The sequence below is a fragment of the Haemaphysalis longicornis genome, unplaced genomic scaffold (assembly GCF_048455015.1).
Source record: "Haemaphysalis longicornis isolate Haplotype H1 unplaced genomic scaffold, Haemaphysalis longicornis Haplotype H1 scaffold_1, whole genome shotgun sequence".
NCBI classification, from domain to species: domain Eukaryota; kingdom Metazoa; phylum Arthropoda; class Arachnida; order Ixodida; family Ixodidae; genus Haemaphysalis; species Haemaphysalis longicornis.
Window position 1 is genome coordinate 484645688 of NW_027526203.1, and position 130673 is coordinate 484776360.

At 49.9% G+C, this 130673-nt stretch overlaps 1 protein-coding gene and 2 pseudogenes across 1 annotated transcript; all 3 read left to right on the forward strand.

The window, feature by feature from the left end:
- The first annotated feature begins 32704 nt into the window (after positions 1-32704).
- LOC144162844 (uncharacterized) lies at positions 32705-33907 on the forward strand (annotated as a pseudogene).
- Positions 33907-35130, forward strand: LOC144162850 (uncharacterized; annotated as a pseudogene).
- Positions 35131-36529: 1399 nt separating this feature from the next.
- Positions 36530-105065, forward strand: LOC144156361 (soma ferritin-like). Its single transcript, XM_077688366.1, has 5 exons — positions 36530-36689; positions 36754-36872; positions 77326-77472; positions 77556-77684; positions 104883-105065. The coding sequence occupies exons 1-5, from the start codon at positions 36638-36640 to the stop codon at positions 105033-105035; spliced, it is 600 nt and encodes a 199-aa protein (XP_077544492.1). The 5' UTR covers positions 36530-36637; the 3' UTR covers positions 105036-105065.
- Positions 105066-130673: the final 25608 nt, after the last annotated feature.

Sequence of the window (130673 nt, forward strand, 5' to 3'; positions counted from 1 at the left end):
TTGGTAATACGGGGCTCTAGAAATACTATGTAACGGAGCAGTTTGAAACGTCCACGTTCGATCCTTTCGCGTTCACGAACTATCCTGAGCACGCCGCACCCGTAAACAAACACCGCGCTGTCCGTATGCGCCCGCGGCATCCATCACGCAAATATCCCCTTCTAGACAAAAATATACCACAAAACAGCCTCACTTAATGCGTGTTGGTAAAACGGGGCTCTAGAAATACTATTAATGCTACCAAAGAGCGATTGCGGCGCGAAAACAAGAGCAAACTGCACGAAAAACTGCAGCGAGCGGCCCGAAGCGTTGCGAGGGCGTCTGCTCTGAGGAAGCCACAAATATGGCGGCCCCGCCGCGGAGTTAAAGGGACCGCGGCGCCAGTTGTAAAACTGGGCGGCGCTGCCCGGAACCACCACCGATCCTTCTCTCTGTGGCGCTGCAGTCGAAACCGGCTCGGTAGACGGAACGCTCGCAGGCGGTTTCGCTTATGCTTCTCCCTTCGCGTTCGTAGTTCAGCGCTCAAAGCATACGTTTCTCGTGCGTGCGCGGGCGCGTGGGTGGGCGCACACATCTGGTAATTATTTACATTCTCGGAAGCAAATATCTACAATAAACAGCAGACACAATGACATTTTTTTCGCCCCTTGTGTGGTTCTTCCGGGTCCTTTTTTTGCCGAAGAGCAGTACTCGCAGTAGCCGGCGCATTCAGTGCCCCGGTCTCCGGCGTTTCTTGTTCGCACGGTTGTTCTCCGTAGTGTTGAATGCGCGATGCCGTTCGAGTGGCACGTTTAGTGATTTGCCAGCGACTGTATTCCATTGATGTGGGCCTCTGCACGTGAGGCTGAGGCAGACAATGCCGACCTGCTTCGTTCCCGGGTGTACCAGCAGCAACAATTAAGAGCAACACGGACAGGCACTTCTTCTCGGCTCCCAAAGATGCGACGCTTCGCTCGCTATGGCATAAGGCCATCCCGCGTGCGGATAAGGAGCTTTCGACAAAGTCCAAAGTGTGCGACCGCCATTTTCACGTACAGGACATCGACAAATGGTACGTACACAAAATGACGTTCAATCTGAGGAATTCTCTGCGCGCGTCATCAAATCGTATTTGGTGACGCGCATGCATTTCTATTCCAAATTCCTTCAGTGAGAACGTCCCTTGAATGTGCAGGTTAAGTCGGCGCGCACACGCGCTAAGCTACTGTAAGCGCGCTGGCAAAGTTGGAGTTTGTTGTAAATGAAAAAAAAAAAAAAACTTGCATACATGTATCTTAACATGCTTTGGTATTTTGTAGCCATAATCACCGCAAGCAAAAAAGATGTGGAGTTGATTTCTAAATAAAAATGCTTGCATGTTTCTATTCATTACTTATATTTGTTTCTCTTAACGTGCTTTGGTGTATTGTAGCCATGTTCACCTTAAGCAAAAAAGATGTGGAGTTGTTTTTAAATAAAAAGAACGTTGGATATATTTTTCTACTTTGTGTCTGCCGTAAACTGTGTACTGTGAAAACCAATGAATTGCTGAAAAGAACTTTATGCTTATTGACATGTAAGCTGGTTTAACTTCTTCAGTTAATTGACTAAATAATTCTTTCAATTAGAGATATTTCGCCTTTTGCAGAAATGTCGCTTCTTAGTGACGTTTGATAAAGCTAACTGGCAAAACACGGAAAAGATACTATTCTAAAAAGGACGTCGAGAAAATTAGGAAGTTTCGTCTTCGAGTGGCCTGAATTACTAGAGCCCCTAAGTGACGTAGCTCCAATGCTGACCTTGCTTCTTTGGCTGGAAACAAAATGAGCGGTTTCATGATTTTTTATAAAATTCGGAAGAGTCAATCAAACTATGATTTAACGGAGGCTTATTCTATGCTACCAGCTCGCTGCAGACCGTTCACGCTCGTGGTTGAGTGCCAGCGAGCAGCCGACGCAAGCGCGCGCAAACTACGATGCGCTTCGGCTGACCTGTTGAAGAAAGCAAAGCAATGAGCCGTAACGAACGGCTTTTACGCCCCACATTAGCGATCCTGAGCAGCTACTGGAAAGTACTCTGGCCTAGATGTAGTCTGGACGCGGACAACTTGGCGGGTAGCGGGTAGTCTTTAATATTATTGCGCGCTAACGTCATGAGAAGGCCGAAGAGGCGTTGGGAGAGGCGCCGTTGCACGCGACGAGCAGCGGCCGGGTAGAGCAAAATGCGGCGGTCCCGCCCTCTCGCGGCACGCCGAGAAACGGAGACGCCGGCGCACGGCCGGACTGGAGCAGCGGCGAGCGCGCACTTTCATACGGCCTGCGCACCCAAGAAGGAACCAATACAGCAGATTCTTTACAGTGGGTGCGCTTCGAACCAACCCTCTGTAAGGTCCCTGAAAGAACTAAGGTAGCGCCAACTGCTCCCTCCTTCTCCGCTGCCCTCCTCTTTTTTTCTCTCCCCTCACCCGCGGCGCCGCCGTCCCTTTAACTCCGCGGCGGGGCCGCCATATTTGTTGGCCACTTGAGAGCAGACGCCCTCGCTACGCTTCAGGGCGCTCGCTGCAGTTTGCTCTTGTTTTCGCGCCGAAATCGCTCTTTGGTAGCATTTATAGGATTTCTAGAGCCCCGTTTTACCAACACGCACTGAGTGATAGTGTTTTGTTTTATATCTTTGTCTACAAGGGGATATTTGCGGGGCGGATGCCGCTGGCGCATACGCACAGCGCGGTTTTTGTTTACGTGTGCGGCATACTGTAACACCTCAGGATAGCTCGTGAATGCGAAAGGATCGAGCGTAGACATTTCAAACTGCTCTGTTACGGTAGTTCCGTTCTTGCATTCGTGTGACTGTGGTCGTGCAATCACTGCACAGAGGTCTTGCGCACGGTTCGCGGCAGTATACAGTGCGCTTCATTCTCAAATGCCGTAGTTCGAGCGCTGCGCTGGCGTCCTTGCACTCGCCTTTCTTGCGATAATTGTGTATCCTCAGCGGCGTTCACTCTGTGCCCGCTTTTACTAACGACCTACAGCCTACCTTAATTACGCGCAGTTTAGAGTGCTTTGCCGTTTTTGTAGAAATGTTTCCTTCACCTTCATGTCGTTATAGGCTGCTGTGAGTAGACTAAAAACATACACATGCTGTTGTGCGTGTGTGCACGTACAGCGACGTGAAAAGCCCCTGCTTCCCCGACTTCGCAGCCGGATACACTAAACTACACTCGCGGCCGTACGTTCATGTGCGAACCTAGTGAAAAACGCAGACTTGTAATTCTGGGAATACGCGCCAGAGAAGACTGCGATCAATCGATCGGGTAAACTGAAATTACAGTCCCTCTAGGTACAAATTATGTAACTAGTTACTGCAGTTAATTAATCATGCAATACGTTTTTTCACCGGGCGCGGTCGTTTACAGCCGTTATTAATGGAGGCGCCTGGACAGAATTGTTTTGTGCTGGGATATATTCTGGCAGATTTGTACATTGCACTAACACAGGGATACACCCGAAAGAAATTCGAAAGAGGACCAATGTCACGATGATTATCAAGAGAAAACAATAAATCACAAAAATGAATTGGTGCCAGCAAATAGATATTTTATTGGAACAAACGTCCGTAATGACGTCGTGCAGGTGGCTTGTGCTGCTGACGTGGCTTCCCGTGAGAAAAAATGTTGGGAGTGGCATTTGGGTTTAGTTTTTTTTAACACCAAGCTTCTCCAATATCCGTTGCTCAAATTGATCCGTGAAATAATCCTATTGAGAAGGGAAAAGAAATGTCGCCACCGAGTTTGAGATGCGCCACAAACACTCCGCAAATATAGGCAATAATGCATTGCAGAAGGGAGTTAGTGACTGTTCTACCGTAGCATGGTCAAATTCGTGTTCGCGCATCTGCTCAGTGCCGCGTCCGCTCAACTCGCTACACTAAACCCGTTTAGCAAGCGCTTTGCTGGACAAAAATACGTTTGCTGAAAATAATATAGTCGCCCAGTGTGTTTTGGTTCAAATCGCAATGACTGGATACGCTGCACCATTGACTACTAAGATGAAGTAAGCGCGCACACTGCAAATGTACGGCATCACGTGTAATGCAAACGTAAGTCGTAATTAACGTTCCTCTGTGGATACACGGAAGAAAGGGCGTACAGCCGTTACGGTGCGAATATGCATTTGAAGTGCTCATTCAAACGCGCGCGAATTTAATAAAGCGATAACAGAAATTGCGCATCAAACGTACGTCAACGGCGCGGTCACTATATTAGCTGACCTTAAATTGTTTTACCTAGCCGCAATTTTTTTTTTCTCGCAACAGCCTCAATTTGCGCCGCACCGACCAAGCCCATATTACGCAGCAAATCACTCCGATGTCATAACAACGGGATTATAATACCACCCGGGTAGCTAACACACAAAACATGACGTCACGCCAAAAAGAGCGTACACGCACTCGGAACGCACACGATACGCAAGCTGCCGTCGGCCAAAACAAGCATGAATTCAGGTGAACAATTCTCGCGTCACGAAACCCTTACGACAACTGACTGAACATGCTACGCCGCTGATATTGATGCTGGAAGTTAAGCGCGCACATGACAAATACATGGCCTCTTATCCAAACCAAAGCTTACGACGGGACGAACTCGGCGCTGCGTGCAATGCCTACTCAGAACAAAGCGTGGACGACGGTCGCGAAGGGAATACGCATTTCTTCGTAAGTGACCGCTCAAGCTCGCGCAGAATTTAACAGAGCAAGAACAAGCATTCAGAAACTTACCTCGCAAAAGAGTGATGGTAGCGTCGGCCTGAAGTATGCCCGTTCAAATCTATGCAACCAAACTTTTCTCCTTTCTGCGTCGCGTTTCCCGGACGGAATAACGAAGTCTTGTGCCCTGTCTGACGATATTCGCGCTGCCTAAGGCACAACACATCGACACCGAGAAGCAACCTAAAACGACACCGGTGCGACATTTTTTCGAAGCGAGCAGCTAATTCCGGTACTGAAGCACGGTGGCGACGGTTGCTCGGAAGCCAGCAATGGCGTCGCAGCGGCGGCGTTGCGCAATGTCCCAGCCGGCGAGGCATCGGCGAGGCGACCCGGCGGCGGAGCAAAAAAAAACAAAACCACGTGACTTTTCCCTTGGCCAATGGCGCGCGGCGTTCGCCGGCGAAAAAGAAAATGGCAAAAAACGAAGTAAGAGAGGAGCGCGGGCGAGGGCGAAAGGCGGCGAGATCTAAAGATGGCGCTACCTTAGTAATTTTAGGGACCTTAACCCTCTGCCCTTCCAACCCGCCTTTCTGTTAGTCGACGCATCGCCTCTGGCCGAGCAGCTGTGTGTTTTTGACAGTGCGCTTCGCTGCCGGCGGGCCGCTCAGCCCGACCGGAGCGTGAATAGCAGAATCACGTTTAGCTAAGCGATAACCCTATCTCCCTTGACGGGAAATCATTCGCGTCACTGGTCGTGCCCTGTGCGTGTGCAAACCAAGACATCATCCGAAAGGAAAAATAAAAAATAAGAAATGATATTTCAGTCACGGAAAGTGCCGTGTTTATTTGCCTGTCTCACCATTTTCATATAATACAGTCGCTGATAAGATATGAAGGCCTCGCATATTTTTCTTCATGTGCCCCGAGTTAAAATGTTTCTTTCAATTTTTTGATTAGGCGCTTCCGAGTGATAATGTTAGGCTGTTTGACCCAATTAATACAGTCGCTGATAAGATATGAAGGCCTCGCATATTTTTCTTCATGTGCCCCGAGTTAAAATGTTTCTTTCAATTTTTTGATTAGGCGCTTCCGAGTGATAATGTTAGGCTGTTTGACCCAATTCAGAAGGGGGGAGGAGTCGCCTATTTTAATGACGCACATGTAAATTTACACGGACAGGTATCGCATGTAGCCACGGCAGGGCTAGAGCAGTGGCAAGTGCGCGCGCGCCGCCGCTCTACCTACCCCGCTCGTGCTGTAGGTCAACCGGCGAGGGTTGGTCCGCAGCGACACGAACTAGCGGCGGTCAAAGGTGGGAACTATACGCCTCGAGCGCGGCCTGTAGGGGCGCCACTGAAATCCCCCTAGCGGCCCGCTTCGAAAGCAGGCGCGGGAGTCCCCGGCCCGCTCCTCACTGTCGCCATGTCGCCGTAGCTTTTGGGGCTCGTTCAAGACAGCGATTTACCGTTTGTCCGCGTTCGAAATACCGAATAACGTGGAGCAGGCACTCTGTTTGGAAGTGTGGTATGTTCACGAGAGTATAAACGTTTATGAGGCGATCTTAGTGAGATCTGTATGAGCGCCGGGCGTGTGTCACAGGCCGGCGTCCCGAAGCCAGAATTTGCATGCAGCTGATTGCAATTCCGCTGCCTTGAAATTTTGTGACTGTGTCTTCGTAAGCAGTGTTTCCTCCGATGGTCATGTAGCGGCCATACACACTATGATTTGAATCGACTTTGTGCACTTAGAAAATCTAGCGGAGCACTCATACCTGACAGCACGCAAGTTACGCCTGCCAATATCACATATCAGATATTGATCAGTACCATGAACTAGCCAATGCAGCATAAATTTCACAAACATTGTACCAAAGAAGTACGATGGATAATGCAAAATTACACCCCGGAGTCAGCACACGACGACATATTTAATGCTGGGTCGTCTTGTCCCGAGGTGAGCGCTCGCAAAGATTCATCTGTTACATTTATCCTCCACGAGAAGCGCGAAGATGGGCTTATAGAGTAATCCGCGTCCGTGACCAAACTCTTCTTCGAAACACCGTCATATGAGTCATGACACAGGGAGACTGCAGAATCTAGCATAAACCGAAATCAGAGACCCTTATTAGATACGACACTCTTCCAACGAGACCGTGTGTACGAGATTTCGGCGCGCGTTAACGCTCTAGGTGGTCAAAATTAATCCGGAGCCTCCACTACGGCGTGCCTTATCGTCTCCGTTGCGTCGGCGCGTTAAACCGTGCAATCAATCAATCAATCAACTCTTCCAACGACACCTCGTATCGCTTGTGAACTGCCTACCCTGTATTCTTCAAAAAATGAGTCCGCCGAGTGATCAGCCGTTTTTTAAGGCGAAAAACAAACGAAAAGGGAACACGCAGCTTGTGTGTGTGATTACTAAAACGTTCATTCGTTGATTTCGCTCCGCATTTGTAAACAACGACAGTTGAGCGTCCTCCTCCCCCCCCCCCATGTCTAGCGAAATATCAGTGCATTTCGCATCTAGTTGGTCTGGTGAATACTACCTTGCTCAAACAAACGTCTTTAGCATTTCAGAAGCTGCACTCGTTTTTTTTTTATTCCCGTACGACTATTCTATTTATTCCTTTCTGCAGACCATTCATTTTCCCGTGGTTTCATTAACATATACCTTGGTTCTTACTATAAGGCATGAGTGGGCACATATCTGACTTAAGATTTTCTTTTCTGTACTTAACATTTTCGCGTGGCTTATATTCCCATAAAAGGCACAAGTTTTTGTCAGCTATTTGGTTATCACGTCCCCGAAACATATTTTTCTACGACGTACATATTCGAAGCAAAGCCGCATTTGTTGTCTGCGCTGCAAAACGAACCAACCTCTTACAGTGCCAATATCAGGTCTAAACGAGGCGACAATAAATAGAATTCACTTGTGCTGACGTGTTCGAAGGTGACAGCGGTGATATGCTGCTGCCATCGCCGACGCCCGCAGGAGCGGCCAAGAAGCGCGAAGAACCGCCTCCCCAGGTAGCTCTTGTTGGCGTTAGAGCGCTCTACCAAGACGCAGCTGTTTTTTTAAGTGCCCTAAACGTGCAGTTAGCTTACAGACGTCACCATAACAAGTTGTTTAGAGCGCGGAAAGGCAAAGAGAAGCGAAAGAAAACCAAAACACTGCATGACCACATATCAGCCACGCAGCGCTAATCCCGCAAACGCCGCGGAGAAGCGGCGGCAGGCGGCGCAGCGATCGCGAATCTCGAGGCGTATACCCGAAGCGCAGGCCGTATGAAAGTGCGCGCCCACCGCTCCTCCAGCCCGGCCGTGGCCGGCGATGCACGGCGCATGGGGAGAGTTTTACAACTGAACCTGGCGCCGCGGGTGAGGGGAGAGAAAAAAGAGGAGGGCAGCGGAGAAGGAGGAAGCAGTTAGCGCTAACTAAGGTCCCTGAAATTTTTTTAGGGACCTTAGCGCTAACGGGACCTTAGCGCCGCCGCCAGTCATCACCGTCGGGGCCTCCTCCGCGCCCGCCCTCAGCACACTAGTAGGGTGGCTAGAATGGGAAGGTGTGATGACCGCGGCGCCTTTCCCGCAGAGGGTGTTCCCCCGGCGCGTGCCTGCCGCTAGGGCAAAACAGAGCGCTGTTGTCAGGGGCGCCGTCAGCGTTTCCGCGGGGGAAAGCCAGTCCAGCGGCCAGCCTCTGTATCAGCGCCTGGGCGCGGTCTAGTCGCTGATTGATTGTTGGGTTTAACGCGCCGACGCAACGGAGGCGATGAGGCGCGCCATAAAGGAGGGCTCCGGATTAATTTTGACCACCTGGGGATCTTTAACGTGCGCCGAAATCTCGTACACACGGGCGTTTTTTGCTTTTCGCTTCCATCAGAAAAGCGGCCGCAGCGGCCAGGAGTCGAACCCGCGACCTTGTGCTCAGCAGCGCCACGCCTTAGCCACTGAGCCACCGCGGCGGGTAGGAATAGTCGCTGTGTGTTTTGCTGCAGATTATTGCATATTTTGTGTATGACTGCACTGCTGTGCGGTGGCGAATATGCCTTCCACTTCAAAGAAAAAACTCAGAGATGGTGCTTCATGCTAGGGTGCAATTTCGGATAGAAATCTTGTTCCGAAAAAGTGTCCCTCTTTCGTGCACCCGCGTGTCAAGACCTGATTTTGAAGTGGTCGCGTGCTATTCCGAAGGCCGACTAGACGCTTCAGGACAATTGGGCTGTTTGCGCAAAGCGCTTTGACGCGACATGAATAGTTCTAGCATGTCATACAGTTAAAACCCGATCTAACGCAGCCACCGAAAACCGCGTATTTCGTAAAATCGGGACTGGCTTTTCACACGCAGTTGATTTCATAAATTCCATGTCTAAAGGGAGTCGCATCCCATCAGCTACCATGAGATTGTAATTGTGGCGGATACGGCGCTCGCTTGACGATAATTAAGCGATGCACTAAAAGTGCACGGTGAAAATAATGAGCCAGCTGGGGCTTGCCTTGAAGTCATCGCACCCCAGCAGTCACGCGAAACACAGCGCTTTCTGCTGTGCCACCTCCCCGCTGAGCGGACCGTTCTTGGCTCTCATATCCTTGAACCACGTAAACAGGGCTTCCTCCAGTTTCTCGTGCAGGATATATGTGTCCTTGAAGTTATTTTTTTTCGACGCAATTCCAGAAGAATTGACATGGATGATGGCATCATTTCCCTTCAAGATTACCAGGACGCCATGCACCACGGGATTGTTGAGTAATTTATCACGTAAAGTTCCGTGAAAACAAAATCCTCTTTTTTCTGACGTGGCGCAATCATCTTCGTGGTGTTCTGTCCGAACACATTCGAAATTTCTCATTATTAGATCTATGTCTGTTGCTCGAAATTCTTCGTTAAATCGGGAGGTGGCGGGGAATCTATTTCGTTAGTTCGAGTTCGTAAAAGCATTAATCAGAATTTGTTCGTTAGACCGAGTTTTGAATATATACTATTTTACCGCGACTAAATCTAGTACGTGGTACTACAAACAATGCTCCTCCACAGCTGAAGCAGCAGCGCTTATTGTGTGCTAAACATCGTTCATTTTTATTTGCATTTTGATTACAAAACAAACGAGAGCAAAGGCAAAAAAACAAAAACAAAACGAAGGCTTGCCGTAACGTGAAAGCAGCAGCAGAACCAAACTGATATCTGCTCCACGCAATAAAGTTTGCCCGGCTAGGAACATGTTGCATCTTTTTGTTTGGTTTTCGAACTACATTGGGAATGAAATGACTCCAGGATGTTGCATCAGAACGTATGCCACAATTTCACATTGATTTGGCTGGTGTAAACGAAGTTATCTATTTTCGTACGTAATTACGCCCACCACCACCACCAACAAAAAAATACGAATGGCTAGAACAAACATGCCGCGTGATCCTAGCAATTAATATAGCGCTCACCTCGAAGAAAAAAAAAAACAATATTTCACATAAACCCTGCAAAAAGGCCCTGTGCCCCACATAAGCTCCCGCTCAGCGGCTTTAATGTGGCATTTCTCAAACGCCTGCTTGCTTTCTGGCAGATTAAAACTCGGATGTATTTAGCCGTGTCGCAAACCCCATGTTAGCGGTAGCGCAACACAAGCCTTGCCTTGTCTAAGGAACTGCGGTATTAGCTACAATTTCCAGAGCTCAGTAACGCGTCTCCGCCGGGTCGTGGCAGAGACGCGTAGCAAGGAGAACGGCCAGAACGGCCGCGCGAGCTGACGGCGTCCCTGACGACAGCGCCACCGCGCGGCATTCACGCGAACGGGGGCCAGCTTTTCCTGGCCGGTCATCACACCTTAGCCACCCTAACACTAGCCAGTATATTCTAGCCCCGAGCGCGAACACAGTGGGCCCCTGGCGGCGGCGGGACGAACCGCTCCTAGTGTGGATGGCGCTTTCGCGTCGTCTGCTTGTTCACGTTGCGTGCGGCGCAAGACGCGTGCTGCACGCGACAAAACAACCAATATGTGTGCTCGTTTGACAGTAAGCAATGACATAGTTACCTCTGCTTGCGCATTTCCTCTAGAAACGGAATAATCAGCTGCCGTTGCGGGTTAATGCGCTGGTTTAATTCCACGAAACATCTTCGCCGTGGTCACCGCTTGAGTGTGAAACGTGTTATAAACATTGCTTCCACACATTGCACTTTTATTATTGTTGAGTGCAGCCGTCTGCCGTTTCGGGAACGTCGAAGGGTGCTTTTTGAAGGTGGCGTGGTGATTATTTAAAGGATAAAAGTTTAGTAGGCGAAACGGCTAAAAAGCGACAAGACCCGTGCATACGCGTGCAAATTCCACACCCTTAATTGTAAAATTGCATTGTGTCCTTATAGAAATAAGAAACGAACAAAAACATTTACACTGCACACGACCCGTGCGATATCGCCCATACATTAACGGACACGTATTTTACACCCGCAAGCGCTGTGTGATCGTGTTCTTCCCGTACCGTTTCTATAATAAATACCATTTTTGTACAGTCGTTGTTTATACCGAGTTGCTAATTTTACGTATTATTTAAAATACGTTTCTATGGATGTGCAAGAGTATTTAGGGGGGATTTTTCGGTAAAATTAAGCAGTTGTGAGCTTGCGTCTGTCATGTGGCATTTCGTGTGTCATTTTCACATATATCATTTGCAAATACCGACATGAATCACCTTGTCCAGAAATGTGTCTCAATCAGCATAATCAAATGCCTAATATGGTCACGTCGTAACCTCTCAAGGAGGACCTAAGTTTAAAGATAGATGAAAAATCGCGTAATATAATGCACGTTGTTGCCCACATGTGTGAGGGGTGTGTGCCATGACTCGCTGTTTTTTTTTATTTTTTTCCCACAATGCTTACTTTCAATACAATTTTGAAAAGGGCGAGCCACAATTCCTCGACAACCTCGGACCAAAGGGGGTTAATCAGTTTTGAAAATACGTGTTGAAGTACTGCTTTTTCACCGCTACAGAACACGACGCCTAGCGTACTTTCGATTGTAAGTAATACTGATAACCAAAGTTTGGCTTTTCGCGTTACATGCGTTCTCTTCTCGTTGCTCTTGCAAAGTTGGCAGACCCCCCCCCCCCCTTTTCCCGAAAAAAAAAAAACGAAATACACAGAAAACATTTATCCTTGCATTTTTTTAACCAATCCTCAAGAATTAAATGCCAAGACAAAGGCGATGTTCAGTTTAGAATACAAAGTAGTTACCGCGGGAACCCGTTGCGCTGATTCGCAACGAGAAATAAACAGGAAACGTTTTACTGCATCTGCAACAGCGCAACTTCATTTGCCATCTTTAGGGTTCGTAAGCAATCTTATACGCAAGAATGCAAACACATCTCGCTGTTTCAGGCACCTGTTGGATTTTAAAAGGAACGCAAATGGTCAACAGAGCAGCCGTAACAGAAAATGTGTGCTCACTGTGAGGTCCCAGAAGCTTGGTTTGCACACTGTAAACCTGCTTGTAACTTTGCGAAAACCTAGCTAAACATCAGATGTTGATTGTACAGCGTGCGTTGACAATTCAATTCGCAAGTTCACTTGCGACGAAAGATAAGTGATCCGACACCGGTATTCATCAAACGTTCCTTCAGAGTCGCTAAAATTTCATTTAAAAGACCCGTTAATGGGGTTAAATTTATATCTCTGCGCTGATCAAAATTCAGTAATTTTATGTTGTCTTTTGAACACACAAAAAATATCGTAAGTTCTTAGAAATAATGTCGGGGCAGTTAAGTAGTGTTACCATTCAGGGCATCCCACAAATGCAAGAATGCGTCATGCTACCAGTGAAAGCGATTGAGACTGCCGTTGTAAACTGAATTTCAAAAATCGAGGCTTCCTGATTTGTTTCTATTTATGCTTTTATTGAAGGCTCAAAGCCATAGTCTGCAAAGATCGAGCTTGCTAGGAGCCACAGCGTACAAGTTCATTGTCCCTATTACGGTCATTCTGAGATTCTTGATGGGTTGTCGCTTTTTTGGCGTAGTAATAAAGTCTTACTGCCGCTTCCATGCTATACATTGAACGTTGAGGAACCGAACTACAGCATACCACTCTTGTTTGCGCCTTTCGTGCGCACATACGGCGGGAAAAAGGCACGAAGCGTGCCCACCGTGTGCATTCTTACGGGCCGCTCAGCGGAGCATCCACACTAGCAGCGCGACGCTGTCGCCACCTACATGTCGATCTCGCGGCGAATAACATGGCTCTTCCTTTCTTCGCTCTCCCCAGAGGCGTCTTTTCTTTCGCAGCGACGTCTGTCTTCTGCCTGTCCTACTATGCAGGAGGAATGCATGCACGCGCGGAATTTAAACACCCGTGCGCAGCCGCAATAGACGGCGCAGATAATCGCACGCCACCGCATACATGGCGATCGCTTATTCCCTATCAGGGAGCGTTTATTGTGACATTACGAAGACCCGCTAAACATATTGTAATAACCCAGCAGATGTAAGACGCGACTGAACGACGACGACTTCAGAAGCACGAAAGAATGAGCAAGAGTAATATGGAACGCCACAACATGCGTGATCCTGCTTACGACAAATCGATGCAGCGCAAAAATTACCCTCTGTTGTCCCGCTCTCCGGCCGCGTGCTTAATTATTTATGCTGCTTCTGCGCACGAACAACGCTTACAAGGGTCGCCCGGAGTCTCCATCGGCAAACGGCAATGATACACACATTTCTGTGCCAATGACTGAATTCGACGGCTGCCCTGTTGTATTAAGTATACAAAAACACTGTCAGCTTGATAAGGCACTCAAGAATATCGAACGCGATCTTCATTGTAACTCATGCTGCAACTTGCTGCCCGATGTTCACTGTCGCTCTACGGTCGTGTGATCTCGTCGATAACGCCGCGGACTCCAAATAAAATGCTGCGATTTGTATGGCTGCAATTTTTGGCCTACAGTTTCCCCGGCGTTTTTTTTTTCTTTAAGCGGCTGACCAGCAAAACAATCAGCTCGTTAAACCTTTTCTTTCGGCGAGTCATCACCAAAGAGATATAGGGTCCGGACGAATTCAAATATCGCGAAATGAAGGCTTGTGAAAAGACCGCACAGTCCGGGCCTTGATCTTGAGCAGATTGCTCGTCGCGGGCAGTCGCGGGTGATGTTATCGCAATTCTGTTCTTTTCTGATGAGCGTGTGAGTGCCGGTCCGTGTTCTAGGCACACTCTGTTTTGGACGTAAGTTGGAGAACTGCGAGAAAGCTGCGGGAACTTTTATAATCACGATTATCAGAACCACTTGCTCCTTTCGCCTTTTGTAAAGGCTGTTAAAAAACAGCCGAATTGGTGTTCACAAATTTACAAAACGGAGTCGCATTTTCGGCAACCACTGCGCAAAAGGTAGTGTTTGTATAGCAGCCATATGGTCTCTACATTTTGTTTTCTCGCCATGCAAACCAATCCTTAATGTATCATTGCCGTAAGACTACTCAATTCCTTCGGGTCCGGGTGACCCAGAATGTTTTTTTTTTGTTATTATTGTAGGGTTTAACGCGCCGACGCAACGCAGACGATAAGGCGCGCTGTAGTGGAGGGCTCCGGATTAATTTAGACCACCTGGGGATCTTTAGCGTGCGCCGAAATCTCGTACAGCCGGTAAAACGATTGTCTATAACAGCGATTTCAACTTCAACCAGCTACATACGAAAACTGCCGAAACATACTCGTTCCAAACATGTCGGAGGCAAAAGCGAAGGGCTAAGACTTCAGAATTCCGCAGTAGTTTTATTCAAATCCCGCTCCGACGGGGCAGGATAGGGCTGAGAGTACGAACGCTGTGTTATAGACAAGCCTTTTACCGGCTGTACACACGGGCGTTTTTGCTTTTCGCCTCCATTAGAAAAGCGGCCGTCGCGGCCGGGAATTGAACCCGCGACCTCTTGCTCAGCAGCGCAACGCCTTAGCCACTGAGCCACCGCGGCAGGTAACCCAGAAGGTGCTGTCGAACAAGTTAATCAAGCCGTGCGAAGGAGCGCAATGAACACGAAGCGGCGCCAAAGCAGGCCCAAAGCACTCCGTGTTCAAAACTACCGTCGCCGAAGCAGACGACAAAAGCCGACGGAATGCGTTCCGCCAACGCGCCCGCCGGCGCGGCCGACTCCGACGCCCAGCGGCGGCATGGAAGTCGTCGTGGAAGGAGAAGACATCCCCCCTGACGAACTACAAAAGGACGGTTGGAAGCACATCCACCATTGACATCGTGAGTATGCGGCCGCTGAGAAGATCGCTGAAGCGCCCAACCCAACTGCTTCGGCCGACCATGCGATCAAGCAGCATCGCCCTCGTCCGAAGCGACGCATTCCACCTCCAGAGAAGCTCCCTGAAGAAGACTTCAAGATCGTCTTCCGACCTCATGACGGACTCAATGTCCGCACAACAAGCCAAGCTGACATCCTGGATGCCGTGTACAAGTCAGCGGGGCTATCATATGTACAAGGTGAGCAACTAAGAACGAGCGTGACTTCCAACTACATGTTCAACACCCCTTCGGAGGAGAGATGCAGTATAATCGCTTCGATCAAACATATCAATATCAGAGGCCGGACCTTCGAGGTCGCCACGAATGTCGCCGCCCCATCTCGCATATATTCAACGTCCCCGTTGAGGACTCGCCTGAGGCCATTACGGAAAGCCTCATAAAATTCAACCCGACAAGCAGCATTCTAAACGCCAGAAGAATGGGGAACTCCAACGCGGTGCAAATCCTGTTCGACGGTACTATATACCCTACCACGTCTCATACCGAGGAGCATCCTACCGATGTCAACCATTCCGACGAAGAACGGAAGCATGCACCCGATGCTGGACCACAGGACATCGACCGGACGTTTGCCCAACCTCCCAGGTGAGTGCGGACTACTCAACCCAAACCCGGAACACCCGTGCCAGCCCAAATGTGTAGTGTGTAACGGCACTCATATCTCCGGCTCTTCGGAATGCCCATCCAGGTTCCAGCCAAGGAGGAGACCACCACCCCTGAATAAACAGTTACCCTGGCAACAACCACCACCACCACCACCACCACCGCCTCAACTCAGGAGCCCGGAAGATTGGCCTGGTCTTCCGGAACGTGAAAGAAGCCGCTCCGATTCATCGATCAACAAAAATCGTCGCTCTGCAAGCAAAGAGAAAGAAGAAACCCAACCACCGCCACCTCCAACCCAGCACAACAATAAGCAGGTGAGCTGGGGCGGCGCGGGCTCCCATCCTCCTCAGAATCAACACCAAACACTCCATCCTTCCTTGGCACATTCACAAGAACTAGCTAGCATGCGGGCGGAAATCGAAGCGCTCAAACAGCATGTCGAAACTACAAAAAGATAACTTGGCCTTACAGTCAGAGAATCAAGCACTGCGCAACAACCTAGCTCAGGCAACAACCACAACGGTAGCAGAACTGAACTCTCCTCCTGTCAAAAAACGCGTTGTAGAGACTCCAGTCACTAAAGAGGTAACTAATAAACTCACTGACCACGACGAAAAACTCGATGTCATCAACAATAGGCTCAACAGGTTGGAACAAACCCTCGAAACTAAATTTCAGGACATTGACACGAAACTTTACAACACCATGGAGCTCCTAAACAACATTATGAAAGGCATCGAATCACCACAGCATCATCAGGTACCAACAGACACCCCGCAACAATCCCCAGCACCACATGTCGAACGCGGAAGGAACAAACCATGCAGTTAAAGTCTGGCAGTGGAATTGCCGGGGATACAAACGTAAACGATCCGCTTTGTAATTACTGGTTCAATCTCAAGACAGTCCGCCCGATATAAATGCGTTGCAAGAGACAGATACGCACACGAGGTTAGCAGGCTTCAAGGCATTTCAAAATTAGAGTGACCCGAAAACGGCGGTACTGGTCAACCGTAACCTCACAGCATCCCGGCAGAAGTTTGAAAGTGTTGATATTCAGCACGACCTAATAACAGCATACGCCAGAAAACGGACCGACACCAAAATCTTTATTCTCAGCGTGTACAGTTCCCCAAAACATCGCGAGCATAGATTCAACCACCTGTTCTCGCTGACTCGCAAAGAAGCCGGACTGCATGCTCTCACAATTTTAGGGGACTTTAATGCCCCACACACTGCATGGGGATACAAGAAAAGCAGTGCTAAAGGGAGATACCTGTGGGATAAGATACAACAACACCACCTTAATATCCTTAACGACCCAAGCACTGCTACCAGAGTCGGCAATAGTGCGCAGGCAGACACCAGCCCCGATCTTACATTCACTTTACACATCAAACAAGACAAATGGAAGAACACAGGACATACGTTAGGGGGCAGTGACCACTATATTATAGAAACCATTATAGCGCACACTGACAGGATTAGATATGTGCCCCGACAACAAACACTCACGGAGTGGGATGACTTGCGAGAAAACAAGGCAGAAGAGACATTGATAACTGGGCCTCGCAGCTTCTATCTGATATCAAAACCGTGACAAAACAGATAGATAAAGATATTCCCTCTGTAACAGTGGACTCCAGGCTTGCCCATCTCTGGGAAGCTTTCCAAAGCATTCAAAGACGCTGGAGACAGAATAAATTCAATCGTAAGCTCAAACTACGACTAACCGCTTTTAAGTCGGAAATCGAAAAACACGCAGCGGAACTCGCTCAAAGCCAGTGGGACCAGATATGTGACCAGCTGCAGGGCAACCTACACCTTAAGAAGACGTGACAAACATGTCTACCCAAGACGTCATGCTCAGGCTTCACCATCATATTATAGAACCTAGTACAAACACTCACGACTATGCTGCAATTCTAACTCTGGGCCTGAAAAAAGCCTTTGATAATGTCACCCATGACGCAGTTCTTAAAGGCCTACAGTCAGTAAACCCAGGGGAACGAATTTATAACTATGTTAAAGATTTTCTAACGGACAGAACGGCCGCCCTCCATGTAGGTGGCCTTAACACCCCCGCCATCGACATGGGGGGTCGCGGCACGCCCCAGGGAGCGGTCATATCACCACTTCTGTTTAATCTGGCCATCCTGACAATACCACAAAACTTAGCCAAATCCCAGGACTTTACCATAGCCTATACGCTGATGACATTACGCTCTGGGCAAACCGAGGCAGTGATACGCATATCGAGAAAGTCCTCCAGCAAGGCATAAAGGTAGTGGTCGAAGAAGCCGCCAAAGCAGGACTTTCATGCTCACCTTCTAAGTCAGAATTACTTTTGATATCACCACAAACCCGTAAACCGGAGAAGCCAAACATCAAGCTACACATTCTAGAACACCCTATCCCAGAGGTCTCGCGCATCCGGGTACTTGGTTTACTTATTCAAAATGACCGAAAAAATGGAGAGTTCCTAAATATAATGGAAAGAAACGCTACCCAAACAGCCAAATTAATTCGCAGAATCACAAATCGTCATCAAGGCGTGCAAGAAAACGAAAAGGTCCGCATACAACAGGCGTTCGTTTTAAGTCGACTCATGTACTCTCTCCCTTACCTTCGCTTGACTAGGCAAGATATTGAACGGGTCGATGTACTTATTAGGCGAACGTATAAACTTGCACTTGGCCTCATCCCCGGCACATCCACTGCCCGCCTCGAAGTCTTAGGCCTCCACAATAGAGTCAGCGAACTTATCGAGGCCCACTTAACGAGCCAGTACGAAATACTATCACGATCATCCGCAGGGAGACACATACTCCAAGAGTTATCTATTGGACATCGCACAAACTACACACACCTCTATCCTGTACCAGCACACATCCACGCAAGGCTAATAATTAAACCACTACCACGCAACATGCACCCCGAACATCACATAGCCAGGAGAAAAAAACGGGCTGAAGCGCTCCACAAAATACACAGCAATAACCCAAATACCATCTATGTGGACGCAGCAGAATACAGGCACCATAATGCATACGCAGTCGCTATAACGGACCTCTCTAAAAGACTTATAAACTCGGCAACTATACGAGCCACCCGCCCAGAAACGGTGGAAGAGGCGGCCATAGCCTCAGCCTTAATACGGAATCCCACCCCCAAGACAATCATTTCTGATTCAAAGACTGCAATTCAAAATTTCACCACTGGCAGATTATCGCGAGTGGCACTCAAAATTCTGGGAAAATGTCCACCCATATCCCCAGGCCAGACAATTCACTTGACCTGGGCACCCGCACATTCCGGCCTCGAGGTAAACGAGACGGCCCACGAACGCGCCCGAGGGCTCACGATCCGGGCAGGGCCTAATCTCTATCCCTATCACGGGGCGCGGTCTGCGAGGGATCGCCTGGTCACATTTAATGACATCACCACACACTACCGCCTCTCCCGCCGGATCTACCCACCGGCGGACCAGCAGTTAGATAACCGCAAGGCTCACATTTGGCGTTTGCTACAAACGAACACTTTCCCCAACCCAGCCCGTCTTACCCACGAACACCCAAGTCTCTACCCCACTGTAGCCTGCCACCTGTGCGGTGAACACGCCACCCTATCTCGCATAATATGGGCATATGGGCATGCCCCCAGGATCCGTTCCCACTGATCACCACTGAGGAGCACTGGGAGGCCGCGCTCCGCAGCTCCGATCCGGACCTTCAGGTCCGGCTAATCGACAGGGCTGAGGAGGTCGCTGGTGAGTGGATGCCACCGGCTACAAGCGCGACCTGAATGGCATTAACCGAAATAACATTTTTCTGTCTGTCTGTAGCCGGCGGCCCATTCGCTGCGCCATCTACATTGTGCTCCGCGAGTGATGACATTAAAGGGAAGGTGAAGCGATTTTAGAATTAAAAGAAAAGTTGACTAGCAGCAAGTACACGTTGAATAGTTCCCGCGTAGGAAATATTTTCGCAATACATGCAACAGAAGCGGCGCAATACGCAAACAAAAACGGCCCGATGCCCCGCCCCCATCTCGGCGCGCGATGCCGGAAGACCGACGATCGGAGGCGAAAACTGGCTGGAAAACGTCATATCTGGACTACCGGCCAGATCGGCCGCCTCTGCCATGCTTTTTTCGCCGTGTTTTCTGTAGATGCTCGCCACAAGAAGCATGTTGTTGTTGATAGCACTCATTTCTACAATTTTCGTGTTCAAAAAGTATGCACGAACGCCAAACGAGGCATGCGTTGCCATGCCGTATCCCTAAGCAGGATAATACCAGGCCGGGACGTTTAATAACATACGGAAGCGACAGCCGAGGTGGCTGTGCTTGATGACAGAGAATATACTACGCTACGTTAGATACTTTGTAAAACCCTCCAATGCGTTTTTTTTTTCTTTTTCTTTTTTTGAAGCGACGGTCATAAATGTTCACATTAGATGCTAGATTTAGGAAGGATGGTGAATACTGCTGTACTTTGGCCCGGGATGTTTCGTTCAGTTCCAGGAACAAAGTCACGTACGTTTGTTTAGGAAATACCTGTTTCGTGAAACGCGTCGGTTTTCTTTCCCTGATTGGCTTAGAACAGTGTTAAAAAACCCAATTTTTGGCGAAACTAAAACAAGGTGCCAATCCTGATAGAAGTTCTCTCATGAATAATTGGTAAACAGTATCCCTACAAAGTAAAAGACCCAAGACCACCACATTATTTATTTTGCAAGTATACATGCCACGCGAAGGTGTTTGTCTTGAATGAAAAAACACCGCTCCAAACCACCACCGTACCATAATTTTTGAGTGACTGCGGGGTGTTAATTCTTCGCTCAAGATTCCGTGTGCCTGCATATTATAACCTGGCAAGCACTTGTTGCCGCTGAACCTCATGTGTGCTCCAGCGATAGTCGTTGATATATATAACGATGAGACTAAAAAAGTAGGAGCGAAGAGTAAATATACGGCCTTTATCTGACTAGCGCGGTAAATTTTTAAATCTAGAAATGCTGAAACAGGACAACGATATATTATCACAAACGTTTGGTGATTGTTACCTAAAGTAACGTAACTACAGCGTAACTGCCCACTGGTCTGTTAATTATAACGAGGTGGCCGTAATATTGTAGCATAATGCGCAACGCACACGCGAAAATCAAGCCCTACTAGAGCCGATAATGCCGCGGAGGCACCAGTATGCTACAATGTTTTCAGAATAAATGCAAGTCAAGCAGTAAGATGTCACTTATCGATGTGCGGCTATCGATCGCGGAGGCGCCTTAGCGCCGCTGCGGAAATGGCGCGCGCGCGCGCGCTTGTGCGGGTGTATGTGTATGGGTATGAGTAAGGGGGGTGGGGTGGGCATCAACGAACAAAGGAAATTCGGAAGCAGAGTCCGCTTGTTGGTTTATGCGTGTAACGGCAACAAATGTCTCGCATATACGTTTACAGCGCATGAACGCTATATATTTCCGCGCAGTGCACGTACGTGCTTTTCGCTGGTACATTGTTTACAAAACCCCGCTTAATCTTGGGCATAAATAGTTTCGTATATAGTAACAAACACTTTAGGCAGTACGTAATATTAACATAAGGAATAGAAACCCCCTATGCTGGTTTCCCAGTTCAGAAAAATTCTGACGGAACCCTCTAGCCGACGCCACAGTCACTGCTTTGTGGTTCTCGGTCGTGTAAAGCAAATTCATGCTCTAAGATACTTGAACCAACAGCACGGGAAGTTGGAAAATAAACTTGCAGTCATGTGCGAACAATAAACTGCAAGCTAAATTGCCGAAAAAGCAAACGCCGCTGCCGTGCGATCGTTTCCAATGCTTCCGACAACCCGCGCGGCCGAAGGGTGTCCTCCTTTGACGTCATGACGGGCGCAACCAATCAGAGGCGTCAAAGACGAAGAGCGCGCGGCTTTCAAACGGGACCATGCGTTTTGCAAGATTATAGCTGGTTGGACTCATGTACGATAAAATTCAATGTGATATTCGGAGTCTGCGCACAAGAAACTATATAAACGTGCCTCTAACTCATTTTTTTTTTTCGGAAAGCGCTTCAGCTTCCCTTTAAGGGCCCGCCGGAGAGAGCGAAGTCGGCTCTCCTGTTTATCTTGCTCCGTGGCCGCGACCATCGCTTCTGTGACACATAAGAGCAGGGAAGCGGTACGCCTGATAACCGCGGAGCGCACCGATGTCGCCGATTCACTCATTCGTCAAGCTCGACTGCAATCAGCGCTGTAATGAACCAAATAGTCACTTTTCTTTGTTATTTTTCTCTTGAGTTCGATCATGTGACCCAACAGGACGAGTATGGAAAAAGGCCATGCATTGGGTTCTCTTTGTCATGGAGAGGTGTCACAAACTCGAGCGTACGACGTCTAAAAGTACCTTATAAATTTTTCATTTCATTGTACAGCGCCTCATTCTTCTTGCAGTCGTTCGATTAATTCAGTTCGGTTCCATTCGCCCCGAGACAATGTGGAGCTTTCTCGAACGAAAGGCGGTAACACGATCACTCGCCGGATCGCCGGCAAGAAAACAGCAACAAAAAAAAAACCTCCGCCGCTCCGGTTTTTTTTAATGAACGTTTATTTTGCCGCAGGGCATATATATGGGATTATGAGGTGATGGTGATTAGATGAAAATGAAAATGTTTGCTTCGCGGATGAAGTCAAGGAGTGAACGATGATGGCGCCCATGTATCCATGGGGCGTATGCGGAGGTGTCGTCTACGCGGAGGCCCGTCGCCGCAAGGTGCCGCAGTCTCGTCGGCCTCAAGGCGAGGCAGGACCACAGCAAGTGGTGAAGGTCGGTGATCGCGTCGCTGCGGTGGCACACTGGGCAACCAGGGTTTGTAAAGGAACCTCGGTATTGAGGCCAGTGGCGGGTCACGGCGGGAGTTAAGGCCACCCCCACCCGAATCCTCCTGAGCGCAACCTCCTCGGCACGGGTGAGACCCGGGGGGAGGGTGGCAGCACACGGTGGAATGAGAGCACCTGTGCGGCGCCGGAGGTGTTCTTTTCTCGTCACCAGGAGAGTGGCATCATCCAGCTGTAACGGGAAAGTCGGAGATGGAACGGATGCTGCCAGTCGGGCTGCTACGTCTGCCTTGCAGTGTTCTGTGAGTAGGTCACGTGGAACCCGTTCAATCAGAATCTTGGGAGCGATTCCTGCCGCAAGTTGATGAATACTCTGAGCAAGCACAGGGCTACGACTAACTAACCGTAGTAGGCGGACTGCTTGTAGAGCATCGGTGCGCGCGCCCCGGGCTGCAAAGTGATTCCGGTTACAGCAATCAGAGCCTCTCTAATGGCTACAAGTTCTGCACAGAACGATGATGGAGGTTCCGGGGCCTTAAATCTGGACGTCTTGCTGAGGGCTGGATGGCTAGTGCAATGAATGGCAGTGGCAATCACAGTCTCTTGTATACTGGCGTCAGTATATAATATGGTAGAGCCGGGTGGAAGGAGGCTATCCGTGTCTGCAATGCGTTGTTTGAGGGCGGACGCCGAAATGTTGGAATCTGGACGACGAAGGTCACTTGGTTTGTTGCCACTCAATTGCACGAACTGCCACGGAGGAAGTACTCGTTGCGGTAGGGCTGGTAGCGTATGAGAGACTGCGTAAGCAATTAATGCTCGCGCCGAATCACACAGTGCATTCTTCAATTTCCGAGCTTCGCGACGTTGATGAACAAGTTCATCCAACGTGTTCAGTTGGGCCTGTTCCTGGAGAGCAACTATAGGGGTGATGCGTGGAAGCGCAGTAATTGCTCTCATAGCCTCTTTGTTAATCGCTTCCAGTCGATCCCACTGTGCTGCCGTCAAATGCTGGAACTGAGCAGAGTACACCAAGCGTGGTTGTAAAACTGCTCTCACTATTTGTCGCGCCACGTGTGAGCTGGCTCCACCAGCTTTGGGAGCAATACGGCGTACTAGTGACAGCGTTTGAGCAGCTTGGTGTTTAGCCTGAGCAAGCCAAGCTGTCGCCGTTCCTGACTGGTGTATCAGCAATCCCAGGACTTTGATTGCTGGGCTCTCCTGCAGTGGTTGCCCTGACAGATGAAGGCGGATGGGACAAGCAGCAAGCTTTCGGCGGCCCCAGCGGTTGGCAACGGATGTGTATGTTGTTTTACTCGTTGATAGCTGAGGGCCCACCGAAGAGGCAAAGGCTGCAGTGACATCCAGGGCTGACTGCAACGAACTCGCTTGAGTTTCCAGGTCATGGTGAGTGCTCCACACGGTGATGTCATCGGCGTAAAGGAGGAATTTAACAGCCGGTACACCATGAAGGCGCCATGCCAGTGGTATCAAGACCATATTAAACAAGGTCGGAGCCAATACCGATCCTTGGTGCACACCACGTACAGGAACAACAGCTTGTCCGTGAAGGCGTATGGCAAATGTCCTGTCTTGAAGGAATGACTGGACGAACTGCCGTACCCGCATGGGACAGTGGAGCATATCAATTGAGTCCAGGATAGCAGCGTGACTGATGTTGTCAATGTCATACGCTTTTTGGATGTCCATTGCTAGGATGGTCCGAACAGCATGACTGTTCGTCGAAGCTTCCAGTACTTTCGAGGAGGTGCGCGTGGCCTTGCCAGTGCTAAAGCGTGATGACGATTCTAGAAGGGAGAAAGGGGGAAGTTATTCACTGACGGCGGCGGGCGCGTTGTGTCCTCCCTCTCCGCGCCGGCGCGGTTATAAAAAAAATGACGTTACATGGCGGCAGGACAAAGTAAAATTGTTCCTGCGTGGCGTGCGAACTAAACTTTTAAAGAAGGGCGATGGCCCCGCGCCGGCGCCGGTGCCCGCGGAGGCAGCAGACGCGGCCGCGGAGACGCCAGCGCCATCTCTCGCCCCCGCCGCGGATCCTCCGCGGCGGCGAAGTGCGAGGAGGTGGCGCCGCTCGTCGGCACCCCAGCAAAGAAAGAACTGAAACTAAAGCGTGGCAAACTGTCCGCATGGCGACGCAGTGAAACATCCCCCTCGCGAGGGGCACGATCAAATGCAGAGCATTTCCGGGGGCGCACGACGTTAAGTAGTTTGCGTTACGTTAATGTTGTTGCACTTGTGGCAACTGCTGACGAGAGAGCGCTCGTCAGCAGTAATTTGAATGAGTCAACGATATAAGGCGCATTCGTAGCGTCCCATTCTGTGTCGGCTTTGCGGCGCAGTGGGTAGAGCACCATGTACATTGCGTTCCGCCCGCAGGGTCGAGGGATCGAAACCGGGCGCCGGATAGTATTTTCTTTTATATAGTGTAGGGGGAGGGGTGCGGACTATGACGGGACAACGCGGGTGACATCGTGAGTTACTGAAATACTCTGTATTTAAAAGAGAAGCCGCGCCTAAGCAAACCAGCTACGTTTGGACGTCGTCGTGATGTGACAACGGCGCCTGCCACTTTGTGCATCACACCATCGGCGACCCGCGCCCTGGAGGACTCCAACGTACTCCCGGGCCTTGAATCACCGTCTCGGACGGCCTGGCCTACAACGAAGCCACGCTTCCCAGGTAGCCGAATCGCCTCCGACAGCGGTGCATCGTCCGGCCCGGTCGGTGAATATTGTGGGACTCTGTCTCTCATATGCATCGAACTGTTCGTTTTAAATGCAGAGCATTTCAGTAACTCACGATGTCACCCGCGTTGACGTCCGTCGTAGTCCGCACCGTCGTTGTCCGCACCCCTCCCCCTACACTATATAAAAAAAATACTATCCGGCGCCTGGTTTCGATCCCTCGACCCTGCGGGCGGAACGCAATGTACATGGTGCTCTACCCACTGCGCCACAAAGCCGACACAGAATGGGAGGCTACGAACGCGCCTTATATCCTTGACTCATTCAAACTACGTCAAGAAGCTGCTGATACAACGCATTCACTACCACCAACTCCCCAAACACTAAACGTTAACGCAATACACCCACCCCCTATGCGACGCATTTACTCGAGTCCCCCTCGCGGGGAGATGGGACCGCCAAAAACAACGCGTTGTGGACTGCGCAGTAAGGTGCCGGCACGTGCGAGAACCGCTCGCGCTGTTCGTTCCAGGCAGGGGGCGCGCGAGCACTGCGAAGGCGGGAAATTTGAACTGCTTTGGACAAACCTCCGTTCAATTCATCAAGAGAGAAGTGAGACAGGGAGGCGAAGAGCGTGATGGCTAGTAGCAGTAAGCGGATAATGGTGCCACAGGCCGTTATGGCGAATCACTGCTCTGCATTTACGACAGCTTTCACGTTGAGTGGAACGGCTTTAATTTTTCCTTTGGCCTCATTGAACGCATCGATGCCACCCGATAAAACAAGTCGAAACGGCATCCAGCGTCGACGACGAATCAGTAAGAGCTTCGGAACTTTTAAATGCAGAGCATTTCTTTAACTCACGATGTCACCCGGCGTTGGCGTGCCTCGTTGTCCGCAACAGCCGTTCCAGGTGCGCCCTCTCCCCCACTCCTCCTCGCCTGCTCTCCGCTGCTCCTCGCGTGTTCTCTGCGTGCTCGGATCGCATTGAGCAACAGGTGGGGCGCGCATGCGTCGTAGTTTGGCGCGGGAGCAACAACAGTTGTGGCGTGATCGTGACGTAGTCGTGACGTGGTCATGGCGCGGTCGTGCCGTGATGGGGCGGTTCTCGGCGTTCGCTCTCGCTGTCAATTTCTTTCGAAGCAGATAATAAATGATGTCACGTGACCACTTAATTACGACTCCTCATTTATTGCAATAATAATTATAACAACAACAACAACAATAACAACCAACAGCAACCACTGCAACAACATTAACGTAACCCAACCTACTTAACGTCGTGCGCCCCCCGAAAATGCTCTGCATTTGGCCGTGCCCCTCGCGAGGGGGATGTTTCATAAATTTTTTTTTCTTTTAGTTAACTACTCCGATTCGTAATATTCATTTGTTAACGCTCCTGTTTGTATCATTTTGTCTAATTTTAGACTCTTGTATTTAAATTCCATCGAAGTTGTTTGTCATTATCGATCCGTTACCTCGTGCTTGTGTCTGTAACTTGCCTGTCTAAATATAAGTCTTTGTGCTGTTTTTCGTTCAAGGCTCTTGCTCATTCTTGCCGCTCTGGTCGGCGAAAGCCGCACGTCAGACGGCCACCCCCTTTGTCACCTGTGCCCTGTGGATTCGGTGGGGTTTGTTGGCTCCCTTGAGTCGACTCCCCATATCTTCTGACAGTGCACCCTAATTTAAGGAAACGGGTGACTAGAGGCTTGTACTGCCCTCTTATGTTCCGGTTACGCCAAACACATATTTTTTATTTTATTGCCAAACATAAAAGCAAAATACTGCACGGTATTTGTATGCTCCGTGATCGCTGACTTGGAAGCAGTTGAAACTATAATTTGTTTCGGTAGGAAACATGCTTTAAACAGCGCGCATGTAAAACTGCGCCTGCTGCAAATTGCCGCACATTTCGCGGCGCCGTAAGCCGGGGAAATTTTTTGCCCTATTTTGCGACAAAAACAGCCGCCATTTTTAAGCTGTTGCGTAACATTACGTGACGCTCTATCCACCACGTCCGTCGATGTCTCGGCGATGCAGCGAAACATGTCGCACTCGCTTTCCCCAGTCGTTCCCACGGCTGGCCAAACGAAGCTTGCGCTTTGGAGGACACCGCAGCGCAGGAGTTGAAAGTTCCGTAAAAACTGAGCGCCGGGTGAGAAACACTCTTGTGCTGCGCAGCGAAAGGACACAGGCAACGCTGGTCCGTCGGAAGCGGAAGGTGCGCTTCCCGTTTTTCACACTGGAGCTCCGTTCCCTGAGATTGTGGCTCGGCCTAGCAAGGTGTAAGAGAAATATCTTGTATTTAGAGGCCCGCGTGCGGTGTCCCTGTTTCGTCTCTTAATGGTACTGACGGTGGCGATTATATTTGAATCGCTACGGAGCAGATTTCTTTCATTGGTAGTAGCTCAGTCGGCACTGTTGTTCGGCACTTGGTGGCCTCGGTACACTCGCGCTTATCGTGTTTGCGCCACACATTACTTTCTCCGTTGCTGCGCATGCTGCAAATGCCCCGTGAGGTCCTTCCTGCGCCTTCATATTTACTCGAAAACGCCAAAATGCTTTCTTGAAGAATACTGTTGGCATTGCTGAGCGACCATTTGGCAAGCTTCAATGGTCATGTAATCGTGGCAATACATGCACCGCAACGAGCGGAGATGGCGGGAGTGGGAATTTCTAGTCCACCGCGACATTAACTCGTCAGTCCCGTTTCATTTTCCGGAATTCACTCCGATATTTCAACTCGAGTTCCTAGCGATAGTATTAGTCTTGAAAAAATAACGACAACAGCACATGCAGCTGCATGCGGTATAGCGGACTCACTATCGGTTTTTTCCGCTCTAAAGGCCTCGGAAATTCGGGTCTAATTCGTGCACTCAACTTTCTTGTGCCTTCCCATTTGCGGGCCTCTGTCTCCTTTGATTTCCCCGTCACGAACGTTTCCAATGAGGATCGAGGGGCGCGATCATCACTACACGGCCCTCCGGTTGACCTGTCTTTTGGCGAAGGCGATTTTGAAGAGGAATTATTTCACCCGTGGATGATTGTTAAGAAAGCGTTGAAAAGAAACTAGAAGATTGGAACTTTTCGGGTACTTCGGTCTCTGAGAGATCGGTGCAAGTCTTTAAAGAGATAACAACAAGGCATGTACGCTGCGCTGAGATTTCTCGCGTTGCGGAACTGGCCTCGAGTTTTCATGAAATAACGGCTGAAGGGGAGGGAGGTTTTTTCTATTGTGAACTCGACATGGACATGAACCTGCTGTTAATACTGCGTGCAATGATGCTTACGCAGCTGAACATTCTGTACAAGTGCGAAGAATTTTACAACCCAGTCTTGCGGCAGAAAGTCCGGCTTAAAAATTGAACTAGTCCGCAAAATACACCCCAAGCAAACCATCCTCCTATAATATCAACCTTTTTTTGTCTTTCGTACGCGCGCGCTGCAGGTGTGTCCCGTTTTGTACCTCCATGAATATGGTCACCTTAGTTATCCGTAACTTCGAAGATTACGCCCGTTTAAAAAATGCCCGGAATTGGCGGTTTTCGCGAATCTCGCCAGTTGCAGCTCCAGCTTCCGGAGCAGAGAATGAGCCGGCTCAACTTCTGCATGCACCGGGCTGGTACTCCCGCCTTTTCTCCGGCCTTCGTGCGCATTGGCGTGAGTGCGAAATAATAGATCACTTTTTCTTGTATTGCCTCTGGCCTTTTCCTTAACGAGGCCTTTTCGCGCCCTTACAACGACCTCTTTCTGCGCTTCCTCCTCACGCCACACCCCTCGTTCCAGCCGGGCTGGTTCAGCCGTTACCGCATGTTTCCGAGACCCTGTTATTCTTGAGTATATCTTTGGGTGTACAAAAAGTTCATTGTTCTCTTCAAACCTCTACTTTTTAACCAGTTGTGATTTTGCGCGCTCTCTTCCTCTAAATGTTTAAGTTTGTAATTTGCAGTTCCGCGAAGTGGGCGCTTTAGCCCACCTTACGCCCGATTCCAAGCAAACCACTCGCGATTGCGTGAAATACGCCGCCTAAGATGTCGCTCCGAGAGTCCGTCAAGGCGAACAGGAATGCTCGGCTCACGTCGGCGTCCCAAGCGAGAAAGTTGCTCTTCATCCGGGAAGCATTCGAAACAACTGGACGGGGAGGAGGCGGCAGCGGCAGCGGCTGCGTGCATGCTCTGCGGCAGCGGCTTTCCTTTGTTATTGCGCCCATTCGCGCTTCTGTGCGTAGCGACACTCCTTCAATTCCCCCTCTTCTTCCTGCGAGCGAACGACACGCGTCCGTCCCGTGGTGAGGGGGAGCGTCGTCACCGGACAGAGAACTGGAAGAGACACGCGCAACTTCGCTGCAAAGGTGGAGGGCACATGCGCACACACGCTCATAATGCCTTGCCGAACCACGGCCGGGCTGGAGGAGCGGCGGGCGCGCAAGTGCGCGCTCGCCGCTGCTCCAGTCCGGCCGTGGCTGAACAAACGCTGCCGCTGCGCTGCAGGACTATAAAGCATAATTTCGTCCTTACCATTAGTTCCAAGCAAATCGCTGTCGCTACGTGGTTTCCAGGATACTATACCGGGCTTATTTCCGGTCGCTTATTTCCTCTTTTGAGATTTCAATGCGCCATAGCCGAGATGACCTTTTATTACAGGTCTCTAAAAATAATATTTCCTTGCATGTGGTGTCATAACAATAAGTAAAAATTTCTGTCATACAGTTTGTAAGTTTGATGTTTTATAATTTTGTGATCTCTTTAGATATCTTTGTCATGGGTGCTTGCTGTGCCTCAAAGGAGTAAATGAGCTGGTATTTCGTCAGCCATTTGTAATGGTTTTTTTTGTCAATCCCCTAAACAACTGTTTTTGCTATTTGAATAAATCTTTCATACCACCCTTGCACACCCGCCATGCTCACGCCAAGTGCAAATTCATGATCGCGTCTAGAAATACCTGAATTAATCTCGAGTGTCGGCGCGGCTAAGTTTCGTACGCGCCGCACGAGAAATGAACTAAAAAATGTGGTTTATCCCTCTTTCATAGGAATCGGTAAAACACGAAAGTGAGATGTTCCTTCACAGGATCAGCCGAATGTTTATTCTCCATCGATATGAACTTGCACATCGCTATTTATATTTCGTCGGTATGGCACCGTCAGACACATCAACACTATACACTTGATTGCACGCGCCGGAGTGATGCGTAAACCCGAATGAAACCATATATGTGCTCGAAAACCATGCGAACAAAACCGAACGGGTTGCCAGCGAAACGTTTGGTGAACTCACCGTCCACTGCAGCGAAAGAACATCATTTGGGGGGCTGTCTTGTGGGTGTGCTGGGTGAGCGACAACCTGCTGGCGCGTCGCTTTCGCAAATGTGCGACCACCGCGTTTTTGCTCCGCCAACTGTCGGCGCTCATTAGCATCGTGATGCACTACTTCGCTTCACCTCTCTTAGACGGCAGCACCATCAAAATAGAGGTGGTTATAAGGAAGATGTATGGCGCTTTCACACGGCTGTATGCGCTTCAGCTCCTCGTAGCGGAGTCGGTAGAGCGCCTCCCGTTGCGGCGACGGAGCACCCGGCTCGAATCCTGGCGCGGCCGCGTTTTTCTGGCGATGTCATTTCCGTGATGGATATGACGTCGGTCAGATCGTAGTGGATCCCGGCATAAAACACTTCCGTGCTCAAAAATTCCCCGCTATGGGGTTGCTTCGTTGCACGTTTTGTCGAGAGAAGACAGCGTTTCTGCTGCATCGGCCACCTATAACGCCGCCTACTCTTTCGCTCTTCCCCTTGTCTTCTCCCATTTGCCTCCGGCCTTTACAAACCACACCTGTCTCACCTTTCCCTTCCCATCCTTCTTCATTTCCCCTCTTATCGCTGCACTGCCGATCGCTTTTTCCCTGCCACTGGCCTCACTCCGCCCCTACTCTCACTCGCTCCTCATATTGCCAACCGGTACCTCGAGCGAAGCTGGTCCCGCATCATCACCAACCATTATAGACGCTGCGGGAACCTTTGTCTGCGGGCCAAGAAGAGACAGTGCAGGTACAACTGGCCCGTCAACCCCCGCCGCCGTCCGCTTCTCCCCCGCTCGCAAGCGCCGCGTGGGGGCGCAGCAGTGTAAACAGGGTGCCGGACAGGCTCGCTGCAATCGGCAGCTGCGAAGCGTGCGTCTTTCTCGCTTGTTTGCTGCGACCACGTTTTTCACTGTCTGGAAATGTCGTGCTGCTACTGCGTGCCTTTGTGCAAGTCCGATGAGAAGAGAAAGACAGCCGGACTGTCGCTCCACGATATTCCCGCTGTCGGCGATGTGCGAGTGAAATGGATGGCTGCTATCCGACGGGACAACTGGGCGCCGAATGCGACGTCGTGCTATACAAATGTATGCAGCCGTCACTTCCAGGCTTACGATTTTCTTGAAGGGAAGATACAGCGTCTGAAAAAAAGAGAGATACCTTCAATCTTTGAAAACTATCCGCCCCACCTGCAACCAAACCGAAGCGGTCAACGCAGCACAGATAGCATCGGCTGCTCGAAAGTGATCGCGCAACAGGCACGCCCGGGCGGCAGCCCTGCGCAGTGCCGACCACTCCGAACCCCGAAGGTCACGATACGGAGCCCATGGACACCCCCGGCACTGTCGGCAAAGCAACAGGGCAGCAGCATGCCCCAAATGCACTGCTCGGAAATGGAACTGCGCTCAAAGCTGCCACATGTGAAAAGATTGTTCAAGTGGACAGCAGGTCAACTTCCTGTTTTCTTGTGACAGGGAGAGCCAAATGGGTAAGAAAATAGACTTGAGAAGCCAGATTCTAAGATTACAACAGACTGTGGACAAGTACAAGGAGCTCAAAAAACTCCAGGAGGATTTCATGGCTGCAGTTATCTCCTACATCAAAGAAAAAGCTACAGAAAAACAGTCGACAACTTTGTTTCTGATGGACCAGATAACAATTCAAGAAAAATGACCAAGAGGGGAACAGCGCAACAGAGACGAAACACACGAAGAAAGTGATAACCACGAGCGAGCACTTACAACTGAAATTTATTTTTCCAAAAGTCGCATACATACATACATAACTGCTGGTGATAACCCAGGCAATCGCCACACTGCACCAACGCCATGTGCCACAAACACTGGTTATCACCAGCATTCATGTTAGTTTTGCTTTCTTGCATTTTTCACTGTCAGCGTATATATGTGGCACGCGGAAAAATAAATTTCAGTTGTAAGTCAGCGCTCGTGGTTGTCACTTTCTCCACGTGTTTCGTCTGTGTAGCGCTGTTCCCCTATTTGTAATGATGCACCAACTCGCTCAAGCCTTCACCATTGCAAGAAAAATGAGACCCACCTGGTCTGAAGAAACAACCCGTCGGTGCGTAGTCCTCAGACATTTGTCTGCAAAAGTATATGAACACATGAGATGTGAGTTTTTAAGGGTTCCAAGTAAAAAGACCTTGACGAGCTACATTAGAACGACGAGCGGCGAGACAGGACTCAACAAGTTGGTCAAAAAAAGACTGCTGGTTGAAGCAAAGAACTTGGAGGAACCACAACAAAAGGCCTCCTGGCTCATCGTGGATGAGATGAGAATAAAGGGGAAGCTGCAAAACAACAAGTGAAGAGATTTCTTTGTTGGGCATACGGACGCTCGCCTTGCGCAAGAACAAGAAAACAGCGACCTTGTTTTAGCGAATTCTCTTATGAGCTCTGTTATAAGGGGCTTGATAACACCATTCAGAATTCTGGTTGCTCACTACTTCAAAAAGGGACATCAGCTTCATGAACTGATCATTTTTGTGATGAAAAAATGGAAGCATGTGGGTTCAGGAGTGTGCGGCTAGTGGCTGGCAATAACGAGGTGAAGGTAAGTTCCATGAAGCTTCTCGGAAGCGGCATACTGACCGGCAGGACTGAACACCCCAGTGACCATGACAGGATTCTTTTCATGAGTTTTGAGCCGTGCCACGTGCTGAAAAATATTCGGTCGCAGTTTCTGGCGCATGAAATTGGTCAAAAATCTGAAATTTCGTCTTCGCACCTTAAGGACCTGTACGAGCTGCGGAAAGGGTTGACCCTGAAACCTGTCCCGTGTTTGAGCCGCAAGCACGTCTTCCCCAACAACATTGAAAAAATAAATGTTGCAAGAGCGATTCATGTGCTGTCGCCAAAGTGTGACTGCTGCTTTATAGCACTCAAGGACCAAGCGGGACACACCTGCTCGGTATCGTTTTCAACTGCAGGCCCTACGATTACCTTCATCGTTACCGCTGGTTTGTGCTCCACGACACGAGCAAAACCATGAAACACATCCTTCAGACTATTGCTGATGCGCGCCACTACTACGACATTGAAGACGCCCGGCTTGAGTGGCTTGAGGTCACTTTTCTCATGCATTTGGATGTACTTAACAAACAGTGCACCCATGCTTGTGAATTTCTCACGAAACATATGAGGCGCTTCTTGTGACCACTTACTCTACAGTGGCCAGCACTAAGTATTTGCTGACAGAAGAGAGATTTCTGTTTGTGCTGACACGCAGGTTCAACAGTGACCAAATAGGATCACTGTTTCGAAATTTGCGCATGCAGTCTGGTTTCAACGACATTTTGGATGTTGGGGCAGCGTTGTCGGGACTGGAGAAAGTTTTGAAGGCTGGCATTGCTACAGCCAATGCAGCATCAAACGTTGCTCATAGGGAAGTTGTTGTGATTTCAGGATCCCTAGCTACCAACACCCCTGCTTTAGCTTCGAACCTGCCCACACTTCCCCCAGTGAATTTGTTCTGATGTCAGGGTCCCTAGCTGCCATTTCACCTGCTTCAACTTCTGATCCAGCCCGTACTTTCCCTGTGCAGCCTACTTTGACTTCAAACACACTTGCGCAAACACCGTCTCAGTTTAAGATAGCAGCAATCGTGTTGCAAAACCTGACAGCTTCGTTGTTACCCCAGTACCTGCCGTCACTGCAAATATCGACCACAGTGTATGTAGGCGGTTACATTGGCCGCGTCGCAAGCGAAAGATGAATTGCGAGAACTGTCTCTCTGTATGCGCCAAGCCAGTCAACAACCAGCCACTCCTGCAGTTGTCATGCTGGCAGAACCAAGGGGGCCTGCTGTACCTTTCAGATAAGCTTCTTCTTGCTTTGGACACTGAGGGCTTTCGCTGACTGTGCACTCAAGAACAACCCAAATCTGCAAGTCAGTGTATGAGTTAACGAAGTGCACTGTGCTAGCCCTCTGCTCATCAAGGCTGCTAAAGTGCACAAGTGACAACAGCCATGAACACGGTGGCGAACTCATGGACCTGATTTCAGTTCGTTTCCTCAGGCTCCTCTTGTCGAACCATTCTTCCACCGTGACGGACGAGCGCGATGCGCGCAAATATTTTGCAAAGAAGCCACTTTTAAGAAAGTATGCGGGGATACTGCTTGCGTGTACAACAAGTTTCTTTTTTGTTTCCATGTGCAATAAATGTTTTTTCGCCTCTAAGCCGTGAGCGTGAGAGCACAATTGCAAACTGCATATGCTTGCTGTCTTTTCAAAGCCCGAACTTCATAATGTCGTATCATTTAAATTTGAGCCATTTTACATAAGAGCTGCTCTTCCGTCTCGTTGTCAATTGTGACGTGACACTCTAGCTTGCTTAGCGACAAACGCGACATCGCACAGCCATGCTGTTTAACTTGTGCCGATTGCGGTGGTTGCGCAGAAGAACGACCGCGGGATGAAACGGCAATCGTGCGCTTTCGCTCAGTGGCCGCAATAGAAACTACTGGGGATCGTTATGAGTCGCACAAAAAACCTCGAAGTTTACAGCTTAATCTTCGACTAGACTTACACCAGAATATAATAAAATTGAAATTCAGCTGATCTCACCAGAGCCTGAATGCAGCGATTAGGCGAATGGAGGCTCCCGTCTCCTTGATGATGATGGTGATTAGAGGCCCTCCCTTTGTAACGCGACGTCGATTGGACTTGCCTGTGTTATTCTACTTATTTTCCCTAGCCTTAACTAACCTAATCGGTTTGCCCCCCTCCCTCCCGGTTTTAAACTCCCATGGCTTCCCTTCTTCCTGCCCTTGCAGACCTGTTTACCCCCCCTCTGTTTTAAATTCTAATTCGGTATATTGCTCTTCTACATCCCACTCTCTTCTCTACCTTTTTTCCACCACCACTCCAGCCGCCTCTTCGTCACCTCTACGGCCCTTAAGTTGAGGCTCCCCTCACACCAAATACCAAAGCCTCCGTGTACGTCTTTTCCCCTTCGTCCCGCCGCGGTCGTACCTTTGTGCAGTCTATGACAATATGCTCTGCGGTCTCCCGACCCCTGCCGCAGCATGCACAAGTTTCGTTGTGTTGCCTGTAATTAGCCGTGTATTCCCGTGTTCTCAGACACCACGCCCGTGCTTGAAAGAACAATGCACTACCTCGCGTAACGCCATCGAATCCTTCCTTCCTGATTTCTAGTTTCTCTGTTCTATAAGTCTCCAGGGTTTTTTCCCCTTTCCCCTGTTTGGGTGGCGGCACCTGACGGCAAAACGTTGCACCGTCTTCCCCTTTTCCCGGGCACTGAAGGCTACAGAGGAGGCGTGGTTGTACACATTGCTACTCGCCTACCTCTGCAACAGGTTGTTCCTCTTCCACTCGTCTTCCCTGCTCTCACCACATTCAGTTGTCCCTCCCCTTTCTACCTCCTCTCCGCATGTTCTCTCTTCCCACCACACCTGTTGTGGGAGAACGTCCAGCGAGGGCAAGGGAAGGTGCATGTGTCGGTGGTAAGTTAAGATATTTACACTCTGCACAGAGAACAGTGTGGTGAACAACCATTCCGATGCCTTCTTCTTCGCAGTAGGCGTCTGTTGGGCTCGGCGCCTGACTCGTCCTCGTCTTAGTCGAAAATTCCCACCCTAGTATTTTATAATCTCTTCTTCCTCCTCTCACCGGCCTCTGTTGTCCCCCCCTTCCTCACCAATCCCTCACCCAGCAGTCCCCGGAGCGCACAACCGAGCAGGCCCACCAGTAACATTTATGGGTGATTTGAGTGACAGATGAGAGACGGACCAAAACTGTCGTATTTGGGTAGCTCAGGAAAGACTATCTACGCCGGACAGTTATATCTGCAGAATGCTGGTATCCGCAGCGTGGTAGTAGTCACGGTTGCTTCGAAACGACGTTCGCGTGGTTCTTTGCGGCGGCATATTTGGTTATTCGTCGTGTACACATCTCAAGCCACGTGTTTTGAGCGCTGCAGGTCCGTACCCGGCTCACATCAACAGAGCTGTTGTGAGTAAATGGTGCCTGGAAGCCCGGAGGCTGGGGTTATAGCAACGAGCTTTTGACAAGCCTCGCCGAGAGCCAAGGAGATTGCCTGCGACTGGAGGAGTCCGCGCCCTTTGCCCCTTGGGTGGGCCGATTCCTTGCGCTATCTTGAGTGCGTCGGCGCCAGTGCTCAAGACGGCACTTATCGCTCTCCACTCGAGCCCAGTGGTCCGCCGGCGCTCTGACCAGCAGCACCATGCTCCCGATCCTGATCTTCGCGTTTGCGCTGCTCTGCGTCGCCTCCGCAGGTACGTCGTCGGCCTGGTTGGCCAGCCGAGAGAAGCGCCCCAAATCCACCCTTTCCGCATGCAGGGAACAACCTGAACGAGCAAGTGAACCAGAACAAGTATTTCCTGCACGACCGATGCCGGCTTGGGCTGCAAGAGCAGATCAACGCGGAGCTTCACGCAAGCTTGGTCTACATGCAGATGGTGAGCCTAACATCAAAACTGAAAAATGGTCTGCTTTTATGTTGCAGTGAGCAGGATAAAAGCTTGCGGGACGAGATGTGGAGCGTGCGTGAACAAGGTGTGCCCCAAACACGGCGCGGAAAGCAAAGCAAGACGTCGTTCAGTGATTATGCATTACTAGAATAGGCTCCTGGTAAAATTGTTACCAGTACGAAACCGCCTCCAAAGAAGATGGTTTCGTACTGGTAACAAGTTTATCGCCAAATTCAAATGAATAATAGAGATTTTAAAGAAAACATGTTCAGCCGTGCCGACTCTCTGGCTGGCAATTTTTGTGTGACGTCACGAAATCTTGTGTGCGCGATTGGCGGCCGCCGATCTAAGGAACGTGGGATTGCAGGGGGGGTTCTCGTTCCGTTTGATCGCAGCACTTGAATCAGGTTGACGCACCCTGATAATAACGTCCTTAGTGCCGCTTCATAACACGTCACTTGTGCCCAAGTTACGGAAGTATGGCGCCAAATTGGTAAGTTGTTCAATGCTTGCTGCATTTTTTTTTCGGGTGAAAAAGCGTATTTCGCTGCCGTAATGAAATTGAGTGAGCTACCAAGGAGGTCCAGTTCTGTCGAATAGAACAGAGTTGTGTTTTGCCTTCAGGACCCGTTTGGTAGGAGCAGGTTACTTGGCCTTATGCCAGCCTGCGCGCCTAGCGGATAGAACAATTTCTTTTAATAGAATTAGGCATGAGTTGAAGAATGCTGAATTTTCTGAACGACTTCATGGCAGACCATTCATTGCCAGTGTGCCTGGGCTCAACCCTCTCAAGGAACTTTGTACAGGTGAACGGGGAAAGTGAACTCCATATCCAAAATATATCCCAAGTCGAATATGTATGCTGTCTATGTTGATGATCTTCAAATACCTTGCACATCCTCCAATGTAGTGACTTGCGAAGACAAGTACAGTTGACAATAAATAGACTAACATGGGCAGACAAAAACCGGTTCCAGTTTTCACCACACAAAATAGTGACTATTCTTTTCTGACTCAAACGAGGCTGCAGACCAATCCCATCCTAAAACTCAAGGAAATCGATTTACCCGTACAAAATGAACACAAATTTATCGGCATAACATTTGACAAAAAACTCACTTTCCTTCCTAACATCAATATGCTGAAAAAGAGAGCATCCCGAGCTCTAAATACACTTAAAGTCCTGTCCCACAAAAACTAGGGTTCTGACAGGGCTTGCCTTGTACAAATTTATCGCTCTGTTGTACGCTCCTGCTTGGACTATAATTGCACTGTGTACGGCTCAGCCAAGCAGTCCTACTCGAAACGATTGAACCCAGTACACAATTTAGGTCTGCGAGTCTCGTCTGGTGCGTATATGACATCACTCATAATCAGTCTTTACGTTGAAACAAATGAACCCCCCACTTGCACACAGAAAAACCATGCTGCCATGATCATGCATCCTAAAGATCCGTTCACTGCAAAAAAATCTGTTACCGCATACTTACAAAATGCCTATCTACGACGCTGTGTTTTCACAAACCCCAAGCAATCAGACCATTGCTCCTCCGGTTCAAAAAATGCCAAGAACTAAGTATTTTGGACAGATTACCTGAAACTTCCGAGATACACGACCGACTACCACTTTGGTATACTTTTCATATTTCATAATATATATGACTTTACACTAACACACCTTGAAAAAAAGACACCACGTGGACGACATATCATACAGGATTTTTTTTTGGCACTAAACGAAAAATATGGACACTACATGACTTTTTACACAGCCGGTTCTAAAACGTCACGCTATGTTGCTGGTTGCAGTAGTTCAAGGGAAGTGGGGGAAAGTGATCAGGCTACCACAGTGTGCCTTGGTTTTTACTAGTGTCACTAGATAAGGTAAAAGAGTAGCGGCCCTCAGGCACGCAAGTCAGCAACGGCGGCCATTTTGGTGTTTATCAGTGTTGCGAGATTGCCTCTTCTACGGCCTCGCCGCTAACTTCTACCGGGGCGTTTGTTAACAACACTGCCGAAGATACAGCAAAACGGCATGCTCGTACGCACTTCAGCTGCTGAAATGCTGCTACACGCGTTATCTTTGATTCGTGTTCGGAACAACGTTAGTCGCGCGCAGCCGCAGCGCAGGGGGGACAAGCTAAGTCTTCCAGAGGTTACCGACTGAAAATGCACAAGCAACAAAATGGCAGCGCTCTTGAACCGTCGCAGTGTAAGCAAGTGTCGCGTGACGCGAACTGACCAATGATCGTGGCGGCGATACCGAACAATAGGAGAAAAGAGTGCCAATACTCTGTAACATTATCTAGTGACACTAGTTTTCACAGTGGAATGTTATGCCATTGCTATGGCTGTAGAAAGAATAATAGAAATAAAACTTAAAAACAATGTTATCTACAGACTCCCTCAGCGTTAGCATACCGCTGCATTTCACAAGTGTGGCTCAGCCTATAGTATGAGACATAATACACAATGTATTAACAGCCGAAGCTGGAGGTTCCTAGCCCCATGTATTAGTGGAAACGAGAGAGCCGATGCATGTGCCGCACAGGACCGTAATGGAAGAATGAAACAAGTAAACATTCCTCACGGTGATTATATGAAATTTATACGAGTAAACTGACAGCCAAACGGCAGTCCTCATGGGATACCGAAACTAACCACAAAATTCACCCACCATAGCATAATGGGAATAAAGCAGACACGAAGAACGCCGCATTCTATGTCGCCTCCGCATAGGGCATTCACATCTGACACATAACTTTCTCCTGATGAAAAAAGATAAATGAATATGCGAAGAATGTGACCAAGAACTAACACTAAACCACATCTTACTTTCATGTGCGAAATTTGAGGTCCTGAATAAAAACATTATAAGCAGTTCCACAACGAACATACTTCATGTCATCCCAGTTTACTCCTAGGAGACGATGCTCTTGTTAAAATTTCCTGTGTTATTGGAGTTTTAAAATTAGCGACGCTCCTAAATAAACTATAATGTCTTAAAACAAAGAAGCCACTATACATAAAAGTAGCCACGCAACCTTCTGCTTGGCGGATGATGGCTTTACTTGCTTATGAGCCTTAAAATACGACACAACACCCAACACATACAGTAAGATCTGCATAGACCACGAGTCGTGCAACACAATCCTCCTCTAGTTGCCGAGCAGCTCAGGCCATTGCCAAATTGAAAAACGCAGGTCCAAGAATGGAGCCTTGAGGCACGCCCCTGTTCAGGTAGTAGGTCCTGGGGCTCCATTCCGGGTGCGTGGCGCTTGACGTATGGCGCGGTTATCTATAAAGGACAGGATGCAGTTTCGGGCTCGCTGGATTGGAAATGCTTGTGCCAATTCCCTGAGGATTGCAGCTCGGATGACGCGATCAAAAGCTTTACGCATGTCGATGGCAAGGACATAGACGGGGCTGCCTGCTGTGGAAGTGAGATTGATGACACGTCGCAGAAGCCATCACAAACTGGCCAGAAGCCAGTTTGTGATGGGTGGAGCCATGGTGACGATTAGTTATGAGAGGCTCGATGAGATTGTAAATAGTTGGAGTCAAGGGAAGTTGGAGTCAAGGACTCAAGTTGGAGTCAAGCATTTTTTCGAAAAAAATTGAACGACCATAATCGCAACCAAAGACATCAATGCTTATTCATACGCCTTACTATTTTGAACCTGTGTAACCGGTTTCGCTTGTCTTTTGTTAATCTGTTTTTATTTAGTGTTGTAACCGAACTTGTGTATTCGGTATTAGTTCTTTCTTATTTGCCCTTTTTTTCTATGTTAGTTGTGTTGACTGGTACATGTTAGTCACTGTTATGTCTTGATTCCCAGTTGTATTTGTCTTATGATTATTTATTGTCTTCCCTATATGTATTTGCCCCCCCCCCCCTTGTGTAATGCATTCGGGCCCTTAAGAAAATAATAACTGAATGGAAATGGGCCGAAGGTTAACACAGGTTGGACGGTCATTGTTAGGTTTAGGGTGGGGTGGACGAGCATGAGATTGAGGTTGTTCGGAACAGTGCCTGTAGCCAAAAGGTCATCGATAATATCCAGAAGCACTAGGTTAGTAGCTACGTCCAGGTTGCGAATGTGTTGCGAGGTGAGGCCATCATGGCTCGAAGCCGAACGTGGTTTGGAGTTCAGTTGCTTGATATGCAGGCCAATAGATGTGTGTTGCATAGGATCATTGATGATACTGAGGTTGCATTCTTCCGAGGTTTCGTCGAGGCGGACACCACAGCCACTGGTTTGAACCTGAGGTCGTACTTTTGCTAATAAAATCCCCGCCGATAATGATCAGCGATATTGAGATACCCAACTGCTGAAGCCAATTCTATGTAACAGATTTCTGTGAGCCAGTAACGGGTCTGTAAAAGACCGAGCTGCAGTCAGCGGCTTGCCGTCCGGGAGGCGAGTGTGGACGGTGACAGCCTCATGATGTTTGAACTTTCGCTCCGGGACAGAAATTTTGCTACAACCCAAGTCCGCCGTTTGTTCAATAACCGAGGGGGTGCAGTGTGGACTGTGGCCAGGGCCCCTTCTGTAAAAGTCACAAAGCCGCAGACTCGAGGAGTGATTCGGGTTTCCTGGACTGGAATTTAGAAGGGTGAAGTGTGAATAATGGGGCTCGAAAGTATGGAGCCGGTTTGTGTGAAACTGCGGCAGTTCCATTGCAGTATATTCAGGGAGTGCTTTATTAACCCAGGGAGTTTCTTGGTGCAACCTTTCTTGAGGAGCCCTCAACGCATCCTCGTTGGGAAGTCCCGGGAATTTACTGGTATTAGTTGCAGCATGGCGTTTGTTTGCGAGGCTTAGCTGTCGGATAGAGTACCAAGCCTTTTCTATATCCCTTTGGCGTTCACGCTGTTACTCTGGAAGGTCTGCGCGTATGAACTTTAGGGTGTCCTCCGAACTGTCCTCGGGGTGCTGCTGAGATGTAGGCGTGCGTTTATTGCTAGCACTGGGAGCTGCGCCATCGAGCCGAAGTGCTCGGGCACATACGTGAGGCTGATATGGGAGGCGCTTGGTGCGACTATATGGCTGTCCCCTCGCGGAGCTTTTCCTCCTCTCCCAGCTTGCGTATTTCAGTGCGCAAGCTGTCCAGCTGTGCCACAATAGCCTCATTAATGGAGTTAGCGGCTGAGGCCGTATCTAAATTCACCGCTTGGAATTTCACCTGGCTGTCTGGAGCAGATATCGAGTATCCACGTGCTCAGTCCGCCCAAGAAACCCCGCAATGACAGCGCTGAGAGGGCATTTACTTTTCTGATAGCACACGTCGGGTCTACGGCCATCTTCTTTGCAGGCCACGCTGGAGAGTTCACAGTTCTCTTCCTTATTGTGGGGGTTCCGACACACTGGTTGCCTGGGGCAATACTTAGCCAGGTGTCCGATGCTATGGCAGCCGAAGCGGATCATTCGCTTAGGGCCGTATGGCGTAACTCGTACGGTGGCCAAGTAATCTTTGACTACTCGAGGGAGTGTGGGTGACTCGAACATGAGGACATCTTGGTTGGCCTTTGCCATGCATATGGCAGCCAAAATGTCCGCCTGCTCGCAGTGATGCATTGAAAGATGGTTTCATTTAAGTCGTCTGCTTCAACTGCGATAACCTCGCGGGATGTGTGTGGCCGATTTGGAGACGCCTCAACAGGGACGAGGATCTCTTGGGAGCTATGCATAAAGCATACATGAATGTTAGCCGTTAGTTTGCAGAATCGTACAGTACAGAATATTACACTGTCAGTCAGATGCTGTTACCTGCTACACCATATCGACGAGCTCAGCTAGCTCCGACGAGGGTCCTTATGCGGCGATAAGAATTGCTAGTGCGTTTTTGGAAATACCTTTAGTACTTGTTTTCGAGAGTGGTCATAGCAAGAGCAGGGAGCGGGGCTTACTTACCCGATCCAGTCTCGTGATTGCCGTTTTCTTGTTTAGCTTGACACGTGTCCAGGTGTTCCAGCCACTAGTTCGATCGTCGTCGTCGGCGTCTTCGGGGTACATTTGAGAGTGTAGCGTCCTTCTTGGACACAATTATTACTGGCCTGGCTTCCCGCTGGTGAGGTCAGCATCGGGGTGTTTGGTGCCGAACACGACAAATAGAAGGCGGGGGATATTGCCGGTGTGCGAAATGAGCCCGGCCGCGATAGGAACGCCACGAGCGATTTCAACCGCCAGCACCTCAGTAGCTGGCGCCGCGCTAAGGCAGTATACGCTTACCGGCGACGATGCCCAGTCTCTAATCCAGGGTAATAGGAAGAGGTATGGACAAGTAGCCGGGAACTTGAATAAGCGTGGGTCACTGGTGAAAAGTGGTCATTTGAGCAAAGCTCGAGGTTAGATGAAATAAATAGAGAGCCGAAGCGAAACACGTTTGCTGGCGTTCGAGCACGTTTTGTCCGCTGAATGCATGTATGTATTGTGAGACCCTGTGACTACGCTCCCAGTACCATGGGTTATGTTGCCGGCGCTTCTCCATAATCACCCACTATCATCAGTGCTAGCCCCGATGGGCTCGGCATCATCATCACCTGTAAATAGTCATCATCACCGCTTGGGTCCTTCCTTGGCCCGAGTGCTGGAATAAACGGCCACGCCAACCGTCGTCCCTCAAGTGGTGGAGCGCGCGTCTTGACCCCCTGTCCTCCATCTCTGAGTGCACTCCTGGAGCGCCGTTCGGGTCGTCGCTTACCGACAGCAAAACCGGCCACCGGTGCGGGATCATCCGCACTTCGTCGCCAGCGGGATCCACCGGTGTTCGGCGGCCTTCTTGGAGAGGGCGTTGAGGGGTGGCTTGACACCCACGCATGCGTCAGCGCCTCTAACAGGTGGGGCGACCACGCGACGCTTCAAAACGTCTCGTGGTCCCTGAACGAAATAGCCAAGACGTAGTTTCTGAACAATGAGCACCGTATCAATGACTGGTCCAACTTCAGCACGCAGCTGTGCCAGATGTTTGGTTCTTCCGCTGCCCGCTCAGACATCGCGAAAAAGAAGCTGGAGGAGCGAGTCCAACATCCTTGTGAGACGTACATTGAAGATGTTGTGGCCCTGTGCCGAAAGGTCAACAAAGACATGATCGAGGCTGATCGCGTACGCCACATCTTGAAAGGGATCAGCCAGTTCGCCTTTACTGCCCCGGCCCTTCCAAATCCCGTTTCGAATGTGAGGACGACGTGCCAACGCCTAGACGGCCTTCAGTCGATCCGTCTCCGACAGGATACCGTGACCCGTCACGTGGGCGATGAGGACCTTCGAGCTCTAATACGTGAACTGATTCGGGAAGAACGTGACTGCCGCACCTCTGTGCATGTTTCTGCTACCAGTCACTACTCGGCTGCACCTTACCTGCGAGAGAAGAGATTATTAGAGAGGAGCTCGCCGCGTCTACTCGCGGAAGCATGCACTCCGATCTTACCGCTACGTCAGTCACGACATCCTATTCCGAAGTAGCTGGGAGGCTGCCTCTGTCCGGGGCAGCGGTTCCCGTCCAACCAGCTCCGGGCTATGTGGCAGCGGTCAACCCGATCTCTGAACCGCAGCCTTACTATCCAGAACGGCGACCGCAGCGCCCTGAGCAATCTTTCAACCGGCCGGTATGGTTCTAGTGCGGAATTCGCGGGCACATTTCTCGGTTCTGTGGGAGGTGTTTAATTGATGAGCAACGTGGTTACGACACGTAAGAACGTGACGGACCAAACCCTCGTCACGGCTACCGCCAGAGGGGTTACCCATCTCCTTCAAGGCGGTCCTCTCCTCCTGCCACTTCTGCTGACTCCCCAACCAATGCTCGTGCGTCACGACGTCGTTCCCCACCACCATTTCGACTATCTGTATCTCCGCTTTGCCCTGTCGGACGTGACCCCGCCCTCCTGTCGGAAAACTAAGTCATGCAGTTTTTGGAGGGGAAACTGCATCTATCGGGACAATAACAACTCCTCCAGAACACCCGTCGAACACGTCAGTATCGGTTGAAAGTAACGAGATTGAGGATTTGATGGACACTGAGGCAAGTATTTATATTATTCGAGCTGATCTTTGTAAGAGAGTACGAAAGGTAAAAAACCCGTACAGTGGCCATTTGTTACGTGGTGCGGACGACACGTCCATTCAACCTTCTGCCTTCTGCAAAGTACGCGTTTCTATCGAGTGTGCAGAGATCTCCACGAGCCCCTATAAGCTTATAAACTTATAGGGGGCTCGCCAAACCAAGTCCCAACCAAGAATATATTCTTGGTTTGGAATTTCTTTAGTCGACTTCCGCTGTTATTTGTTGCCGCACTCCAGCTATGAGCATCACAGACGTTCATCACTCAGCTGTTCCGGAAACAAGTACGCCTCATCTGGTGCTAAGTACCGACCACGTCGTGCCCGCCTGTCAAGAGCACATCCTTTCAGTTTCCGCTGACGAAATCGTTGACGGCGATGTGCTGGCCATCCCGTGCGGCCGCCTCCTTTCCCGGGGTCTTGCTGTAGCAGCTTGTCTGTTGCGATTTTCCCAAGGGTGCGCCTTTATCCCTGTACATAATACGACTTCCGAAGTGGTTCTACTCACCCAAAGCTGCGCGATTGCTTCTGCTTCTGCCGACGAGGTGTCCATCCTTCCGTCTGCTACTCCTTCCCCTACATCTGTGGCTTCCGCGGCCATTTCCTCCAAGTCGTCTCTTGCGGTCACCATCGGTCCGGTCCTTACCCCATTACAGAAATCCTCAGTACTGGAACTTTTACACAAGCACCGTGCCTCGTTCGACACCTATTCAACTTTTCTTCCTCGCACCCATGCAGCTACGCATCGCATCGAAACAGATGGATCAACTATTGTTCACCGCCGCCCGTACCGAGTCTCGCCTTCAGAACGGAACGTGAACGACATGCTGCAGCGATACGTTATTCGGCCCTCATCCAGTCCTTGGTCTTTCCCAGTCGTCCTGGTGGAGAAAAAGGATGGTACCGTGCGTTTTTGTGCAGTTATTTGGGCCCTCAACAAAATTACCCGAAACGAAGTGTATCCCATGCCCCGGAAAGGCGACACCCTGGACTGCCTTCAAGGAGCCGAATACTTTTCGAGCCTCGACTTGCGTTCTGGCTTTTGGCAGATACCGATGCACGAGTCCAACAAGGAAAAGACAACGTTTGCGGCTCCCGACAGCCCATATGAATTTAATGTCATGCCGTTTGTGCTATGCCCCCGGCAACTTTTGAGCGGATGATGGACTAGGTGCCCAGAGGACTGAAATAGAAGACCTGTTTCTGCTATCTTGACGATGTCGTTGTTTTTCCCTCGACATTTGCTGACCATCTCCAACGCCGACGAAGTGCTTACGTGCATCTCCAATGGTGGACTTCAGCTCAACTAAAAAAAAATGTCGTTTTTCGGCCAACACTATCAAGGCACTCTGCCATATCGTTAGCAAGGACGGCCTACGACCCGACCTTGTAAAAATCGCTGCCGTTGTCAGATTTACATGACCGTTCCAACAAAAAGATCTACGTAGTTTCCTCGGATTGGCCTCGTATTACCGTCGCTTTGTCCGGAACGTTGCCACCATTGCGGCACCTCTGAACCAGCTCCTACAGTCCGGCACAGCTTACGTTTGGTCGAATGAGTGCCAACAAGATTTTGAGGCATTGAAAACCACCTTAACGTCTAGCCCGGCACTCTGCCACTTTCATGAAAACAAGCCCACTGTCCTCCACACAGACGGAACTGGCCACGGAATCGGTGGTGTTCTCCTTCAAAGTGATGCTCAGCTCCGGGAAAGGGTCATTTCCTATGCTAGTCGTTCGTTGACACCGGCCGAGAAGAATTACTCCATCACAGAGCAGGAATGCCTTGTCATAGTTTGGGCTGCTCAAAAATTTCGCCCTTAACTCCATGGCCGTCACTTTACGGTGGTCACAGATCACCATCCGCTATGGTGGTTATCCTCCATGAAACTCGTGTCTGGGCGCCCAGGTTGCTGGGTCTCCGTCTCCAACAATATCACTTCTCCGTGACGTGTAAGTCCGGAAAGAAACACACGAATGCAGACGCTCTGTCTCGTTGCCCATTGTCTCCTCCATCAACTGCTGTACAGTAAAGCCTCGACGAAGATCTCCTTTTGGCACCCATCACTTTCCCTAGCATTGATGGACACGGTGATTTGCCCTCGCTACAGCGAGCAGACGCATACTGCCACCCCATCACGGACTACCTCGACGGTCGTGTGCCAACTCCGACCAGCCGTGCGCGTCGTCAACTCGCCAAGTTTCAACTCCTACATGGTGTCCTTTACAGCCAAAATTACCATCGTAATGGCAGCAAATGGGTCCCTGGAGTACCGGTCCACTTCGCCGTCGTATCCTCGAGGAGTATCGCGATGCGGCCACCACTGGGCACCTTGGCTTCGCAAAAACATACGAGCGAATACGTAGCCGCTACGTTTGGCCTGGCCTCTCTACAGCTGTGGCCAAATACGTCCGCTCGGGCGCCTCTTGCCAGCACCGCAAACGCTCGATTACTCCTCCTGGCGGACTACTGCAGCCTCTTCCTTTCCTTCGGCTCCCTTTGAGTGCGTGGGCATCGACCTGTATGGACCGCTACCTGCGACCTAATGTGGATTCCGATGGATAGATACGGCCGTCGATCATTTGACTAGATACGCCGAAACGGCGCCCATTTGCTCTGGCACCGCCGCCGAAGTGGCAGACTTCATCCTGCACAACATAATTTTGCGTCATGAGCACCACGCGCCCTTCTGAGCCCCCGCGGCAAAGTTTTAGATGCGACGCATCTCTTTCACCCGCCTTGTCCCTCCGGCGTAGTACGGCGGCGTCCGCATCCCTCCCCCATTCTCCTCGCCGCAACAGCTGCGCGCTAGCGCCGCTCTCACCGCAGCGCCATCTGCGTGTTAGCGCTCGGCTGCGCTCGCTCCGTCGCCGTGCCAGCTGTGCTTGCGGGCGGGTTAACACATGCGCATGCGCTGCTCTGCGCTGCTCTCTCTCATTCCCCTCACCGTACATATAAACGCGGTAACTGCGCCGCTCCGCTCAGTCGTTCCGCCGGCGCTCCTCCGATGACATCCTCCGGTGACCGCCGATGATTTGAAATGGAGACTAACAGGCCTGATATCGCGATGGCCGGCGCAACCGTAACAAGCACCGGCCACCCCGATAAAATCCACACGCTAACATAACGGAAACGCAACGGCAACCCCGATGCGTCGCATCTACCCCATGGTTCCCCTCGCGGGAAGATGGTGTAAATTTTTTCTCCCTACCGTCATTGAAGAACTTCTGCGTGCTTCCAACACGGCGCACAAAACAACGTCCGGCTACCATCTCCAGACGAAAGGTTTGACTGAGCGATTTCATCGAACTCTATCGGACATGCTCTCCATGTACATTATTCCTGATCACCGTAACTGGAACGTTATCCTACCCTTTGTAACCTTCGTTTACAACTCCGCAAAGCAAGACTACCGGTTATTCACGATTCTTTCTCGTCTTTGGTAGGTCCCCATGTATTACTTTCGCATCAAGTTTTTTCTACGCTCCTGTCGCCTGTGATGTATCATCTCATGAGCAGTACGTTTGCCGGCTCGCCCACTGCCGAGAACTCGCGCGACGTCAACGGAAAGTCAGCAGCACGAACGAAAAACTCGCTACGACGCGAACCATCGCTCTGTTCGGTTCCGGCCTGGGGATGAAGTGCTGCTATGGATCTCCGTTCACGTCCCCGGACTGCGCGAGAAGTTCCTCCGCCGCTTTCTTGGCCCATACCAAACCTTGGAAGAGACTTCTCCTGTCAGCTATCGTATCACGCCAGTAACTCCGCCTGCATACCGCTGTCGCCGTGGTACTGAAATCGTCCATGTATCACGGCTGAAGCCATTCAACCGCCGTACCACCGACAGACTCGCGGCCAGGAGGCCGCTTTCGATCGCGGAGGGGAAATTGTGAGACCCTGTGACTACACTCCCAGTACTTTGGGTTATGTTACCGGCGCTTCTCCATAATCACCCACTATCATCAGTGCTAGCCCCGATGGCTCGGCATCACCATCACCTGTAAATAGTCATCATCACCGCTTGGGTCCTTCCTTGGCCCGAGTGCTGGAATAAACGGCCACGCCAACCATCGTCTCTCAGTATGCATGCAGCATGTATGTATGTATGTATGTATGTATGTATGTATGTATGTATGTATGTATGTATGTATGTATGTATGTATGTATGTATGCATGTATGCATTCATGCATGCATGTATGTATGTATGTATGTATATATGCATACATGCATGCATGCATGTATGTATGTATGTATGTATGTATGTATGTATGTATGTATGTATGTATGTATGTATGTATGTATGTATGTATGTATGTATGTATGTATGTATGTATGTATGTATGTATGTATGTATGCATGTATGTATGTATGTATATATGTATGTATGTATGTATGTATGCATGTATGTACGTACGTACGTACGTATTTATTTTATTTACAGTATGCTGTCAATCCCCCAAGGGGATTATTACAGGGGTGAGCAACATGTCACAGCTCGTCAACGTCCGATATAAAAAATTCTACACAAAAAGAGCACATAATGTAAAAATTACAAGAATAGCAGTAGTACATTCTTACATAATACATACAACAACGCCAATGTACGCCAACCATCAGGGAAACTCAAGAGAAACAAGACGAAAACAACACGCGGTGTAGACAGCATCAAGTTGGATTCAAAACACACAGAAAAAAGTGTAGGCAAATGCTTTCCGGGGACAAACGGAACCGGATGGATTTCATGGCGAAAAGAATTTAATTACTTATAGTGATATCTCATTCTAGGCTAATACAGCATGTTCAATTAGTTCCATAAATTTTTCTAGTGTTGGCTGCTGTGTTACGACTGCATATACTGTATTCCATTGACGAATTGCGCGTGGGAAGAAAGAATAGCGAAAAGTATTTTTAACAAATGCATAATCAAGAAGTTCCCATGCATCCCTTCTTCACAAAATTTCAAGTATCAAGTTCCCATGCATCCCATGCATCATGAAATTTCAAGTAATAGTCTGGGTTTATGCGCAACGGTCTGTGCAGTAGTTGATATAAAAAATTTTATCCGAAAAAGCTTTGCGCGACTTTCCAGGGTAGCTAGACCAGCACGCTATAACAGAGCTGTAGGAGAGTCAGTGCGTCCATATCTATTAAAGATAAAGCGGATGGCCTTGCGCTGAACCCTTTCCAATATTGCGATATTGTTCGCAGTGGGGGAGAACCACACAATATTTGCGTATTCTACAACTGGGCGGACAAAAGTGACGTATACGAGAAGCTTCGTGTCATGTGTAGAATATGACAAGGCCCGTTTAAGGAAAAATAGTTTGTTCATTGCTTTATTTGACATTTTACACACGTGCTCTGTCCAGCTGAGGTCGGACGATATTATGATGGCGTAATTATTTATAATGGTTGACACTTCGATGCGGCACATTGTTAAAATGGTATGGAAAATCTAGCTTAGACGCTTTATTTGTAACGGACATGAATAAGGTTTTGTCAATGTTTATTGTCATTTGCAAATATACGCACCACTGAGGTATTTTATTTAAGGCAATATTTAATTTCACCTGGTCATCGCGGTGCCGTACTTCATTATAGAGAATGCAATCATCAGCAAAGAGCCAAAGTTTCACGTCAGCATAGTTACGTATGTCATTTATGAAGATTAGGAACAAAACTCGACCTAATACGGATCCCTAGGGAACGCCTGAGAACACTGGAGCAAGGTCGGAAGAGCGACAGCCGTATTGCACCAATTGGAAATGGTCAGTTAAGTAATTGTTAATCCATTGGTAAAGTGGGCCATCACCTAATCTGTATTTAAGTTTAAGGAGTAGTTTAGTGTGCGAGACACGGTCGGATGCCTTCGAAAAATCGAGCAAAATGACATCGGTTTGAATGCGCTCATTTATGCCGAGGGGTAGGTCATGCAGCGTTTCGACAAGTTGTGTAACAGTAGATAGTCCTGATATAAAGCCATGCTGATTCATGAGCAGAATATTGCAGAATAAAATTTCAGTACGATATGTTCGAGAATTTTGCTTCAAGTACAGGTGGTAGAAATAGGCCGGTAATATAGAAGGAGACGCAGCGTTACCTGATTTGAGTACGGGAGTAATTTTAGCAGTTTTCCATTCAGCAGGGAGGCAGCAGTCTTTCGAAGATTTGGAATATATGAGATAAAGATATTTGCTGACTGGTTCCGCGTACCGTTTCAAAAAGCTGTTGGGAATCGCGTCTGGACAGCTACTTTTCTTTTCATTGATACCTGAAAGGAGCGAAAGGGTACCAGCCTCCGACAAGGTAGGCGTGTCTATTAATCCGATATCCTGATTGTACAGGAAAGGATTTATTTCCGCAGAACCATTATCAGTTGTATAAACCGACCGAGAACTGGCATTGAAATCATCGGCTCTCGCCTGATCTAACCCACCTGGTGAAACTGGGTTAGTCGGCTTTGTTTTCATATACTGTCAGAATTCATGAGGCGCGTTCTTAATGAACTCATGAAATGTAGAGCCACAAAACTTATTTTTAGCGTTACGCACTCGTTCTTTAAGTGATCTAGTAAGGGAATCGAGAGCGATAGCCTGAAACATTCCTTTGCTTGTTAGTTTTTCGTAACCTCTTGATTTTACGCTTGGTTTGAATTATTTCACGCATAATCCACGGATTGCGGTTTTGAATTGTTTTGGACATAGTCTGGACAAAATTATGCATACAATGCATGACATGAAACTTGAATTTCAGCCAAACCGCTTCAATACTAGAGCAATCATCGCTACAAAAATCATGAAATTCAGAGTACTCGTGTGCAAGGTACGTCATTATAGCAGCATCGTTGGCTTTGTTAAAGGCGGGTATTTGCTTTATTGACCACAGAATGTAGGTGGGCTAGTGAATGGCAATGTGCATAAGACCATTTTGTGGTCGGATAGTCCTTCAAGAATATTTACTCGCGACTCATTTAATGAAAGACTATTACTAACAAAGACATGGTCTAAGATTGAGGATGACGTTCCCTGTACACGAGTAGGGGTGGGGACAAGCTGCTCAAGAATAAAACCAAGCATTATGTCCAGCAGGGTGCTTTGAGCTTTTGTTTCAGGGGCAATGTAACACCAGTCAATCTCAGATAGGTTGAAATCGCCGTCAAGTACAATCGAGCCCCCGCGCACATGCGATTGCATATCATCAGATAATGACTCAAGGTGCACACTTTCCGCATTCGAAGGCCTGTAAAATGTAAAACACGCCCACTTTAGCGATCCTATCATGAAGATGCACGTCGCACCACAGAGCCTCAGTATCTTTTACGGCGGGCATGATAAAAAAAATTACACCATCTTGCCACGTGGAAACCCTGAGGGGATGCAAAGCCGTGGAGTAGTAGCGTGTTAATTGGTTGTTAGAGTAAAGACACGTGTAGAAGCGTATGAAATGTCTTCTTTATTTATCGAGTAGTGGGGAACGTTTTGCGGCTTCTCGTTCTGGAAGTGAGGAATCCGCTGTTCGACGTTGGCGTTTCGAAGCGTTGTCACGTTGCCGAACGCCATCTGGATCAGCTACTCCCCGCTGGCGTTTCGAAGCGGCTTCTCGTTCTCGAAGCGAGGAATCCGCTGCTCGACGCTGCCGTTTACGTTCGGCGTCGCGAGCTCTCCTCTATGCAGCCTTGTCTTCGGAACTGCTCGCGGTTCTGACAGCGTGCTGGCTGGCGCTAGTTGAAGGCGTGCCAGCCAGTTCGCTGACGGAATCGTTGGCGTCCATTTGCAGTCATCGGACGACGCAGTACCGAAGAAGCAACTGAGCGGAGCGCGGACGGGTTTATTTGCAGAGCAGAGGGAGTGGAGCGGAGGAGCAGCGCGTGATTGGACAGCTAGTGTGCAGAGGGGAGAGGAGGAGCAGCGCGCGCTAGCGCACAGGTGGTGTGGAGAGGAAGAGGGGAGAGAGAGCGACGTTATCACAGCTGTTGTGGAGAGGAGGAGAGGTGCGGACGCCGGACGACGGAGGGTCGACTAAGAGATGCTTTGCATCTAAAATGAATCCCATCTTTAAAAAGCAGCGCAACGCCCCCACCACGTGATTCCCTGTCTTTACGCACTATCGCATATCCTGGGGGCACAACTTCTCGATCAGATACACCGGAATGCAGCAGCCCCGTTTCTGTGATGCCAGCGATATATGGTGTATGTGCCAGGAGGACCGCTTCTAGCTGGCCTACTTTGTTGACGAGACCGCGAGCATTTACATTGATTGATGTTGCTGACTTCGGCTTCTCGTGATAAGTTGTTCGCTTGGAACATTTTTTTCATTTCCATTTCCTTGACGTTTATTGATACTGCTACCAATTTGTTGCTGCTTTCGTTCCAAGAAAAGAGCCTTCCGTCAATTTTAACCTTATCATACACAAGATGAACTTTTTTTCGAGTGAGTGTAGGGTTTGACGCGCCGACGCAACGCAGGCGATGAGGCGGGCCATAGTGGAGGTCGCCGGATTAATTTGGACCACCTTGGGATCTTTAACGTGTGCCGACATCTGGTACAGGGGTTTTTGCTTTTCACGACCTCGGGCTTTTCGCGTTTCGTTCGTGCTTTTGCTTTTCACGAATGCTTTTGCTTTTGCTTTTCACGAATGAGGGGCTGAGCCCCTCATTTCCCATTTTCTGATTCGCTACATGCTTAGCGAGGGCCTCTGTTCTGGCAGTCTTGGTGCCAAAGGGAGCTTAAGAGGGTTCAACGCTGGTCGACCACTCTCGACATGTCGTAGACACTCGAGTCACGATGATGATGATGTTTAGAGTTTAATGGCGCAAGGCCGACTAAGGGCAAAGAGCGCCAAACAAGAGTGATTACATGAAAGTGACATGGAAGTAAAAGAACACTTTAGTAAAAATAAACAAAGTAAAACACAACGTAATGAAGATGACTGGTGTAAAGGGCCAGGTTGTCAACATGCATGATAAGAAATGAGATGTAAAAATTTTACGTCGGTGAGAAACTCGAAAACGCGTTCGATTGAAAACAGCGCTTCGTCTCCTAAGAAGTGTGACGGGTGTGGTGGAATATGTCGTGTGTGTAGTTGAGGGAAGTGTTTGCGTCGTGTAGTGTAGAGTGCACTCGAGTCACAGCCCGGGATTTAAAAAAAAGAAGGTCCCCTTCACCCCGAGTAGTCCGAGTGGCGCTGGCTACCACCCCCAAGTGCAGGAAACAAAAATACCTTAACATAAATACCCGAGAAAGTGCTGGGGAAACAGCCCCGCCGGTAGCGTAGTGGTTATCGCACCAGACCGGTATTCTGGAGGTCGTGGGTTCGGATCCCACCCGGCGGGCATTTTTTCACCACTTTCTTTTCGACTAAAAAAATTTTCATCTCTTTCTATGACCCACCACAACCTCCCCTTTGCTTTCCGAGGTTTTCTTGACTGCCAACCCTTATTTTCTGTCTTATTTCACGGAGCCCCTCATTTCCCATTATCTGATTCGCTGTATGTATGTATGTATGTATGTATGTATGTATGTATGTATGTATGCATGTATGTATGTATGTATGTATGTATGTGTGTGTATGTATGTATGTATGCATGCATGCATGCATGCATGCATGTATGTATGTATGTATGTATGTATGTATGTATGCATGCATGTATGCATGTGTGCATGTATGTATATATGTATTCATGTGTGCCTGTATGTATGTATGTATGTATGTATGCATGTATGTATGTATGTAAGTATGTATGTATGTATGTATGTATGTATGTATGTATGTATGTATGTGTGTGTATGTATGCATGTATGTGTGTATGTGTGTATGTATGTATGCATGCATGTATGTATGTATGTATGCATGCATGCATGCATGTATGTATGCATGCATGCATGCATGTATGCATGTGTGCATGTATGTATGTATGTATTCATGTGTGCCTGCATGTATGTATGTATGTATGTATGTATGTATGTAGTGGTTGGCAATCAAGAAAACCTCGGAAAGCAAAGGGGAGGAGGTGGTAGGGCATTGAAACAGATAAAGAATTTGGAAAGAAAGTCTAGAAAAAAATGCCCGCTTGGTGTGATACGAGCCCACGACCTCCAGAATACCGGTCTGGTGCGATGACCACTACGCTACCAGCGGGGCTATTTTCCCCTCCACTTTCTGGGGTATTTATGTTAGGGTATTTTTGTTTCCTGCGCTTGGGGGTGGTAGCCAGCGCCACTCAGACTACTCGGGGTGAAGGGGACCTTCTTTTTAACCCCTCGGCCATGACTCGAGTGTCTACGATATGTCGAGAGTGGTCGACCAGCGTTGAACCCTCTGAAGCTCCCTATGGCATCAAGACTGTCAGAACAGAGGCCCTCGCTATGCATGTAGCGAATCAGAAAATGGGAAATGAGGGGCTCCGTGAAATAAGACAGACAGACAGACGGAGCCCCTCATTTCCCATTTTCTGATTCGCTACATGCTTAGCGAGGGCCTCTGTTCTGGCAGTCTTGGTGCCAAAGGGAGCTTAAGAGGGTTCAACGCTGGTCGACCACTCTCGACATGTCGTAGACACTCGAGTCACGGCCCGGGATTTAAAAAAGAAGGTCCCCTTCACCCCGAGTAGTCCGAGTGGCGCTGGCTACCACCCCCAAGTGCAGGAAACAAAAATACCTTAACATAAATACCCGAGAAAGTGCTGGGGAAACAGCCCCGCCGGTAGCGTAGTGGTTATCGCACCAGACCGGTATTCTGGAGATCGTGGGTTCGGATCCCACCCGGCGGGCATTTTTTCACCACTTTCTTTTCGACTAAAAAAATTTTCATCTCTTTCTATGACCCAGCACAACCTCCCCTTTGCTTTCCGAGGTTTTCTTGACTGCCAACCCTTATTTCCTGTCTTATTTCACGGAGCCCCTCATTTCCCATTTTCTAATTCGCTGTATGTATGTATGTATGTATGTATGTATGTATGTATGTATGTATGTGTGTATGTATGTATGTGTGTATGCATGTTTGCATGCATGCATGTATGTATGTATGTATGTATGTATGTATGTATGTATGCATGCATGTATGCATGTGTGCATGTATGTATATATGTATTCATGTGTGCCTGTATGTATGTATGTATGTATGTATGTATGCATGTATGTATGTATGTATGCATGCATGCATGTATGCATGTATGTATGTATGTATGTATGTATGTATGTATGTATGTGTATGCATGTGTGTGTATGTATGTATGTATGCATGTATGTATGTATGTATGAATGCATGCATGTATGCATGTGTGCATGTATGTATGTATGTATTCATGTGTGCCTGTATGTATGTATGTATGTATGTAGTGGTTGGCAGTCAAGAAAACCTCGGAAAGCAAAGGGGAGGAGGTGGTAGGGCATTGAAACAGATAAAGAATTTGGAAAGAAAGTCTAGAAAAAAATGCCCGCCTGGTGTGATACGAGCCCACGACCTCCAGAATACCGGTCTGGTGCGATGACCACTACGCTATCAGCGGGGCTATTTTCCCCTCCACTTTCTGGGGTATTTATGTTAGGGTATTTTTGTTTCCTGCGCTTGGGGGTGGTAGCCAGCGCCACTCAGACTACTCGGGGTGAAGGGGACCTTCTTTTTAACCCCTGGGCCATGACTCGAGTGTCTACGATATGTCGAGAGGGGTCGACCAGTGTTGAACCCTCTGAAGCTCCCTATGGCATCAAGACTGCCAGAACAGAGGCCCTCGCTATGCATATAGCGAATCAGAACAGGAAATGATGGGCTCGTTGAAATAAGACAGAAATAGGACTGTCAACCATTATTTCGGTAGACATTATTTCTGTCAGAGACGACATTATTTCTCGACTCGCTCCGATGACCGACGTCTGGTGCTTGAAGCAGGTGAGGGAGAGAGAGAGAGAGAGAGAGAGAGAGAGAGAGAGAGAATAGTCTTTAATGATACTGGTGAGGTTAGCCTGGCCAAGGCGCCTAGCTTGCTACACCAGATGTATATATATAAAAAAAAGAAATCGATGAAGAGATGATCATAATGACTGTGATGAAGATGACGCGCTCATTAAGAGAGTCCTGTTTAAAGAGTCTGATCAAGTCCTGTGCTTCGCAGGAAAGACAGTAGAGCTTTTGTCGCTCGAGATGCTCGTTTAGAGTTCGTCCAAGGGCCTAGCACGTCACTGAGAGTTAGGCCTCTAGGCAGCGGAAGACCCAAGGACACTAAAAGGGACGTTCTGGCGGCTCTATGCCGCGTACACTCACATAGCACGTGGTTCAAGTCCTCGCGCACGTCACAAAGAGTGCACAAGGGGGAAGCGGCCTGTTTCGTCTTGAATCGAAAGTAATTGGTGTAAGCGACATTTAGCCGCACACGGGGAAGAACCGCTTCGTCATGCTTGGAAAGTCCTTCAGGCATCCGAAAGGTCCCGTGCGGGCCTATGGAGTGAAGCGGCGCGTAATTATGCAGCGCAACAACCCACATGGATCGCTGAAATCTCCAGGCAGCCTTGGACGCAAGGGCAGAAGCATCTTTTCTGGAGAACGGTATCGGTATATGAGGACTGCCTTTCTTGCTGGATATTAGGTTTATTTACACTATTTACATTACTCCAAGTATTTACATCAGGACAGAATGACGGTTACATTGTCACGCTGCCCGCAGCGTCCTGTTCGGCCAAAATCTATACTGAACTAGATCTCTCTCGACCGACCGACCCCGGACAAACTCCAACACTCTGGTTTTGATCCCAAAAACCACGCCTCCAAAGGGGGCGTTCAAGAAAGAGCGAAGACCCTTTTCAACATGATTCATATGGACCACGGATTGGCCACAAGAACCAACCAAACCTAAACATGTCCCCACCTGCGGTCACGTGACCCAACGCTCTCTCTCATGCAGCTCCCAGTACGTTTGCCGCGTGCGTTATTGCAACCGACAAGCAAAGACAAGACATCTGCTATCCAAAGTCACTTACCGCGCGGAGTGGTCATACCATTACGTTAAGCGGGGCGGCACCTGCTCAAAGCCAAAGGCGACCGCTTAGAGCCGTCTTCGCGCGGCCTTGCCGCCTCGCGTTTGTCCACGCTTGCTCGCCGGTAAAATGAGGGAGTCGTGGCTAATCCCCTCCATAGACTGAGGAACGCCGCTGCCACTCGCGGGAAGAGCTGCTCCAAACCCAGGCGAGCATTCTCGAGGCGAATGACCCATCAACGAATAGCACCTACGCCGGCTTCGCAAATCCTCAAAGACAACGCCGTGCGCCTTTTCGACACTAAGAGACGGCATCCTTTCGCTTCCCGTCAGCTCGTCGACCTTGACGATCGTGCCACTTCCCAATGTCGGCAAGCCATAATAGCGGTGTGCGCGCCGTCCGAGAGGGAACTCCGCGCCGAAACTGTTTTCACTGCTGCGCACCCATCCGCCGTTCACTGAGACGTCCCGGTCGAGCTGACGGCATAACGACGCAACAAATGTACTCGGGCTAAGCACCCCCGTCTTTTGCCACACAGAAGGAAGGAGCACAAAGCATGCACTCGGCGGCCCCCAACTTCGCGTCCCTGCGGCTGCATGAAAGAAACACAACATGGTAGTTACAAGCGTAGGCAAAGCCGATACATGAGCCACCGGCGGCTTTCATTAATTGAATGAGGAGCCCGAACTTAACACCTCCGCACCAAGAATGTTGTCCGTACCTGGATGTGTACAACATTAACTCTCACTGCAGTTATGTGTAACTAGAATAAGAACTAAACAAAAAAAATCGCGCCAATCCACCCCGTGAATGTGGTTGGAAAGCAAAGCTGTAAACGGCACCCGTAACAATTACCCATGCGACGTCACTTAAATTTACTCACATCGCTCTACAAATAGCAAAAACATAGAGAAGTGAAATGCACTTAACCACACCATTTATTACTTCAAAGAGATATTCTTGTTAAGGTTAAATCAACGCATGAAGCATGAACGGTATTTGGTTGAGTTGTATTGGTGTAGCACAAGAGTGGAATTTTTTTTTGTAAAATTAAAGTAAGCTCCAACCCAGTGTTAGACGATCTGTCTTCTCCCTCTCTGCGCCGCGGACGGAGGCGACGAGTTTTGCGGCAGAAAAGGAGGAGGAGGAAGAAATACTTCTGTTCAGATTTCTGAACGGCCAAGAGTGCAGCCCTGGGGAGTGATTCCTTCTTCTGTGGGGCCCTTATGCAGTCCGCGCGGCCTGAGTTCTGTCTACCCGCTGAAGCTGGGTAGCTAGAGAGGGCCTGGACAGCAGCATCTCCCATTGCTCTTGTTGGGCAGTTGACGGAAAGAGAGGAGGGTGCTCAAAGCTAAAGTCGCACACCCCGTTTACGGGGCGGAGTGTTCCTACTTTTGAGCAAAATTTACATTCAGCGTCGTAGCGATTCGGATACATTAAGTGAATTCGCGTAGGCTGTGGGAAGGAGCCCGGATTGTAGGAGCCGTAGGGTAGTTTATTGTTCTCTGGAAAGGTCAGGGTAAGGCGAAGGTACGGTCTGTCTCAGAAGGCGACAATGCTGGGTTATCTCTCTGAACGTGACAAGCGGGTGACTGTCCTCGTGCAGCTCCATAGCACAGGAGGTGAAAGCGCAGGCTTGTTGGGTGGGCGTATTTGTTGCCCTCCATTGAAGCGTGATGGGTTGTCCAGATGAGCTAAATGGAACCGTTTGGGGAGTGATTTTTTTAGCACGCGCCGTGCAGGTCAAGACACCCAACCCTACTGGTAATTCCAGTAGGCTTGCTCGGAATCGATGACTACCCTCCGAACCCCTGGTTGAGCGAGAGCCAAGGTGATGGCTGCCTCTTCTGCTGCCGTCATTTCTTGGGTGCTAAGCGAGGTACACGGAAGGAGGTTGGTTCTGGAGGTAGCCACGATGATGGCGTATTGCTGCCCTCGATGTTTGGAGGCGTCTGTGTAGATAACTGCATGATCCCCACTGAGGGTGGTGTTTAGCGCTTGAGCCCGTGCTTTTCGGTGACCCTCGTCATGTGAGGGGTTCATATTTCTAAGCAAAGGGAGCATCTTTAGTTTTAGTGGCCAAGTGTCTGGGAGTACGTCAAGCGGAGTGACATTCTGGGCTGCCCAGCCAATCTGGTGAAGCATGTGGTTACCCATCGCAATTCTGAGTCGGACCTTCTGGTTAGAAAGATGGCCTTCTATCAGCTCTTTCACCGTGTTGTGGATCCCCGTGCTAAGCAGCCTCTGAAGACCAATGGCGTGCTAGACCGCCTTTCTAATCATTATATAAAGCATCTCTATGTCTTCCTTGTCGAGAAGAAGACAGGGGGTTGACGTAAGTAACTCTCGAGAGGATAAAAGCTTCAATTAATCGAAAGGTACCGGATTCGTTTAGGCCTCGCGTCTTGGTGGCAACTCGCCTGATCATGTGTATGATTTGATTAATGCTGTTTTTGAGGCGCTGCAAGGAGACGTCACTCTTCGTGTTAGCCTCGAGGTGTAGGCCCAGGATCTTGATGTTGGGGCTTGGAGTGATAGCCTGGCCATCAAAGAGTATTTAAATGTATTCCTTGGTTTGACGTGAGGGCGGAAGACAAGGAGCTGTGATTGTTTACGTGAACAGTGGAGGCCACAGGCTTTAGCACATTGGCGTACTAGAAGTGAGATGCCATGCATTGGTGTGAGCTTCCTTTAATTTTTGTAACTCTTAGCCCATGAGCAATGTGCGCACCGGGCCGCTAGACGGGGGTGAGTGGTCGCGTGACGCTTTCACGTGGCATTCAGCGTGAACGCTAGGGGTAAACCTATAGATGTGCTTGATGAGTACACCACCTGTCTTCCCAGTCTTCACGTGTGCTCGTAGATAAATCGGTAAGACAACGGGCTCTCGATTTGTTAGTCTATTAGTTCCAGGTTCGATTCCCGGCGGTGCCAGTAAATTCTTTTACTTGTTCACTAGAGTTTTCTGGTGACACCAACGGTCGCGAAAGAACCCTTGGGGGGTAGAGGTAAAAAGCTTTGCTTTAAAACCACTCAAGCAGTTACGCGTGTCGTACGCGCAATATCCCGGGTAATATGCACGGTAATAACATTCCCCGTCGCCTAGGACATTGCCACAATATTTCGGCGCACACGAACGCTACCAACACTAACAGCCGATCAACTGCACCAACAACGGATAACACAGGGCACGCTTAGTGCCGTGGCCTGGCCGTGCCCCGCACAACAGTGTAATACACACATACGAACACTGGCCATTACATATGACATCTCCCATTTACCGAGAAAAACATGGCCCTACATGCCCTTACACCCGCAAAAAGAAGAGAATCTTCTCTTTTTTTTTCCTTGTAGGAAATTGCAAACATGGGCAACCCTGCAGTGTATTCCACGTAACAATCTCAGGCAGAACCCAGTGATATTGTGCATTCCTTGGTTTGCCTTGAGATGCCACCGCCCAGCAAGGCACAAATGCACATTGCACTTACACAATGGAAATGCACTTCATAATGAAGGGGGCCCCCACCCTGCGGTACACATTTTCAGTATCAAGTCTCGATAGGGCATCGGCACACCTATTGAGTTACCCCTTTATGTGTGAGAACTTTAAGGCGTACACATTTGCAGTGCCAGGGCCGAGCTATTATCCTCACTAAAGAAGTTGTGCCTACCGCAACACCAAGCAATAAACGAAAGCGCTCAACCACATGTACACGGCCCGTGAGAACAAATTCGTGCCACCCTCTACCATTAAAGGCAACCAACCCCACGGAGGGTGTAAATATTCAAACTTGACAACTGAATGAACAAAACCATCCACTCTTAAACGGTAAGCGCATGCAGGAACATTCTTTCAATCTAAGGAAAGAAAAACACACACAAACAAATCCAAACGTACAAAATGAGGCTACTCCTGTACCAATAACAAAACGTATAAGAAAGCTCAGCGTCTCTTCACGCACTCACGTACGCCTGTTCTTTCAGAATGCGCAACAAAGATTGTTCAGCCCAGTTGTGGTTCACTTGCTGTCCACTTGCGATGTACTGAAAGTTCCTTTTTCAGTACTTCAGACACTAGCTCGCACACAAGCGCCACAGTGGGGCCCTACTTGACATTCCATGGCCCACCATGACCACATGCCAACGAACGCAAATAATGGGAGACACTCGCCTTCGTACCCAAAGGTACACTCCCTACCGTGCTGTAACAGCGGCTCTACTTCCCAAGAAGACAGCGTTAAAACCGCCAAGCTGCGCTACTAGCATTGTCACACGCCTTACGACAGCTGAACGCAACCAACACATGCACAAAGAAGTCACAACAAGGGGGAGAACGACAGTACAGGTAAAACTAACAATAATCCTCATCTGAGCGATCCCTACACACACAAAGCAAAACACGCTCACAGCTAAGTGTGCGCCCAACAACACTGACCATTCCTGTTCAGCACTGTACACTGTTCAGCGCAAACACCCCTTCCACGGCGGCACGCACCGACCGTCGCACGGAAGCTGACTCCGTTCCATGCACCACCAGCTGATTCTCAACAAACCCGGGTGAGCATTCTCGAGGCGAATGACCCATCAACGAACAGCACCTACGCCGGCTTCGCAAATCCTCAAATACAACGCCGTGCGCCTTTTCGACACTAAGAGACGGCATCCTTTCGCTTCCCGTCAGCTCGTCAACCTTGACGACCGAGCCACTTCCCAATGTCGGCAAGCCAAGCGGCGTGCGCGCCGTCCGAGACGGAACCCCGCGCCGAAACTGTTTTCACTGCTGCGCACCCATCCGACGTCCCGGTCGAGCTGACCGCATACCGACGCAACAAAGGTACTCGGGCTAAGCACCCCCGTCTTTTGCCACACAAAAGGAAGGAACACAAAGCATGCACTCGGTGGCCCCCAACTTCGCGGCTGCATGAAAGGAACACAGCATGGTAGTTGAAAGCGGAGGGAAAGCCGATGCATGAGCCACCGGCGGCTGCCATTAATTGAATGAGGAGGAGCCCGAACTCAACAATCATCTTCAGCGGTGCCACATCACAGATCGCGCTCAAAAGACGCCCGCAACAGGTCCGCCTGGCACGTGCTTCGCCCTGTAACCGTTGCCTCCGTGAATGGCCGTTCGCACGTGCTGCAGCCAGCACAACGCGCGGGCAGGTGTGCCAAGCTGCTGCCTCTCTTTGCACCCTGCTGGGTCTATCTTTTCGGTACAGGGCGGTTCGGGACAGGGCGTTTCGGTACGGTCTTTTCGGTACACGGACCTTTCGGGACACGGGCGTTTCAGGACACGGGCGTTTCGGGACACGGGTGTTTCGGTACAGGACATTTCGGTACGGGGCGGTTCGGTACCGGTCTTTTCGGTACAAAAACAAATTCGGGCGAGTTTTTGGGGTAGCAAAAGTTGTGCGCGTTGTTAACGTGGGAGCTGCAAGCACGCAAATCAAACCTGTTTATACGGATATTCTTGCTCGTATTTCTGCGTTATTTTAGGCAAGTGGATGGTTAACGGCCTTGCCAAAAAACGTCTGCTCATGTGTTGGATATTAGCTGGAATATTTTAACGTTTCGGAAGCTTCGCTGCAAAAAACGCTGGAAGCCAAAGCAACCACCCTTGGTTGCGTTGGGCACACTTCGCGCCAAAACATGGCAAAATCGACACTCAGTTCTGCTGAGATGATCAGGCAGTGAGGCTCTTGGAATGCCAATAAGAGTGATGTTACGAAATGAATTACTAAATGCGCTTTGAATAGCGATTTCGAAACACAGTCGACACCCGTTAACACGAAGTCCATGGGGACCGCAAAATACTTCGAATTAACGCATAATAAGAGCATTGCGATTGGTACGCAACACTTATCCATTTTTTTATTTTGTTCAGAACCTCGACATTCATCGCCAATTCTAGCGCACGATATGGTTTGCCCCGATAGTTCACACTTGAAGCGTGTAGCGTGCAGCACGCAAACTGCTCACACGGAGTTGTGCGCTACAAAGAAGGTTGAGGACCCGAAGAGTGAGGGATGCGTACGCTGGCGCGAGTCTCAGCCGATCTGGCTGCACGCGGCCTTGGTTGCGATGGCACCTATTTTGAATTTCATCGAGAAATGACTGCCACCCCGATCCTTTTTATTCAAAATTCCTGCAATTACACGATGCATGTTTTGGTGTTCGCTTGAACATATCGGACAACTTTACTCATTGGATTGCACGTATATTTTCCGGGACCAGAACTTCCAATGAACGAAAAATTTTAATTATTCGACTTTTAATTATGGAGAGTCGATTGAACCTTGTTTACGAACGTATTGACCGGACGCAGTCAATACGTATGTCGGGCAAGGTCGTATTTTCTGGCAAGGCCGTATAACCATCCCCTTGCCTAAAATAACGCATAATTGCGAACAAGAACATCTTTAATAAATAACCACCACGTAAATAATAAATAGCCACCATGCCAACGACGCGCGCAGCCTAAAGCGCCAGCCGGAATTTGTCTTTGTACCGAAACACCCGTGTCCCGAAAGGTCCGTGCACCGAAACGCCCTGTACCGAAAAGACCGGAGCCGCACCCTGCTCGCTCAGACGGTCGTTGGCGCGTCTGTCTGGCGTGGGACTTGCCGCCCGTCATAGGGAATTCGCAGACAACCACTCTCACCTAGCCCGCAAGGGGTCTGGGGCGCTTCTTGTCGCATTCAGCCTTCGGTTTGCTGCCGCCATTTATGTGGAGGCTTAGCCGAAGCTGGGAACCAGCTTCGCCACTGAAATCCCCCTATCAGCCTGTTTCGGAAGCAGCCTCGGGACGCTCCGGTCCGCTCTCCACTGTAGCCTCTGCTTTTGCGGCACGTTCACGACTGAGATTTACCGTTTGTACGAGTTGGAAATACATATTTGTGTGAAGCAGTCATTCTTCGCAAATGTGGTGTATTTACGAGAGTGTAAATGTTTCTGATGCGATCCTAGTGCGGTACAGTCAGTCTGTATAAGCGCCAGGTGTGCGTCCCAGGCCGGCGTCGCGAAACCGGCGTTGTGGCGTCGCGAGCTGATTGTCACTCCACTGCTCTGAAATTTACTAGCAGTGTCCCCAAGCAGCGTTTCCTCAGATAGTCATGCTACGGCTATACACTACGATGTAAGTCGGTTTTGTGTGCTTACATAATCTAGCGGAGCACTCATACCTGACAGGACACCAGTTAGCGCTTGCTAGTATCATACCTCAGATACTGATCATGCACTGTCCTGGACAAGCCAATGAGGCATAAATTTCGCAAACATTGTACGAAAGAAGTACGATGGATAATGCAAAATTATACTCGTGAATCGCCTCACGACAAAAAAATTAATGCTGGGTGGTCTTGTCGCGAGGTTGGCGCTCACGAACATTCGTATATCCTCCTCGAGCAGCGTGGAGACGGGCTTATTCAGTAATCCGCATCCGCGACTAAACGCTTCTTCGAAACATCATCATATGACACAGGGAGCCTGCAGAATCTAACACAAACTGAAACCAGAGGGTATTACCCGATACCACATTCTTACAACGACACCTTTTATCGCTTGTGAACTGCCTACCCTGTATACTTCAAAAAATGCCTCCACCGAGTGATCAGCTAATCATTGAAGTCGAAAAGCAAAAGGAAAGTGAACGCGCAGCTTGTGTGTGCGATCACTAAAACGTTCATTCCTTGATTTCGCTCCGCATTTGTACACAACGATAGTTAAGCGTCCCCTTCCCGGTCTTGCAAAATAGCAGTGCATTTCGCATCTAGTTGGCCCGGTGAGCCATACCACACAAACGTCTTTACCATTTCCGAAGCTGCACTACGTTTTTTTCATTCCCGTACACCATTCTGTTTCTTCTGGACTTGCAGACCATTTATTTTTCCATGATTTCATTAGCTTTCCTTGGTTCTTGCTATAAGTTGTGAGTCTGCACATATTTAACGATGCAGAGCCTTGCACTATGCTTAACATTTTCGCGAGGCTGATATTTACAAAAACATGCGCAAGTGGTTGACAGGTGTTGGGATAATCACATCTCCGAGACCGTTTTTTTTTTACCGAAGCCGCATTCGTTGTGCACGCTGCAAGACGAAGCCAACCTCTCACTGTGCAATTATCACGTCTAAACAAGGCAACAATAGAATTCACCTGTGGCTGACGTGTTCGGACGTGACAGTGGTTATATGCTGCTGCCGTCGCTGACGCCCGCAAGAGTGGTCAGGAAGAGCTCAGAACCGCATCCCTGGAAAGCTTTTGTTGGCGTTCGAGCACTACCAAGCCGCAGCTGTTTTTTGAAGCGCCCTAAACGTAGTATTTGCTTACAGATGACACCATAACGAGTTGTTAAGGGTGCAGAAAGGCACAAAAAATTCCCCACACCTCCCCGAAGGGGATCGTGCGGAAATGCGAATGCATTGGGTGCACCGATGAGTGCGCTGCGAGTAATTATATATATATATATATATTTTTTGAGCGGAGCGAGCGGAGAGGGTACGCGGAGAGGAGAGAGAGCCCGCGCGCGAGCTCTTTCTCCACCGAGCTCCGCGATGCGAGCGCCCTCACACACCCGAGCGCGCTCCTCCTCTCCACTCACTCTCCGCTACTCCGCCCGAGCTCCGCGATGCGAGCGCCCTCACACGCCCGCGCGCGCTCCTCCTCTCCCCTTGCCCTCCGCTGCTTCACTCGCCCGAGCTACCACCTGCTCCGGTTGCTAGGCGCGCCACAGCTGTTGCTAGGGGCGAGGAGGAGCGCGGAGAGATAACACCTGCGAGTGCACGCCGGCCACCGGAGCACGACAGCCCCCGACTAAGAAATGCATTCTCATTTAAAAGAATCGAAAGAGAACTATAACACTGTATGAACCCCAATCAGCCACGTAGAGCTTATCACGTAAACGTCGCGGAGAAGCCACGGCAGCCGGCGCAGCGATCTCGAAGCTCGCAGTCAGGCTTGATTGTGGTGGGGAACACGACGGCACGCCGCACCTCTTCGCCGCGTTTTGTCGTGTGCCACCATATAGATGTAAGGTACAACACTGGGCCTGGCAGAGAAATAGCAACGCGACAACAAGCACCCGAAACCCATTGTGGGCTGTGTGAGAGTGGTTGTACACGAATTCCCCCTGACGCGTGGCAAGTCGCACGACCGTCTGAGCGAGCAGGGTGTCAAGAGTTGGGTGTCAAGGCTTGGCACATCTGTCCGCGCGTTGTGCTGCCTGCCGCAGGTGTTAATGGCTATTCACGGGGGCAAAGATTCTAGGACGAAGCACAGGCAGCCCAGGGCCTGTTGTAAGCGTTTTATGGCGGTGGCGAGTTCGTAAGCGACGCTTCTATAAAATTGCGCGACGCAGAACGGGCTCTTCCTGGTTACACATCCACATCAATTCCACACACCCCACTGCCCCAAGTGCGGTCAGCTGGATACTATGTATCACTCTCTTTGCGGATGTCCTGCTGACCCATATTCCCCACTCCCCTCCTCATCCCACTGTGAGCAGGCCCTGGGCAGCTCCGAGGAGCCCAGCCAAGTGCTGGTCACCTGCCGAGCTCTGGCGGTCGCAACGAACCTCTGGCCCTCCGCCCCCCCCCCCCCCTTTCGCTAACCCGGTTTCTTTTGTTTAAAATAAAGTTCTGTTCTCTCTCTCTCTCCTGGTTCGCGTGCGCACCTGTCGTATGTTAGTTTTGTTGATCTTTTTCCTACTGGGGAGTGGCTGAGGGGGTCGTGGATTAAGCCAGACGGCCAACGTTAAGAGAGTTTTAGCGCTCTGTATGATCCGTTCGTACCCTGTCGACCGGGAGCCGAGTGCGCGCGTGGTCAAGGCGGGGAGGACACCCCCACCGCAACGAGTGCGCAGGCATGGTGAGGGCTAGCCCGTGGAACTAATCCACCCTACCTGTTGCAAATATTTGAAAGGTGGCCACTGGCAGCTGCTGTCTAGTATCACCATCATTGTAATGATCCATCCGCCATTAAAGATTCGCTCACGTCCCGCGGTCCTCGCCTCGGTTCTTTAACAAAATGGTGCCGTGACCAGGATCAAAGGATAACACAGTTGAAAACCTGAGTGCGGACCGCCCCACAACGATGACGTGAGTGACCGCAACGATGGGACTACACTGCTGCTCCTGAACATTGACCGAAAGCGTCCGCGGAGAAAACACAAGGACTTGAGGACGCGCCAGACCTGCAGTGGACCCCACGCTCTCAACGATTTACTGATTCTCCGCGGACATCAACGACAACGGCTTCGACATTCCACCGAGCGTGATCCTTCTCGACGACCACCTAGACATTAACGACGTCGAGAATGGATCTGCAAGGCCTTTGCCAAAGAAGAAGCCTAATCCGACAGGACGTAAAAGCACTGATCGACGACATTAAATCCCGCATGACTGACGAGACATCATCAATCGGTGAGCTAATGTTCCTGAAAAAAACTTTATTAGAAAAATATGAAATCCTAAAGAAACTGGACGGTGAAATTGAAGAGCTTGTCGATCTGGACGATTTAGAGAAAGAATGTGAAGCATGAGTAGAATTCGAAGATTCAATCCTGCTGAAAAAATTTAGAATGGAGCGATTGTTCCCGGAGTTACAAAACTACCCTAGAAATGACACTTTAGCAATAGCCTCCGAAAAAGACAACCGCACCATAAAGAACAAAGAGTCAGCACTGAAGAGCAGTGGCCGTCCTAACAGAAACAGCGATTTGGCGGCACATTCGAAACACGATCATCAGGAGCCCCAGGTCACCGAACGAGATGGTACCTTCAAAGACGAACATAATGCCTCAACTGACAAAGTGCAGGCAGCCGCTCATGATGCTCGTCCAGACGAACTGACCAGAGCTTTTTACACAGTTGACGCTGCAAACGATGAACCGGCTTCATTACCTCCAATGAGTGTAACGAGTGATAAAAGCGACGGCACCGCAGTGGAGGTACCTAAAGAGACGTCGTCTTCTGCGCAAGATTTTGAAGAGAATAAAAAGTGCTCAGCGTACAACGAGCGACTTCAGGGAACACCAAAGAGGAACCAAAGAACACTGCAGAAACATCGACACATTGACCCAGTTTCAGGCTCACCCTTCGGGCGTTCAAATATATGTTGCGCTCCCGGAAACACGACTTCAAAGGGGATTTTATTGACTACGGCACATCGTGAAGATTTGATAACCCCGATGCCAAAACGACGACGGCGAAGCTGGACGACCCTACGACAAGCATGTACACCCGGCCACAGACCCGGCGTCAATATAAGCCGGGGCACGCGAGCGCGTGGCAAAATGCATCGCCGCGACATCTGACGTTGCACTTCTGGTGTCGAGACATCGATGTGCGCGTGCGCGTCCAACCACGCTCGCTAGCCTGTCTTTTCCTTCGCTTCTAAAAGCAGCGCTGATCACATTCAGAGCTTGGCGCCAGGGGTCACTTTCTTTGCTCAACACGTCTTGCTCGTACACGCTTCAGCGGCCGAGGGCGAGGGTGAAGTTGCGTTGCTCGCCCTGCTATGCTGTGACAGATAACTAATCTTGCCCGTCTAAAATCCTCCCTGTTCTGTGCCCGTCTCGCGGTGACAAAATTGCGCCCCACATATGCTCTCCCACATCGGTATTTCTAACAGCGGCGCTGTTATTGGGCTGGGCTTGACGGCAGCCTGTCCTTGTATCGTTTTACTCTCGCTCCGGAGTTCCCAGCAATGCGTTTGTGTTTACAGGTAAAGCCGACTTTATGAAGACCGGCGGAAGCTTGGTCTTTGTAAGCTGGCCTTCCCACACTGCCTGTTTCGCAGCGAAGCATGGAAATCTACGGAGGGAGTATGATTAAAGACAACGGCTTTAACTCCTGTGTTATTAAATGTAACCAGAAACCATTTGTATGAAAATTTGCTGATAAGACGACTATACCGCTGTGCCGAGTTTCGTTTACTTGTCGTAATTAGGTAGTGAAGTTGTAAACATTGGAGAATTAGTTTGTTTGCATTATAACGCAATCTACGGAGAGAGATTGCCATGTATTGGAGAAAACGGTTGTAACTACGGCTCCGCGCTGGTTCAGCAGAAATCAATACCAATCGGTGGAACGAGTTTTAATATTTTTTTCGTAAAACATGCCATTGGTTTTTAACTAAAATGAGCACACCAAAACAGAATACGAACTGAAGCGAGAAATAATTCCCTTTATGAAGGTGTCATGAGACTTCACCTTGCCCACGTTCTGAAACAATTATAGAAGGGCAAACGGGAGAAGAGATCGGCGTGGTCGTGGGTTTGACAAAAAATTAACAAAAATGAAAGCCGGTATTCTACACCAGCTAAAAATCAAAGCACCGCTCAAGGCCAGCAATGAAAAAGCATCTGTAAAGTATGGTGCTGTGCTCCTTCCCATCATTCAACTTCATTAGTGGGAGAAGTAGCAGCCTGCAGAAATGATCTCGCTCATCCTTCTTGGCATTGACTCGTAAGGCGAAACCCCAAACTCCTGGTTTGCGCGAAGGCTTTCCCATTGTTCCGGAATCGCGGTCCATAGCGCGTCCGCTGTGCACCCTGACAAGTCGCTTCTGGACAAGCGCGACTTAAAATGATCCCCCACACATTCTCTATGGGATTCGTATCCGCACCGTTCGGAGGCCACTGTAGAGTGCGTAAGCCCAGATCCTCCTGCAGGTTGGTCACCCGACGTGCTATGTGACTGATATCTGCTGAACCAGCGTGGAGTCGTAGTTACAACCCTTTTCTACAATACATGGCAATCTCTCTCCGTAGGTTGCGTTATAATGCAAACAAACTAATTGTCCAACGTTTACAACTTCACTACCTAATTACAAGTAAACGAAACTTGGCACAGCGGTATAGATCGTCTTATCAGCAAATTTTCATACAACTGGTTTTTGGTTACATTTAATAACACATGAGTTAAAGCCGTTGTCTTTAATCATACTCCCTCCGTAGATTTCCATGCTTCGCTGCGCAACAGGCAGTGTGGGAAGGCCAGCTTACAAAGACAAAGCTTCCGCCGGTCTTCATAAAGTCGGCTTTACCTGTAAACACAAACGCATTGCTGGGAACTCCGGAGGGAGAGTAAAACGATACAAGGACAGGCTGCCGTCAAGCCCAGCCCAATAACAGCGCCGCTGTTAGAAATACCGATGTGGGAGAGCATATGTGGGGCGCAATTTTGTCACCGCGAGACGGGCAAGATTAGTTATCTGTCACAGCATGGCAGGGCGAGCAACGCAACTTCACCCTCGCCCTCGGCCGCTGAAGCGTGTACGAGCAAGACGTGTTGAGCAAAGAAAGTGACCCCTGGGGCCAAGCTCTGAATGTGATCAGCGCTGCTTTTAGAAGCGAAGGAAAAGACAGGCTAGCGAGCGTGGTTGGACGCGCACGCGCACATCGATGTCTTGACACCAGAAGTGCAACGTCAGATGTCGCGGCGATGCATTTTGCCACGCGCTCGCGTGCCCCGGCTTATATTGACGCCGGGTGTACAAGTAGCACAAATAACACTCAACGAAAACGCATGATCAAGTACAGAGTGATAGGAAAAACAAAAAGGCAAGGCAAAGTCCCACGTAGAAGGACCTGTATACACCTCAAGATGCTCATCCGGTACCTGAATTTCTCTAGGACCCGACAGTCAACGCGATGGCCATGCCGCATGACGTTTGTGCGAATACTGCAAGGTCGTCATCCAGGACTAACGACAGTCCAAAATAGTCGATTAATCTGTTCAGATTCCGCGATGCGCAGGTTTCACAGACGCACGAAGCATCGATGGAAACGAAAACTATGGACTAACATGGTGCGACAACCACGGACGTGACATCGATTTGTGCTACGGACTCTGAATGATTTTGAACTTGGACTGATGGGTGCACCGAAAGAGAGCTATGCGAGATAACCGCTAAACACGTTCACCCCGTCACGTTCAAGATCTTCCTGTGGAAATCGCGTGGCCGGGAGGATGTTGCAAATATTTGAAAGGAAGAAGAGGTGGCCACTGGCAGCTGCTGTCTAGTATCACCATCATTGTAATGATCCATCCGCCATTAAAGATTCGCTCACGTCCCGCGGTCCTCGCCTCGGTTCTTTAACACTACCGGAACGAATGCGCAAGTGCCCATTCGGGTCCCAGCCAACACGGTACAAACGGAAAGGACGGAACAGACGTAGTGCTAAAACTCTAGCAGTCCGTCTGTTCCGTCGTTTACGTAGTTACCGTGTTGACCGGGACCCGACTGCGCGTGCGCGCGCGGGAAGGGCGAGGAGGTGCACCCCACCGTGACGAATGCGCGGACATGGCGAGGGCCGGCCAGCGGGACTAGCGCGGCGAATGCGCAAGTGCCCGGACGGGTATCGGTCAACACGGTAACCACGCACAACACGGAGCATGCGGAGTGCTAAAACTCTCTAATGGCTCGGTTCCCGCACGCGCGTATTTGCAGGAGAGGGAGAAAAAAAAATTGGCCGCGTATCTGCTCCTTTCGTTGCAAATGCCGTCAAAAGACGACAGTCTTTATCGGCTTTTGCGAAGTAAATGCCTCCCTTCGCTTTCCCGCTCACCTCTCATGTTTTTCCTCTTGCGGCGCGCTCCTCCCAAGGTAAAGACGCCAAAGGTTTGCTTAAATCATTTTAAATTTCCCGCGTTCCACTGCTCCAAACCGGGTGTCTCGATGCGAACGCTGCCGTACGGCGAAGACGCGCGTTGATCGAGGCGCCCTACTTCAATGTTTATAGAACCGCGTTTCCCCACTCCACGTGCGTTGCAAGAAGAACGTGGAACCTATCTAGTGGAACCTTGCCTAACTGTTGCCGGTTGATTTCTTAAAATGCTATAGTGGCGCGGGCGACAGCAGGCGACGGCGGAGTGAATTCTTTTTCTGCAGTTGATGAAGTATTTAATTTCGCAAAAGTCAAGCATGTTTGATTTTTTTTATAAAAGAACACTGCAAATATCACTTCTGTATTGATTTGTTGTCTCATATTTGCGTAATGTCTTGTTCTTCTTCAACAATGTTGACAAGTATGAACATTACACCGGACATAGACGGGTAGATTTAGCTGTGACTATATAAGACTATTGCGCAGGCATTGTTTTGCTTTGGCCGGGTGGCTGAATCGAGTCACAGACAAACAGATGGACAGACAGACAGACAGACAGACATACAGACAGACCAAAATTTCTGGGTTTAAGTAGCCCAAGAAAGACAATCGTCTTTAAAAACTTTACTTCTGAACAGCCTGGGTCAGAAATGTGCGCTGACCGTCAGCCGCCGCTTGCCGGTGTGCTCGGCGGATCGTTGCAGGTCCGAGAAACCCAGCGAGCGCGGTTATTAGGGGAAAGGGGCCTTAGGCGCAGTCCCATATGCGCACCACATGCCGGGCGATTGAGCGAGGGGAGACGGGGTGAATTTCAGGCAGTCTGGCGCGTATTGGTCCGCATGAGGCGCCACAGTCGCTCCTGGGCGTCCGGGTCAAGTAAAACAGTTCGAAGTCAGCGCTCAGTCGTCTCCTTGGCGCTGTGACGTGGTCCACGGAGCTGGTTACATTGCCGCTCGCTGCTGCGGTCGAATCCGCCGCTGTTGGTACCAAGGACTCCACGCAGGACCATACCTTTTAAATGCAGGGCATTTCAGTAACTCACGATGTCACCCGCGTTGACGTCCGTAGTCGTAGTCCGCACCCCTCCCCCTACACTATATAAAAAAAAATACTATCCGGCGCCTGGTTTCGATCCCTCGACCCTGCGGGCGGAACGCAATGTACATGGTGCTGTACCCACTGCGCCACAAAGCCGACACAGAATGGGAGGCCTGGTTTCGATCCCTCGACCCTGCGGGCGGAACGCAATGTACATGGTGCTCTGCCCACTGCGCCACAAAGCCGACACAGAATGGGAGGCTACGAACGCGCCTTATATCCTTGACTCATTCAAACTACGTCAAGAAGCTGCTGATACAACGCATTCACTACCACCAACTCCCCAAACACTAAACGTTAACGCAATACACCCACCCCCTATGCGACGCATTTACTCGAGTCCCCCTCGCGGGGAGATGGGCCCAATTTTTTCTTATTCTTATTTTTCCTTCTTTCATACTTTCCTTCCTGCTTTCTTTTTATTTTCTTGTGTTTTTTTTTTTGTCACTCGCTTCATTTTTTTACCTGACGTAGCATGTCAGGCTGTTTGCTGTACAAACCTCGTCAGTATCATTGAACCATTCTCTCTTTCTCTCTGTCTCTCCACGCGCGGCCGTGTCTCTCTCCACCCGCCGTGCCGCGCTCGCGGGCGGCATAGTATGGCCTGCCCTCGCGAGGCCTGCCTTTGCGATACAATACAAAGAAACCGACAACAAATTGTTCCTGCGGAATATAGCCAGCACATGAGTAAACCTCCAAGAAATTCATCGTCATTCCGAAATCGTTCTTGTGGTGGAGGTTACGCTGTTTGCTCCCAAGTAACGGCTGCCACTCATCTCAGTAGTGTTCTGATGGAGGGTAAACGAAGAGCGCCCCGTGATAGGCATGCAAAATGTTGCGCTTTATAGCACCCACTAAAGGCGTCGCTTCCTCGAACATGGTCTCCGCTCAAGGCAGTGTAAACAGCGCCGTTGTACAGCCGAGTGTTACCCTTCGAAAACGATCAGTCGGACGTGCCAGCATCAGACTGGGTGGCGGGGGAACGCATCGCGAGAACCCCGGTTCCTATCGGCGTTCCCAGGCGATGCAATTCAGACACCGGTCTCATTTACTTGAGTGCGAACCTGTATGTAGGCATGTATGTATGACCTGCCACGGTGGCGGCTGAGGCATTGGGCTGCGGAGCCCAAGGGAGCGGGTTCGAATCCGGCCAGCCGCTTTTCTGATGGAGGCGAACAGCGAAAACGCCCGCGTGCCGAGATTTTGGGGGTCGACATTAATCCGCAGCTCAGCTCCAGTGCGCATACAGCCCAGGCGCAGCTTCCCATAATAGAAATGCCTGTGGGTGTGCATGTGCGCACACATTCTTGCGGAGCTGGCACTTCGGCAATGAAAGGTACTTAATGAATGCAAGACACGCCGCTGACGACCATTGGAGAATATATTGCGCACGTGCCGGAGGCCACGAATAATGTTTCGCAGAAAATATGTTTTCCACTCGAGACGGCCACTGGCCAGACGCCGACGCACTATTCCTCGGTTTCGTCGATCGTGATGGCTTCCACAGTCGTTGTGGTTCCTTGGGGTACGGCACATACCCAACCAGGGGATCGCTCAAACCCCAGTGCTTGAGAAAGTAAAAAAAATAGTTTGTTGTTTAATTGCGGGGCTCTGTATAAAGATATCTGGCATCCGCGACCTGTGAGGGTGTTTATCATCATCATCACTCTGCTCAGGTCCACAGTAGGACTCCCACTGACCTCCAACCGCTGCTCGAGTCCACTCTTTGCCTCCGAACTCCCTTATTTCGTCCTTACATCCTGCTTTAGCCGCCCCCTTCTTTTAGATTCATCTCTCGGTATCCACTCTGCATGCTACCCTTGTGGTCCACCGGTTGCCACTACGTCTCACTGCGTGGCCAGCCCTAGTCGTTTTCTTTCTTCTTCATTTGAAACAGGATACACTGCACTCAAGCGTGCTCCCTGATCCAGGAAGCTCTTTTCCTGTCCCTAAGTATTACTCCTATCGTCCTTCGTTCCATGGGCTGAGCTTAGCGTGCTTTCCAGCTGTGCAGTAAGGCGCTATGTTTCTGCTCCATATGTCACCTTCTACAAAGCCGTACACCATGTCAATACGAAAGGACGCCACCAAAGCAGATCAAAAACGAGTTTGCAGCCCATTGGCAATCGACTCTATGGTCTCAGATAGTTCACCTGGAGATAGCACCAAAGAATGTGTATTACCTTATGAGGGCGCTGTTCCTGCAATCGTAGAACTCGGAAAAGCGCCCGCTGATTATTAAGCTTGGAAATAAAAGCACAACGCGCCGAGTCATAAGCTTGTTTAGAAACCGGGCGCTTGAATACAGCAGAAAAATATTTGTAATCACACAAGTTCAGTGAGCAAAGGTTATGGTAAAGCTTCTGCCAGGCCGTGCAAAGCTGCGCGAACATTCTGCGTTCTTTCATGGGCTTGGTGATCTAGATTTGTTTGACGGGACTTCAATGAACGAGGACTGAGCCAAAGCGGTACGGGCGGCGCAAAGACCAGACGCCCGTTCAGCTGGGTTTTCTGTGGCAAAGGAAGGTATGACCTCCTTCAGGGAGGCCTAAAACTTGTTATAGTTCTAAAAGCTGTGGGGTTTCAGTTCAAGTGAGAGAATGGGGCACGCGATGTCAAAAACTATTGGCACACGCTCACTACGAGACCTGTAGTCCACAGTCGACCAAGAAGCCACTGAAGCACCCCGAGCAGGTTGCGCTAGACCCTCGAAGTACGTCGGGCAATCTGAATTTATGCATAATAAATTCTCATCTGTAAGCCAAGCCACCAAGCGATACCCGCAGGGATCCGTGCGGGAGCCCCAATTCTCCCGTACAACTTCTTTTTTCTTCTCTTCAATGTGGGCGATGGCACCAATGCTCGCTTTACACGTATTTATGTTCGTATGCATGTATACATCTTTACGCCATGTAACAAAAGAAAACTTCGAACAAGGTAGCGACCTCGATTGTTGCCAACGTTTCAGCATGTATGTATGTGTGCATGCATGCATGTTGCATGCATGGATGGATGGACGGATGGATGTACGTGCGCATGTAGGCAGGGATATAGGGGTCTAAGTATGTGCATAAGCATGTGCGATTGTGCGCGAAGTGTATGTTGAGACCTACGGCGCGAAGTCGTAGCGATGCTGTGACAGTGGCGTCGACTGCCGTGGACAGGTACAGCTGTATATAGGAGCACGCATTTGACTGGCGCAAAACTATTTGCGGGATTTTTAGGATGAGTGGTACGAGAAGCCCGGTGAAGTTCACTGGCACTGTTACTCTGAGAGAACTGCGGTCGCATAGAGTAGGGCTTCGGTAGGCGTGACCAGATGGTTCATGCTTCCCGAGGTGTCAATACTGGCCACTCGAAACCGGGGGGGGGGGGGGGGGGGGTGGCAATTAAACCCCACCGGGTACCGGAATACGTCCGGAGGGGTCGATTTCTCATTCCGTTTGACTTGAACTGCTGCGCGTGGCAACCAGATTAAAAACGGCCCCGGCAGCAGCCGTCCACTCGAGGCCGCACGAGAAATCCGCCGCACGCACTGCAGGTTCGCCAGAGCCCAGAGCTTTTGGTAAGATGCCCTCATAAGTCATTTATGAAAAAGTTCACTAAAACATTTTCCTCCATGGGCAAGTGGCAGCCGAGGGCGATTAGTGTCTCTGCTAAGCATGCTTCAAATAGCGGGGCGTCACAGGGGAATGTCGGTGCAGGCCGCCTACCTGGGCAACAACAAGGTGGCCCGTGCGGGCTTCGCTCGCTTCTTCAGCGACCAGTCAAGTGAGGAGCGCGAGCACGCCCAGAAGCTGGTGGACTACGTGAACCTTCGCGGCGGCACCGTGAGCAACGTGAATGTGGACGTGAGTGCTGACGCAGTGCGGCGGCCGCGGCGGCGGCGGCAGGGGCTGCAGGATCGGCTCGCTGACGGCGGCCCTGTGCGCAGATGCCGGCGACGGCGACCTGGATGAGCGTGCTGGACACGCTGCAGGCTGCCCTGGCCCTCGAGCACCAGGTCACCAACCGGCTGCACGGACTGCACGCGCTGGCCGCCGACCACTGCCGAGATCCCCAGGTCGGTGCCCGCCCCTTGTTGCCACCGCTCGCCGCAGGACGGCGCGGCCGCCTCGATCGAGGACCTGCGAGCGACGACGTCCGTTACGGGACGCCGCGGGTTGTGTGAATTTCGTCTGCTGGAACACATTTCCTGTGCTTATTATGTGACTGCGTGCTTCTTTGTTGTTCCCCCTTTTTGTGGTTTCGGGGCAAATTACGCACAAAAAGTGGTCTACAGACCCAATATTGCGGGAAAGCAATCAGCGACTCGCTTGTTCCCATTGACACCGCCGCGTCTAGGTAGCTGCTACCATCGCGACATACAGCTCGTACTCTGACCTAGGACTATACAACTGATGCGGAGAAAAGTACGCTGTTAATTCATTATGAAATACTTGCGACGTGACATGTACGAGACTGTGTGTGCAAAGAAAATAGACTTTGCAACAGCGACGGAAACGTGCCGCTCAATTGTGATCTCACCGTGCGCGCTGCTTGCATTGCCTGCTAAATGAATGACTGCAAGAGAACGGTGAGCGGATTGCTTCGCCGCATATCCTTAAAAGTGCTGCTACGATCGGCAGTCTGGCTTAAGCAGGGCCTATTTTCCCTCCGATGTTTTTTCATAGTTATGCCCTGCTTTGATTGTGATCACTGCCGTGCTCTGTACGGCTGATACGTTTACTTTCCGCTACAACTTGTCCCCAACGTATGAATGGTATGAAGGGGAGTTTTCGACGCCTTCGAGCGGGTTTACACATGCCTATGTCTACGTTTCATTAGTATCTCGCCGTGGAAGTTTATAATCGCAACGTGGGCTTTTGTTTATTTACAGTGAGCCTGCCTTTCTCTGGCACCAAGTTCGAGAACTCATTACTTCTCACAGAAGACGAGGCTGTGTACGAGGCGAAACACGTCGCAGGTTAATGGGAAATAGGCGAACCAAGCGTTGAGGGCCCCCTAGAAGTTAGGGGAACCCAAACGCAACACGCTCGCGCGCGACGAGATTTAGAAGAGGGGCTTCTCGAACAGCTCGCAGCCTGCTTCGGGTCATGAAGTTGAACAGCGCAGGGACGGGACCAAGAGCAGAGGCGACAAACACGGGCGCTGACTAACAGCTGTTTTTTTTTTTTTTTGAAGGAAAGAACATTTATACGGGTACAAAAATTAGCATGGTTGTCAGAGAACGGATTAAGGCAGGGCAAACAGGCAGGGAAGCTCTTATCCAGCATGCGCGCGAAGATATAGGCGGAACGTGGGCTCCTCTTATCCGGCCAGATATGCGAGTTCCTTATCCAGCAAAGCCACCGACGGTGTGCTGACGCATGACGATCCTCTGCTGTGAATGAGGAATGCCTCGCATATTTCGCGTGTGCGCTGGCCTCTATACCTTTTCAGGACACGGCAGGCTTCAAAATCAGGCACGCACGAATTGCAAGTTTTCACATGCTGGACAAGCACGCTGCCTGTCCCGGTTTTCAGCGAGTTGGCATGTTCGCGCAGCCTGTCATTCAGACATCGTCCCGTCTGGCCCATGTGCGACTTTTTACAAGACAGCGGTGTTTCGTAGACGACCCCTTCTTCGCATTGGACGAAGGGCGTGGCGTGACTCTTAGTGCAGTACTGGCGTGCTTCCTCCTGGTTGACTCTCTTGCAAAGCCCGCCAAGCTTGTTGGGCGCTGAAAAAAGGAGATCCACACCAGAGCGGCCGACGATCTTCTTCAGGTTATGACTCACGCCGTGCACGTAGGGAATGACCGCTCTCGTCTTATGCTCGTCTTGCGGGACCTTCTTTGTGGCCGTGTTGCGCAGATCACCCATGATTCTGTTGGCTACGCTGTGTAGGAGCGGTTCTGGATACCCGGCGGAGCGGAGACGCTGGACTTTAGTGTGAACACACAGTTGAAATTAGTTTTCACTCTCAAGTCCAGCGTCTCCGCTCCACCGGGTATCCAGAACCGCACCTGCACAGTGTAGCCAACAGAATCATAGGTGATCTGCGCAACACGGCTACAAAGAAGGTCCCGCAAGACGAGCATAAGACGAGAGCGGTCATTCCCTACGTGCACGGCGTGAGTCATAACCTGAAGAAGATCGTCGGCCGCTCTGGTGTGGATCTCCTTTTTTCAGCGCCCAACAAGCTTGGCGGGCTTTGCAAGAGAGTCAACCAGGAGGAAGCACGCCAGTACTGCACTAAGAGTCACGCCACGCCCTTCGTCCAATGCGAAGAAGGGGTCGTCTACGAAATACCGCTGTCTTGTAAAAAGTCGCACATGGGCCAGACGGGACGATGTCTGAATGACAGGCTGCGCGAACATGCCAACTCGCTGAAAACCGGGACAGGCAGCGTGCTTGTCCAGCATGTGAAAACTTGCAATTCGTGCGTGCCTGATTTTGAAGCCTGCCGTGTCCTGAAAAGGTATAGAGGCCAGCGCACACGCGAAATATGCGAGGCATTCCTCATTCACAGCAGAGGATCGTCATGCGTCAGCACACCGTCGGTGGCTTTGCTGGATAAGGAACTCGCATATCTGGCCGGATAAGAGGAGCCCACGTTCCGCCTATATCTTCGCGCGCATGCTGGATAAGAGCTTCCCTGCCTGTTTGCCCTGCCTTAATCCGTTCTCTGACAACCATGCTAATTTTTGTACCCGTATAAATTTTCTTTCTTTCCAAAAATAAACAGTTGTTAGCGCCCGTGTTTGTCGCCTCTGCTCTTGGTCCCGTCCCTGGGCTGTTCAACTTCATGCAATGAACCAACTAGCCCAGTTACAAACCCTCCGGCTTCGGATGGTCGGAGTAGGACGTGGCGAACTTCAAGCTTAGCGTGGCGGCAGATATTTCATCGCCGCTATCGTTACAGTAGCGAATGACAATCCCTAACACAACTTTTCAACACACTGTAACCCCCTTTTTCGTATGTGGAACTTTGTATCCGTGGTGATTGCCATTTAAGCGATCGATGATCAAGATACCTGCCACGGCCTCAGTCGACTCCTGCATGCAGGTATCGCCATCCTTCGGCCGCTCGCTGCACCGCGCACGAACGGACCGGCGGTGCCGGGACCATCGGCGTAGAACGCGGCAGATATTTGATCGTCGCTTTGAAAATCAGAGCTGCTGACACGACCTATCACAATTTTTTCACCCCACTAACACAAACTTTCCCGAATGGGGAACTTTCTTTCCGCGACTAATGTGGTTTCAAAAAGCGGCGGCCAGGCGTTGCTGCCGCGAACTGCGTCGCTTCCAACCGCTTCGTGGGCCTGGCGGGCAGGCACGGCGGGCGGGTGTGCGGAGCGTTTCTGCGAGCAGTAAACGCGTCATGATTTCCTGCTTTATTCATTTCGTGTGAACGGCAAGCGAAATCTAGAAATTTAGCTCGGCGGTTGTCGTAGCCAACAATGTTGATTGGGGAAACGAGCCGCAGCTTACGCTTACACCGGGTTCAGTCGCATACGTCCGCATATACCACCATGCTCAAGTTGTTTGCGGGCAGCCTACCACAGTTGATATGGTTATGAAGTACCAATGAGGTCAAACTACGCTTCGCGCTCTGAAAATTAACTTTAAACGCCAGAAATTAAAACGAAAATACTGATATAAAGCGCGTCCTAAACGAAGTGTCACGCGCTCCAAGCAAACTACGAAGAAGCATAGGAACGGGGATCCTACAAGTGACTTCAAAACAATCGCAGCGCCGGCCTCTCCAGTGGTGGCCCTCGCGGCCAATACGCCATGCTGCATACTGCTCCTCCGCTAGCCATCCCGCATTTCGAGCCATTGAGAGCGCGGCTGTGTCGTCGGGGCCAAAAGTGGGGCTTCAAGGCACGTCTGCGTTACCTGAGATTACAACGCGCAAACCAAGGGGCGCATGCGCGTCAGCCACTCCGGTTGAAACGATCCGACTTAGAAGGGGCAAAAAGGCCTCAATTCAATAGCACTGATATCCCGCAAACTCCACGGCGGCAGACGCTGAAACGCTGTTTTTGCCGGGGAGCAAACGGCGCCAAGCCCCATTTCTGCCGTGCCGCAACGCGCGAAGGCCAATGAGCGCGCGTGACGACCGTGTTCCCACTTGTACACCGCTGCTTCCAACGTTACTAGGCTGCTTCCGTGCGCACGCTCCTTCAGCGGGATTCACACGACGGACGAGAAGGCCGGCGGAGGTGGGCGGATATGTGACGTAGCAAAACGACACGGGGGGGGGGCGGCGCATCCACACGTACGGAGAAATTAGCAGTCGACAGCGTGGAGGGAATGAGGAGAATCTGATTCCGCTGCCGGCCTGCGGAAGGCCACCGAGATGGGTGGTTAGCCCCATGGCTAGCACACGTGGTCACCCCAGCGGGGAAGGCTCCAAGCCAGGTCGGGACCCCGCTGGTCCGGCTAGAATCCGCGCGAGTGAAGGATGCCGGCTTTTTCGGCACCGACTGGGCGCAGACCATCCGTGGAATAGCCGCGCCGAGGTGCGGGGCTTAGAAATGGTCGCGTGAGCGGACTCCTCGGGCCAGAAAAACGGGTCTTCTCGCTCGTGTGTGTTCGCCTTTCTCGGCAAGAATACATTTCGATGTGGTTCTCCTGAGAGCTACTCGAAAAAAATCAGCGCTGCCATTCCACTCTGTGAAGAGGGATGACTAGGGAAGCTATTCTACGTAATGTTGGAGTCGGCTTAGTTGCTCATTGTCATATAATTTGCTTCCAAATAGTTGCGGTAAAAAACGGTTACACCACTTTATGTAACCATACTCCCTTCACAGATGGCCAGGTACTGACATTAGACAGTAATTCTTAAACGTTTACTTTTTCACTTTGAACTAATTATGACAAGTAAATGAAACTAAGCGTAATCGTAGACTCGTCACAGCAGCTAATTGTCATGTATTTGGTTTTAGAATACTTTCTACAACACACGCGGTAAAACTGTTCTCTGTAATCATACTCCCTCTGCAGGGTAGCGCGTGCTACAAGTTTGGGTAGTGCGGTGAAGTTCTCCTCTGCTTTGACGGAAAGCCTGCCCTCCTGGAACATGTTACTACATGCTCTTGCCGCGCGGGGCCCGCTGGCGGTGGCTCATGCCGCGGCAGCTGCGAAAATTCAAAACAGACTGTTCTAGTGGAGGCATGTAGAGACGTGAATGTGCGGAGGGACCTAGATCTCTCCACCCTCTACCAGGCTCAACGTGCACAGGCTCTCACGCACCCGGGAAAGTGTTCGTATTGGGTTCGGTCCGTGTGCAAAGCACTAGGAAAGCTTTTTGACCGTTAGCGCTTCGGGTTATACACCATTTTCCACAAGCGGCCCAGAAAGAAGGAAACTACTCGCAAACCAGACAAAGCGGAGGCCCACACGCCTTCCGCTTCCCGCGTACTAGCATTGCCTGTGCTCGCGCGCTGCGCTGTTAAAGGGACACTGAAGTGATTTGTAAACGTTGCGGGATTACTTGGGCAAATTGTAGTCTCGAGTCTCTAAGCCACGTTTCGACGACTCTCGGTGCGTTGACGGCGCTTCATTTAGTAAAAAAAATCTTTTCGAAAATGCTGTCTTCCTCTCTGCCTCCTCCTCGCCGATTTCCTATGACGTTTCGTATGACGTCAAAACGAGGTGGCTTGGCTAGACTGAGCTGCTGCACGGCTCGCCGACGCTCTGACAGAATCAGTCGGCCCAGCGTTTAGTCGGCTCTGGCTAAAAGCAGAGGCCATGTGCGCTTGGGTAGCTGAAGATGCCGGCGTCTAAGGTTGCGGCCACGGGGTGTTGATCACGTAACTCGAGAAGGTGACAATGCCAGTGTTTCAAAGTTTTATTCTCTATAGCGTCTTGGCCAGCCTTACCTTCTTTGTTTTTTTTATGAGAGGGACGGAGACAGAGAATATACTGTCACGTGACAACGCAGAGATACGTTGTCAGGAAGAAGGTGTATTTACAAAAGACACCGTGTCACCGGCACAGAGGCGGGTTGATTGCGCAAACCCAGTCCGGCGGGAAATCGGACTTCGACTGCCTTCTCTTCATTCCGTTGGTCAGCGACCAGCGTCTTTCCAACGCAGCACATACCCAGATAGGGAGAGATTGGCCACATGGATATGCGGTTATGCTACGTGCAAGTTTCTCGGGAAGCTGGCCAAATTCTGTGACAATACTTTTATTTAGTAAGGCATGGAGGGGGGGAGGGCTGGAAAAAAAACTGTCACCGCAGTGTAGGGGCTCAAGAATAGAACCCGAAGTCGGGGGACTGAGATGCGGCAGCTCCTTGCTCTCCTTGCTCTCTAATGAGCCCAGGCTGACTTTCTGGTAACGAGCTGGTCAGGGATGCCTGATGATGTATAATGTTTGAGTTGTTATCCCCTGCATATCTCTCTATATGGCCAGGCTACTTGCACGAGGTTGAGTTTTCTTGTATTTCAAGGTAATGTCAGACGATTTCTAAAAAAACGTCTAGATGTGTGGATTTTTGTGTGTTTTTATACTGCGGAGAGCTTGCGATTCTTCGGTGCTGTGATCCCTATTTGGCACGGGGAAAGATGGTGTTCCTGGGAGCAAGGTACGAAGGCGTTCTGCAAATCTTTCGGGGAGGAAGGAGATTGAGGTACCTGTCACAGAGAGCGTAGAATGCGAGTTTGCGCGCTTTTTGGCCAGCTACGGCGTGGCCTTCCAGGCCAGTCGGGCCCAGGTATCAGTGCGACAAGAACTGCCATCATAACGGATGGCAGAATTTTTTTTCAGACGTTTAGGCATGCTGCCTGCAGGGAATAAGCTAGCGGCCTTCTCAGGGTGAGTAAGCTGCTGGCTGGTCGTTTCGGTAAGTGGATGGCGAACCTTTCGGAAATCGCGAGTAGTGGGGGCTTAAAGGCTTCCAAGTATGATGACCTCATGATGGTGCCATTGTTTCATTTTATTGAGTGCGGGTCAGCTTCTGGGACGGCGCGCTGTACGACATCCGCTTCATGGTCGGTGCCTGCACAAGTCTTGCCGCTTAATTTTCTATTCTTGAGCTATTCCCTTGGTTAGGTTATTAAAATGTGTGCCAAATGGGTGAAGATTTTATATTTCTTGACAATTGTGAGATCGGCTCTGCCGCTTCTCTGTAGGCCCATGCCTAGGATTATTACGTGACCGCCCACTCTCACTCTGATGACATCCTGACCAATTTCTGGTGTGATCTGGCCGCGTGTCCCCATGCATCGTTTTCCGCACAGAGCTTGCAGCGGTATCAGGGCCGCGAAAAATTTGGGAAGTAATTTAAAAAATGGGCAGCTGGACCCCCTACGTCCGGTTTTATTTATTGGAAGACATGTCAGCTCATTTCTGGTCCTACTCTAGGCGTTCCTTGATTTTTGCCTGGCCTTAATCTTCTGCCCGCCTCTTTTTAATTGCGTGGCACAAGTTAGTTTGGCGCCGGCATCGGTTTCAGTGGCGGGGGCGCATTGGGTTGGCGGCCGAGTTGCGGGAGCGGCTGGGGACCCATCTGCCAAGCATGCGACTACCGACGGGGCGTAGAACAAACTTCACTGCGCGGGCGCGGCGGCTGCGGAAATCGGGCATCTTTTCTTTTGTTTTTGCTGTAGTATCATTGTCATTCTGCCCACAATCCAGTAGCCGCCTTCCCGCGCTCGAGGTTCGGTCGTGCCCCCGTAAATGGCTGAACCAGCAGCAGTTCCCGGTTTGCAGCGATGACGCATTTCCGCGGACGCTTGATGAGGACGGCTGATGGCGTACGGGTAGCAGGCACGGGGAAATCGGCAAATGAGCCTAATAACGCTATCGCGTTAATACCCAGGTCAATTACACCCGAACGGCATCTACTAAGCTTCACATATTTAATAGATAATGACACTCTTTCCGTCGCAGAAAGGCACAAATATTTAGGCGCAGGGATTACTTCAGGCCTCAGAGCGGATGAACACATTCCCTACATTTAAAATAAATTCATGCGTGAACTTAAATTCCGCGGTCATTACGAAAATGAACTACGAAATAAAGCTAAAAGCCTACAAAACTTTCATCAGGTTCTCTTAATAGTTCAATATTAGTAGGCGAGCATCCGTAACTTCGGTTTGGAATAAATCAGAACTGGATGCATTACAAAACAGACATCAACGTGAACGGCTTAACTCTTTGTATTCACTTTACCATGGTAAGTTGGGAATTAGCAAGCATAATTTTATCTTGTCGATTACTAGGCGCTCAACACAATCAAAACACTAAAAAAGAGAAGCTGGTAGTCGGACACGTTTAAAAACTCTTTTTTTTCCCAACAACTCGCGAGTAGAATCGACTTCCATCCGGTGCTATTTATTGCGACACGCGGGATTCATTCGCAAAAGCAGTGACTGATTATCACTAGTATTTATTTGTATTGTCTTCGTCGAAAGAGTTCGTAGTAGTGTGACCCCAGCAATTTATCTGTCATTGTAAGCGATGCTTTGCTGTTTTTTTTTTTCATGTCGTCTACTCTAGCTGTGGTTGCTTTTTTGCGGTGCAACCCGGTTCTATTACCATATTAATCCCCTTCATTGCGGAAATTTTCCTTCCGTTCTTTGAATCGATGTTTTGTATAATGTTAAGCATGTTATCGTTGTAGGTCTGGCCTAGAAATCGCATGGCTTGATTTTTTTGGTTCTGCCCATTGTTTTGCAGGTATTTATAGTGCGGGCTTTTCGTTTCTTGGCGTTGGCGGATTCCTTTATTTTTTCTGCCCATTGTTCTGATTGCTTGGCATATGTTGATCGTATCTGTGCGTGTATGATGTTTGTTTCCGCGCATTCTTTTCTTTCTTCCGCCCGATGCTGCCTATGGCATTTCAAGAAAGGCCGGCAGTACGTCTGAAATAAATAAATGAATCACTGCCTCCCTACTGAGCTGGTACACTGGAAGTCGTTCGTTGCGGTTTAGGTGGCGCATCCGCAGTCTCTTGGTGCGCCATCGTCTGGCGTACCACATCTGGTGAAACTGCGAGACAAGCGCTTGCACGCCTTCCGGAGCAACGTTTGTAGATGCACTTCAGTTGTGCAACTTTGGAAAGCGCCGCGAGAACGCGTCCCCTATCAGTTCCGTACACGTGGTGGCGTTGCTGCCACGGTCGGCACGGAGTTGCTGTATAGCGCGTAGTTCTAGAGTCCTATTTCCATAGGCCGCGGGTCCCGCCTCGCCTCAGGAAAGCCCGCTTTCCGCGCTGCCCACAAGACCCCGTTTCCAGTCAGTTCTGCTCAGCTGTATAGCCGCACCTGCGCCGACGACTCCGCACGGCTGCACGGCGGCGGCTCCCAAATGCGGGGCTTTCCCGCACGACTTTGGAACTCGAACCGGGGGATGGATGCTCAACTCTGCTCCCCTGAGGGACACAGCTAGGAGCCCTGGATCGGCCCAGAGCCTTGGCAGGCTGCCTCGACGCCAGTGCCGCCGCTTTCGGAGGCACACATCGAGGCGCGTCGGCCCGCATCGGTCGGCTCGGCGGGCGCTGCGCAACGGCGCAACCACATGGACGCGTAAAATCGACGTACTCACCCAGAGATGTACGCCTGCGGTGACATACGCCGCTGCCTTTACGGAGACCGACGACCCCGCAGGCGGCGAGTAACCACATATATGTGCCGCAACGCGTGCGCGGTACTCCAATGCGCCTTGTAGTGCGGCTAGACTACCCCGTACTCAAATTTTTGGCGACCACGCCAGCTACATTTATACTTACATAAAACAAAATATGCCGATTCTCACAAAATTACATGTGTTTAATACAGAAACAACTAAAGCAGCACTTGCGACATTGAAAAACGATAAGAATTAATATGCTTATATTGGCAGGCACAAAACCCTTCGCGTAAACTCCTTGCTCCAATAGTTGCTTGCTGCTTCACGTGTTTTCTCCCGTTGTCTGCTTTCCGTATTCTACACATTACTTAGTTTTATCACATTAATATTATTAGGTTAGCATGTACTTGAAAGAAATGAAAGGGGGCAAAGCACCTGGTGAGTATCAGATAACAGCAGACCTCTTGAAGGATGGCGGAGGAATTGTACTTGAAAAACTGGCAAACCTGTACACGCAATGCCTAATGACCGCAAGAGTACTGGAATCTTGGAAGAACGCGAACATCATTCTAATCCATAAGAAAGGTGACATGAAGGACTTGAAAAATTACAGGCCGATCAGCTTACTGTCAGTCGTCTACAAGGTACTTACCAAGGTAATCGCTAACAGAATTTCTGCAACCTTAGATTTCAGTCAACTTAAAGAACAAGCAGGGTTCAGTAAAGGTTATTCAACAATGGACCATATTCACACGATCAATCAGGTGATAGAGAAGTGCGCTGAGTATTCTGAATCCCTATATATAGCCTTCATAGATTATGAGAAAGCATTTGACTCGGTCGAAACCCTAGCAGTTATTCAGGCATTACGGAACCAGTGGGTAGATGAGCATTATGTAAGAATAGTAGAGGATATCTACAATGGGTCCACAGCTGCCATCATCCTCCATAAGTAGAGTAGTAAAATACCTATAAGGAAGGGCGTCCGACAACGAGACACAATCTCCCCAATGTTATTAACAGCATGTTTACAAGAAGTATTCAGAACATTGGATTGGGAACGGGTGGGAGTAAGGGATAATGGAGAATACCTGAGTAACCTCAGATTTGCTGATGACGTTGACTGGCTAAGTAACTCGGGAGACGAATTGCAAAGCATGCTTTCCGCACTGGACTAGCAGAGTAGAACCGTGGGCCTGAAAATTAATATGCAGAAAACTAAAGTAATGATCAATAACCTCGGGACAGCACAGCAGTTTGGGATAGGGGGCGAAGTAGTGGAAGTGGTAAGCGAATATATCTACTTAGGCCAAGTTGTGACCCCGGATCCCAACCATGAGGCATAGGTAATTAGAAGGATCAGAATGGGGTGGAGGGCATTCGGCAGGCATTCTCAGATAATGAATGGCAGTCTACCATTGTCCCTGTAGAAGAAAGTTTATGACAGCTGCATCTTACCGGTACTCACCTACGGGGCAGAAACTTGGAGGCTCACTAAGAGGGTTCAACCTAAATTTAGGACGACTCAGCGCGCAATGGAACGGAAGGTGATAGGTCTAACATTAAGGGACAAGAAGAGAGCGGAGTGGGTCAGGGAACAAACGCATATTAAGGACATATTAGCAGAAATTAAGAAGAAGAAATGGACGTGGGCAGGGCATGTAATGCGAAGGAAAGATAACCGTTGGTCATTAAGGGTATCAGAGTGGATTCTTAGAGAAGGCAAGGGCTGCAGGGGGCGGCAGAAAGTTAGATGGGCAGATGAAATCAAAAAGTTTGCGGGGATAAATTGGTCGCAGTTAGCACAGGACCGGGGTTATTGGAGAATAATGGGAGAGGCCTTTGCCATGCAGTGGGCGTAGATAGGCTGGTGATGATGATGATGATGATGATGATTATGATGATGATGATGATGATGATGAACTTTACTTGCTATGCGACCTGGCAACCAGATAGCATCACCGCCAGAGGTCGGCGTCAACAGCATGCGCCCGAAAATTTGTGTAGATTCCTGGCTGGCTCTGACTTGGGCGTAACAAGCGCGTCGTAAATTGGCGTACGCCGGAGACCCCGCTTTTACGCGCGCTTACGCCGGGCGCGCGAGTACAATGGTGATCTCGCGAAGGGTGAACACGGGAGTACGTGGTGTGCGGTACTGCCCGGTGTGAACCATCACGCATGCGCTGTGCGTGCCGAGCGAGACTATGCTTTCAGCGCGCGCACAGCGTCATCGGAGCGTCTGCGCGTCGTCTGCTATGTTTATAGCGCGTGTGGCGGTGAAGCGGTGAAGCTATCAGCCACTGTATAAATGAGTGGAAACTATAATCCACATGAAAAGTGCTTCCGTGTGAGCGGTAATTTGTTCTTTAGCTCCAATACAATGGTTTCGGCGCAGCAGCGCAACTCACCCACATGTTTCAAACAGACTCATTCAAAAGATGAAGCAGATTTTAGGAGCACTTTATTTTTGCAATTGCTTACAAAAAGTATTTTAAATGCACATAAAAGCACGCAATTCAAGGCTTGAAGGCTGGTCACTCAAAGGTGGCGCAGGCGCTACGACCTTCATTCAATATACGGGAGAAAACTATCATCCTCTACATTTTTATATTTGGGCGTTTGCATGCAAGAATCTTGGAATCGCGGATCAAAGCAAGGTACCATTAGCAGACGAGACGCAACATAGCAGACGACGAGCAGACGCTCCGATCACGCGATGCGCGCGCTGAAAGCAAAATATCGCTCGGCACGCACAGCGCATGCGTGATGGTTGCGCTGGGCACGGTAGGCTGCTCTGAAGCGTGAACCGCAAGGAGCGTTTTCTGCTCGCGAAAACGCGCCGCGCACGCCACAGGCGCGCTGACGCTGCCGCGTAACCACCCACACGCTGCGCGCGCCGCGGCCGGCGGCGGCAACATGGCGGCGGCTTCGGCAGCGAAGTGGTGTCGGGAGCTCGAGCGACCGCTTCTAAGCCCTCTCTAAAATGCCGCTCAAGGCACGAACGAAGTTGCTTGTGCGGTAAAAGAGCTTATAATGTGGGTCAAAACGGTACTATAAAACATCATCCGCGCCGCTAGTGAAAGCGCCCATTCAATATCTGCTGGGGTGGCAAGCCTAAACATCCCCGGCGGTGCCAGCCGGTTGTCTCGAGCACTTCGAAACCACCGCCAACTAAACTAACTAACTAAGTGGTTCGAGTGAAAAGGAAAGGAGATGCACTGGGGATATTATTGAGCCCATCTGGGGGCCGCGCGCCTCCCCATTGGCGCAAGTCGTCAGGCTCCTCCCACTGCCGCGCGCGACGCGCGTCAAAATCTATCCAAGGCAGATGCTGACGCGGGCGCGGAATCGTCGACGCGGGCGTCGAAAAAACGCACGCGCAACGCCGACGCGCGCGAATCGCGTGAAAAAACGCTCCATGCGGTTCGGCCTTGATAGTACTGGCGGCCACGCGCTCCCGTGTTCACCCTTAACGAGATCACCACCGTACATCGATTTGACGCGCTCATGTGGTTGGGCGTTAGTGCGGCTGTAAACGGTGTGCAAACGCAGTTGTTTCGGGCCACAATTTCTATATGCGGTAGGCTCTGAGCGCAGACGTGCCTGAATTGTGAAAATTGGTTGATTAAGCGGTAACCACGCGGAGCGATTTTTGCCAGTGACGCGGCCGGGATCCGCAGTCTCTCGTCGACTTGCCGCTCGCAGAGGAGAGCGACGGATGTCGGTACTGCGCCCAACATGATTATCGATGTGCCCACGGCCACAAGGTTTTTTATGCGTGCATTTATCGCACAAAAAGGCGAAATAAACGCATTTCTGTAAGCCGAGGCTCTGCCGCTTGTTCCCTTTCTAAGCGCCCCGCTGGACGCTCAGGCTGGCAATGAGCGATGTTTTCTTGAGAGCCAGAAGCGAGCGAAGCGACGAGCGGCTCCCTCCGCGGCGAAAAGGTGTTCGTCGCTCGTCGCGTCGCTCCTTTTTCCCTTGCGCAGTCGCTCCATGTGGTTCGCGCTTTAGCCAATGCAGCGGGCTGCAAGGGCAGCGAAGCCCTCCATACACTATTTAAAAGCTCCTATCTTATCTCTCGCTGCTTCGTCCTGTCAGTTATGCGGGCTAGGTGTAAAATTTCTAATAACATGAAGACATTCATTGAAACAGCTGTTGGATGTTCATCACTTTTTGCCAGTTTCGGTAGGTGCTAGATAAACGATTGGGAGCAGTGTGCTGGTCACGCGGTTTGGAATGCTACAAGACAGTTCAATCTAAAAGGACCAAACATAAATTACAATATATTACCATATACTTCTTCGCACATTTATTTAATTTATTTATTTATTTATTTATTTATACATTTATTTATTTAATATTACCATATACTTCTTCGCACAGATATTTAATATTGTCGCGCATTAAACTGTACTTCGACGGTCAGAAACTAATGGAACGCAGTGGCAGAGACTGTTCTACAGCAACGCGAATCAACCCCCTCGAAGGGGCACGTGTGAAGTGGTGTGCGGGATAGCCGGACGACGAGACCGAAGCCGCTGCTCGCTGGTGCTGTCGGAACGTCCCGCTCTTTCAACTCACTAGTGGTTGTTGTTGTGCGAGGCTGACACGGAGGCGACTTGCTGCAGCTTGCGGCTGAGCGAGTCGGTTCACGCTTCAAGAAAAAAGAAAACGCGGCGCTAAACAGATACAGGCGTCCGTATCTGTCGTATCTTGTCTTCGTCGAAGTACGTTCGGTTTCTTTTTTTTTTTTGCGACTGCTAGAACTTTCGCGGCGGCATATTACCCGCTCAGTCATACGTTCCTTAGACGCCGGCATGACCGACGTTAGGTAAGATCAAGCACTGCCTGCTCTTTTAGCGGTCACGCCGTTGCCACGGCTCACGGCTACCACAGAACAGGGAGGGTTTCGGCTACGTCGTAGCTTGTAGACGTGTTAATGCATAATGAAGAAAGCAAATCCACCCGCCGTGGTGGCTCAGTGGCTAAGGCGTTGTGCTGCTGAGCCCAAGGACGCGCGTTCGATTCCCGGCCGCGGTGGCCGCTTTTCTGGTGGAGGCGAAAAGCAAAAACTCCTGCCTGTACCTGATTTCGGCGCACGCTAAGGATCCCCAGGTGGTCAAAATTAATCAGGAGCCCTCAACTACAGGGCGTCTTATCGCCTGCGTTGCGTCGGCGCGTTAAACCCTTGTTATGCGAAGAAATCGCAACGACAGGAAACACCACCCCAAGAAGAAAACACGTGAAGCTCAACAAGAAGATGACAAAGAAAACGGCGCTAGGCGCGCGGCGCCAAGGTCATTGCCCCGGCTACGGCGGCGAACGCTCGAGACCAGAGCACGAGCTTGCGCCGGCCGCGGGCCAATCGTGAGCAGCCAGCGACAGCGGCCGGTGCCAGAAAAGAGATCCCGTGAAGAACGCCGAGGGAGAACAAGTAGTCGGAGTGTGGAGCGTGGCCGGGATGCACGGCGGTCGGGCGACCGGACCCTTGCCGTGCCCCAAGAGGTCCTCCACGACTGCAGCCTCCAGGTCATCTCCTCCGCAAGGAAGTCGGGTGGCCGTGCATCAGTACGAGGGAGCGGCGCTGCCAGAGAGCTGCGTTCGCCATGAAGGTTACGGGAGGTCGGAGCACGCATCACTGCTACCGCGGCCACGACACTTCACCAGGACATTTCCTTCCGACCTGCGCCGTAAACAATCACTTACTGTGCCTTCTAACTTCATTCCCGGACGGAGTTTTTCTCGTTTGGTTGAACTTTTCTATGCCGCATTCTCCTCTCTACTGTTCCCTGTTCTCAAGCTCTTTATTGGTCCCCATTGTTCTTTAGTTGGTCTCTGTTTTTTGTGTGTGTACTTATTTGAGTTTCGGGTATTACATAAACTTGTCTCGTCTAAAGAGTTTCTTCATCAATTCATTACAGTCTTCGAACCTGACACCCTACAATCAATCATTAAAGAAAGCAAAACGTCTTAAGAATCAAATTGTCATGCCAAGTCCAAGCCAGAAGCTGTGGTCTTCCCATCACCCCCCACGACGGCATGGATTCCCAGGTGTAGGTTCCTCACTATTATACTTACTAAGAAACTCTGTGACGTTAAAAGAAGCGGTTTGAGACGTATCGATGGGCAGGCGCGCAGGCGTGTTCTGCTCCTTTCGTTTACCGCCGGTGCCGCTACACGGCGCTCCTATGCGATTCAGCCACAGCTCCCGTGTTCCAATTACTTCTGACGGCACCTGTACAGCCATTTGAAGAAACAATCGCGTGCCGCTTACCTCGATCATATGACAAATGCGTGGGTGTGTGTCCGCAGGCATAGGTCAATGCGGCACTAGGCATTCGCCCCTTCCTTTCACACTCATAAGTCTCGTCACGATGGGGGCTTCGGAGGCCTCTCACCGACGTGAATGTTCGTCTTTGGTTCAGGGCGCTTTTTCCTCCCTGCTGTCCCCGGCTAGGCCCAGGTTCTTCGCGTCGCCATCCGCAGCACTCTCCTCCTGTGGCCACTTGGCCACTTGCTCATTCGCCGCACCGTCCTTCCCACGCGTGGCGACGTCCTCGTCGTCCATGGAGCCGTCGCTTCGGTAGCCGTCGTCGGTACTTGGCAGCGGGATATCCTGGGGCTGCACCTCTGGCACCTGTGCGGCCCCAGTTTCTTCGTTGCCCTTCGTCACCTAGATGGCACTACCTTTGTCAACGTCGCCTTTCCCTGATGGCGAGTCGCCCGGGGTCGGGGTACGCTCCCCAGCCGGGCTTCGACGATCTCAGCCGTCTCGTCCATTATATGGTCCCAACGCTCTCCAGTTCCTCCGGGTCCGGTGGCCGCCGCATACGTTTTCACGCGGTTGGCGCCGTCATGCCCGAAACGCCGGCATATGTTGCACTTGGGGGCCCGACGCTCCCTCCGAAAGTACCCAGTCTGGTCACAGCGAAGAGGTCTTCCCGGCACAGCAGCGAGGAGGCTCCGCTACGTGCGTCAAATGGTGCCGCGTTCACGCCCCCTTTCAACCGGAGCACAACGGTGCTGAAGAGCGCACACGCTGTCGCACGTCACTTTTCTTTCGTCACTTCAACCACACTTCCGTACGGCGCGGATGCTTAATACCTTTTCTGGTAGTTTGTGCAGCAGTGAAGCTTCACGCCGACGTCTTGCTGGCACGAGTCAATTCATAAGGACCTGTGGCTTTTGACAGTGATTTCTTTCTTCGCGAGCATCTTGTTACGTGGTGGCAGGACAAAGGACGTGAACCATGAGATGGGCGAACAATGTATTTTCAGTATTTACAAGATGTCGGCCATGAGACAGAACCGGCGCTGGCTGCGCGCTTGCCCTGTCTCACGGCGGCTATATCAACGCGATAGCGTCATTAGGCTCATTTGCCGATTTCTCCGTGCCTGCTAGCCGTCCACTATCAGCCGTGCTCATCAAGCGTCCGCTGAAATGCGTCATCGCTGCAAACCGGAAACTGCTGCTGGTTCAGCCATTTACGGGGGCACGACCGAGCCTCGAGCGCGGGAAAGCGGCTACTGGATTGTGGACAGAATGGCAATGATACTACAGCAAAAACAAAAGAAAAGATGCGCGATTTCCGCAGCCGCCGCGCCCGCGCAGTAAAGTTTGTTCTACGCCCCGTCGGTAGTCGCATGCTTGGCAGATGGGTCCCCAGCCGCTCCCGCAACTCGGCCGCCAACCCAATGCGGCCCCGTCACTGAAACCGATGCCGGCGCCAAACTAACTTGTGCCACGCAATTAAAAAAAAGGGGGCAGAAGATTAACGCCAGGCAAAAATCAAGGAACGCCTAGAGTAGGACCAGAAATGAACTGAGATGTCTTCCAATAAAACCGGACGTAGGGGGTCCAGCTGTCCATTTTTTAAATTACCGTAATTACCCGATTCACGTAATTACCCGATTCACAACGAGCGGTTGGCTGAAGCGTATGCCTCTGGAGAAACTCGCGGGATGGGCATGCGAGGCGTGGGCCACGATCCCATCGAACATGGTTGAACGTTCGTTCAGAAGTGTGGCATCGCGAACGCGCTTGACGGCACCGATGCGGTCAGCGGAAGGCGACAAGGAGCTCTCGGAGAGCTACGAGGAGTGAGACGAGTGAGATTACTTCGGGGAATAAATCACCCGTTTCTCTCGCATTCGTTTTTCTTGCTCACAAAGTTCCTTGCGCGTTACAAACGGAGGTGCAAGTTTTTTTGGTTTTTTGTCTGGAAAATCGGGTGCGCGATAGAATCGGGGGCGCGTTAGAATCGGGTAATTACGGTACTTCCCAAATTTTTCGCGACCCTGATACCGCTGCAAGCTCTGTGCGGAAAACGGGGCCACGCGGCCAGATCACCCTAGAAATTGGTCAGGATGTTATCCGGGAGAGTGCGGGCGGTCACGTAAAAATAGCAATATATTTTGGCACAGCTCATGTTCTTAAGTACAGATAACAACTAGGCAAAAAACCGACAACTGTGTGGCACCCGGTAGCACACACAAAAAAAGAAAAAAAAAAACAAGGACGACAAAGCAGGGAGCGGCCGTTTGGAATTATTCAGGGGCAAGATACGCAATTTATTTCGCCGATAAACCCTTATGCGAGTGTGACCCATTCGAGCCATCTAAAACGTCCCAATGATTTCTCTTGCGAGCTGGTTTTTCTGCTTTGCTATCCCTACAGTCTCATTAAAGAGAAGCGTGCATTCGCATTTCCGGCAATGTGAACTGAGTTGCAATGTGCGCATTCTTCATGTCCCGCCGATGCTCGCGCAAGCGCACGTTCAAGCATCGCGATGTCTGCCCTACGTATTTGTGACCGGATGGTAGGTCTACGCATAGAGTTTCATACTAATATATAAGAGGGAAATCTGTCGCTGCAGTCGTAGGCCGCCCTGAGCGGCGCCATTGCCGCTAGCGACGTTCCTCGCCTACTGGGCTTAGCTAGCCATACGGCTTCTTTTTTGTCCCCAAGCCAAAATCAACAAAAAAGGGAACATTTTTTATGCAGAAATGCATTATAGTCGGGGGTTGTCGTGCGTCCCTTGGCCGGCGTGCGCAGCGCGTCTGATGATGACTGTGGCATGATGCTCCTAGGGATTGGCCAAACAAACAATCCATCACGAGATAGCTTCGCGTTCAACCACCATCGTCATCTTCCCGTAGGGGAACCGCTGAAGAAGAAGAAGGAGAAGAAGACAAAGCTGCGAAGAGGAGGGCTGCGTGAGTTTTGGCTACCGTTATCCTCCTCGGCCGGCGCATCTTCCCGATCTGAACCCGGTCGAAGAGCGGCTCATCGCGCCTCGACTCCCCTTCATGAGCATCAGGCGGCTGACTCGAGGCAACGGGCAGTTTGGAATCAAGGGACAGGCGGTGAACGTGCCCATCGACGTATCGAAGGTTGTGCGGTGCCTTCCTCGCATGGTACCCGAGGACGTTGCGTTCGACGTTCACATCAAGCGGAGGCTGATGAGTCTGGCAACGTACAAGCGCGGGTTGGGGAAGCGCGGCAACATCCTGGCTTGGCTCAAGCACCTGGAACACACCCCGCTGTATCGCGCCATCAACGTTCGGGTCAATTGGAGTCGGCTCGATCACTTCGATGACGGCGGCGAACGAGAGGAACCGCAGGAAGACGACGTCGATGATGCTGACGGTGAGTTCGAAACGATTCCCGACGACTTTGACGTGAACGATCCTCTGCAGTTGGCGGTTGCGTTCAACGCGGTCTCGAAGACGCTTCTCTATAACGAAGCGGAAATGACGGGTGTGGGAAAATAAAAAAATAAATGATTACGTTCACACTCTCGCCTCTCTCTTCGCCATTAATCGCATCACACTCATCGGTGCACCCAATGCATTTCTGCATCCTCACAATCCCCCTCGGGGAGGTGCGGGGATTTTCTCGTTCGTCGTGCAGGAAGCTTCTGCGCAATCACCGACAAATTAATTTTTTGGAGCTTCAATTTCATAATGACAAAACAAATTTGAATATTGTTGCTTTTCTGCAGCCACAGGCAACTTTCCAGCCTGTTCGTGAGCCATGCCAAGGTCAAGTGGAACGTGCCTGCGCGGTACATGGCGGAACGCTCGCTGAAGCGCGGCTCCCCTAGACAGTGGCGCCAGATTTTCCTCTAGTGTATATTAGTATGCAACTCTATGGGTGCACGATGCAATACAAACTTTCCCAGGGGTCCGCCCTAATCTGCGCAATACAGTCCATCAGTTAACTAAGTATGAAACACCAGTCCTTAAAAATTAAACAGGGTAGAAAAAAATACAAAGGCAGACTAGTTTAGTTGTCCAGTCTGGTGCAACTATAATGATCCCATCTGTCGTTTACAGATAAAAAATGGCAGCATCTCCACTCCGCGGATTATGGCGAGGGTGCGGAGTACGGGGACTCGAAATGACATCCAAGTTGTGCCCCGAGTGACATCCGATTAGCGCCTCGACCGTCATTCGATTTTAGCCGCTTTGCCTCCGCTTGCCGAGCTTTCGTATTCGGGGAAACTCGTTGTCTTCGTAGACGTTACGCAGCAGGTCGCCCGTAAACATTCATATGCTGCAACATCCTTAGCGAGCAGCGCGGAGACGAGCTTAGAATATAGTCCGCGTCCGCGACTAAACGCTTCTTCGAAACATCATCATATGGCACAGAGAGCCGTCAGAATAAAGCACAAACTGAAATCAGAGGGCCTTATCAGATACTCTTCCAACGACACCTTTCATCACTTGTGAACTGCCTACCCTGTATACTTTGAAAAACGCGTTCGCCGAACAATCATCTGTTCGTTGAAGTCGAAAAACAAACGGAAAGTGAACGCGAGATTTGTGTGTGATTACTAAAACGTTCATTGCTCGATTTCACTCTGCATTTGAACACAACGTCCCCCTCCCCTCCCCCCGTTCATGTCTCGCGAAATAGCAGTGCACTGGTTTAGTGGAAATAGCAGTCTGGTTGGTTTAGTGAGTCCTATTTTGCTTAAGTTTAGCACTGGGTTTTTTTCATTCCCGTACCAGCTATTCTGTTTCTTCCGGACTCCGCAGACCATTTATTTTTCTGTCATTTCATTAACTTTGCTTGGTCATTGCTATAAGGCGTGAGTGGGCACATATTCAACAACCCACAGCTTTGGAATGTACTTAACAGTCTCACGCGGCTTATATTCCCATAAAAGGCACATGTTATTGTCAGGTATAATGTAATCACGTCCCCGAAACATTTTTCTGCGACGTATATATTCAAAACGATGCCGCATTCGTTTTCCGCGCTGCAAAACGAAACCAACCTCTCATTGTGCCAGTATCAGGTCTAAAGGAGGCGACAGTAGAATTCACTTGTGCCTGACTGATTCGGATGTGACAATGTGATATGCTGCTGCCGTCACCGACGCCGCCGAAGTGCGCAGAACCGCGTCCTCGGGTAGCTCTTTTTGGCGATCGAGTACTCCACAAAGACGCAGCTGCTTTTTAAGTGACCTAAGCGTACTCTTTGCTTTTAGACGTCGCCATAACAAGTTTTATAGGGCCCGGACATGCGAAAAGAAGCGAAACAGAACCAAAACACTGCACGAGCCCCTATCAGCAACGCAGCGCAAATCCCGTAAACGCCGCGGAGAATCGGCGGCAGGCGGCGCAGCGATCGCGAAGCTCGAGTCGTATGTACGCTGTGAAATAAATGAAATATGAAATGACTAAATGAAAAAAATCTCGTGTTTACGCGTAGGGCCATCTAGCGTAGTTCGATGCAGTATTACAACTTGATCCGAACCTGACTACACCGGTGTTTTTTGCGCGTTTTCTCGTTGCAAGGTTTGTGCCTGTTTTCGAGAGTTTTGGAGTGTTCTTGTGCCTTTTAGGCAGTTTCCGCACAGATTTTCGCTTGATGGTGGGGTGCGCACGGATGGACACGGACGGACTTCGCACCGTTACAGGCGAAGGAGTAAGCCGTTTGACTGTCGGGTACTAACTCGCGGTTTCCGTTCACAGTGGGTAAGACGACCGAAACTAACTCTGCCTGGTCTACCAGACAGGCTCGAATCCTGCCGGCGCCTGTGTGATTTTTTGCGATTGTAAATGCTATGCGTACGGGCGCGGAGGGACATTGTGAGGTTAAGGTACTCCTCACCTAAAAAAAATTGGCTCCAATCCACGCTGTGAAGGTGGTTGGAAAGCAAAGCTGCAAACGACACCCACAACCATTGCCCATGCGATGTCACTTAAATTCACACACGTGGCTCTAAGTTAGATTTCGCCTCTCCATCTTCTTGGCGAACTGATGGAGACGAAATAGTGATGTTCTTTTGACGCGCGAGCCGAGAGGACGATCTCGACTCGCTCCGATGACCGACGACCGATGCTTGAAGCGGGTGAGGGATGAGGACTGCCTTCCTTGCTGGATATTAGGTTTATTTACACTATTTACATTACTCCATGTTTACATCAGGTCAGAATGACGGTTACATTGTCACTCTGCCAGCAGCAGCCTGTTCGGCCGAGATCTATACTGCTAGATCCCTCTAGACCGACCCGACAAAACCCAAAACTCCGGTTTTGATACCAAGAACCCCGCCTCCAAAAAGGGGGCGTTCAAGAAAGAGAGAAAAACCTTTCGAAACAATAAATACAAACCATTGATTGGCCACAGTAACCATCCAATCACACACATGTCCCCACCTGCGGTCACGTGACCCAACGCTCTCTCTTATGCGCTCATTATTCCCACGCACGCTATTGCACCCGACAAGCAAATACAGGACGTCTGCGGCCTAAAGTCACTGACCGCACCATTACGTTCAGCGGGCGGCATCTGCTCAGAAGCCAAGCCGAATGTTTAGAGCGGTCTTCGCGGGGCTAACATGCCCCCGCGTCTGCCTTGCCCCCTCGTCTGCGCGCGCGTCGGGACAATGCGGAAGTCGCTGCTAATCCCCTCCCAGACTAAGGACGCCGCCGCCTGCCGTCTGTGCCCCGGGAAGAGGCGCTTCAGGCCCAAGCGATCGTCTTCGAGGCGAACGACCCGTCAACGACCAGCGCCTCCGCCGGCGTCGCAGATTCGACACTAATAAGAGACACGATCATTTGGCTTCCCGTGAGCTCGTCATGACGAATGACCCAGCCACCTCCGAAGCGACAGAGGTACTCAGGCTAAGCGCCCCCGTCTTTTGACACACAAAAGGACGGGCACAAAACACGCTCTCCGCGGCTCCGAACTTGGCGTCCGTGCGGCTGCATGAAAGGGACACGGGATAGCAGCTACCAGCGGAGGCGACGCCGATACATGAGCAACCGGCGGCTTTCATTAATTAAATGAGGATCCCGAACTTAACACTCCACAAAGAGTGAAATCAGAGATTCTGCCAGCCATTACCTGGCAATTGGGGGGGCGGCGTCCCGAATGCAGCAGCGTCGGTCATGGCTGGGCTAGAGCGGCGGACGCCGCCTCTGCAGCCCGGCCATGCGTCGGCAGAAAGAAAACGGAGAGGAGCGTGACACAAGCGCAGACACCGAACAATTCGGCATGTGAGCTTAGTGATTTATACATATTTCAGCTAGTTAGTTTTGTAAGTTTGAAAATTGTGAGAAAGCTGAGGGAACTTCTATAATCGCTATTTATCAGAACCAGTTGCTCCTTTCGCCTTTTGTAAAACCTGTTAAAACAACCGAATTGGTATTCAGCAATTTAGAAAACAGAGTTCCATTCTTGGCAAGCAGTGCGCAAAGGTAGTGTTTGTTTAGCGGCCAGACATCTGTATGTGGTATACAGTTTGTTTTCGTGCCCTGCAAACCAATCTTTAACGTATCTTTGCCGTACGATCCTTGTTGTCCGGGTTACCCGCGAGGTGCTGTCGCACTATTTAATCAAGCCGTGCGAAGGAAGCACTCAATGGACGCGAAGCTGCGTCTAAACAGGCCCAAAACAACCGTCGCTAAAGCATACGACAAAGCCGGGTCGCGCCGATGCGCCCGCCGGCATGAGCGCGCGGGGAACGCTGGGTAAATTCGCCGCGCCATCTACACTGTGGTCCGTGAGAGAAAACCGCCCTTCCCGCCGCAGCCGCGATTGCAATTTCTTGTCCCGCATGCCACGAAAGAACCCTTGGCTGGTAGAGGTAGGAAGTTTTGCTTTAATATATTTCTTGTGAGCTGTGTTCCGACCCCGCTGTGCGAGTTTTTGCGGTTGATTGTTGGGAAAAATTGGTGAGGCCTGGATATTTATATATAGCTTGGCAATCCTCCTTGACAAACCGTAAATCCGATTGTTGAGTGGATTGCAGTTCAATGATGAGGCTTCCACTGACCAAATAATGCTAGCTTGTTTGAAGGCAACACGACTACTATAAGGCGCTCACTTTGCAAATGTAGCGATTTTAGGTCCTTGAATTGAACGTGCAGAACACGAAGACATTTTTCACAACGCAGTCGATCTTCAGGGCATCTCGCCGCTATGAGAGCTGGGCAACGTCACTGGGTTAGATGCTGGTAGCTTACTGGTCAACAGTTCATATTCATCGGAGGATGTGCAAGCATGCACTTTTCGCGTCAGAAATGGTCACACATTTGGCTGGAACTGGCGCTGCGGTGCACACACTGCGCCCGTGAGCGGCGGCGGCGGAGCAACAGTGGCCTAGCAGCACCACCTGCACTTGCGGCGGCGGGCAGCAAGACGCCCCAATGCGAAGGCCGTAAAGGGAGCACGGGAGGAGGAGAGTCGAGTCCGGCCGTGGTTTACTTTACTTCCTGGTGTTCTTCACCGCTCTTGTTCGGCGGCGCTCTCCACCGTCGTTTTTTCCCCCCGTATACATAGTTCAATCCCCTCACAAGCCTCTCTTCCTTCCCGCCCTTCCCGCTCCCTCCGGCGTCACGCGGTCGCTTTAATTCTCAATTCTCCCCTGCACTCGCTTTCCATGCTCTGCTTGGTGCCACACGACGGTGACGCTGAACACAACCCATTGAAATGTGTAGAGATCGCCTCTGAAAATAGACACGCGCCGTTTATTGTATACGTATATATGTTTAATAAGCCATCCTGCGAGTGACGTTTTCACAAGACATGTGCGTCATGCAAGGCCTCAAGGGAAACTGTCTGCCGCGCTGACGATAAACGAAACGCACGGTCATGCGACGCCTCGTTCGAAACTGTTTTGCGAGCAGACGATAACTGAAGCTCCGGCTGCATACGGATAGACGTGTGGTAGAACCAACGGAAGCCATGTCCGCCAAAGCACCTAAAAGAAAGGCGAGGTCAGGGAAACACGTCTCCAGCGATCATATTGCGCACACACCTGCTGACTGTGGCAGTCTATTTTACGGTCGCCACCAAGGCTTCCGTGGAAGCGGCCCGTCGCGTAAAAGCGCAGAGCACCCAAATTCAAATTTCAAATTCAAATTCAAATTTATTCATTTATGTAGTTACATGTCACGTTGCAAGGAAAGGGTCAAAAAGCCAGCACAGGCGCTGGCTTGACGAGGACCCTACCCCGTGTACACACGTCGACGGCAGCGCAGCACTGCCGTTCTCTAATTACAAAGCAAATGTCATATGTTTAAAAAAAATGACGAAAAAATGAACAGAAACAAGTCGAACCTCAGTCGACCAATCAAGTGCGAAAAACAAAAAAAAAAAAAACAGATGAAACAAAAAATGAGCAGAACAATTTCTAAATGGTACAATATACAACGCATAGTTCATACGAAACAAATATGCACCTTATTTACATCCTAGGGAATTTCACAACTTGCGCCATGGTACAACATAAAAACAAGCATGAATGAAAGTACAGATAACACATATGCACATTTAGCTCAAGAGCTCCATATCAACATTGTATTGCTTCCACGATTTAAGCGTTAGGTTTTCTGGCTGTACTTTACATAGGTATAGTTCGTTTAAGTGGTAAGGTAGCTGATATTGCACTCTTTGCTTTCCGTAGTTTGTCCTGGAGAGGGGGGTAAGCCCAACACTTGCTCCACGACGGTCACGGAGCGAAAGCCGCCTCTAAGTCGTCGCAAAGGGGCCTCTCGCCAGATGACTGCACAGCCAATGCACAGCACTTTTCGAGAGACAAGAAGGAGCTCGAAATTCCTCCTTCGTTTAAAAGATCTGCCGGGTAGAAATATGCCTGCTACGCCGACCATGAACAATAAACCACGCCGCAGCAGCGGCCTCCACAAGCTTCGCGAGTTCAACTCGGCCGTGAAAAACAATTTCCGAGTTTCCTCCGAGTTCTAATGTTAATCAAACACACCCAGCCTATTCGTGGGCGCGGCGTAGCAACCGAAGCCACTTTGTGTGGGCCACGAAGTCGCCGTTTGATGCCTCCTAGCAGCGACAAGAACTTATAGCAGCAAGCAAAAAATGAAGTCCCCAGGCCACCGCCGGCCAATGGTGCCGCAGAGGCATCCGGTCCGAACTGGAGTTCACTCTTGTCCGAACCAATAAGAGCGGACAAGATTTTCCCACGGGAGCCTTCACACACCCTGAAGACACAGTCGATGACAAATGACCCAACTTCAATGTCTAGGACGCACTCGGTTGTGCTCAAACATGCTCTTGACACGCTGAATTGGGACTGTCGTGAGCAGGGCGCATTCCGTTCGCTACAGTGAACCAATTTGGTTACTTGGTTTGTGCTTACGCAGAGCTACACTAGGTCTACGCTCAAGCCTTGTAGCAAACATAATACAGTGGAACAACAGAACCCAGAGAAAAACAGACTGCCCCGCGCCGGCCGTGGCCAACATCCAGGCTGGGGATTTGAAAGTATAGCAGTGGGATTATCTAATGGGATTATCTGGTAGTGGGGTTTACGCTGGGGAGTGAGTATTGCAGCTCGATTTCAGATGACGCTGCATGCGGATGATAGCCCGAGCCGTACTTTCTCAACGTAAATAAGCGGCCCCAACTCGGCGCGCTGAATATTCCAGGCGTGCTGCGCGCTATTTCGCCGGTTTCGCTCGAAGTGTATCGGATGCTGCACTATCACTACTTTCATAACCGAAGCAGCTGGAAACTCGGGATTGGGCGGAACTCGGGCCTTCTGGAATCTTGGCAAGGACTCATGTTATTTCAGTCTTTCTGAAAGCGGTGTCTAGGGTATCCCCGTTTAGTCGGGGTGATGTGCGGTACCACTGCTGGTTCCAAAGAATTCGGCGTGAACTCGTCTCGGAGTGGGCAACGGGAACGACGCGTGGTTCTGGAGTGGGATTGATTTGATTTATTGTGGTGTTTAACTCGCCGTAGTGGAGGGCTCTGTATTAATTTGACCACATGGGGATCTTTAACGTGCACCGAAATCTCGTACACACGGGCGTTTTTGCTTTTCCCCTCCATCAGAAAAGCGGCCGCCGCGGCCGGGAATCGAACCCGCGTGGTCGGGCTGAGCAGCGCAACGCCTTAGCCACTCAGCCACCGCGGCGGGTGTTGGGTGCTGGAAAGAGTGGTACCCACGAGGCACCGGAGATTGCCAATGGGGGTCATGGTGCTGCACAGCTTCTGGTACTGACGGGTGGCAAGGGCGTTTGAGGGCCCAGTTGTGCTTTTGGTGGCGCAATCTGATGAGAAGGCCAGAGGAGGCGAGACGGGGGTCGACTGGGTGCTGCTGGTTTCCTCTTTAAGTGGGCTCTAGCACAGCAGCCAATAGCCGCACAATGAACACCCATGCACTGAGATGCTCGCTGTGTTGTGTTCACAGATGACGGACTTCCTGGAGCAGGAGTTCCTGGCTGAGCAGATGCACTCGATCGACAAGCTGCAGCGGCTCATCACGCAGCTGCAGAACATGGACACCGGGCTCGGCGAGTTCCTCTTGGATCGGGAGCTGCGTCGCGAAGACAGCGACAAATAAACCGCAGGACTCTCGCTGCGAGCGGCTCTGCGCGGCGGCGTCCTTCTGCACTTTCTGGGGGGGTGTGAGGCAAAAATGCCACCCTCACCGCTTCGACACACAACCAAGCAATCAATGAACAGTCTCCATCCAAATGCTGCATGTTTGCGGGCCGCACAATGTTCCACGCAACTTGTTCCAAAGAATACCATTTCAATTATTATATGCCCAACCTCCTCCTGTCACACGAGCACTTTCAATCCGGATTTGAGAGATAGAGATAGAGAGAGAGAGAGAGAGAGAGAGAGAGAGAGAGAGAGAGAGAGAGAGAGAGAGAGAGAGAGAAACTATATTTAGAACCAAAGGAGGTTCAGGCAACCCAGTTAAAGGTCGTCTTCAGTGAATGCTGAACTCAGCTCTAGTGCGGTTTTGATGTTTTGCACTAGATCTAGCTGCTCCTCGAAAGTGGAGGTGAAAGTCAGCCAGGTTGGGTCGACGGGATATGGCAGCTGCGTCGGTGTGTTGAAGTGAGAAATGCTGGGAATAGTGTAAGGACATTCCCACAGGACATGTTGCTGATTAGGATATCCACCACAGTGTTTGCAGGCTGGTGGTTCTTGTGCTCTTCCTTTAGAGAAAAGATATCGTCTAGCTGGGGTGCATGTCAGGTTAGTCTGTGCTCGTCTCAGTAATACTGATTGCTTGATTGCTGCCTGTCTAGGTTAGGGTGAGGTGGAGGTAATTCTCTTCGGTTCAGTTTAAGGTCTCTTAGTGTATTGTTCATGATGCCACGACAATTGGACCTCTCCAGGTGTTCGGTGTCCGGATTCTTAACTCACGGGCGAGCGTGCTTGCCCGAACGTTGCCAAACATCTCCGTGTGGCCATTTGTCCAAATAATATCGTAGTGATGATGACAGTGACGATTAAATAAATCTGCTGTATCTTTATTCATGTCGTTCAGTATAATTTGCCTGCATGCTTCTTGGGAATTCATGAAAATGATCACCGGGAGTTCTGTGCCATGCGGACTATGCGGTGTGAAGGTGTGGCAACTAATGGCTCTGGCGATGGCGTGGAGTTCAATCTCTGCTGTGTTAATGTTGGCGCCACTTTTGAGAATACTGGCTACTGCCGGATGAAGGTCTCTGTTCAGCACTACGATGCTGTGCTTGTCTCTGCTGGAACTAATATCTACATAACACCTTGCTTGGCTAGTTGGAGATCTTTTCACAAGTTTCTGTAAAAAATGAACTCTGCCGTCTTCTGCCCTCATTCCTTTCGAGATCCATATTCCTGGGTAAAGGGGCGACTTTGAGTAGGTCTCGAGTTTTGCTGTCGAGAAATGGGCCCTTGACTTCCTGTGGCTCGTTTCGAGGTGGGGTATCAAAATTGATGCTGCTGAGGATGCTCCTGCCTTGCTCTGTTGCCCGAAGTCTCTGAACTTGGTTTGCTAAATGAACTGAAACGATCTCATCAATCGTATTGTGAGTACCTGTCCTGAATAGGGCCTCGTTGCTAGTCGACATTGGTACTCCTAAGGCAACATTGGTAACCTTTCTGATGAGCGCCTCTAGCTTAAGTTTTTCTGTTTGTGATGGGTTTAAGTACAGCAGGTGATATTTAAACCTGGAAATTATCAAGGCATATCCCTCAGTCTCAGGGCTTCCTTCTCCTTCAATCCAATAGTATGGTTGGTGATTCTTTTCATCGTGTGAATGGTCTGATTGCCTTGCTTCACAAGTTGCTGAGCTGTTGTATATGACTTGCCGTCTTTCTGGATGCGAAGGCCTAAGACCTTAATTTCCGCTCTTTGTGGGATGGGAATTTCCCCTAAGGTCAGATTAACTTTTCCTTGGGGGTTTCGTTTGGTATGCCTCGTTAAGAGAAGAACCTCTGATTTGGCAGGGGAGCAATGGAGGCCTTTTCTTTTAGCCTCCTATTCGATTGTATTTAGTGCTACTTGCAGTGTGCTTTCAATGTGGCCCAAAAAACCCTTAGTTATCCATACATGTAATGTCATCCGCGTATACGCCTCGAGCGCGGCCTGTAGGGGCGCCACTGAAATCCCCCTAGCGGCCCGTTTCGAAAGCAGGCGCGGGAGTCTCCGTCCGACTCCCCACTGTCGCCGCTGCGTTTTCGGCATGTTCACGACTGAGGTTTAGCGTTTGCGGGCGTTGGAAATCCATGTTTATGTGAAGCAGTCACTCTGTTCGCAAATGGGGTGTGTTTACGAGAGTGTAAATGTTTCTGACGCGATCTTAGTGTGGAATATTCGGTCTGTATAAACGCCAGGTGTGTGTCACAGGCCAGCGTCGCGGAACCGGCGTATGCATGGACCTGATCGTAGTTACACTGACCTGAATTTACTAGCAGTGTCTCCATAACCACCCGTTCCTCTGATGTTCATGCTACGGGTATACGACTACGATGTAAATCAGTTTTGTGCGCTTACATATTCAGCGGAACACTCATACCTGACAGCACGCCAGTTACTTTTGCCAATAATATACCTCAGATATTGGTCACCACCATTTACAAGCCTGTGTGTGGTAATTTCGGGAATATTCAACGTAAGTACGACAGATAATGCAGAGAGAGAGAGAAAACATTTTAATGAGCTCAAATGTGAGAGTGGAACCCTAGTCCGGGAATCCATGCGTTGCCCTCGCCGTCTTGGCCCGTGTCACCAGGAGAGTCTGGTCCTCCGGTTGACAGCTGGTCAACAGTGTCTCCACAGCTCACGAAAGGAACAGGTAGAGAGGGGAATTATACTCGGGGATCAGCACACGACTAACATTCGTCTGCTACTTATATCCTCTGCGACCAGCGCTCAGACTGGCTTAGAATATAATCGGCGTCCGCTACTAAACGCTTCTTCAAAATATCGTCACATGGCACAGGGAGCCTGCAGAATAAAGGAGAAACTGCAATCAGAGGGCCGTATCACATACCCCACTCTTTCATCGCTTGCGAACTGCCTGCCCTGTATACTTCCAAAAATGCGTCCGCCGAACGATCAGGTGTTCGTTGAAGACGAAAAACAAAACGACAGTGAACGCGAGATTTGCGTGTGTGATTACCAAAAAGTTCTTTGCTTGATTCCGCTCCGCATTTGTACAAAGCGTCCTCCTCCCCTGCCCCCCACCTACGTCTTGCGAAATAGCGGTGCATTTCGCGTATAGTTTCTCTGGTGAGCCCTACCTGCTTAAGTTTTGACGAACGTCTTTAGCATGTCAGAAGCTGCACTGTATTTGTTTTTTCATTTCCGTTAGAGCTATTATTTTTCTTCCGCACTTGCACAGCATGTATTTTCCGGTGGTTTCGTATTAGATTGCTTTGGTTCTTGCTATAAGGCATGTGTGGGCACATAGGCTTGAAATATACTTAACATTTTCGCATGGCATATATTCTTATAAAATGCATAAGTTATTGTGCCGGATTGGCTAATCACATCCCCGAAACATATTTTTCTGCGACGTATATATTCGAAACAAAGCCGCATTCGTTGTCCACGCTGCAAAATGAAGCCAACCTCTCACTGTGCCAGAACGAGGCGACAGTAGAATTCATTTGTTCCTGACGTATTTGGAGGTGACAGGGGTGATATGCTGCTGCCGTCGCCGACGCCCGCAAGAGCGGCGACGATGCGCGCATAACCGCGTCCCCGGGTATACTCTTGCAGGCGATCGCGTGCTCTACGAAGACGCAGCTGCTTGTTAAGTGACCTAAACGTACTCTTTGCTTATAGACGTCACCATAACAAGTTTTTTTAGGGCGCGGAAAGGCGAAAAGAAGCGAAACGGAACCAAAACACTGCACGAGTCCCTATCAGCCACGCAGCGCACATCCCGGCAACGCCGCGGAGAAGCGGCTCCGGGCGGCGCAGCGATCGCGAAGCTCGAGGCGTATAAGGTGAACTTTATGTCTGGAATTTCATCCAGTTTTCTGGCGACTCCACACACGGCTAGGTTAAAAAGTATGGGTGACAGTACCGATCCGTGTGAGGTACCTCTGCTTGTGTGCTTTTTATTTTCTGATCTGTGCGATCCAAGGAAAATGCGTAGAGTGCGGTCTTTCAAAACATTTCTCACGTAGTTGTAGATACGGTCACCGCCGTCATTTTTTTCTAGCTCTTCAAGGGTGCCGTCATGTGTGACATTATCGAATGCTTTGGCTAAATCGACTGCTAAAATGGCTTTATTTTGAGCTGCGCTTGGATTGTTGATCACGTCTTGTTTAATCTGAAGGAGGGCGCCTTGGGTTGAAATATGTTCCCTGAAGCCAATCATCTGGAACGGTAAGCACTTCTTCTCGTTTAAATATCGTACTAACCGTTTCAAGATTATGCGTTCTAATAACTTGCCTTGACATGATGTTAGAGAGATGGGTCTCAGATTTCCAGTCTCTATAGGTTTTCCAAGTTTATGGTGGTGGTGGTGGTGGTGGTGATGATGTTTATTGACGGGTGGACCTAGCCTTGCGTGGTATGCCGGCAATTGCTCACCCGAGCAGCACCTTTTTACCGCTATGCGCGGGAATTCACCATGACTTGCTGAGGCTTGTGACACGTAAAAATTGCAGGATCAAACGAAAGATGTCCCTCCTCGTGATCCAATGGCCTTCCGGGAAAATTAAGTCGTTCAAAGAGGCATGCGGAGCGGCTATCCTTCGCAGTTCTTTAAACAAAACCGCCCCTCCGCATGCTCTCGGCAGTCCATAATAAAATGACCGATGTCGCCTGTGGCACCACACGTTCCACACAGAGGTGAAGAGATAATGTTCAGCTTATGGAGTCACGCCGGTGTCCGCGCTGAGTTGGTCCGAATGCGGAACAGTAAGGTTGCCTCTGTCCTCTCAATTCCTTTGGTGACACAAGGTCGATGTTGTAGTCGCCAAAGAGAGCGGAAATGATCTTTTATGACTGTTTTTAAAATGCGCCGTTCATCTGGGGCCACCTTCAGAAGACGAGTGCACGATGTCGCTTCACGAGCCAACTGGTCCGCAGCCTCGTTTCCAAGCACGTGGGAAGGGAGTCCAGTGTTGCGGAATGGGCATCCCCATTCCATTCCAATTCAATTCCGGGGAATTACAAGTTGCCTAAATTCCATTCATTTCAATTCCTCGGAACCCCGGAACATCACCCATTCCCACTCCGGGAATTGCCGGGCAGTTCAATTCCATTCCTCTAATTCCTCAACGTTTTATCGGGTGATTATCAATTTACCAATGACCCCCCCATTAAGCTAATGTTATTACACGCGTTAAGAACTGCTAAAATACGGAAAACACGTAACCCAGGTCGAGGGATAGTGGCTTTGTGGCATATCTCGTTCAGTGCAATCACCCTACTAATTCCCACAGGGGCAGTTCTCCAGGTAGTTATTATAGTAATTCCATGGTCAGCACTTCTTTACGAGTAGTGATGCTTTAATATTGTTTAAGTGTGAATGTGTTAATGCTAACGTGACGACATGTTCTATTTTTGTGCTGACAAAAGGATGGTTGAAGAAGACATTGTATTCCTGAAGCAGTTAACACGCGTGTGGAGCGGTCGTGAGCATGCTTAGAACTATAATTTTGTTAACGAGGAACAGAACCTCCGGATCTGGTGGTATCAGTTGGATGAATTACCGCCCGAGCACCTTGTCCTGCCTTTGCACCAAATACGGATCACGGGCCGCACAGGTCGTCGGCACTCACGCATGTCAAGCGCGCCTTGAAAGCACGGATAGGTTCAGAACTTCCTGTGTTTGCGTGTGCGCAGACATGCAATGCCACCCTTGTCGAAAAGCTTAGTTACGTGCGTCAGGTATCATCTACTGCGCACGAGCGAAAGTTCAGGCTGTGCTTAGAGTATGCGCGACCTTTGTATGGGTGTCTCGATGAGACCCATTGCGCAGGGAGAATTCTTTTTTCTCTCGTTAGTGTATACTGGGATAGCGCATTGGTTCGTATACTAATCTGCGTCTTGTCTTTTTTTTTTTTTTTTAGAAATTGGGAGATTGTTCACACTTTAGCACCACGCAACCTTTGGCTCTAGCTAACTGAAGAAGGACTTAGAGAATGCGGCGTTGCGGCCTTGGACTTGGCAAAACTGAGTCCAAGGCCTGCGTAACTAATTGTATAACTGAGGCCTGTATAACTAATTTGAGGAGTTGCATGCAGTGGAGTAGCAATGAAGGTTCCCCCAAGTGTCCTCTGGTCTGGGCGATCAACCGAAAGAAAAGATGTAAAGAAAAATGATAACGATAATAATAAAAGGACACGTTCGGCAGCCGGTCAGTGTAGTGTTGTGGAAATCCCTACGCCAGAAAAAAGTGCGTAGGTGTCCTCGTTGATATATTGTAGGGTTTAACGCGCCGACGCAACGCAGGCAATGAGGCGCGCCGTAGTGGAGGGCTCCGGATTAATTTTGACCACCTTAGGCCGAAATCTAGTACACACGGGCGTTTTTGCTTTTCGCCTCCATCAGGAAAGCGGCCGCCGCGGCCGGAAATCGAACCGCGACCTCGTGCTGAGCAGCGCTATTAGGTCTCCTCGTGAATTTTATATGCTGCAATAAAGGTCTCAAGCTGTCGTGAAAGGTCGAAAAAAGTTTATTTTGGTTTCATTCATCAAAATTACGTAACAAAATGGTATGCGCCAAATGGGCGCTTCGCCGTTCAGTTCTGAAAACACGAAGTGTAAATGACGGCTGCTTCAACGACCAGTTCTAAAAAAAAAAAAAAAAGTGAACTATAATACAGTTGCCTTCTGCCTGCGTGTTGCGCTTGACAAACGATCTGCTTAAAAGAGATGTTTGAGATACGGTTTCGCTTCGCTGTCTGTCACTAAAAGAGATGCCGTGGAAAACACACATTCCACGTCAGCTGACGTCACATTTACAACAGAAACTGCCCTTGCGAGTCAGGAAAGCAAGGGAAAGTGGGTAGCGTTCGCTTTCCGTTAGGTCGGAACCGTTTAAGAACAAAGCTTGCAGCGTGCAGCTTGCAGGCGCAGGCGTGACCGCAGTTCCTATCACATGGGCTCTCCGGTTTCGGGTGGATTCTCGAACCAATATTTTAGGCCTTCGTAGACGCTGCTTCGGGCAAAGGCGTCCGAGTGTCGAGACAGGAGGGCCAGTATTGCAAAACGTCCTGGGGGAGGAGGGGGGAGCGCGAAGGGAGATGGGGCGTAAGCTGATATGCGAAATTTCGCAGTGAACACAAGCACCGCGTTAGCGTCCCTATGACGGCGAGGTGGGTTGCGATCACCGAGGGTTCCGGACGCAAAAAACAAAAGTGAAGCGTGGGGAGACAGTTCGCAGCCGGGGCGAAGGCGCCGCCAAGGTAAAAAAATCACGAGGCGAAGTTGGTGGGAGTGATGGGGGGGGGGGGGGGGGGGTGCCACCGCGGTATAGTTCCCCACGACGGATACCAACGGCTTAGAGCCGCGTTTATTAGGCGGAAAATCGCGACGAACTTCGTAGCAGCGCTGTATTTAAGGACACAATTGTAGTAGAATCGCTGCTTATAAATATACCGTGCTTGTAATCAGCCAATCGATTGTAACAGTACTGAGTTATTGTTGAATTTAAGGCTCCGGCTTAGTAATGTTTGAACTTGGGCTGGTGGGATCTTTTGCGTACTTTTGCATATTTTGATAAAAAACAGGGCTTAGTGCGCTTTATTTTGGGAAAAATACATGTAATTCCATTCCCATTCCATTCCCGACAAAAGGCGCTTAATTCCATTCCCATTCCATTCCTTCAAGTATTGTCGCCATTCCATTCCAATTCCATTCCGGGGTCGCGAAAATGTGGAATGATTCCGGATTCATTCCAATTCCGGACTGGTAACTCCGCAACACTGGTTGGTCCAACCATAGGGATTGACACTGGCCTCCGGCAGGCCAACCTATGGCCCCAAACATGGGCCTACCTCATTGTCCAACCCGGCCAACCTCGGGCCACAGCAGGGCCGCATTTGTTCCGATGGCGGATGGCCGCCGGTTCTTTGTTGGCACCACCATGGCAGTTCTTTTTCCTATACTACCTATACGTTGGGCCTACCTCATTGGCCAACCTAGCCAAACTCGGGCCACAGCAGCGCCGCAATTGTTCTGATGGTGGATGGCCGTCGGTTCTTCATCGGCACCACCATGGCACTTCTTTTTGCTGGCTAGTATAATATACTACCAATAATAATTTCTTTTTTTTTACCAAGGCCGGACTGATAGCGGGTGAATGCAATCATGCAGTGGACCCAGGTAAATGATGAACAAAACTTTCCGTTTGGCATGTTTATTTGTGCATCTTTGAAATGAATGGGCCCACACCCGCCAAGCCGGGACTTCACGAAGGCGTAGCAGATCTGTCTTGTTCTTGCACCTTTTCTTGGCGCCTCTGGCTGCGACTTTCCACCCGGTCTTGAGCCCTAATGAGCCATCGCTTGATCACAACGTTGGTTGCATGGTGCGACACTTCGCGGTGGTTGGCCCTCAAGCAACCTGCAGATTCAAGACATTTCACAGCAAGCATTCTTCTTTAGTGTCTGGCAGGCAAAAATGTTTTTTGCACCCCAACTTTAGCCAGAAGTTTGACGTAATCAGAAACTAGCTTCCTCCGGCAAAAGAATAGATTTTGGGGCAAGTTGGTATATCGCTGCTGAACATTTCCAGGTGCAGTGCAGAAAATATAAATACAACGAAAAAGGCAGAATATTTGGCTTTGTATTTACTAAATACCAACAGCAATTATTCTGTCCGCCTAACTCCAACCTGAATAACAACATCTAAATGAAGCAAGTCACACTTGCAATTTCCTTGAAGCCAAGGAAACGGCAATGTGTCAAGGTAACGCTTAGCTGATATGCCTGCCCTTGTGCTGCAAGCTTTAGGAGACTGCTGGCTACTACATGCATTATTTACGGTGCTATACAGGTGCAAGAGAGCTACCATCATCCCTTACTGGCCTTAAAAGTTCTGTAGTTTGTTTTTGGATAGAACACAAAGTGATATTTTGATTGGGAAACTCAAAGTGGCTGAGGAATACCAATGCTGTATGGAATCACGACCAAAAAGTCTTAACTAATACCCCTGCTACACTAGGGCCCAAATGTCATTTGACTCAAATGCCAAGTTGTGCTGCTATACTAGGTTTTCAAATGCCATTTGGCTCAAATGACATTCGAGCCAAATGAGCACCGAGACATTTAAGATTTCAAATGCCATTTCCAGCACTCTCGGACGCAGCGTCTTCGATCGGCAATAAAAAATATAATACTTCCGTACGTAAAACAAACAAAATATTGTTGTTTGTAGAACTTTGTTCACTGTTTATTTACTTAAAACACGAAATCAACATATTTAATTTTCATACTCTCAAAACCAGTGGGTCAGTTGCAAAAAAAAAAAAAAAAACGTAAGACAGCCATATTTAGAGTCAATACTGGTGTCTCTTCTAATTTGATATCATTTTACTGCCTCGGACTGCTCCTAAGTTAGATTGTTGTATTAGTGTATGAAAACGGAACGGGGCAACAGCGCCACTACAGCACAGCGAACAGTTGTGAAAGCTTTCAAATGCCATCGAAATTGTAGTGTAGCACGGCGGATTCTGAATGGCATTCGAAGCAACCCATTTAAGTCAAATGACATTTGGTTCAAATGACATTTGGACCCTAGTGTAGCAGGGGTATTCACTATTACTGTACGGCTTCCTGCGCGAACCATGCGCGTCAAATTCACAACTGCAAGTGGCATCGCGAGTCTGTGCCATTCAGTTAGACTAGAGCTTTACGATGACAACGTGCAAACAAATATTCCGTAGCTAACGACAGACCATCTGCATAAGTAAAAACTTCTAACTAAATGCAGTAGACTTGCTCGGAGGAGTTATACAAGCAAATAGTTGGCGCCAAAAGCCTTTCTACATGGTGCGAATTTCGTCGGCGAATTCACAACTGCGGCGCCGTTCGTGCGAGAAAACGATCTATTCTCGTTGTTTTGGCAAATTGCCAAATGTTTGAAACAGTCAAACTTCTACCATGAATGCCGCTTGGCATTTGGCAATTGATATGCGAAATTTCGCAGTGAACACAAGCACCGCGTTAGCGTCCCTATGACGGCGAGGTGGGTTGCGATCACCGAGGGTTCCGGACGCAAAAAACAAAAGTGAAGCGTGGGGAGACAGTTCGCAGCCGGGGCGAAGGCGCCGCCAAGGTAAAAAAATCACGAGGCGAAGTTGGTGGGAGTGATGGGGGGGGGGGGGGGGGGGTGCCACCGCGGTATAGTTCCCCACGACGGATACCAACGGCTTAGAGCCGCGTTTATTAGGCGGAAAATCGCGCCGAACTTCGTAGCAGCGCTGTATTTAAGGACATAATTGTAGTAGAATTTGTAATCAGCCAATCGATTTTAACAGTACTAAGTTATTGTTGAATTTAAGGCTCCGGCTTAGTAATGTTTGAACTTGGGCTGGTGGGATCTTTTGCGTACTTTTGCATATTTTGATAAAAAACAGGGCTTAGTGCGCTTTATTTTGGGAAAAATACATGTAATTCCATTCCCATTCCATTCCGGACAAAAGGCGCTTAATTCCATTCCCATTCCATTCCTTCAAGTATTGTCGCCATTCCATTCCAATTCCATTCCGGGGTCGCGAAAATGTGGAATGATTCCGGATTCATTCCAATTCCGGACTGGTAACTCCGCAACACTGGAAGGGACCCACTTCAAGCGAACGCTAAATCCGTTTTCCTTTATCTGCTGAAGAAGACGCAGGGAGCGTTGGCAAATTTTATCTGCGGGAAATCCAAGCTGCAAGAGTTGTAGGGCCGACTTGGAATCCGTTAGAATTACCGCATGCTGCACCCGAAGCGATTTGATCTTTTTCAAGGCCGCCTCGATCGCTATGCACTCTGCCATTGTTTAGGACGTCTACTGGTCAATGCGAGCCGCCCAGGAAACGTTCATGCCGGGAATCACAAAGGCCGCTGGATGAAGGTAACTATAGCATCCTTCCACTCCTGCGGCAATGTTCCACTTCCTCAAGCCTTATTCATCACCTGCAGAACATACTCATAATCTGATTCATTTAGATTGCGAAGAATACCGTTGCAAATTTGATCTGGCCCCGGGGCTGAGTGCCTGTTAGCTTCAGCAATAGCTTCAGTAAGCCCTGTCCTGGTGATTGGCTGGTTAAGGTAGCACGTGTTGTTTGCCTTGCCGTTGTAGTCTTTGTAGGCCGGATAGTCTCTTTTGGGAAAATACACATTCGCTAGTTCGTCTAGCAGGTCCTCTACCTTGTTGTAGTTAGCTGGCAAAATGTCTAGACGCTTGTTTAGTTCTGTTCTGGAGTTCCCCGGTTTTATCAAATACCGAATTAAAGACCAGGCTTTCTTCAGGTGAAGATTGCCATTTATTGGTTGCATTTACTGTACCAATTGTTTCTTGTGAGTTGAGAGGCGTATGTTTGGATTTCTACATTTATGTTTGCTTTTCGTTTTTTCAGCTTCCTGTTCAGTTTGTTTCTTTTCCATCTCTTGGTTAATCCTCGCCTAGCTTCCAATAGGTGCAAAATATGGGAGCCTATCTCCGGGTAATTATCAGAAGTTTGTACACTTTTGAAGCACGACTCCACATCTTGTAATATACTTGCATTCCATTCTGCTAGGGTGGGGCTTTGTAACGTTCCCGGTATTTTGCGGAATTTATCCCAATTCGTGATGCAAACCTTTTCATTTGTCTTCTTAAATTTGGATATGGCAATTTCTGTGTGTATGATCGTGTGATCACTGGTTATAGTTCCCGCTTTCGTATGCCAATGGCATCGAAGCGATCCCTTGACTAGTGTCAAGTCTGGGCATGTGAACTGAACTGAGTTGCCTTGTCGCGTTTTTGAGTAAGGATCATTTAGCAATGTAAAGTTTTCCCTGTGGATTAAAGATTCCAGCGCTTTACCTTTCTAATCACACTTCTCGTAACCCCACGCTGTGTGCTTTGCGTTAAAATCCCCTGCCACCAGGTGCGTAAAGCTTCGTCCTGGTCTTTGCGAAGATATTTGGGAAAATGGCATCCTTTCGCCTTCGGAAAGCTGTATAGGTTAGTGATGTATATTTTCTGTTCATCTTGTGCTTTATTTCTAATTGGAGTCACTTCCTCTACGGTCAAAAAATGCGTATCGGTGTCCGCATTTTCAGCTATTAAACTAGCTAGATCATTTGTGACTAAAGTAGCAATTTGTTTGCAGGGATATTGTGGTTCATAAGTTGGGTATCCAGGAATTGTTTGGGTACGTCCTGTCTCTTGGAGTAGAACAATATCTGGTTTGAATTGTGTCATCTGAATGTATTGGGTTAGGAGACCTCTCTTGTTACCGAAACCTCTACAATTCCACTGCCAGATGTTGAGGCAGCCCGTGAGTGTGTTCTTGTTTGAGTTATTCATCGTTGTTGACATAACCTGAGGTTGCAGGGTAAGGTCTGGGGCGCGAGCTGCCCGCTCTCTTTATAGAGGATAGTTCTCCCTCTTGCTTATGCGTGCCACTAGAGACTCAACCTGTTTGGTTAGTCTCGAGACTGCGTTAGTGAGAGCAACTACCTCTTCTGTTACCGCGAGTGATGGCGGGGGTGGAGTGGGGACGGTTAGTTCAGTTAATCGTTTCAAAATCAGGTCGAAACGCTTTTCACTTTCCTGCCTGAACTGGACGAATTGGTCAGCTAGTGATGGAGCCGTTTCTTGGGCAAGTTTTGATTTTTTAGGGAGGGATTCCCCCTTGCCGTTCGCCGAATACTTTCCGTGGAATTAGGTACCTTTCAAAAGTAATGATGGCTGTCTAAGACTTCCCCATCATTCTCGCACGAATTATGTTTGTAACCTCTGCTTTCAGGTTGGCTAATAGTTCTCCCGGGGGTGTCCCTGCAGTCACGTTGTGAATTACCCCCTTGCACGAGTCTTCCGGAGGCAACGTGTACACAACAACAGCACAGTCTTCGCCTTGCATCTTCACGCTTCGGATTTTTTCAAGTTTGGCTGCAGCACTGGACTTACTGGTCTTGATAACTGCGATGTTGTTCTGGGCTTGGAGCTCCACAGATGTGGCGTTGGATTCTGCGTCTGTGAGTTGCGCCGCAACTCTCAGAGCCATGGTAACGGTGTTTGGTTTTGTGCGATTCAACACGAACCCCTGTTGTGGGCGTAAGACAAGCGTTGTTTGGGAGCTTTGCGGTGCTTTTTTCTTGACAACGTCCATCCAGCCATCGCCTCAATGAACGTATCTTGTGGCCTTACTGAGATGAGCGCCGTAGCAGCCTTACTACAGGCCGAGCGGGATGGCGGCGAGCCGGCGGCGGCGGGCCGGCCAATAGAACGTCTCTCGGCCCAGCGGTTAGGCTTAGTGAGCCCGATTAGCGTGGCCCCAAAAAGAGAAATCGTACTCACGGCGCGCTCAGATCATTCCAGGGGTTTCCAGGGATGAAAAATTCGCCCGTGACACTACTTTAGGGCGACGAATGGCGATTTGAACGCAGAAAGAAACGTTTTCACAGGAGCAATGCGAAGGCACATCTCCTCTCGTGCCCCTGCACGTGCGACGAAGAGAAGCGCCATTGACTTTTCGAGCGAGCTCGACGCATCGCCCCTGTTACACGGCACGCACGTTTCAATCCCGATTGATAAGTTACACCGGTTGCAGTCACGTAGGCCAGCTGGCAGCAAAAATGTATTTCGCGGCCTGCGCCTGGTAACTACGCATTCGTAGCTATGCGTAACTATCTAAATGTTATCGCATGTTTGTTTGAGTGAAGTTATTCGATATATTTTCTGGCGGTAGTTGAAGTTGTGACCTTCTGTGTCATTACTCAGCGGGGACGAGAGTATCATCGCTTTCCTCCGATCGCGCTTGGGAACCTCAATCGCGCTTGGGGAATGATCGATTGAGTTCGACCGGGATTGGGCTTGATCGCGATTGAAACTTGCCGTGTAGCAGTTCCTGATCCGAATTGAGTTCGATCTAGACCGACTAAATCGTGATTGAAAATGCCCGTGTGACATAATTCACAATCAGTCAGGGCAGTACGCATCATCTAATCAATTTTAACAGCGAAGCCATTACTGGTCGACTCTTTCATGGGACGAGGCGTGGTAACGGGGAAGCAGTCATGCGGAGAGTGCATAGCCTATCGGAGGGGAGAGCAAGCACGAAGCGCCGCAATGCAGTGGAAGCTACGCAAGTAGTCCGCAGTAAAAAAAATTTGGCCGCGTATCTGCTCCTTTCGTTGCAAATGTCTCTTTCCCGCGCACCTCTTCTGCTGTTCCTCTCCCGCCTCGCTCCCCCCCCCCCCAGATAAATACGCCAGATGTTTGCTTAAGTCAGTTTAAATTTACCTCGCTCCATGTTCCACGGCAGGTGCCTCGTTGCCAGCGCTGCCGTACGGCGGGGGCACGCGTGAATTGAGGCACTCTAATACAACTTTACAGAACCACGTTGCCTATACTCCACGCGCGTTCCAAGCGGAGCGTGGGACCAATCTAGTGGAACCTTTTGTTACTGTTGGCGTTTGATTTCTTAAAGTGCCGCCAGAAGCTGCCAATAGGTGATAGAGTGAATTTTTTTTGTCTGCAGTGGATGTAGTATTTATTAGCATCCTGGAATAAAGGAACACTGCAAATCATACTATTGTATTGATTTTCTACCTCATGTTTCCGTAAAGTTTTGTTCGTCTTCAACAATGTTGACAAGTATGAACATTGCCACCGGACTTAGAAGTTTGGATTTGGATATGCATGGGTACATAAACCTCTTGTGCAGCCTCTGTTACACTTTGGTCGAGTGGCTGAATCGAGTCGCAGACAGACAGACAGACATACATACAGATAGACTAAAATTTCTGCGTTGAAGTAGCCCAAGAAAGACTATCGTCTTTAAAAAATTGGCCGCGTATCTGCTCCTTTTGCTGCAAATGTTCTGAATGCCTCCCTTCGCTTTCCCGGTCCACTCTCATGCTGTTCCTCTCCCGTCGCCCTCCTCCCGAGGTAAACACGCTAGAAGCTCGCTCAAATCAATTTAAATTTACCGCGTTACACTGAACCAGGCCGTGTTCCTCGATGTCAACGCTGCCGTACGGCGGAGACGCGCGTGAATCGAGGGGCCCTACTTCAACGTTTATAGAACCACGTTGCCCTACTCCACGTGCGTTCCAAGCAGAACGTGGAACCTACCTAGTGGAACATTTTGAAACTGTTGCCGCTTCATTTCTTAAAATTCCACCAGAAGCTTTAGTGGCACGGGCGACAGCAGGCGACGGAGTGATTTTTTTTACGCGATAGCGTTATTGGGCTCATTTTTCGATTTCCCCGTGCCTGCTAGCCATCCGCTATCAGCCGTACTCATCAAGTGTCCCCGGAAATACGTCATCGCTGCCAGCCGGAAGCTACGGCTGAAACAGCAAGATTTGAGGGCTGGCCTGCATCGAGGCAACTGAACCGTGGAAAGGAGGACAATGATACTACAGCGGAGACGAAAGAAAGTACACGCATTTTCAGCAGGTGCCGCGCGTGCTGAGTGAAGTTCGTTCAACGGCAGGCCGGTGGTAGCATACCGACATCATAGAGTTTAATACTAATATATACTAGAAGGAATTCTGGCGCCACTGTCTTGGGGAACTGCCCTTCGGCGAGCGTTCCGTCATGTACCGGGCAGGCACGTTCCACTTGTCCTTGACATGGCTCATGAATATGCTGAAAAGTTGGCTCTGGCTGCAAAAAGCAGAATAGCGGACGCTATTTCAGCAAATAGCGTGCGTACGTGAGGCCGCTTGCGTTTCCAACATGGCGGCAAGTAGCGCGACGACAAGCATCCACGGTTCCGCTCTTCAGTGGACAGTAATTTGCTTCCGATGGACGAAGTTCTTTGCTCCTGTATTTTTATATACGTCGAGTGGTTAGCACGTCGCCCTCTCGCAGCTCTGTATCGTCGTAAAATCGCTGACTGTCCGAACGAAGCTTGCAGCCAAGCCAGGGACCGAAACTGTGTGTGTGTGTGTGTGTGTTTGTTGTGGACGCGTTCACTGCGCGATGAAATGCGACGTTGTGCTTCTGCGGGTGGACTAGTGCTTCCCATGCTCTGGATTATCTTTCACGAGCGACGTACGACTCAACCTCGCATCGGGTATGTGCAGTGTGCGCAGCTAAAAGCCTTCTAGGCTTGCGCGCCAGAGTTAAGTGACTTGCTGCTCGTCCCCGCAAACCGCACGCGAGGTGAGTGCCGAATTTACGACGGGCAGGAGGAGGCAACCGATCGCCTGGCAATATCGGTCACGGAGTAAGATAAAGATCGCGGTTCAGACTTGCAACGCATGTCGTGACGTTGTGTTCGTTCGAAACCATAGAGTTAATTTCGAGACGCATCTGTGAATTGTTTTGAAGTTGAATAAAATCTATGCGTCGAATCGGGCATTCGGCTCAGGGCGTTCTCTGCGATTGCACGAAAGAAGTGCCACGGGGCTTCAACGCTTTCTTTACGGAACGTACTGAGGTAAGAGGATATTAATATCGTGTTATGGCCGTGTTGCGTTCAATACTAACCAGAAAGCGTTTGTTTACACTTGTTGGGATAGTCGTAAAATGTCCAAGCACTCCGGCACTCCGCTGGCAGATCAGCCGGCGATTAATTTCGCAAAACATTCGACAGATGGCGCCGTAAGCATTAGCGTGTCACTACGCAAAAGTGATGAGATGCTCTACTAAAACTCCTCTCGCGGTGTTTACGTAGCGTGACGCAAAAATTTAGCGTTTACCGTACGCAAAGGAAACAAACGCTGTACTAAAACTCCCTAATATTCGCTACCACCGGAGGGAAATTTCTGGCGCCGAAATAACGTTCGGTTCCCTAAAATGTCATTATTTGTCAGGTATTTCTTATCCCGGCCTACGTATTTTATATGGTCTGCATGGACAATGCAGTTCAGTAGAGCATGGGGTGCGATCGCGTCATACCCACGACGGATGGCTGTACTCTTATCTAGCCTTCGAATTAATTCCTGTTGGGCGGAAGCAACCGTCTTATTAAGTGCGAATGCACTTTATAAGCGACCCTGAATTCCGGCGACCGCCGTCCGTCCACATAGCAACAGCTGCGGGTGCGCGCGCTCCTCGTCTTCCTTGGGAACGGGGGGAGATGGGCGCGCGCTGCCTGGCCGCTGACATGGCACATACCCACGTGGGGGATTGGCCAGGAATCTCCTCGTCTTCCTTGGCAACGGGGGGAGATGGGCGCGCGCTGCCTGGCCGCTGACATGGCACATACCCACGTGGGGGATTGGCCAGGAATCGGGCGTGAGAAGGGCTAATGCACCCGCTTAAAGGAGTACTGACACGAAATTTCAAAGCTGAGATCCGCTCTAGCAATCAAGTACAACGACAACACAAATAGGTGTATGTGCATGGCACATACCCACGTGGGGGATTGGCCAGGAATCGGGCGTGAGAAGGGCTAATGCACCCGCTTAAAGGAGTACTGACACGAAATTTCAAAGCTGAGATCCGCTCTAGCAATCAAGTACAACGACAACACAAATAGGTGTCTGTGAATAAATGCATCTTTCTTTCTTTGTAGTTGTGTGTGTGTGTGTGTGATCTCTCTTTCGCGAACATTACCGAACCGCGCAAATTCAACTCGTGCATTCGCACTTTCACATTCTTCCCCTCGGGGAAATGCGGGGAATTTTTTTTAGAATTAACGCGTTTAAGGAGGATTACGTTGCGCGATAGCCTCAAGGATGCGGCAATCTGCTCTACACATGTGCAACGTTAAGCAAGTTACGGTTTCAGGCAGTTTTAGCATATCGTTACCGTGTTTGCGGGAGTAGACTGCGCAGCGCGAGAGTTACCGCGAACGGTAACTTACCGGCACAGGCTTCACCGTCACCAGCGCTTCCGGTAACACGGTAGACGGTAACGCAAACACGGTAACGATATGCTAAAACTGCCTAATTTCAGTAGAAACAAATTTAAAAAACGTAGTCAGGTGCACTCCGATTTCATTGTATTCTTAAACGTATTTCGGTGGCCACAGGCAAGCCCATGTTTCCGATTTTGGAAGGAGTACCGGAGACATTTAAATTTTCAATTACTGATTTCAAAGCACATCTATGTGCTAAGCAATGATGACAGCTTTCATGTTTGCTTTGGACATAGCCACTTATGTACACACTAAAAGTTGGAAACCAAATGTGTACTGAACACTCGTCCAGAAGCTGCATAATTTATTAAACATTTATTTACAAACTATATTGCACTTATATTCCCAAATGTACACTTTCAAGGCATCTGCATGTCTTCGCAAACGGAACAGTTCACACACGAAGCACTTTGCGATGCAGGGGCTTGGACACCAGTTTTTGCGGTACGCGGCCTTGTCCGTGACAGTTGCACCAACATTGGCAAGCAATGGCTGAAAAAAAAAAAGTGTAAAAGTCAAACGGTGGTTTGTGCCGAGATTTCTGCAAAAAATTTCCATATATTGCATCAACGCCAGTTGCATTGAATCCTTTAACTAAAGTCGGATGCGGCGCTTCAATGAATGCTATTCGGGATAGGTGACAAGCGAAGCTTTTCCTCAGCCCATCGCTGTCGTTTTTCTCGATCACATAGGCTCGTTGCTCGCAGGCTGGAGCGCCCAAAGCCTGACAATATTGCACGCCATTTCAGCAGTGTAACATTCAGGCCAGCCGTTAGAGCTGCTTACATGCGGGAATTCTTCAAATGAATTACAACGCGCCGCAAATAGCTGTATGCCGGAAACAACGAATAGAAAAAAAAAAAACCTCGTCGTAAATTAAAAAAAGCATGTGTAAAACCATATGACTAATAGGCTGCATAACACGTATTCTGTGAACGAGGCTTCAAACACGCAATATACAAAGGTTCAATTTCTAAAAATAAGTGGCAAAACTCTGGTGGAAATAGCCAAGTGGTTTGCTATTGGTTTCAACTGGGAAGCAAGTGGTTCCCAGTTGAAACCCAATCAAACATTGTACCTATATAAAAATGCAATCACTGCGCTCGATTGCTGTCCATAACCCACCCTACGCGGAAATAAAAATATAACGACTGTTCCAGCAGGCAATTCGGTCGCCGAAAAGTTCTCGTCCCCAAGTGTCCCCGCACCGAAATGTCCTGCACCGATCACAGCGCGATCAACTTTTCACTGCACAGTTGACATACCTGGGTTTCAGTGCTGTTCCTCGAAGCTCCTTAGGCGAGCGGACTTCATGACCTGGTCGTTCGGTTGGTCAGCTCAGCAAAAATAAAGCTGCAACACAGATCTGCGTGATCCGAGCAGCGAAGACACGCAGCAACAAGGGCTCCGCAAAGCCGTCCAGGGGAGCCGGTGCAAGCTTCCCATGATGATGATGATTATGATGATGATGCTGATGATGCTTAGCAGCTTCCCCTTTGTAACGGGGTGGCGTTGCACAGCGGCCTTAGTCACAACGCCACTGTACAATCACCTCGCCAAAAATTACAAACAAAATAAATAAAAAATAATGTCAAAATAAAAAGAAAATACTTTTACGAAATTTTTGTGCTAGTCTGACTTCTTTGTTCGCATGTCTTCCCAGACTGTTCTCTGCTCTTTTCCCACCAACATTCTAACCTTCTTTTACTAACCACTACTGCTGTCCAATTCACTTTTCCGCTAACCTTAAAGCCAAGGGCTTCCGGAAGCTGGATGGCTCCATCACTGAGGACTGGACGGATACTTTTGCACTCTGTTACAATATGTCGCATGGTTTCTGGCTCATTTCCGCAGCCTGCGCATAATTCTTCCTGTACCGGCTCGCGGATAAGCGTTTTTGTTCGCAAGCAACCCGCCCGGGCTTCAAAAAGCAATGCACTTCCTTTGGTATTATCGAATAATTTTCCCCTTGTGATCTCCTGCTTCCCGATCCTGTAGATATCTAGTGACTTCTTCGCGTCCATTCGCTTTTTCCAGGTTGTTGTCTGTTTCTTTCACTTCATTTTTTATTGCCTTGGTCGTTTCCCCTACACTTCCTGGTTTCATATACTTTGTCCTGAGCCTTCTGGTTCTTTTCCTCCACTGTGTGTCCAAGCTTTTCATGTAAAGATACCGTAACACTTTGGCCGCCCATCTCTGATCATCCATATTTCTAAGTCGTTCTTCAAAACATATTTTGCTCTGTGCTTCTCTCACTTCGAAGGATGCCCATCCCATGTCTCCCTGCACTGCCTCATTTGTTGTTTTACTGTGGGCTCCTAATGCCAATCGACCTAAGGCCCTCTGATTTACTTCTAGCCCTGATTGAATATCTGATTTGACACACACTACTGCGTTTGAAAAGGTGAGTTCTGGTACCATTACTCCCTTCCAAATTCCTCTCACTGCTTCATATTTGTTATATCCCCACAGTGCTCTGTGCTTCATGATAGAGGCGTTTCGTCTGCCTTTCATTCTTAAATGCTGCTCATGAGTTTTTAGATACGCCTAACCTTCGTTTAACCATATGCCCAGATATTTGTATACCGTTACCCACGGCATTGCTGCTTTTTTGAACGAATACCGATTCGTTACGGGCGTCTCGCGGCGCGTTCCGGCGTTAGCCAAATTACATTTTTTTGCTGGGGGACGCGCCAGCAAAAACGTTGGGACGCGCCGAATGGGACGGCCGGAGCAACAGCGCGCCGCAGGACGCCGATCGCGGACGGAGGAGGACTGGGAGGACGGCCACCAGAGGGCCAGACGGGTCGAGCGGACCTCGCATGGGCTCTCCAACAAACCCGCCGTGTCTGCGCGACAAGCCAAGTCTATCGTTCCAGTTTGGTATCACCGTGATCGGCAAGTCAAGCGGCATCGACTGATACCATTTTCATCGCGTTTGGGTCACCCGAACTCTCAAAATCAGCGATAGAAGATCTCCGCAGGTGGGTCGCCTGACTAAGCCTAACGCGCCTCGCCTCGTCATCGGCCCAACCCGGAGTAGCTACGGACGCCACCGCAGCCGCCACAGACGCGCAGCGGCGGACGCAGCCGCCGCGATGCTCGCCGACCCGACCACTGACGCGGCGCAGAATGCTGCAGGTTCTACGATTCCAGCGGTGTCTGCCCAACAAACTACGAGTGACACTGCCTTAACCATGCCGAACGCCCCGACGTCAAATACCATACCGGAGCCCTCCATGGACGAAATGCACGTCGCCGTCGATGAAGACGAAGATTGTTCCACTGAGTCACCCCCTAACTCCAACCGCTGGATCGTAGTGCGCCATAGACACCGCGCCTTCGCGTCTGCGGTACAACCGAATCACAGCCCCGCAACCGGCAATATCCGAAAAAGCCCGAGCCCACCAGGCCGACAGTTCGTTCCCCCCCAATCGCCCCTTCCGCCCTCAGACATCAAGATAGTCCTGAGGCCACGAGGCGGCCTGAATCTCTCCCGCATTTCTCCCCTGGAACTCGCAGCTCTCCTGCAGCTACAAGCGCAGCTACCACCCAACCGTGAAGACCAACTTCGCTTGCATTACCAGTCTAATTTCATCGTAGTGAGTACTCCTCATGAGGACCGCGCCCTGCGATACGCTTCACTCACTACGCTCAGCATCGAAGGGAAGACCTATGCCCTGGCCACACATGTGTCAGCACAGACGAACACCTGCGCCGGAGTCATCTCAGGGCTGCCACTAGACCTTCCACCAGAAGACATCATCAACACTCTCACTGAGCACAACCCGCATTTACAAATCATCGACGCAAGAAGAATGGGATCTACTCCTCTATTCCAAATTACATTTAACGGAACAAGAGTGCCCTACTGGATCCGTTATCAGATGGTTACATTTCGCTGTCGCCCCGCCAAGCGCAAGACTGAGGCATGCCATCTCTGCTGGGCCACCGGGCACAGACCGGATGTCTGCCCCAACCCCAATGCTCCTCCACGCTGCCCAACACGTGGCCTCAGCTCCCCACCAGATCAGCATATTTGTCACCCCCTCTGCATCATCTGCTCTGGCCCACACCCCACGGGATCCCCTGCCTGTCCCCAACGCTACCGACCCAAACCGCCACCAAGAAAGGACACCCGATCTTTTGGGGAAGACGTCCAGAACTTCAACCAACTCCAATCAGTCTCACGTAACACCACCGCCCCCAACAACGCATCCCAGAAGGACTTTCCTCCCCTCTCGACTGAACAGCATCAACCTGTGAATTACCCCAAGCAACACCACCACCACCACCAGTCTCTACAAAACGGATGTGGTGGAAGCGACGCCAACAGGCCGCACGCAGGACCTCCCAAGGGGCCAAAAGCAACCTACGCCCAGGTGAGCTCCCATCACCTACCAGCCACTCCTCCCTCCCACAAGCCTTCCTTCCCTGCTAACCCTCCCGATCCCATCCTCCAGGAGTTACAACTACTGAGACAAGAAGTTGCCCGCCTGAGAGCCGAAAATGCGCAACTGCGAGCTCACCCTGTGCAACATACACAACCACTACAACTCTCTCAAAGTCCGCTCAACCAGAACAAAAAGCGAGCTTCCGAATCCCCCGACCCATCCCCCCAAGACCGCGTTACCCATCTGGAAGAACAACTCAAAGAACAAACTTCGAATATAACTGTCCTCCTCGACACAGTCCGCGCCCTCACCGAGCAAACATCCCGCATGCAATCCCACCTTGAAGCACTAACCCGTCTCCTCCCTGCCTCCGCCTCCCATCAACCTATTCCAAATGGCCCACCCAACCATCTGCTCTAATACTCTGCGCGTATGGCAATGGAATTGTCGAGGATTCCGCCGTAAACGCGCAGCGCTGCAAGCCCTTATCGACGGCACACCCGAACCCCCCGACGTTATATCCCTCCAAGAACCAGGACCAGAATGCAAATGTATTCACTTCCGCACAATTCAAAAGGACTCTTACACCGCCATACTAGTCAGTAAAAAGCTCACAGCACAATACCTAGAACTGCCACCCGACCTCCCCCCTCACACATTCATACGCCTCATACCCAAGACCCACACCACCCAGCCCACCTACATACTGAACGTCTACAGCTCTCCTCGACTGCAACACACCTTCCACGAACTGTTCAAACTAGCTATAAGACAGGCGAACAAAGCCCCCTTAATAATTACCGGAGATTTCAATGCCCCTCACCCAGCTCGGGGTTATTCAACTCAGAACAAAAAAGGCAGACTCTTATGGGAAACCATACAGCATCACCGCCTCACCATTGAAAACGAAACATACATTCCCACCCGGGACGGCACCAGCACACAGCGAGACACATCTCCAGGCCTCTCCATTACCAAACATACCCACCGCACCACGTGGCAACGTTTAGACCATACCCTCGGCAGTGACCATTACATTCTTAACATCACCACTAATACAGCACCCCTTACAGCGAAAAAAACCCGACCGCACACAATAATCAATTGGCATCAATTCCGAACTACCCGCATGCAAGCACTTCCCATCAACCCAACACCTCAATCATTTAACCTAACGGAGTGGATACGCGGAATACACACCGATGTGCAGAAACATAGCTCTACGATTACAGCCTCAACGCCCTCCGTAACTCTAGACCCCAGACTCGCACACCTCCTTCAGGCGCACCAGGGCCTCAAAAAGAGGTGGAAAACGCAACGCCACAATAGGAAGCTACGCCGCAGAATTGCCCTCCTAGAACGCGAAATCGAGCATCATAGCATGCAACTGCAAACCACCGCTTGGGGACGCATGTGCGACAGCCTCTGTAAAGGCCTCAGCATGAAAAGAACATGGCGTATACTCAGGCACCTACTCGACCCCTCTACATCCAAAACAGAATCCCAAGCACGCCTCAACCTATTAGCCCATATCACGGGAGACGACCATACGTGGCCGCAAATTCTTACCGACACTTACATTTCGCCGCCGGAACCACAAGCACCTTCTGTAACATACTCTGGCACACCAAACCCCCAACTAGACACCGCATTCACATTCGCCGAGCTGCAATCTGCCCTACATACCCTCACCCGCACCACGACACCTGGACCAGACGGCATAACATACACTACCCTCCGAAACCTAGAACCTCACTCACACCAACAACTCCTCGACTACTACAACCACTGCTGGGAAACCGGGCACCTACCAACAGAATTTAAACATGCCACCGTAACACTGATCCCCAAGCCTCACAAACCTCTCTCAGCGCTCAATTTACGTGCGCGACTTTCTAGACGAGATGCTTCGGCCTCTCTTTCGCGCACGGCGGGATCCTGTCGGCGAGCGCGCGCTGCCGCCGCCCCGCGCGCCCTCCGCTCCGCAGCCTTGTCAACAACCACCTCCTCCATCCGGTGACTCGTTGCGAAAGAGGAAGCGCGTCAACAGCGATTGCCTTTTATTCGCCGCGAGCTCGACATGTAGGTGGCGACAGCGTCGCGCTGCTAGTGTGGATGCTCCGCTGAGCGGCCCGTAAGAATGCACACTGTGGGCGCGCTTCGTGCCTTTTTCCCGCCGTATGTGCGCACGAAAGGTGCAAACAAGAGTGGTATGCTGTAGTTCGGTTCCTCAACGTTGAATGGATAGCATGGAAGCGGCAGTCAGTTTTCATTACTACGCCAAAAAAAGCGACGACTCATCGGGAATCTCAGAATGGCCGTAATTGTGACAATGCACTTGTACGCTGTGGCTCGTAGCAAGCTCGATCTGTCCAGACTATGGCTTTGAGCCTTCAATAAAAGCATAAATAGAAACAAATCATAAAGCCTCGATCTCTGAAATTCAGTTTACAACGGCAATATCAATCGCTTTCACTGGTAGCATGACGCATTCTTGCATTTGTGGTATGCCCTGAAAAGGTAACACTACTCAACTGCCCCGAAATTCTTTCTAAGAGCTTACGATATTTTTTGTGTGTTCAAAAGGCAACATAAAATTACTGAATTTTGATCAGCGCAGAAATATAAATGTAACCGCTCTAACGGTTCTTTTAAATGATATTTTAACGACTCTGAAGGAAGGTTTGATGAATAACGGTTTCGGATCAATTATTTACGGCTTTCGTCGCAAGTGAACTTGCGAATTGAATTGTCAACGCACGCAGTACAATCAACATCTCATGTTTAGCTAGGTTTTCGCAAAGTGACAAGCAGGTTTACAGTGTGCAAACCAAGCTTCTGGGACCTCACAGTGAGCACAAAGTTTCTGTTACGGCGGCTCTGTTGACCATTTGCGTTCCTTTTAAAATCTAACAGGTGCCTGCAACAGCGAGATGTGTTTGCATTCTTGCGTATAAGGTCGCTTACGAACCCTAAAGATGGCAATAAATGAAGTTGTGCTGTTGCAGATGTAGTAAAACATTTCCTTTTTATTTCTCGTTGCGGATCAGCGCAACGGGTTCCCGGTAACTACTTTGTTTTGTAAACTGAATATCGCCTTTGTCTTGGCATTATAATTCTTGAGGATTGGTTAAAAAATGAAATTCTGTGCATTTAGTTTTTCTTCGGGAAGAGGGGGGGGGGGGGGGGGGTTCCTGCTAACGTTCCAAGAGCAGCGAGAAGAGAACGCATGTAACGCGAAAAGCCAAACTATGGTTATCAGTATTACTTACAATCGAAACTACACTGTCGTGTTCTGTAGCGGTGAAAAAGCAGTACGTATTTT

What these genes read in the sequence shown, in the direction of transcription:
- LOC144156361 (XM_077688366.1), top strand. Translation starts at nt 36,638, where the DNA reads ATGCTCCCGATCCTGATCTTCGCGTTTGCGCTGCTCTGCGTCGCCTCC. An exon ending in GCTTGGTCTACATGCAGATG is followed by an intron (nt 36,873 to 77,325) that starts GTGAGCCTAACA and finishes ATGTCGGTGCAG; the next exon opens with GCCGCCTACCTGGGCAACAA. An exon ending in ACCACTGCCGAGATCCCCAG is followed by an intron (nt 77,685 to 104,882) that starts GTCGGTGCCCGC and finishes TTGTGTTCACAG; the next exon opens with ATGACGGACTTCCTGGAGCA.